This window comes from Polistes fuscatus, unplaced genomic scaffold (genome assembly GCF_010416935.1).
Source record: "Polistes fuscatus isolate 324 unplaced genomic scaffold, CU_Pfus_HIC Scaffold26, whole genome shotgun sequence".
In the NCBI taxonomy this organism is placed as follows: Eukaryota; Metazoa; Arthropoda; class Insecta; order Hymenoptera; family Vespidae; genus Polistes; species Polistes fuscatus.
This window is the reverse complement of record NW_025113103.1, coordinates 490,129-633,470: the sequence shown is the minus strand read 5'-3', so window position 1 is coordinate 633,470 and position 143,342 is coordinate 490,129. Positions and strand designations below refer to the sequence as shown.

Sequence of the window (143,342 nt, the reverse complement as noted above, 5' to 3'; positions counted from 1 at the left end):
ATTCAAAATGGAGAAGAAAAATCGGAACAAAATTTTCTAATATGAAAAGTAATGCTAGTCAAATCATACGGAAAATTCATTTGTAATATTACATTTAATATATATATATATATTACACTTATTACATATTTTTTAATATTTAATAATACATTATATAATAATAATTACATATTTTATTACAATAATATAATACACTTATTACATTTATTTGGAAAATATACTTGAAAATATTTTTCTTAAATACAAAATAATTTATATCAATATTTTAAATAAATGGTCAGTAATTATTAATTGATATTTTATGATAGAGACATTTTATCCAATAAATAACAGATAGTTAATATATAACATTTACTTATATAATATTAAAAAGTAAAAGAAATATATTTTCATGAAAATATTGTTATATCGTAAATTAATATAGTCCGTTATTTACAATGAATATTTTATTACATAAAACTGACAGACGGAAATAGAGTGGCAATTGATTAGATTAAGTAATAAGTGTATAATTAAGTAGTTAATTATGGTATGTCGACGACAGTGTATATACACACATACATGCATATTTAGGAAACTACCAATGCGTCGTCGCGGATGGTACTCTCTCTGTCTCCCCCCCCTCTCTCTCTCTCTCTCTCTCTCTCTCTCTCTCTCTCTGACTCTCAAGAGACACGTATCGAAGCAAGTAGAAGACTATTCCGTGAGTATGCTGGACGTGCTCCGTCCCTTAAACAAACATTCTTTCCACTCTCTTATTTGGTTACATACGAAAGAACGAACGAACGAACGAATGAACGAGAGAAGAGGACTATTTAAGTACCCGCGTTCGAAACCTACCGCATTAAAGGAAGGTACCACGAATTGGGCGACACTTGATCATCGGTGATCCATCATTTTGACTCTGTCCATATTTTCAACTGAAATAATGCAACTGCTAGAGTAGAGACTCGTGTAAAAAAGATTTCAAGAAAAATCCTACCACTGGGTGGGTTCTACTTTTTATTCTTTGTATATTGTTTAGCTGTTATTTAATTATATTATTTTTTTATTAATTTATTCATACATTTATTCTTTGTATATAGTTTAGCTGTTATTTAATTATGTTATTTTTTTATTAATTTATTCATACATTTATTCTTTGTATATAGTTTAGCTATTATTTAATTATGTTATTTTTTTATTAATTTATTCATACATTTATTCTTTGTATATAGTTTAGCTATTATTTAATTATGTTATTTTTTATTAATTCATTCATACATTTATTCTTTGTATATAGTTTAGCTATTATTTAATTATGTTATTTTTTATTAATTTATTCATACATTTATTCTTTGTATATAGTTTAGCTATTATTTAATTATGTTATTTTTTTATTAATTTATTCATACATTTATTCTTTGTATATAGTTTAGCTATTATTTAATTATATTATTTTTTATTAATTCATTCATTTATACATTTATTCTTTGTATATAGTTTAGCTATTATTTAATTATGTTATTTTTTATTAATTCATTCATTCATACATTTATTCTTTGTATATAGTTTAGCTATTATTTAATTATGTTATTTTTATTAATTCATTCATTTATACATTTATTCTTTGTATATAGTTTAGCTATTATTTAATTATGTTATTTTTTATTAATTCATTCATTCATACATTTATTCTTTGTATATAGTTTAGCTGTTATTTAATTATGTTATTTTTTATTAATTCACTCATTTATATATTTATTTTTGTATATAGTTTAGCTATTATTTAATTATGTTATTTTTTATTAATTAATTCATACATACATTTATTCTTTGTATATAGTTTAGCTATATTTAATATATTATTTTTTATTAATTATTCATACATTTATTCTTGTATATAGTTTAGCTTTTATTTAATTATGTTATTTTTTTATTAATTAATTCATTCATACATTATTCTTTGTATATAGTTTAGCTGTTATTTAATTATGTTATTTTTTATTAATTCATTCATTCATACATTTATTCTTTGTATATAGTTTAGCTGTTATTTAATTATGTTATTTTTTATTAATCATTCATTTATACATTTATTCTTTGTATATAGTTAGCTGTTATTTAATTATGTTATTTTTTATTAATTCATTCATACATTTATTCTTTGTATATTGTTTAGCTATTATTTAATTATGTTATTTTTATTAATTCATTCATTCATACATTTATTCTTTGTATATTGTTTAGCTATTATTTAATTATGTTTTTTTTTATTATTTATTCACATTTATTCTTTGTATATAGTTTAGCTGTTATTTAATTATGTTATTTTTATTAATTTATTCATACATTTATTCTTTGTATATAGTTAGCTATTATTTAATTATTTATTTTTTTATTAATTTATTCATACATTTATTCTTGTATATAGTTAGCTGTTATTTAATTATGTTATTTTTTATTAATTATTCATACATTTATCTTTGTATATAGTTTAGCTATTAATAATTATGTATTTTTTATTAATTCATTCATTTATACATTTACTCTTTATAGTTTTAGCTATATTTAATTATATTATTTTTATAATTCATTCATTTATACATTTATTCTTTGTATATAGTTTAGCTATTATTTAATTATGTTATTTTTATTAATTCATTCATTTATACATTTATTCTTTGTATATAGTTTAGTTATTATTTAATTATGTTATTCTTTTATAAATTCATTCATTCATACATTTATTCTTTGTCTATAGTTTAGCTGTTATTTAATTATGTTATTTTTTATTAATTCATTTATTCATACATACAATAATTGTAAAAATGTGGAAAATTATCAACATGTCAATCGTATCAATTAGTATATACAATAATAGCATTCGAATATCGATGAATGTTTATCGAATAAAATGATTGAATAATTTCATGGAAAAACCCTTCTAATATAATGTACTCTCTTAGGGTAAGGGTTATGATAGATCAAACATAGTAATACCTAATCGTTTGAACACGTAACAGTTTGTCTTTCACGATAACCAAATGCATCAGGGTGATAGGAAAAAGTATACAGAAACTGATAAACGTTCCGGATTACAACGAAAGTGAACGTGATAGCTATTACGCAACTATTAGGTTCAATGATAACGCGTGTCTCTGCAATCCTATCTATCTTCATCGTTAAAATGTTATGTCACGTGTGTATATTAGATAAATATTAAACATATTAATTTTTCTGAACTCCTGTCGTGTTGACAAAAATAAATATTAAAAAACAAAATCACTATTATTTCCAACAAAAAATTCCACAAGACAATGTAAGCAAAATACATATATGTGTATATCCGTATACGTATGTGTGCTGCTTTTTCGTAAATATAAGTATACTTTGGCAATAAGCATAATCGTTAAAAATAATAATTGACCAGTAATACGTAGAGATAAAATTTGCCGATACGCGATGGCATTTGCAAATGGGTTCACTGTTATCTAGAAAGATAATAATCTTATCTTGGGATTACTGCAAAATCGTATTATTATTTTCAAAGGCAAATTATTATTATTATTACCACTTTTTTTTTAATTATTCTTATAATTAATTTTTTCTTATTTAAAAAAAAAGGCCAATATAAAAGAAAATTTATAATTAATAAAATAAAACATGATGGTTGATCGTCAAAGAAATTTTTAATGAAAAATATATACTTTTCTATTATTGCTTTTTATGAAGTAATGATTAATAATTGCAATAAAGTAATTTTTTTGATTTGTTTAAAGATATAAATGTTGTTTGTGAATTTTGCCTGAACATAGACGATATTATCCTAATCGTCATAATGTAAAGAATTTTTATAATATATTTTTTCGTATAAAATAAACATTAAAATAGATAAAGATAGACATACACACACACATATATATATACATACACGAGTATATTATCTTAATCGTTATTACTTATATATACATTTCATCTTACGAAAAACATATAATAAAAAAGAAGTAAAAAAAAAAAGAAAAAGAAGAAGAAGAAGAAGAAGAAAAGTTGGCCAATCAAATTTACGAGACACGTAGACGTAATCTCTGAATGGAGATTCTCCCATTTTGCGCTTGAGCTCGAGAAATAGAAATAATCCAATGAATTATACTTACATTGTGCTACGAAAGAAGAAACATATAGATGCTGGAAAGAGAAAGAGAAATAGAAAGAAAGAAAGAAAGAGTCAAAGAGAGGAATGAGAAAAAATATGAAGATTGAAAGAACGAGAGAGATAGAAATAGATAAAAAGAGATAAAGGGAAATAGAAGGAAAGGGGGATGAAAAGTGATATCGGGTAGGTTGTCGACTAGCTATATTAATGTCTAGCTAATGTCGATTATAATCCGAGGGTATCTCGATCGAGAGAGGAGAGAAGTACAAACGAGAAGAAATGAGAAATGAGGAAGAGAGAGAGAGAGAGAGAGAGAGAGAAGTTGGGTTGGTACAGTAGAGAGGAAACAGAGTACTCTCTTGGTGCTCCCACTTGAACAGTAACCACCTACCTCTTCATAGGGTTCAAAATTCACTCGCGTTTTCCGTCTTGTCACGTGGACTCCCGAGGACTCCCCACGTAGGTTATTTCTCGAAGGACGGCGAAACGAGTCGGTGATTGGTCAGAATCCTCTTCTTGTTCGTCGAGAGGGTAGACGCCAAACTCTGGTCTTTCTCTCTCGGTTTGTCTTTACCATAGAGATATCACCCATCTCGCTCATATTCAGCAGGCAACGGAGAGAGAAAGGGAGAGTGGGAGAGAGGGAGAGAGAGAGAGGGAGAGAATAAGCTTCGGTGGAGCCAAAACTTGCGCCGTATCCAGAGTATCAGAGGGGATCCCGTAGGCGTGGCAGGATTACGACGTTCCCAACGAGAGGCGTGGCAGGAGAACGTTACTGAGTGAGGGAAAAAGAGAGAAATAGAGATAGAGATAGACGGATAGATAGGTAGATAGATAGATGGTGGGGCAAAAGTAGGGGAAGGCTTTTTCGGCGGACACGCGGTCAGCCACGATGTCACTTTGCTACGCGACGCCAAGCTAATAGGCTAGGCTACTATACCTTTTCTGTATTTCAACATTTTCGTTTGGAAGTTATTAAGGATTTATCATCATATCGCTGTGTGGTGTTTTAGGTCATGCTATTATCACTCGCGAGATGGAAACATTTCAATAGATCGTATTATCAGTGTTACTTCGACTCGAATAAGATTAATAATCAGTGCAATTAGAGAGGATTTTTCATTTAGATAATGCGTCAAGGTATTGTTTTTTGAGGAGAGGGTTGAAGCATGGCAGCGATGCATTACAACACTCAAGTAGTTTCCGAGGATTTGCATCAAACCCATCAGAGACAGATTTATGGGATACAACAAAGATTACAAGATCCTGGATCGTCATCGCCTAGATCGGAAGAAGCCAGATCGCCTATCGAGCCTAGAGTAAGATCACCCGAAGAGATTCGTTTCGTTGGTACGAGATCACCCGATGATAATTTAGAGGATAGGACGCAAACTGTCAGATACCAAGAGGAACTTTGTCCTAAACGTTACACGAAGGATCATGCCAGTCAGAATTTCTTTCAGGAACAAGATAATAATATCACGTCGAGGAAGTGTTTCCCAGACGAGATGATCAATGTTACTACGGTTAATAATCGTTGTCGTGAATCCGGTACGTCACCCGGTAGAACGTTGTCGCCACAAGGATATACTTTAAACTCGACTAATCAACACAATAATTCGAGTAAAACGTCGTTCTGCATCGATGCGTTACTTGGACGCGCTACCACGGGAAAACACAGCAACGATACCGACGAACAAGATCGACAGAAAATATTTCCTACGAGAAATCACAAAAATGTCGTACAAGAATCAACGTTGAATCTCGCGAACAGTTCGATAGTACAATCTATTCAAGGTAGAGGAGAATCACCACCGTGCTCGATAAGACGTAACGACGATCAAAGAACTGGCATATCCCTCGGTAATCCCTTACATCCGTTCGTACAACAACATCCAAGATCTATTTCACCGACGGGTGTCGAATCCGCCCACGAAAGTCAAACGACTAATCGTGACAATTTTCTTGCCGGTATACACAACAATGACTCGAATATACAAATAGGACGTAACGTTAACACGGTTTATCGCAACGATCGTTTGGAAACCGTCGAAGATGACGGCTCGATCGAGGTTGATCCTAGCAGGACTACGGGTAGCACCAGTCCTGGTAGCAACGCTAGTCGTAGTCCAGCATCGAGCCCACCTATTTCACCTGGTTCCGAGGAAGTTACGAGTAACGGTGTTCTCGGACATCAAAGTCTAGCACCTGGACCATATGCCGTCGGTGCCGGTGGTGTTGTTAGACAGAATCAAGGACTCTTGATACATCCTGGAGGACCTCTCATTCATCCCGGGGGATTGTATTATCATCCCGCAAGTGGTAGCGCATTTCACTCGATACACAAGGAGGGTCATCCTGTGGTGGGTCATCCTCAATCGACCGGTCCTCATCCTCAACATCAGATTCATCAACTTCAACTCGAGTGGTTAGCTAGAACTGGAATGTTGTATCCCAGATTACCCGCTGACTTAGCCGGTAAGTGATTATTCGATACAATTTTCCCCTTCTTCTCTATCCTAACCAAGAGAAAGAGGGGATGATAATTTATATTTTTCATCTCGATAATATCCATCCAATCTACATTGTTTCCTATCCTTTTTTTTTTTTATGATATGCCAACTATTAATCGTTATTATCGTTAGTACTTAATAGATCTGTTCTTTGATCAATGTCAAGAGTTTTATCGTTTTTTCCAACGTTACAAGCATCATTTTGTCATCATCATCATCATCATCATCATCATCATCATCATCATCATTATCATTATCATCATCATCATCGTCATCGGCATCATCATTCTCGTAATTATCGCGATAGGTTTCTTTTTTTTTTACGTATCTTTTTATTTGTATTTTTCGAAACTTATCAGTAATTGTTTTACAAGCCCTTATTATCGTATCATAGATCAAAAAACTTTTTGAAACTATTGAAATGGATCATGAGATTCGATTATGCGATAGGAATATAATATTCCTACGAATCGACGTTAAACACTTTTACTTAGAAAAATGATTTGCAATAATGTATCCTGTAACGCGTTTAGATAAAAAATCAATATGTTTATGATCTTACATATCCCAGTCTCTATTTCGTACGTTTCGGAACTATACACCTGACCAAGAAATAAATAAAATTGAAAGAGAGGGGACCGGTAAAATTTGCATTTCAACCCTCTTGAAGAAAATTCAAGTAAAATAAGTAGAAATAAAATTCAATTCTTATTGTTTTGTTCCATGTTTTTGTTATTGTTATTGTAAAATTAATTTTCTACAAAAAAAGTGGAATCTTTTTCTGAAGTTTTTTTCTTTTTGTCGAAAGATTAGACTATCCCTTCTCCTTCAATACAATCTTCCGATAAATTAATGATTTGATAATAATTTGCGAAGAAATCGAATACACACGATAACGGTCGTTAAAGCCGATAACTATCCTCATAAATCGTGTCTCGCTAAGCTGTCATTGATGCGTTCTCTGCCGATCCCAGAAAAGATATATATATATATATATACACCTACCGATTGTTATCCTATCTGGCGTTAAGATCGACGACAAATATCATCACACATATACATTGATATCAACTAACGTACGTCAAGTATTAATACTTTTCTTCGATACTATTATTAATATAAATTACTTTAATTACTGGTATTTTTTTTTTTCTTATATTTATTTATCGATCAATTTATTTATTATATTTTATCATTTGTTGCATAGAAAAAAAATTAGAAAACATATTTTCGTATCGTGTTTCCTGATAACTAAAGTTGAAATTTTGAACATAAAGTATTTTCAATAACGGTATAATAATCTAATATATTTGATTAAAATATTTTTTTTTTCTTATATTATTTATTGATCAATTTATTTATTATATTTTATCATTTGTTGCATACAAAAAAATTAGAAAAATTGCAGACAAACATATTTTCCTGATAACTAAAGTTGAAATTTTGAACATAAAGTATTTTCAATAACGGTATAATAATCTAATATATATTTGATTAAAATATTATTTTTTTTCTTATATTTATTTATCGATCAATTTATTTATTATATTTTATCATTTGTTGCATACAAAAAAAAATTAGAAAACAAATTTTCGTATCGTGTTTCCTGATAACTAAAGTTGAAATTTTGAACATAAAGTATTTTCAATAACGGTATAATAATCTAATATATTTGATTAAAATATTATTTTTTTTTTCTTATATTTATTTATCGATCAATTTATTTATTATATTTTCATTTGTTGCATAAAAAAAAATTAGAAAATTGCAGACAAACATATTTTCGTATCGTGTTTCCTGATAACTAAAGTTGAATTTTGAACATAAAGAAAGTATTTTCAATAACGGTACAATAATCTAATATATATTTGATTATAATATTATTTTTTTTTCTTATATTTATTTATCGATCAATTTATTTATTATATTTTATCATTTGTTGCATACAAAAAAAATTAGAAAACATATTTTCGTATCGTGTTTCCTGATAACTAAAGTTGAAATTTTGAACATAAAGTGTTTTCAATAACGGTATAATAATCTAATATATATTTGATTAAAATATTATTTTTTTTTTTCTTATATTTATTTATCGATCAATTTATTTATTATATTTTATCATTTGTTGCATACAAAAAAAATTAGAAAACATATTTTCGTATCGTGTTTCCTGATAACTAAAGTTGAAATTTTGAACATAAAGTATTTTCAATAACGGTACAATAATCTAATATATATTTGATTAAAATATTATTTTTTTTTTCTTATATTTATTTATCGATCAATTTATTTATTATATTTTATCATTTGTTGCATAGAAAAAAAATTAGAAAACATATTTTCGTATCGTGTTTCCTGATAACTAAAGTTGAAATTTTGAACATAAAGTATTTTCAATAACGGTACAATAATCTAATATATATTTGATTAAAATATTATTTTTTTTTTCTTATATTTATTTATTATATTTATCATTTGTTGCATACAAAAAAATTAGAAAACATATTTTCGTATTGTGTTTCCTGATAACTAAAGTTGAAATTTTGAACATAAAGTATTTTCAATAACGGTACAATAATCTAATATATATTTGATTAAAATATTATTTTTTTTTCTTATATTTATTTATCGATCAATTTATTTATTATATTTTATCATTTGTTGCATAGAAAAAAAATTAGAAAAAATTCAGACAAACATATTTTCGTATCGTGTTTCCTGATAACTAAAGTTGAAATTTTGAACATAAAGTATTTTCAATAACGGTACAATAATCTAATATATATTGATTATAATATTATTTTTTTTTTCTATATTTATTTATCGATCAATTTATTTATTATATTTTATCATTTATTGCATACAAAAAAATTAGAAAACATATTTTCGTATCGTGTTTCCTGATAACTAAAGTTGAAATTTTGAACATAAAGAAAGTATTTTCAATAATGGTACAATAATCTAATATATATTTGATTAAAATATATTTTTTTTTTCTTATATTTATTTATCGATCAATTCATTTATTATATTTATCATTTGTTGCATACAAAATAATTAGAAAACATATTTTCGTATCGTGTTTCCTGATAACTAAAGTTGAAATTTTGAACATAAAGTATTTTCAATAACGGTATAATAATCTAATATATATTGATTAAAATATTATTTTTTTTTCTTATATTTATTTATTATATTTTATCATTTGTTGCATACAAAAAAAATTAGAAAAATTACAGACAAACATATTTTCGTATCGTGTTTCCTGATAACTAAAGTTGAAATTTTGAACATAAAGTATTTTCAATAACGGTATAATAATCTAATATATTTGATTAAAATATTATTTTTTTTTCTTATATTTATTTATCGATCAATTTATTTATTATATTTTATCATTTGTTGCATAGAAAAAAAAATTAGAAAAATTGCAGACAAGCATATTTTCGTATCGTGTTTCCTGATAACTAAAGTTGAAATTTTGAACATAAAGTATTTTCAACAACGGTATAATAATCTAATATATATTTGATTAAAATATTATTTTTTTTTTCTTATATTTATTTATTATATTTTATCATTGTTGCATAGAAAAAAAAATTAGAAAAGTTGCAGACAAACATATTTTCGTATCGTGTTTCCTGATAACTAAAGTTGAAATTTTGAACATAAAGTATTTTCAATAACGGTATAATAATCTAATATATATTTGATTAAAATATTATTATAAAGTTAATATATTTATTGGCCAATCGAATAATTTCTAACAGCTTATAAAATGGTATCGTTGTCCAACGATGAAACGAGACGAAACGAGACGAGATGAGACGATATATGTATTATATTAGCACTCGAACAGCTATTACCAGCTATTAATTCGAAAGAGTGAGACAACCTCGAAAGACAGATTGCTCATATAGGATATACTATATAGATAGATAATAAGTGTTTACACGTCTAATGCATCGCATCGGTTTTAACCATGTTGCTTGGCTACTCGAATTTATTAGCACGATAAGAATCTTTTTCTCTAATAATTTACAAACTTAATCATATATATATATATATAAAACATAAATCCGTATACGACATATTTCAATATAATTAGTTGTTAGTTGAAAGAAAATTAATGAAACATTTTGGAAAAAAAAAAGGGAAAGAGTGAACACGAAATGATATCGGAATTTGAGACACACACAGGACTTGTTCCACTTTGATATGCCGATAAGAAAGGTTTTTTCGACGAAATTAATGTATCGACAAACAATGAGACAACAGGTCCCTCGATTGTCTTTACTTTTCCTATCTCGAGATCGTACACTTCGTACGATGTTAGATATCCTATCGTGTAAATTATTACGTTGAAAACTATTAGAAAGAAAAAGATACGTGAAAAACAATTAATAGATAAATATGATGCAACTTTGAAAAATTAAAAATAACAATAAAATCAGTAAGGTAAATGATGAATCGAAAGAGAGAGAGAGAGAGAGAGAATAGGGAAGAGAAGCGGTGTGTACGATCGATAGAAATATGATTGAAAAAATTTCAGAAAAAATATATATAATGTATATAAATCAATAAGAAGAGTGACAAATCATAAAGACGAGAAGAGAGAAATACCAGGAATTAGAAAAAAGAAAGAAAGAGAGAGAGAAAGAGAGAGTACTGGTTACCACGGTAAATTTCACGCTCGGAAAAAAGAGCCGTGGCCGCGTTGTCAGGCCAATCAGTCGAGGGCTTTTATCGAACAAATTGGTCAGTGAACGTATAGAGAGTCTCATATATATCTATATATACATATATATACTATATACTATTCCCATATATATATATATGGGAATAGTAGGTAAAGAGAGAGAAGATAGAGGTAGTGGGGGTATTTCCTGTCAGATGATCCTGATTGGTAGTTGCCGAGCAATCCACCGTTCGACAAAAAAAGTCGAAAAAAAAGCGGTGGCGTAAAACGAGCAACGAGCGCAAAAAGCACACTCGTGGAATAAAATAAAAGGTGCGTCGTCGATAAGCCAGGCCCACCGGTGGCGGCAACCACCACCACTACCACCACCATCATCATCATACCACTACCATCGCAATATACCCTACCCCCCTTCTGTATCTCCCCCTCAACCACCCCTTGCAGTATTTTCGTTCCAACGTTGACACGAACGCGACTTGTTAAAAATTGCCGAACACCACTACGAAGCCACCGATCGTATCGACTTTCCTTTTTTTTTCCGTTTCTTTCTTTCTCTTTTTTAAATAAAATCGTTCGAACCGTGGACAGGTGGAATGGGCTGCTGAAGTGGACTGAAATGGAGTGGGTATGGCACCGGGAGGAGGTGGAGGAGAGCTTTTATTGCGGAATATTTGTCGCGCGTTATGCGTTTTGACCAACGATACGAAAACACCATGTTTCATCCACATCCCCGGCCCCCTATCGAAATTTAACTAGCGTTCGTAACGATACACCAGATAGATTCGATAGGATGCAACGACTCCGACCCAAACTCCGAATCATTCATTTTATTTTTTTTATTATTTTATTTTTTTCTCTCTTTTCCCCCTCCACCGTATAAAATGGACGAAAACGAATGTTCTATCATTTTTGTTATTTTTTTTATATTTATTTTTATTATATAGAATTGAAATTTCTATTCCTATCGGAAAAAATTTAAATAATCGTTAGAGATATTCAGAAAAATATAGATAGATAGATAGATAGATAGATATTTGTTTTCGGTCGAAAAAAGATTAAACGATCCTGTCGAAAAATTGATATAAAGTATTCCAGTTCATTAGCGAGAATAGGATTATATAATATATAAGAGAAAAATAATGATTAGGGGATACGAACGAACGAACGAACGAACGAATGAACGAATGAACGAAAATAGGAATCGGTTTTATCTGGGCCTGGAACACGTTAAAATGTGCCTGCGGTGTGAATATATTTTGCAAATGATCTGTTGATCTGTGACTGAGGATTAATAGACGTATAAAATACATTTTGCGCGCAGATGCGCTTTAATTAAGCTTAATATTTCAGTGCTTTTCCATCCTGTAGAAATATTCGCGTGGCACTTGTTTTCTATAAACAATATACGTATTTATGTATTTATATATATATGTGAATATACGAATGTGCAAAAGAGACGACGTGGCATTTATTGCTCGTTAACGTTTCCACATCGTTCTAGTCGAAAAATGAAAATATCTTTTATACAAATTTTCGTAATTATTTGTTCGAAAAGAAAAGGTAAAAAAAAAGTGCACAAGTTTACATGTCAGGTGGTCTTCATCTTTTAAAGTAGTAGTCTGGTAACTTATGCCTATTTTCATGACTTTTTTGGAGGGTGGTTTTTTATAGGAAAATGAAAATGAATTATCTTGAATATTTAGAGTGTTTTTATTTACATATTGAAAATATAAAAAAAAATTTATTTGAAAAAATTTAATAGTTTATAACTATTATTATTGTCACTCGAAGTTGGAACCTCAAAAAAATGCACATGGGTGGCCCGGGTGATTTTGGCTCTTGATGTCATCTGAAATCAAATATTCTTGATTATTCTTAATCTATAGAATATAGAATATACATCTCATTCTGGTCGGATCTACCGAAGTTAAATTTCAAGCGTAAATCACAAAATGGCGGACTTTGAAAAAAAAGTCCTTTTATTTTAGCAAAGAAAGGATGGTAAAATAAAAAGTTAGGGGTGGAAAAAATTCTCTTTAGTACCGACGAGAACTATACGTGTGTAGAACAGCCTGTTAAAATTTGAAAGCAATCGGTTCAGTAGAAAAAAAGTTAGGACCCGGGCCGACCAGAAAAACAATGTTTTGAGAAAAACGCGTTTAAAGTTCAACAACAAATTTTCCTAAGTAAACTTATACTTACGTCAATCGTCGATGCCTGGAGCGTATAATATGCCTTCATCCTCTTCATAGGCATCATTCTCTGCAACTTTGTCCGCTCAAAAAAAGAAAAAAAAAAAAAATAAAAGAAGGGTCCAAGCGGTTGCAGCTGTTGGTCAACTTGAAAGGTTGGACTCCGAGGCGCTCTAGGAAACTCGTTATAACTCCCGAAATATTTCGAATTTCTGTCTGAAATTTTCACAGTATATTCTCAAGACATTGCACTTTCAAATTAAGCAAAAAAAAAATTTTCGATTTTTTGAACTCAAGTTACCAGACTACTACCTTAAGGAGTTATACGCAGTTGCGAGGCTCAAAAAAGACGTCTTTTTACGAATTTTTTCTAGAAAAAGTTTTAATTTGTCAATTATATGTGATGGTAATTCAAATAGAGCCTACTTTTAAGAATACAATAGCGCGTCAATCGTGTCAAAATATTAATGTGCACCGTTCCTGTAGATGATTTCCTGAACGTCCTCTAAAAAAAGGCGCTTGGCGGTGAATCTCCACTTCGGCGGTTTTGATTAACCGAAATAAAAAAAAAATAGTGGATTCTTTTAAAGAATAGATTAATGCAGGTATTAACGGGAGGAATATTAAAAATTTTGATTTTTGACAAAATGGCGTCTATCTGAAAAAAATGTTTCGTTTTTGACTGAAATTTTCGCTCTAAATTGTAAAAAAGAAAAATAGTAATAATTTTTTTAAATCTTATTCCTCCCGTCAATACCTGAGGAATATATCTAAGAATATTGTGTAAAAATATAAGACAAATCGGTTGAGTTATTTCTGAAAAATCGAGATCACCGACTTTGAAAATATCGTTTTGAGAAAAACGCGTTTAAAGTTTCAAAGAGACGTTTACGCATATTTAAAAATTTTGGTTTACAGCTTACATAAAGTGAAGAATATTTGCCGGATCGATTTGAAATTTTCAGAGAATATACTTAAATATATGTACATTCCGAAAATGAAAAAAAAAAAAAATCCATTTTTTGAAAATTCTAACTTCGTATAACCCCTTAAATCAAAATTGCCAGCTCTAAATTTTTTAAACCAATTGCGAACGATTTTACGAGTTAGTCGAAGTCAAGAGTGAAAGAAAGAGAAAGGGAGAGTGAGTGAGCGAATGAGCGAGAGAATGTTAATGTAAATTGAGTTAGGAATTCTTCTTTAATGGGGTGACATTAGAAGAGATATTTTTTCAACGTAATAGCGTAGAGTAGGCCCTTTTAAGAATAAAAAAAACGGTACAAACGAAATTAAGGGAACAAAATTATTTGCTAAAGCCAATGGAAAGGAGACTGGGTAATACCTTTTACCGAAGTGTTCGAGAAAGATATACCAGAGATTAAAAAGAAAAAATAATTACCGACGAGAAGCAAACCGAAAAGGGTACGAACCCCTTCTTTGAATATCTTCTAAGTATAACAGGGAATGTAAAATTGAATACAAAATATTTGATTGACTTATCGACGAGAAATTATAAATTACGATAATAAGTCGACCAATTAAGATAGATTAAAATGAACAAAAATAAATTGACTCGCGTAAAACTTTCTATTAAATTTAATATAAAGATATCGGGGAAAGTAAGTTTTATTTTATCGCGAAAAAATTGACGGATAGGAAATGAGAAAAATATTTGTCGAATTCCAATCCATCTAAGTGAAATAAAAATAAAATCTCGCTTTTGTGCAAACGAGACGAAATAATTTGTGTCTATTTAAATCGTGTAGAAATTAAAAAGAAAAGAAATAAATAAAATAAAATAAAAAAAAAACAGAAGTAGCCGATAAACGAAATCGAAGGATTCAAAGGAACCGCAATTAAGGTGATTTCGTTTTCTTATGGGACATAGCCCATGTTCCTGGTCCCTGTCGAATCGTCGTCAATTTGTTAAATCGACTCGACGAACCGTGAAAAGAAAAAAAAAAGAGAACGACGTTAGATATGCGAGATAGGTGAAGATAGAAAGAGAAGAAAGATGGTTTTGGGCCATCGAAGAATCCCTTTTCTTTATCTTTTTTTTCTTTCTTCTTCTTCTTCTTCTTTTTTGTCTTTTTTGTCGGTTTTATGGAGGCTCGCCCATACGGAACACGGGGAGAAACAATGGCGAAGAGATGGCGGAAGCTCTGCCAACAAAAGGGGATGATACTCGAGAGACAAAGCTCGCGCGAGGGGTTGGTGGATGATTTAATTAGTTAATTGTGCGTCATTCATCCGTCTATTCATCCCCTTTCGGTCCCCCGTCTCTCTTTCTCCTGCTCCTCCTCCTCCTCCTTCTCCTCCTCTTGTGCACCATCGTCACACCACCATTCCCATACTGTTACCATGGTAACTCCGCGTCGACTTATACTCCGTTTAAACGAGCTATTCCTGACAAAGATCCTTTCACGTGTTATCTCTTCCTATCTTTGTATCTTCTAAATGAGTTTATAAAAGTACATTTAACATTTTGACCGAAAGCCTAATATTAGATTAAATTAAAATTGTTAAACAACGTTATATCTAAATTATCTATTTTTCTGTTGCATGCATTTCTTATCAAAATATATATATATTTATTAAATTAAATATATATATATATATTTTGTATTTTATAAATTAAATATATATATTTTGATGAAATTATTATATGATATTTTAAATTAAATATAAATATCTATATATATATATATATTTATTTATTTATTAAATTTTAAATATATATTTTGTGTGTTATAAATTAAATATATATATTTTGATGAAATATCGATAATATTTATAATCAATAATCTCATACTCATTCCTTTTTCTTCCACTTTCTTCGTTAGTACGTATATGTAGGTCTTATATATATATATCTTTGGTGCGACATATGGTGTACCGATTGTGGCGGATTACTCCTATTTGTCTAGGATTTTCGAGTATTCCTATTAATTCAAACGCGGTTTTATAGCAACCATAGTTAATGCGATATGATAGCCAACCACACGTTTTACGATCATTTTGAACCAAAAAATGAATATTACGATCGACGAAACAATATATTTCATTAATTCTAATCTGGATAGTTAAATAATCAAATCATACATGGGGATCTGTGAATCAAAAATAACAATTTTTCGAAACAATACGCAACACCAGTTTCTCGTTCCATCTATAAAAGGGGTAGGAGAGGGATGAAAATCCCCTTTTCGAACGATTGGATCCACAAATTTGGAAGAGGGGCAGGACCAGTTGACAAGAGGAAATCTAGCAAATATAATATTTTATGTTGAACGTATTACATATAACAGCGAGTACAAATACGGAGCAATATCGGATTAAACAAACCGTCGAAAAGTTTTTAACTTGAAATCCATCAGCGAATGTTTTGAATAACTCTTTGAGGCATAGCGGTATTAAAAGTGTCCCCCACCTTTTTGATGCACCGTAATGCATAGTGGGACATTATCCGAGTCCCAGAAAAAAACTTTATTGAATTATTATTTCTTTATGTTTCTATAATATATTGTTCCTTTATTAATAAAAACTATCAATTAATTTTATACAATTTAAATATAAATAAAATGTCTGTGCAACGTGTGGATCTTTTTATTTTATAAAATTCCGTGGCTCAAAGGGTTAAACCAAAGCACAAAATATATTGTTCCTTTATTAACAAAAATTATAAATTAATTTTGTGCAAATTAAATCTGTGCAACGTGTGGATCTTTTTATTTTATAAAATTCCGTGGCTCAAAGGGTTAAACCAAAGCACAAATCAAAGTTTCCTATTATAGTTCGTAGAATAGAATAGAGGAAGAGGAGGAGAAAGGGTTTCGGAATCATTCGAATCGCAAACTTTCAACGCCAGGACCATTCACGAAAAATTATAAATTAATTTTGTGCAAATTAAATCTGTGCAACGTGTGGATCTTTTTATTTGATAAAATTCCGTGGCTCAAAGGGTTAAACCAAAGCACAAAATATATTGTTCCTTTATTAACAAAAAACTATAAATTAATTTCGTGCAAATTAATTCTGTGCAACGTGTGGATCTTTTTATTTTATAAAATTCCGTGGCTCAAAGGGTTAAACCAAAGCACAAATCAAAGTTTCCTATTATAGTTCGTAGAATAGAATAGAGAAAGAGGTGGAGAAAGGGTTTCGAAATCATTCGAATCGCAAACTTTCAACGCCAGGACCATTCACGAAAAATTATAAATTAATTTCGTGCAAATTAATTCTGTGTAACGTGTGGATCTTTTTATTTTATAAAATTCTGTGGCTCAAAGGGTTAAACCAAAGCACAAAATATATTGTTTCTTTATTAACAAAAAATTATAAATTAATTTCGTGCAAATTAAATCTGTGCTACGTGTGGATCTTTTTTTTATAAAATTCCGTGGCTCAAAGGGTTAAACCAAAGCACAAATCAAAGTTTCCTATTATAGTTCGTAGAATAGAATAGAGGAAGAGGAGGAGAAAGGGTTTCGGAATCATTCGAATCGCAAACTTTCAACGCCAGGACCATTCACGAAAAATTATAAATTAATTTTGTGCAAATTAATTCTGTGCAACGTGTGGATCTTTTTATTTTATAAAATTCCGTGGCTCAAAGGGTTAAACCAAAGCACAAAATATTGTTCCTTTATTAACAAAAAACTATAAATTAATTTCGTGCAAATTAATTCTGTGCAACGTGTGGATCTTTTTATTTCATAAAATTCCGTGGCTCAAAGGGTTAAACCAAAGCACAAATCAAAGTTTCCTATTATAGTTCGTAGAATAGAATAGAGAAAGAGGTGGAGAAAGGGTTTCGAAATCATTCGAATCGCAAACTTTCAACGCCAGGACCATTCACGAAAAATTATAAATTAATTTCGTGCAAATTAATTCTGTGCAACGTGTGGATCTTTTTATTTTATAAAATTCCGTGGCTCAAAGGGTTAAACCAAAGCACAAAATATATTGTTTCTTTATTAACAAAAATTATAAATTAATTTCGTGCAAATTAAATCTGTGCAACGTGTGGATCTTTTTATTTTATAAAATTCCGTGGCTCAAAGGGTTAAACCAAAGCACAAATCAAAGTTTCCTATTATAGTTCGTAGAATAGAATAGAGGAAGAGGAGGAGAAGGGTTTCGGAATCATTCGAATCGCAAACTTTCAACGCCAGGACCATTCACGGTCTCAATGTTATCCGGGATCGACCGAAATTAAAGCTTCCATCGATGGGCTAAAAGCGGTGGCTAGCAGCACCAGGTTGGAGGGGGTTGGAACGGTGAACAGGAGGAGGAGGAGGAGGAGGAGGAGGAGGGAGTAAAGGAGGAGAGGAAACGGAGAAGGGAGAATCGGCAAATTCGCTGATCCACGAGTGCACGTACGGAACGTATACCTGCTGACTATACACATATATATACATTATATACATATACATATATATATATCTATATATCTATATATCTATATATATGTAGATGTATATCGGAAGCAGTAGCATCAGTCTACCTGCCTATAGGCGTATAGGTGGTAATGGTGTTTCTGAATTAGCTGGCAGCTAGTTTGGCCGTCCGCAAGCAAACAGATCTTGGTTAGCCGATGTGTAACATCCCGCGTTCGCTCAAACGCGCTATCGTCTATCTATATGCTCTCTCTCTACCCAAAACCATATACCTATCTTTTCTCTATCTCTCTCTCTCTTATTTTTTCAATAAGATTATTCAAAATATTTTCAATATTTACGAAAAAGCAACATTAGGAGACTATTACTTCTTATCGAATTTGGCTAAAAGAAAAAAAAAAAAATAAAAGGGAGAAAGATAGAAAAGGTTTAGACATTTGGTACGGTGGGGGTTGAGGTGGTACACACGGGGCAAGAATAAGAAGTAACATAGCGGATGTTTATGGCGTGATTTGTGGCGGACTTGCGAGCCCCCGGAGTTTCGGGATTAAATTCAGCCATTTCGGGGTAAGGAAAATAGCCTGATAAAAGTTGGCCAACTTTTCTCCCTTCTTTCGTCTATCAGAGAATGGGTAAGAAAGAAAGAAGGAAAGAGGGAAGGAAGATGGGGATGGTTTGGCATCTCTTTGTCGGGATAAGAAAAGAAAAGAAAAGAAGAAGAAGAAGGGAGGAGGGAGGAATAGAATGAGGGTAAGAGTAGGTGGAGATATCGTAGTAGCTAGCAGCAGTGGCGTTTCCTTTCCTCTCCTCGAGTTCGGCTAGATTCGTTTAGTTCGTTTCCGAGGGGCAGATAATTCGGGGGCGGGACATGCTAAGGGGGTTAGGGGAATTGCAGGCGGAGCTTCTGGCACCACAGACGCGCGTTGAAACGTCGCGAAGAGAGAGGGAGGGTATAAGAGAGAGAGAGAGATACCTAAACGTCTCCTAGTTCACAGAACGGGCTGAGAATAGAAGTGAGAGAGAGTAAATGGGAAAGCAGGAGGAAGGGAACGGGGGGCACCAGGTAGAAGGGAGAAGGATGAATGCACACACCGCCACACACAACCAAGTCGTTAGCAGCAACCCCTTCGCTTTTCCTACTGCGGAAGCTGAACTCTCCTCTCTCGTTGCTGCTGCTGCTGCTGCTGCTACTCGGTTAGAGGTATACACGCCGATTTAGGACGGTAATTCCAATTTGCAATTCGCTATTGGGTAATTGCTGTCCATTAGAGGGTGGCCATTTTCGGTTCCGGACCTGGATACCTACCGCTTACGGACTACCACCTGTATATATATGTATTTATCTTTCTCTATCTCTATTTCTCAATCTTTCGAGTTTGCGTTTGAGAGAAAGGGATAGAAAATTTGGAAAAATAGTTTCTAGTAAATCTAAATCTCTAGATTGTATTATTAGAAAGTAATAACCTATCTCTTTGGATTAATGTGATTGATTATATTTTTTGGGCATTTTTGTTCTATATTTCTTTTTTATTCTGATCGAATCGTAGGATAAAAAGAAATAAGGAATAAAAAGGAAAGTGTGGCTCTAGTCGTCGGCAACGGAATCGAGTAATTAGCTTTAATTAAGCGAACCCTTCGGGCAGGAGTTTAACGAGGGCAGTTACTCGTTAGTCCGAGATACCCGGTGCGATTCCTCCTTCCTTTGTAATAAAAAGAGAAAGAGAGAGAGGGAGAGGGAATTTGTCGTTTGCAAAAAAAGCTTTCGCGTCACATCGGAACAATTAACTACTCCTCTCTCTCTCTCTCTCTCTTTCTCTATCATCATTTCTTTTTTATATTATATTCATATCAATCATATACAAATATTAGATTACTATTATTAATCATTTATATTAAAAGTACTTAAGAAAAATCTATTAAAGTAAATACTAACTCAAACAAATATCAGCTTATTATATTCATAGGTTTTTATTTTCTTCTCTATGAAGGGAGGGTGGAGAGGGACACTATAATTTTATCGAAGGGTAGTGTTACTTACGTACCTTTACAGATAGGACATATATATATATATAACAGAAAGAGGGTGGTTTGGTTTAAGTAGAGATAATGGCCAGTGTTTACCGGCGTGATGATCGCGCACGATTTTAGGGGTTGTTCTTTAGCTATGGTGGCATGAAGCGGCTAATGGATGCCCAAATAAATGAAATTATCATGATAAAGGTTGCGTCGAAACGAAAACGTGGTAGTCGTCACCGGTACGTACCGCACACTGCATTTGACGACACTGTACTTCTAATTCACCGATACAAGAGTTTCAATAGTGGTGATTGTCCACTCGATAAAGCCACCCTCCTTGTTTACCAACATCTGTCACGGTTTTGCACCACCATCCCCTTCAATCTTTATTTCTTTTCATAGCTTTCTATTTCTCTTTCTCTCTCTCTCTGTCTCTCTCTTTCTCTCAGATCTTCTCGACTTCAGAAAATATACCTAACACATTTATTCCTACCTATATAAGATCCCAAAAGTGTCTTCCTATTGGTCGTCCTTTCCATTCTATCGGGAATTATACCCCATTTGATAAATTTTCTTTAGTTATCGTTTTACTACTCCGTCCTGCCGACTATTTAGATTGTTTATTTTACCTTCAGGGTTGTTTGTAGTTAGTTAGCGTCATAGTTAACGCTTACCACCCCATGAACGTGACTAGACCTTATGTCACTTGTTCGAGACCCCCCTCCCTACCCCCTCTTTTCAGAACGGGGGATGGATTATCCATTTCTCCTTTTTTCTCTCTCACTTATATTGATTTATACTTATGAATATTATTACGTATGCGTAACGAGGATTCAAAATAATTTTAGGGATTCCACTTGAATTTTTATTATTTTGAAGTTATACTTATTTTGACGCGTTGAGGAAAATGTAATGGGAAGTGATTTTGTTCCGAACGTCTGGAAAAACGACACCATGAAGTTTGTCGGTATTTACGACGCGCGGCAAAGCAATTTCAAATATATGGCATGAAGTTGTCTTCTCTTCTTCTTCCCCTCTTTTTCTCAAGCGGGTCACCCATCCAAATTCTAATCGTACTCAGCGCTGTTTTACTTAAATGATCGAAGCGAGAACTAATGCTGTAACGCGCCATGGCTGTTGACGCGTCAAGTAATTCGATACATCTCTCTTATATTTAGTGTGGACTGATATCTATATTTTGATATTTTCTTTTTCTTTTTTTTATTCTTTTTTATATATATATAATAATAATTATTTGTTTCTTTTAAGTTATTTCTTTTCTTTGAAGTTTTTTTTTGAAGTTATTTTTGAAGTTATTTTTGAGGTTATTGAGGTTATGTTCGTTTTGGTACGGTTCTTACGTGCGTACATAAGTACACACACCAGTTTTTTCGAATAACGATTTTTTCTTAAGAATAATTCTATCATTTGAAACAAAATATCTGTCGAGAGATCTTTTTTTTTAATGGTCAGCTTATTTTTTTGTATACTTCATTATTGTATAATTATATATTGTTTCATTTTTCTCTATATCTCTCTCAATTTTCCGAATATTATATTACATTATATCTATATAAGATATTAAATTAATAATCTTCTGAATAGTTATATAATCGTGAATTCAGTTTTTGCAACTTCACCCTCGTACAATTAAGTTATTTTTTGAAGTTATTTTTGAGGTTATTGAGGTTATGTTCGTTTTGGTACGGCAAAGAAGTATAACTTCTTACGTGCGTACATAAGTACACACACCAGTTTTTTAAAAATTACTATTCTTACTTGCATCTAACTCTTGCAATTCTTCAGTAACTCTATTCTCTTCCATCGATTCATTTCTTTTTTAAGTTTTTTTTTTCTTTGAAGTTTTTTTTTGAAGTTTTTTTTTTGAAGTTATTTTTGAGGTTATTGAGGTTATGTTCGTTTTGGTACGGCAAAGAAGTATAACTTCTTACGTGCGTACATAAGTACACACACCAGTTTTTTAAAATAACTATTCTTACTTGCATCTAACTCTTGCAATTCTTCAGTAACTCTATTCTCTTCCATCGATTCATTTCTTTTTTAAGTTTTTTTTTTCTTTGAAGTTTTTTTTTGAAGTTTTTTTTTGAAGTTATTTTTGAGGTTATTGAGGTTATGTTCGTTTTGGTACGGCAAAGAAGTATAACTTCTTACATGCGTACATAAGTACACACACCAGTTTTTGTTTAAACAATAAATTTTACCGTTCTTTTGTAATAGGTATTTTTCTATCTCGCGTGTGTGTACGTGTTTGTACTCGAATTTGTATTTTTTTCCTTTCATTTTTTTTGTTGGCAATAATTTTTCATCGACTCCAATCGATGTCACAGATCGGTGAATTATCGAGAACGAAATTTGTCGACTAAAGACATAAAAATAAATCATACGACGAGAGAGGAGGGTGGGAGGGAGTAACGGGGCATAGGAAGAAGAAGAGCACTAGGATGCAACAACGCTCGAAATAATAATCGTCCCAAAAGTACGAGGGGGAAAGGGAAATCATCATTGGGTTCGCCATATGTGCACCACGGGGGGTAAACCGCCCCTTTTCACGAGACGATAAATATTCCGCTAAATGCTACATGTTAAATACCAACGAGCATCAAATGTCCTGGCGGGTATGAAAAGAAGAGTCCTTGGTCACGTGTACGCGTACGTGTGTTCGTGAATCCTCTTCGTTATATAACAAATGTTTAATTAAACGTTTGCAAATATTAGAAAATTTTTGTAATACAAATAGGAGAAAAAAAAAAAAAATTCGTTTTCAATTAGTTTTTAACTTAGATGAAAAATGTATAAAAATGTGTAAAATGTTACAACGATAAAAACCTAAAAAAAAAGAATTTTGATTTTAATTAAATACGATTTTATTTATAAGATTTCTGGAAGAAGCGTAATGACCGTACGTACCATTGCTAGATTATTAATACGGTAGATAAAATTTCATTGCATTGGTAATAAAATTATTCGTCGTTCCGAATTTGTCGTTAGAGATCGAAGAGATAGATTTAGAACGATCGTATCACACGGATCAATGTGTTCGCTTATTTTTCTATCGGGCGTAAAATTGGGCAAAGCTCCTCCGTATCGAAACGTCGTCTCCCCTTTTTCCTAACTACATATATATATGTATATACGTATACACAGATATATACATAGGTAAAGGTACCTGCTCGCAATATCTCGACGGTTAAGTGAATCACACGCTAATCCGAATGCGCTCGCCTAAACGATGCCATGTGTACAAACACTGACAGTCGGTGACGCACTTGCCAGTTAAGTTTTCGGGGGTGCTTAAGCCAGTGACGCAAAGTTCCTGACAAATCGTGCGAGATTAAAATGACACGAGAAATCTGCTATATCTCTTTTTGTCTCTCTTACTCTTTCTTTCTTTTTACCTTGTTTCCAAACTCGTTTTATATTCCTTCTTTCGACATTAATTCTCTAATACATTTTTTCTTTACGTATTATTTAATTAATAATCATTTTCTTGTTCCCCCCAATTTATATATCCTTAAAGTTTGTTTAACAATTATTTCTTTATTATTAAAATATATATTTAATATCGCAAGTATTTCTCATTTAGAGTATATAAAAATTATATTAGAAACGTTTGAACATTCCATACCAATTTCAATTAATTTGATATTATTATAATTATTCGGAATAAATAGAAATTTGATTAAAAAAAATATATATACGCCAATGTATTCGTAAATAAGTTTGGGATACGGTTTCCGAGCACCAAGATATTTAATTAATAATAATTTTCTTGTCCCCAATTTATCCTTAAAGTTTGTTTAACAATTACTTCTTTATATTATTAAAATATATATATATTGCAAGTATTTCTTATTTAGAGTATATAAAAATTGTATTAGAAACGTTTGAACATTCCATGCCAATTTCAATTAATTTGATATTATAAAATATAAATACTAATTATTCGGAATAAATAGAAATTTGATTAAAAAAAAAGAATAAAAATATATATACGCCAATGTTTTCGTAAATAAGTTTAGGATACGGTTTCCGAGCACCAAGATATTTAATTAATAATAATTTTCTTGTCCCCAATTTATCCTCTTAAAGTTTGTTTAACAATTATTTCTTTATATTATTAAAATATATATAATATTGCAAGTATTTCTCATTTAGAGTATATAAAAATTGTATTAGAAACGTTTGAACATTCCATGCCAATTTCAATTAATTTGATATTATAAAATATAAATACTAATTATTTGGAATAAATAGAAATTTGATTAAAAAAAAGAATAAAAATATATACGCCAATGTATTCGTAAATAAGTTTGGGATACGATTTCTGAGCACCAAGATATTTAATTATTAATAATTTCTTGTCCCCAGTTTATCCTTAAAGTTTGTTTAACAATTATTTCTTTATTATTATAAAATATATATAATATTGCAAGTATTTCTCATTTAGCGTATATAAAAATTGTATGAGAAACGTTTGAACATTCCATTCTAATTTCAATTAAATTGATATTATAAATATAAATACTAATTCTTCGGAATAAATAGAAATTGATTAAAAATAAGAATAAAAATATATATACGCCAATGTATTCGTAAATAAGTTTGGGATACGGTTTCCGAGCACCAAGATATTTAATTAATAATAATTTTCTTGTCCCTAAAGTTTGTTTAACAATTATTTCTTTATATTATTAAAATATATATTAAATATTGCAAGTATTTTTCATTTAGAGTATATAAAAATTGTATTAGAAACGTTCGAACATTCCATGCCAATTTCAATTAATTTGATATTATTATAATTATTCGGAATAAATAGAAATTTGATTAAAAAAAAAGAATAAAAATATATATACGCCAATGTATTCGTAAATAAGTTTAGGATACGGTTTCCGAGCACCAAGATATTTAATTAATAATAATTTTCTTGTCCCCCCAATTTATCCTTAAAGTTTGTTTAACAATTATTTCTTTATATTATTAAAATATATATATAATATTGGAAGTATTTCTCATTTAGAGTATATAAAAATTGTATTAGAAACGTTTGAACATTCCATGCCAATTTCAATTAATTTGATATTATTATAATTATTCGGAATAAATAGAAATTTGATTAAAAAATAAGAATAAAATATATACGCCAATGTATTCGTAAATAAGTTTGGGATACGTTTCCGAGCACCAAGATATTAATTAATAATAATTTTCTTGTCACCAATTTATCCTCTTAAAGTTTGTTTAACAATTATTTCTTTATATTATTAAAATATATATATAATATTGCAAGTATTTCTCATTTAGAGTATATAAAAATTATATTAGAAACGTTTTGAACAATCTATGCCAATTTCAATTAATTTGATATTATAAATATAAATACTAATTATTTGGAATAAATAGAAATTTGATTAAAAAAAAGAATAAAATATATATACGCCAATGTATTCGTAAATAAGTTTGGGATACGATTTCTGAGCACCAAGATATTTAATTAAATAATTTTCTTGTCCCCAATTTATCCTCTTAAAGTTTGTTTAACAATTATTTCTTTATATTATTAAAATATATAAATATTGCAAGTATTTTTCATTTAGAGTATAAAAATTGTATTAGAAACGTTTGAACATTCCATGCCAATTTCAATTAATTTGATATTATAAATATTTGATAAAAAATAAGAATTTATATATGCCAATGTATTTGTAAATAATTTTGGGATACGATTTCTGAGCACCAAGATATTTATTATTAATATTTTCTTGTCCCCATTTATTCTTAATAATTGTTTAACAATTATTTCTTTATATTATTAAATATATATTTAATATTGCAAGTATATAGAATATTGTATGAGAAACGTTTGAACATTCCATGCCAATTTCAATTAATTTGATATTATAAAATATAAATACTAATTATTCGGAATAAATAGAAATTTGATTAAAAAAAAAGAATAAAAATATATATACGCCAATGTATTCGTAAATAAGTTTGGGATACGGTTTCCGAGCACCAAGATATTTAATTAATAATAATTTTCTTGTCCTCAATTTATCCTCTTAAAGTTTGTTTAACAATTATTCTTTATATTATTAAAATATATATATAATATTGCAAGTATTTCTCATTTAGAGTATATAAAAATGTATTAGATACGTTTGAACATTCCATACCAATTTCAATTAATTTGATATTACTATAATTATCGGAATAAATAGAAATTTGATTAAAAAAAAAGAATAAAATATATATACGCCAATGTATTCGTAAATAAGTTTGGGATACGGTTTCCGAGGACCAAGAGTCGTTGGCAGAGCTAATTGTAGGGGCGGTAGTGGCGTTTCCACCCTAACGTCTAACCCCAAATCATCGCTCCGTAATCCATAGGGATTTACACTCGCGATAATTGCATTAGCATTCGATGATTTCCAATGGATCGTATGGGCTAATGAAATGATTATCGTTGCTATGGTTTAACGATCGATCGAGAATTATCGATCTGTTATCTCGATAGATTACGACTAATTTCGAATATTACGACTCAAATTTATAATTATCATTCATTTAACGATGAACTCATGGAGAGAGAGAGAAAGAGAGTGAGAGAGAGCCTAATCGATCGATCGAGATACGAATTCGTTTCATTCGACGTTTCGAAAATAAAATTTAATATCTACATTTTTTAGTGACTAGAAAAGAAAAAAGTATGAATTAGAATTATCATGGATATAGTTTTAGAATAATTGTATTGGCCGATAAAAAATAATGTAGAAATGTTTTTAATAATTAATATTTAAATTATAACAAAATATTTGATATTTATTATTGATCTTTTTGGATAAGCTGGAAAAATTAACTCGATGGAAATTCAATTCCAATTTTAGAATTATAGAAGGCGTTCAATTTTACTCCTATTGACGTTTCGAAACGATTGCATGTCACGGGGAAAAAAAATTTGGAGACGAATAAAACGACAGGTATTAAATTTACCTTCTAGTATATTAACAATTATCATTATTCATTGGCTAACCCAAATAAATAAATAAGCAAGAACATAACAGCACTATACATAAACTGTTACGTACAAAATTGAATTTATAATATTTTTCTCATCTAATAATAATCCGAATAAAAATTCACAGAATGTATGCTTAATATTCTAATTTGTTGCGAATTGTTTTGGTTTAAAAAGGTTGTGCGGCTCAACACGCGTTACTTGGTAAAACGAGAAGACCTAGGACAGCATTCACCTCGCAACAACTTCTCGAATTGGAAAAACAATTTCGTCAGAACAAGTATTTGAGCAGACCGAAAAGGTTCGAAGTAGCTACTTCGTTGATGCTGACTGAAACACAGGTAAGTTTAAAAAGAAAATGACCGAATGGGGTAGGGGTTGTAAAAAAAGAAAAAAAAAAAATCAAGGAAAACTTAAAAATCATTTCAATATACAGTGGAGGAAAACTAAAAAAAATCACATTATGTAGAAAATACAAATCACTGTACAAATACTTTTGTTTTCCACTGTATTTACTTACATTTCCTTTTCGAATTTGAAGAACGATACAACGTAAGATAATGAATCAGGCGTGGAAATAACGTAGACGTGTCAATATTCGAGGAAAAACAATTAATCTTTTTTTTTTATTTCTTTTTTTTTCGAGGGGAGGTCGGGGAAAAGATATCAGGAGAAGATACGATTCGATTAAATTCTATTTATACTATTTATATCTAATGTACTTACCATTGTTATGTTATCTGTAAATCAATAATAATTGCTGTTAACGGATTCCATTTTGTTCTTTTCTTGATTTCCACAAGAACGGATATTTTTCTTATTTTTAAATATTGAACTTGGAAAGGAGTACTTCTCTTCCAAGATATTGACTAAAAAATGAAGATATAGAATCAATTAAACTTTATTTTTATATATATATATTGATTTAATCGTCATAAAATTATTATTGTCTGTATAATCGATGGTGTTGATGATAGATATTTTTGGGGTTGTTTTTCCTACGATGATAAATCGTTTTTGATTTTTGCATTGAGTAAGAAAAGGTTAGCATACTTCCTTTCTTACGATATTGACCAAAGATGGAAGATTGAGCGACGGTTGAACGTTGCTGTAAATACGGGGGAATATGGAAATTCGTGCGACGTCAATGGCAACGATGAGGAAGGAGGAGAAGGAAGGAGGAGGAAGGAGGAGGAGGAAGGAAAGAGAGGGAAAAAGGACCCTTGAGGGAAATCCCTGGAATAATCCCATCCCGCCATTCGTTCATTCATTCGTAGCCAGGCTCCTACTCTTCTCTGCCTACACACGAATCTCTCGCGTAGTTCAACAACTTAAACATAACTCCGAAGCTTACGAGCTCTGACGGATCGCTCGGCAAACAGACAAGAAAGTCTGAGTTATAGCCAAGGCTCAGTCCCTGATTTGTTTCGATATTTTACCGATTCTCTACACTTTACACTTCTTCCTCTTTCAACCCTCGAACGTCGTCGTCGGCGTCGTCGACGTCGAGAAGATGATGGTTCCCTTTCAACAACCATCCCTAACCTTTACTACTTACTCTTTCTTATCTTTCTCTTTTTATTCTTACGTTATATTCGTTTTAATGAAATTAATATCAATAATTTGCTTTCAGTTTTTTGAAGTTATACTTCTTTCGGCGCGTTGGGGAAAATGTAAAGGGGAGTGATTTTGTTCCGAGCGTCTGGAAAAACGACACCATGAAGTTTGTCGGTATTTACGATGCACGACAAAGCGATTTCAAGTATACGGCATGAAGTTGTCTTCTCTTCTTCTTCCCCTTTTTTTCTCAAGCGGGTCACCCATCCAAGTACTAATCGTACTCAGCGCTGCTTTACTTAAATGATCGAAACGAGAACTAATGCTGTAACCGCGCCATGGCTGTGACGCGTCAAGTAATTCGATATATCTCTCTTATATTTAGCGTGGACTGATATCTATATTTGGATATTTTCTTTTCTTTTTTTTATTCTTTCTTATATATATATAATAATAATTATTTTTCTTTTTTAAGTTATTTTTTTCTTTGAAGTTTTGTTTTGAAGTTATTTTTGAGGTTATTGAGGTTATGTTCGTTTTGGTACGGTTCTTACGTGCGTACATAAGTACACACACCAGTTTTTTAAAAATAACTATTCTTACTTGCATCTAAATCTTGCAATTCTTCAGTAACTCTGTTCTCTTCCATCGATTCATTTTTTTTTAAGTTATTTTTGAGGTTATTGAGGTTATGTTCGTTTTGGTACGGCAAAGAAGTATAACTTCTTACGTGCGTACATAAGTACACACACCTGTTTTTTAAAAATAATTATTCTTACTTGCATCTAACTCTTGCAATTCTTCAGTAACTCTGTTCTCTTCCATCGATTCATTTTTTTTTAAGTTATTTTTCTTCTTTGAAGTTTTTTTTTTAAGTTATTTTTGAGGTTATTAAGGTTATGTTCGTTTTGGTACGACAAAGAAGTATAACTTCTTACGTGCGTACATAAGTACACACACCAGTTTTTATTTTTAAAATATATAAAGATCTTTACGATCACAAGACAAAAAGAAAAAGTGTTTAATAGTATTATTATTAATTTATTGTTTTTTCTTTACAATAACAGAAAGATCGTTATAGAATTACCAGTAATTAACTTATCAATTTCAATAATCAAGATGATCTATTAGTGATTTGAAAAAAGAACCGTTTTCATAATCTATCGAGACCTATATCATCCCAATGATCAATAGAAAATAAATTGATCGTATCAATGAAATATTCATTTGTAATTTGAAAATAAAACATCATATATATACGAATGCGATGTGTTTACATGCATCGAGATCACTCACTCAACAACTTCTCTCTAATAATTGTTCATTTTCACGAAGAAACGTAGGACATACATATACGCGTGCACTTATACTAATACAAAAAGGAAAACAGGAATGTAATTTGTAATAAAATCTTTGAATTGGTGAATTCCAACAGTCGAGAGATTCTACAGGGTTGAATACTCCCATTCGTATTCGTACGAGCACGAAATTCTCGTGAGTTTCTTTTTCCGAGGGGTTGAAAGAAGCTACCGGGAGCATGATATGTTGTCCGTAAGATTTACATCACTTTCTTACGATTTTCGGGAGGGGCTCGGATAAAAAAAAAAAGAAAATCGAACCTACCCTATCCTTACTCTGCTTGATTTACGATCTCTTGTCGTCCAATATCCAATGTCTATATCTATGTACATATAGATACGCATATATGCTTTTATATATTATAATACTTCATCTATATTTCATATTTACATATAGATTCGTTTGATCAGTCTTTATCTTCTGTCAATAATTGTCTAAATTTTCTCTAACGATCTTCATTCTTTTTTTTCTTTTTCTTTTTTTACCTGACATCTTGTAAAATTGTTACGTTATCTATGTATTACACATACGTATAACATTTTTGTATTTTATTTGAAGTAATGGACGAATAAAATTTATAATGATTTTGGAATTTTAGTCCAATTTCGTCATTTCGAGCAAATATGTATCCAAATATTGTCTAAATTTTCTCTAACTATCTTCATTCTTATTTTTCTTTTTCTTTTTTTACCTGACATCTTGTAAAATTGTTGCGTTATCTATGTATTACACATACGTATAACATTTTTGTATTTTATTTGAAGTAATGGACGAATAAAATTTATAATGATTTTGGAATTCTACTTCAATTTCGTCATTTCGAGCAAATATGTATCCAAATATTATCTAAATTTTCTCTATCTTCATTCTTTTTGAAGTTATACTTCTTTTGGCGCGTTGGGGAAAATATAATGGGGAGTGATTTTGTTCCGAGCGTCTTGAAAAACGACACCATGAAGTTTGTCGGTATTTACGACGCGCGACAAAGCGATTTCAAGTATACGGCATGAAGTTGTCTCTTCTCTTCTTCTTCCCCTTTTTTTCTCAAGCGGAACACCCATCCAAATACTAATCGTACTCAGCGCTGTTTTACTTAAATGATCGAAGCGAGAACTAATGCTGTAACCGCGCCATGACTGTTGACGCGTCAAGTAATTCGATATATCTCTCTTATATTTAGCGTGGACTGATATCTATATTTGGATATTTTCTTTTTCTTTTTTTTATTCTTTCTTATATATAAGGTAAAAGCCCCCTCGGTTGGCCAGTTAAGCCGTTTTCTTTTTTAGAAAAATTATATTCATTCAATAAAATAACTTACATCTAAACTAATGGTTTAACCTGTAAGCTTGAGCTTTCAGCTTTGAATAAAAATAAAGAAAAGACAAATTATTCATAAATATTTTAATAATAAATTAAAAAAAACATAGATTTGCAATGTCCCTATTTTTAGCCAACTTTCTCCCTCTTTTGGCCACGCATGTCCCCTCATTTGGCCATGTTTCCTATTTAAAATAAATAATTAATTAATAACTAATTTATTAAATAAATCAAAATTGAATAATTCAAAACTCGTGTACAAAGAAATTAATTACTCATTAGTATTAAAAAAACTAGTTGAATACTTTATGTACAAATATATAACCTCAAAGCGAATAGCCATAAGTTGGCTAATGATAAAAACAGAGGCAATAATACTGTCTCCATGCTTGGCCACCATATTTTTAATGGAGAATAATTAAAAATCACTTAATTTTCAATTTCTATAATAATTTTAAGCTATGTTAATTGCAGAAAAAAAAATATTTTGGTTGCTATTGTCAAAAATGAAATATATAGGTTAATAAAAATCACAGTATCCTTACCTTACTTAACAAGAAACCATCCAAAACAGAAGTCTTGCACAACTTTATTTTTTTCTTTTTTAAATATATTTTTAAAATAATCCGAATTACTTTCAATGATATTTTAAAATTAGAATTTTTCTTTTTAGAAACTGTCACCATGTGCACATCAGCATATAATTTATAATCACTGTTGTGGCATAAAGTGGCCAATAGAGGGGGCCTGGCCAACCGAGGGGGCTTTTACCTTATATAATAATAATTATTTTTCTTTTTTAAGTTATTTTTTTTCTTTGAAGTTTTGTTTTGAAGTTATTTTTGAGGTTATTGAGGTTATGTTCGTTTTGGTACGGCAAAGAAGTATAACTTCTTACGTGCGTTATAAGTACACACACCAGTTTTTTTTCTTTTTCTTTTTCTTTTCTTACCTGACTTCTTGTAAAATTGTTGTGTTATCTATGTATTATACATACGTGTACCATTTTTGTATTTTATTTGAAGTAATGGACGAATAAAATTTATAATGATTTTGGAATTCTTCTTCAATTTCGTCATTTCAAGTAAATATGTATCTTAACGAATTTCCATTGATATGTGTGCGTAAAGCAATAGAATTTTCGTGTGTATTCGAAAATCGATCGATCGGAAATAAGGTATTAAGACTAATTAACGATAATCCAATCCATCCTTCTTCGCCATTGGTCGAAAAATACGTAGCAGAGACACGCGCATACGCGTATACATAGACATACATACACGTGCGCGTGTTGAAGAAATTTATCTCGCCAAATATTTTGAAATGAACTCGAAAAAGTGATAAGAAAGGTGGTATGTGTGTCCTCTTAAAAAAAAAAAAAAAAATAATAAAACATCAACGATTTCGCGTATAACTTTATCTTAACTCGAGTTTTATCTTTTTAATTACTTGGAAATCGATAACGAAGTATTATACTTGAAAGAAAAAAGAATATAAAGTGTTAAAAAAATTTCCAATCATAAAAGAAAAAAAAAAAAAGGTCAAATAAACGAAACGAAAGTTTTTTTTGTGTTTATTATGCATTTCAGGTGAAGATCTGGTTCCAAAATCGACGAATGAAATGGAAAAGAAGTAAGAAAGCACAACAGGAGGCACGTGCAAGTGGAAAACTCGAGGATGCCGGTAATACGAAAAATTCCGAAAGAGATAATACCGGAAGTGACGTATCGGTGACAGCACCGTGCACACCGGAAGAACCTAGAGGAACTTTACAAGAAACTCAGAGAACTACGACGGAACTTCAGGAACCACTTTATCGTCCTTACGTCGTTTAAATTTCCTTCTCGTTTTCCTTTTGAAACAAAAAATAAGATTTTATTTCTTTAATATGCACTTAAGGGATTATACGCAGTTGCGAGGCTCAAAAAAAACGTCTTTTTATGAATTTTTTATAGAAAAAGTTTTAACTTGTCAATTATAATTGATAGTAATTCAAATAGAGCCTACTTTTAAGAATACAATAGCGCGTCGATCATGTCAAAATATTAATGTGCACTACTCCTGTAGATGATTTCCTGAACGTCCCCTAAAAAAAGGCGCTCGGCGGTGATCTCCACTTCGGCGGTTTTGATTAACCGAAATAAACAAAAAAATAGTGGATTCTTTTAAAGAATAGATTAATGCAGGTATTAACGGGAGGAATATTAAAAATTTTGATTTTCGACAAAATGGCGTCTATCTGAACAAAATGTTTCGTTTCTGACTGAAATTTTCGCTCTAAATTGTAAAAAAAAAAAATAGTAATAATTTTTTAAAATCTTATTTCTCCTGTCGATACCCGAGGAATATATCTAAGAATATTGCGTAAAAATATAAAACAAATCGGTTGAGTTATTTCTGAAAAATCGAGATCACCGACTTTGAAAATATCGTTTTGAGAAAAACGCGTTTAAAGTTTCAAAGAGACGTTTACGCATAGTTACAAATTTTTGTTTACAGCTTACATAAAGCGAAGAATATTTGCCGGATCGATTTGAAATTTTCAGAGAATATACTTAAATATATGTACATTCCGAAAATGAAAAAAAAAAAAATCCATTTTTTGAAAATTCTAACTGCGTATAACCCCTTAATATGAGATAAGTAACGTTCACATTTATTTTAGATATTTTATTTCGTGTAAGTATTTGTTTTGTTTTTCTATTTTAACACGCGAATAATAATAATAATTTCATATTTTACCGATACGCGACCTACCGTGAAAATAAAATCCATTATTATTAAGGAAACTGAGGAGAATTTTTTACGATGATGAAAAATATTATGAACGATTATGAAAATGTTGTCTCGTGTAAATAATATTATTCTACGATTTCTATTACCGTCGAAGGAAAGAAAGAGAGAGAGAGAGAGAGTGATCGAGATAAAGATTAAAAGAAAACAGAATTAAAATAAAATAAAATAAAATAAAATAAAATAAAATGTCGATGTAAATATCAAGAAAAAAAAAGGTATGTAAGAACAAATGAAATAAATGATTCGAATGTTTCATTGAGAACTCTCCCGTTAATGGGGGAAATAATAAATGAATAGTTTAAACAATGTAAAACGAATAAAACTCTCAATACTCCAATTAATTTCAGCGATTTTCATTCGCTACGAGCAAAAAAAGAATAATTAAACAAAACATTATTGTATTCGAATGAATATTACACGAATTTGAACAGAAATTGATTTCCGAGATAATAAGATCGTTTTGTGAAAAAAAGAACGAAAAGAACTAATAAACAAGCACCATTCGAGAAATAAGCGTAGATATCGTTCTGTAAATATAAAAAAAAAATGAATTTAAAGGAAACAATATTGTTTTAGAGATTATTTATTATTGTGTGTTCGTTCGGCTTGTAAGATAGACATTATCTACGAAATTGTTAACGGAATGATGATCGTCGATGTCAGATATGTAAAGTAATAAAATGAGAGAGAGAGAGAGAGAGAGAGAGAGTAAGTGAGTAAGTGAGTGACAGAATGAGTGTGTTGAGAGAAAGAGAAAGAGAGAGAGAGAGAGAGAGGTAGATGATATGTATGTAGGGCACATATACGAAGGATTACATTTATCCGAGTATAAACTTTATTTCAATAATATCTCCCTCCCCCCCTTCCCCCTACCCCTCCCCCTGCCCACCCCCCGCCACATATATATATATAAAATGAAATAAACAAAATCCAAAAAAAAAAAAAAACAAATAAAAAGAAAATGGAATAAAAATAAATATAAATAAAAAAAAGTATAAACGAAAGGGTGGTGCGCGCATGTATTTATGATATACGACGTGTGAGTGTAAATATTAATCGTTTATCGTATAAAAAAATAGAAAATGCGAGAAATGCCAGAATATCCGATGTAACATCGCGTGAAGTTCCTAAATAAAATATTATGAAAATTATACGGGATGGAAGTGTCATTAAAAAAAAAAAAAAAGAGAGAGAAGAAAGTATAAGAAAATTAATCCAATTCGAATTAATTAAATATATATATATATGATTTAAATGCATTACCTTAATATATATATATATATATATATATCTTTTTAGTTATCTAATATTTCGTTTGAAAATAGATAACAATTTTTACGTAACAACGGTGCATGCTTACCAGACGTACATAAACCAACATGATTATAGTTTTTTTTAATTGTTTAATTAAATTTCTTATCGAATTGCACAACTTTTTATAGCATCGAATTCGATGTATTATTTTTGAATATTTTTGATTCTACGTCCGAAGATGGGGAATCATGTGTCCTAAACAATATTGCATACCTACAGGCGCACGATGAAATAACACGATTTTCTCATTTTATTTATACTAAACAATATTGCATACCTACAGGCGCACGATGAAATACGATTTTCATTTTATTTTTGAATATTTTTGGTTCTACGTCCGAAGATCGGGAACCATGTGTACTAAACAATATTGCATACTTACAGGCGCACGATGAAATAACACGATTTTCTCATTTTATTTATACTAAACAATATTGCATACCTACAGGCGCACGATAAAATACAATTTTCATTTTATTTTTGAATATTTTTGGTTCTACGTCCGAAGATCGAGAACCATGTGTACTAAACATATTGCATACCTACAGGCGCACGATGAAATAACACGATTTTCTCATTTTATTTATACTAAACAATATTGCATACCTACAGGCGCACGATGAAATAACACAATTTTCTCATTTTATTTATACTAAACAATATTGCATACCTACAGGCGCACGATGAAATACTATTTTCATTTTATTTTTGAATATTTTTGTGTTCTATGTCCGAAGATGGGGAATCATGTGTACTAAACAATATTGCATACCTACAGGCGCACGATGAAATACTATTTTCATTTTATTTTTGAATATTTTTGATTCTACGTCCGAAGATCGGGAACCATGTGTACTAAACAATATTGCATACTTACAGGCGCACGATGAAATAACACGATTTTCTCATTTTATTTATACTAAACAATATTGCATACTTACAGGCGCACGATGAAATAACACGATTTTCTCATTTTATTTAAATTACTTTAGATATCGATTAAATATTATATATCAATTTTATTTCCAGCAAAGAGGAAGATAATCGATAATTGTGGTGTATCGTTTTGTAAATGAAATTAATTGTATTTCTTGTTGAAAAACATAAGCAAACTCTTTCGAGAATGAGCAGTGATTTCGCGAAAAGCCGGTATATGGAATTGCTGAAAAGGTGTATAATGAAAGAAAAAGAAAGAAATAGTGGAAATAGAGAGAGAGAGAGAGAGATGGAGGCGAACATGAGAGTCTCGCGAGACCCGCCCCCTCCATCAGAATTTATGACATGCTAATTCCCAGTTACGAATTCCGCGACATTCCGCGGATGGCTGGATGGATGACGCGTTCACCGAGCGGTAAAACCCACTCATTCGGAAAACGTCAACGAACGAACGAACGAACGAACGAACGAGAACGAAGGAATAGAAGGAAAAGTCATATTTGACGAACGCCTAGCTCGATGTCATAGTCATGCCTCGTGTGTGTGTGTGTTTTATTATTCACCACGATAAAGAGATAAATAGGACGGATAGATATTTATTTGAAATATTTTATGAAATAACATATCTATGAAATATATTATTTGAAATAACATATATTAAATATAAAATAATCTATATAACATGACAATAACATATATAACATGATATTATATGAAATAACATTAATATTGAGCCAATAAATAGGAGAACTTAATATATAAATTGAAAAGATTTTTAAGAGAATTGGGGAACGATTGGGAAATAGTACAAAAGAAGATTGGCCGTTATGTTAATTTAAGAAATCGTTAAAGTACAGGGATAAAACTACGCTGTCGTTCGGCCATTTTCTTTTTCCAGCACGTAAACGTGGATATGGCCGAGTGCCAAGACTCGTTTTAGAAATCGTCCTACCTAAATACTACTGCCAGGCAATCCTGAATTTTTCCTTGCAAATAATCACGCCAAGTAAAACGCTCCAACTGTTCGCCGCACGGATTTCACAATGCTTCGATTCACTACAATTCCCTTTTTTTTTTTTATTCCTTCCTTCCTTTCTTTCTTTCTTTATTTTCTTCCTGATCACTTTTACGACGATTTCGTTATTCGTGATTTGAAAAAATTATCCTTTTTTTTGTTTTTTGGAAACTAAACAATCGGTCTTTATTTTGTCGACGACAAAGATTTGAAATATTTGATCGGCTAATAAATAATATCGTTATTCGTTATACAAGTAAACCTCCTATAACACGATTCGTATATTACCTTAAACTAATGGGTCTCATATAACACGTCGTACACTGTTACAGATTACCTGTATTTTCTATTTAAATAAACAATATTAAATTCCAGTTAAGATTAACTAAAAAGACAAGAATCACAATCGCATCTTTGATACGATTCTTAGAACTTATCTTTCTTAGAAGAAGAAGAAGAAGAAGAAGAAGCGAGAGAAAGGAGGAAGACGGAATAAAATAAAATAAAGAAAGAAAGAATGAAAGAAAGAAAGAAAAAGAGAATGAGAAGCTAAACGTAGAGACGAAGAACCACGGAGGTGGAACACTCATGTTTATATGCATTGTATTGCTAAAACCCTTTTAACCGAATTACATTTAGCGATTCTAGTGCCGCTTCCGTGTCTGCGTTATACCCCTTAGCTCTATCTCTCTTTTTCTCTCCGCCTAACGCGATCGTTTCCCATCCCCCTCCTTCGTCTTGCCCTCATGCTTCCCCTCACCCTTCCTCAGCTTTTCCACTCCTTCTCGCTTACCAGGAAGGCAAGCAAGCAAGCAAGCAAGCAAGCAAGCAGCAGGGCTGTTGGAGATCTCATAATGGTGTTGGTGTTGGTGGTAGTGGTGGTGATGGTGGTGGAAGAAAGATAGGAGAGGTTAGGGGAAGGGAAGGGCTGGGGTAGAAAAGCGATGGGGGTTGGGGTATTCCGAGGACGTGGAACGGCATCTCTGAATTCCTGATTCTCTTGGTAAACAAGTGCTTGGGTGATTCACTGCTTGTTCACTCCTATCGGCCGTCGTTTGTTTCTAGACGCCATTGCGTTCTACGATTCTACCTCGTTTTCCGGTCTAATGGATTTTCGGGTTCTAACGGAGCAGCATCTCTCACGCAAACCTGGGAAGGAACTTTCTTCCTTTTCTCTACTTCTATACGTATAACTGTCTTTCTTATATAAATACAAGGTGGCCCATTATTCCGCAAAATTTCACAGTACAACACCTAGCATTATAACTCTTATGGGATAACTCGTACAAAGTATATTCAAATCCTCTATTATCTTAGATTATTTCTTAAAAATATATTGCAACGCTAATTTTACATAAATAAATATATATAAATATAAATAAATAAAAATAAGGTGGCCCGTTATTCCGCTAAATTTCACAGTACAACACTTAGCATTATAACTCTTATGGAATAACTTGTACAAATCCTCTATTATGTTAGATTATTTCTAAAAAATATATATTTCTACATATAGAATAGGAAGACAACGTAACGCTAATTTTAAATAAATAAATAAATAAATAAAAAAGAAAAGAAGGTACATATTAGAAAAGTGAGCGAAACATTGTACAACGGCGCCCTGGCTTTTGACTCGGGCACATTTCGCGGCAGAGTTCGTCATTAGCGCTAACAAGATTAGCCTGGGGCTGATGGGCTGAGAGGAGGAGGAGGATGATGTTTGGCACCCTCCTCTTCTTATCCACCTAAGTATACGTGCACGTGAATTCTCTCTTTCTCTCTTTCGTATACACATACACACATTCTGTATATAGCAAAGCTAGTATGGCCATAGTCTGGTCCTTCTTAGAACAAGTGGGGATAATAAGATCTACGACAATCAACTTCAACGACGAAGCTAGAGGGACCAAGAATGAGAGAGGGACAGGGGGAGCAACGGGGGAACGGGGGAGAATGGACCAAGGAAATTTTCAACTACCTTCTCGACGAGCTTCTCGACGAGCTTCTCGACGAGCTTCTCGACGAGCTTTCAGGCGACGTTCGTCACGTTACGTCCACCTCTTAGTATCTCCCCCCCCCTACTTCCCCCTTCCTTCGACCATCACACGTTTACCAGTCCTCTAAAAGAGAGAGAGAGAGAGAAAGAACTTGCTTTTCTATACGTTAGAAATTTTGTCTAGCACCTCTTATTCATTTGCTCAATATTTTTCCAACATTTTCTGTTAAATAAATGATTGACTAATTAATATAAATATAATCATTTGTCCAGTATTATGTAATAAGGGTAGTAGTGTTGCATTAATATTTTAATCAAGGGTTACTTATCGATATATTTTTATTTTAACCCTTTGAGGCACGGAATTTATAAAAATAAAAAGACCCATGTTGCACGTAAATTCAATTAAGTTATTTTTTGTTATATAATGGGATCCAATAGCCTGACTCAACAAATAATGAATTAAAAACTCAAAGAATTAAATACTGACGATACAATTTTCGCGATTGAACCGATATGATCGATCACCGTAGGACATCGTTAATAGAAAATTTGAACGGTGCCAATGTTAATACTTCGAATCATGCCAAAAATCAGATTCCCCGTTCACCTTGATACTCCCTTGTAATATATATATGAGAAACGTATAGCAACGATTTTCCCTTGATATCTGAAATCTTAATGGAAGTGATATTTATGGTTTCTCATCGCCTAATGGATAGACATCGTCGATTCGAAAGACAAATCGGAAAAAGTACACTCGAAGTGTAGTAACAAGGGGAGGAACAAAAAAAAGAAAGAATAAAAAGAAGTAGGTTGAACTCGTCGTCGGAGTATCTTCAACTATATCACGTTCCCTTCTTTCGCGTCGTGATACACCGATAAGCACGGTGGTAACTAGCTAAGAGAACGTAAGTGGGTGGGTGGATATATCGTGTTGGTCGAGTTGATTGTGTGTACAAGTGCGAAGAAAGGGAAAAGGAGGAGAAACAGGTGGGGAAGGGCAGAGGAGGGGGCAGAGGGGGAGGGGGAGGAGGAGATGAGGGTCGAAAGAAAGAGGAAGGTGCCGCAGAAGGAGAGGGGGCCGAAGCATTCGTAGACGGGCCAAGAGACGTGAGTGGCTTTGGGGTGGTGTAAAAGGGGGTTGCAGAGAGACTGGAAGGAGCTTAACCGCATCGTAATCAACGTAAAATGGCGTCGAGGAACAGAGAACGGAGAACGGTGGAGCCTCCTGAGGTCGTGCAGCCATTGTTGATCACCCTCACCTCTTACTATAATACGTGCTCCGTGCTCCGTGCTCTGCTGCTGCTGCTGCTGCTGCTGCTGCTCTTTCCTCTCAGGGATGCATCATTCTATTAATGGTTAAAAAGATCTAATTTATCGATCTTAATAGAATATTTTAGAATAATTCGAATTTTGTATTCTTCTGTTAGGGTGATGCAAAAGTTCGTGGGTTTATTGTGTTACTAATTGTGTTATAATACTGCATAATGGATTATTTTTCTTTTTGTGTAAAATTTACTTTGGAAATGTTAATAATAACTATTATACGTATTTATCGCAATCGTTAAAATCCGTTAAAACGGGCGATTAAATTGATAAAAAAAAGATAATACGTAATACGTCCTGGTAAATGCAAGTTCGTAACAAAATTGAATTCAACCCTGTACGTAAAGTACTTACGATACTCTCGAGAAGTCGTAATAAATTACGCACAAGTGGAGCTCAGTGAGGAGATTACTGGCTCGGTTTCTCCCACTAGCATTTGCCATCCCCTATTTCGCCACCAACCACTCCCCTTTTCACCGCCGCTTTTACCAACCACCCCCTTCCCTTTATCCATTTAGACGCCTATGATTGTTACATTTACTTACGTTCTATTCTATTCCCTCTTATTTCATTTTTGTCAAATTCTCAGAGACATGTAATGTCAATTACACGTCGAATATTTCATTTCGTCGAATATTTACAAATTCGGAATTGGCGAAATTTTTCAAAAAAAAAAAAACATATAAGAAAAATAATGATATATAAATGTATTATTCGAGTTATTTTTATCTTTCTTAAGTTCTATTAAAAAAAAAAAAAATAAGTAAGATATATAGCATTCGAACTTGTTCAATTTTTATTACTATTAACGATGCCTTCTTCTTTTATCTCTCTCCTCGTAATTTCAAATCCAATCGTATTAGTCTATCGAACAAAGTTAAGAACAAAGTCAGATTGGCTGAACCCGTAGTTTCAGCTTATAAAAATTCAAGAAAGTACCTTCAGAACGGTTCATTTCACTCGAGCCGATCGTGTTCGACTCAGCCTCGAGGGCAACATACATTATTGTGTGCTGACTGCCTACCTATCTTTTTCGATAATGCAATTTAATCCGATCTATGATATCTACAAGTATACTCTCTTATTTATTTATTTACTTTACTTTGCTGTTTTTTCAATACGAATTTTTTCTTCATTTTTTACTTAATTATTTATTTTCTAATCTTTTCTTCAGATAGTCAAACTTTTATTCATTTAAATGTATTACTGAGATAAATTAATGATTGTAAACAATCAAACATGAATATTTTCGTATAGAATAATTTTATATAAAAGAATTTGTAATAACATTATATTATTGATAGAGAAGTTTTGATAAGATCTCATTTTCCAACAGTCGATAAAACAGTTTTCTTCCACCGGTCGATAAAGTAGATTCAAGAATTCATTTTCTTCCTACACTAGCGCCACCGTTGATTTCTACATTATCGACTAACTGCAAACGTAAATGCCATAATAAAGAAGGTTGATTCTAAGAAACGTCAAAACAAGTAAAACTTTTCCTAGTTCATATTGACAAAGAACGTTCTTGAAGAAAATAGAAATAATTCTGTGTTCACTTTTTTTACGACGTTCTATTATGTGATTTAATATTAAATATGAAAAATATAGAAGGCAAAGTAGTTATCCTGGGTTCGCAAGGTAAGTCGTTTACAATGAAAATATATATAACAAGACGTTATTAATTATAAATCATTTATCATTGTTTTAAAATACGCCATTAAATAATAATTTAATCTTATCAATATGTGCCCGTGCGTATGTGCATGTATGTACGCGTATGTTTTATCTGTACGTATAGTTATTTCATTGTAGTGTACAGGTTAGGAATCAAATGTATAATTTTCAAAAACTTGATTTATTTTTATCAAAAATTTCGTCACGCATCATTTAGATTTTTTTCTTTGATGTTACTTTCGAATCCACGTGTAACAGTGCAATGTATGCTTTGAAATATACGTAATAGTAAATGCTTTTAACATTAAAAGTATAACGCGAAAACTAATATTTATTTTTAGGTGTTGGAAAAACGAGTATAATAGTGAGATATGTGGAGAATGCTATTCATCGTCATGTCAATCCAACAATAGGAGCTTCCTTTTTTACCTGCAGATTAAATGTAGCTGATACTAAAATAAAATTACAGGTAAGATAATTTGCATATGCATATCCTTATTACAAAAATTATCGAGTTAATCAATGGAATTTTTAATGTAATAAATAATAGCGTTATCAATTTTTTGTATACCAATAAACATTCCATCATATATTTCTGGTCAATCCAATATGAAGATTATATAATATCAAAATTTCCCATCATTATCTCTATACATTCGACCTAATAACCTCTTAATCTTTGAATGTTCATTATTTCAAAACAGTAAGAAAATATGATTAAAATTCATTAGAAATAATATCTATCTTATTCGCAACAATTGTTACATAATAATTTTGTGAATGACTTTTCAGGTATGGGATACGGCTGGAGAAGAAAGATTCAGGTCAATGGCACCAATGTATTACCGTAATGCCAATGCTGCTATGTTGGTATTCGATTTGACCCAATACAGCAGTTTCACAGGGATTAAAAGTTGGGTTATGGAATTGAAGAGAAATGTAGAAGAACAAATGATATTAGCAGTGATCGGTAACAAATCAGATCTTTTCAAAGATCGACAAGTTGACGCTGAGGAAGGTAGAACTTATGCGACCAAAATAGGTGCTACTTATCATGAAACATCAGTACTTCATAACGAAGGTATTGAAAATATATTCATGACGATAGCCAATGGACTTGTCAGATTATCTTCTGGTAGTAGTGAAATAGTTACGTCGTTACGGATCATGGATTCTAGTAATTCTGTACTCACCAATTCTGGCATAGTTTTGTCGCCTTCGGAAGAAAGTGCAGAGGATACTAGCATTGCTCTTGGAACATGCGAAAAAAGTCATACTTGTTGTTGATCCAGCATTAATAACAGTACATAAAACAGTAGAATAATACTACGTCTTCAAAATTAAAGAAACACAGTATAAGGAATGTCTTCCATGATATAACAATAACGTAATCTTATTGTTAATTAAATTCATAATTGTTATTTACATATTCGTTAATGACTGTGTAAGAGTTTAGAATACTAACATGGCTCTTGGAATGTATGACAAAATTGATACTTGTTGTTGATCTTTATTAATATTTCTTTCTTTTTTAATTTTTCAAAAAACTGCGAACGCCTAATATTGTGTTTGCTATTTTAATAATATACTATTAATATATTTTTTTGAATATTTTTAGAAACAATTGATTAGATTTGTACAATATTGTACATTAGATGTAGATATTTAATCTTATATTTTCAACGAATAATTACTTTCGATTAACAGATCAACACACTTGTTATTCATATTTCAATACATAGACTAAGAAGAAAATAATATCATTTACAATCGTCAATTATATTATTCGATAACAATAATGTATATAGAACGTAATGCAAATTTAACATGAATAATACCAAAAGTATGAGCCATTGAAATTGTTAGAAATGCATACATTAATGTTCTTAAACTAGAGACTGAATTTTACCAATATTTCTAAACATAACGTATAATATATCATACAAAATCAATGGCTCCCTATCTAGATTTCAATAATAATAAATTATTTATTAGTATATGACACAGTAACAGTATTCAGACAACGATCTAACTTATTTTCTCGATAAAAGACTAATTACATTTAATTTAAAAAGTGTTCTATAAAATTGTTTAGATATATTGTATATATATATATATAAATATGCTTATGATGTACTATATTGTCTACACGCAAGGAAATACTTGGAAACTTTAAAATTTATTTTTATTGTGTTCATTTTTTCTTTTCAGTTTTCTTACATCGGAACTGCTATTTTGTACATTTAATAAGAGAAGAAAATATATACACATATATATATATATATATATTTATTATAAAAATTATATATCTACTATTTTTTTTTACTTGTAACATAATATAAATCTCCCTGTAGTATGTGTAGATGAAATATATTTATTAGTCCAGTCCATGAGAATATTCGTTGTACTTTAAAACATAGCGTATAAATTCAATCGTTTGCGAACTTATAACAATAACGAAAATAAAAAATAAAAAACTTCTCTGTCGAGGAGAATTCACGATCTGGTGACATCAAACGCCCAAAACCGAAATTAGACACCCACCTTTACTGACAAGTATAAAAAAACAATAACGTGAAACAATCCAGTTACTTGTTGCAAAATTTCTATCCCATTTATTTTGTTTCAAAGTTCAAAATGAATAAATACTCTTTTTTTATGGTCTACACAATGAGTAGTACAAGAATTCAATATTAACCCTTTTGCACTCGAAGTTTTTTTTATTCATTCATATTACCAGCAACTCAAAGAAATTTCAATAGAAAAATCATATTCACATATTATTAATAAATGATAATTGTGCATTAATAGAAAAGTCTTTTTACTTGGTAATGTTGTAGACTCGATTGAATTTGCTTCATTTTTTTTTTTCACGTCTACATAGATAGCGGAGTCCTCGGTGCAAAGGTTAAAAAATCATATCATAGATACTTTAAGCAAACCGTAAAAAAATTGTTTGTAGAAACGATTCACCATTAGATTCAGAATATTGTTTACCTGTTTACTGCTGGAAAATTATGATTAAATTATAATTGGGTGAGCTGAAGTCGGAAGTACTGCAAGACCGACACAACTCTCGGCAGATGCGAAGCAAGCTCCACAATTCCGCCAGGTTATAAAAATCTAGCTAATATTCTGGCAGTTCTATGAACTGCGTATCAGATATTAAGCTGATAAGAACAGATACTACACTTTGATCTTAGCTCAATGAGCCGAGAAGCGATGTCGAAATTCATAAAATTCGATTTCATAACCTTTTTCATGTAGGAAAATGATTGGGAGAATGATGCGACACTATGCGACCATTGAAAAAATTACTATGGTTTTCAAATGCAGCGCTACTAACGGCCATACTAAAAACAGAATGCAACAGCTATGTAACAGTCACGAGATAGACAATAATTACAATTTTTATAAATAAAAAGTTAATAAGATAATCAGAAATATTTTCATTTTTCTGATTATCAAAAAATTATATTAATTATATTTGTAATATAATTATTATTATATTAATACATTCAACTGCACTTTCTACCCGTAGTTGCAGCCAGCATAAAAAAAAAAAAATATTTATTTAACAAAATAAATATTATATCTATCATTATTTTAACGTATTCCTTGAATGTATATGTGCACCTGCGTGTTCATACATGCGCATTAGTATTAGAAAGAAAAGGATGATCACACAATGAGTCATTCTCACTTCAAGCCGAGCTTCACAGACCGTAACGTCCCAGCTTTGTCTACATGTAGTAACTCTCATCTCATTTTCATTATGTAAGGTCTTCGTTTACTATGCATCTAGGCCTATTAGGACTTGACTTCTTCGAAAACGAGTTAAATTAGGAAGGAAATCTGTTTAGCATTGTCCTCTCGTATGATTTCTAAGTTCAAGGAATCTTTTTAATCGATTTATCATAAATCAACGATCATTACAATCGGATAATTGAAAATTAGAACAAAAATAATGTCATAAAAATGATAATTATTTGTGAATTCAACAAAAAATTCCAAATAATTATTAGCATATTTAGCAGTAAAGATAAATTATATAGGATTCTGTTATGCTTACGCCAATGCGAATAGCTGTAGCAGTCATTAATATACAAATAGTCAAGATTTGGTATCTTCGTATACGCAGATATATGTTCTCATTTCTCATTATTTTATTTCAGTAGATAAAAGTACCGTTTGATTCGATTTAGTAGAATCGATTTGATTATACTTAGAAAATCTAATTTAAAAAAAATTAATTTATTATATTAATTATTATTAATTTAAAAAAACTTTATTATATACTCTTCTATATACTCTATATTATATAAAACTGTATAATAAAGAAAATAAAGAAAAAAGAAGCATAATCGAAGCAGACAAGAGTCAACATAATTGTTTTTCCGCGAAGGAAAGTGTTTAGATAATTGCACGACAGCAAAAAGCATTTTAGCTGGCGTGTAATAGCCGAGATATCTCATCAATTAACATACCACGTAATTTCCAAACGAGACGACAATGTCTAACGTTTTACGAGTACAATGGACTTTAACATTAGAGAGAGAGAGAGAGAGAGAAAATTTCGAAATGAACTAATCTCAAAAAGCTTTTTTCTTCAAACTATTTTACTGCGCAATCAAAGGAGTCATTTCTGTTTAGTTTCAATTTTCCCTTTTCTTTTTTACACTATTTGCAATGGCATCAAGGTGTAACTCACTTAAAATGCCCTACCTCGACATGCCCAGGACACAAGAAAATTAGCTTTGGCAAGTTCTTGACATATACAAACGTTAAAACAAATAGTAATTAGAAGAAGAATTGTATTGCATTATTTTTTTCTATTAACATATATAATGTGTATATCAAATGTTATACTTTGTTGTTATAGAATATAGATTATTTTCATTTGATTACTATTACTATGATACTATATTATAAAAATGTATGAAATTTTGTGATAATTATTTATTAAACTAAAATAATATGATCAAAATGAAATTGTGCAAGTTCTTGACATATACAAACGTTGAAACATTATATTAGTGTATATCAAATGTTATACTTTGTTGTTATAGAATATAGATTATTTTCATTTGATTACTATTACTATGATACTATATTATAAAAATGTATGAAATTTTGTGATAATTATTTATTAAACTAAAACAATATGATCAAAATAAAATTGTGCAAGTTCTTGACATATACAAACGTTAAAACAAATAGTAATTAGAAGAAGAATTGTGTATTGCATTATTTTTTTCTATTAACATATATAATGTGTATATCAAATGTTATACTTTGTTGTTATAGAATATAGATTATTTTCATTTGATTACTATTACTATGATACTATATTATAAAAATGTATGAAATTTTGTGATAATTATTTATTAAACTAAAATAATATGATCGAAATGAAATTGTGCAAGTTCTTGACATATACAAACGTTAAAACAAATAGTAATTAGAAGAAGAATTGTATTGCATTATTTTTTTCTATTAACATATATAATGTGTATATCAAATGTTATACTTTGTTGTTATAGAATATAGATTATATTTTCATTTGATTACTATTACTATGATACTATATTATAAAAATGTATAAAATTTTGTGATAATTATTTATTAAACTAAAATAATATGTGATCAAAATAAAATTGTGCAAGTTCTTGACATATACAAACGTTGAAACAAATAGTAATTAGAAGAAGAATTGTATTGCATTATTTTTTCTATTAACATATATAATGTGTATATCAAATGTTATACTTTGTTGTTATAGAATATAGATTATTTTCATTTGATTACTATTACTATGATACTATATTATAAAAATGTATGAATTTTGTGATATTATTTATTAAACTAAAATAATATGATCAAGTGAAATTGTGCAAGTTCTTGACATATACAAACGTTGAAACAAATAGTAATTAGAAGAAGAATTGTGTATTGCATTATTTTTTTCTATTAACATATATAATGTGTATATCAAATGTTATACTTTGTTGTTATAGAATATAGATTATATTTTCATTTGATCACTATTACTATGATACTATATTATAAAAATGTATGAAATTATGTGATAATTATTTATTAAACTAAAAATATGATCAAAATAAATAGTGCAAGTTCTTGACATATACAAACGTTAAAACAAATAGTAATTAGAAAAAGAATTGTATTGCATTATTTTTTTCTATTAACATATATAATGTGTATATCAAATGTTATACTTTGTTGTTATAGAATATAGATTATTTTCATTTGTTTACTATTACTATGATACTATATTATAAAAATGTATGAAATTTTGTGATAATTATTTATTAAACTAAAACAATATGATCGAAATGAAATTGTGCAAGTTCTTGACATATACAAACGTTGAAACAAATAGTAATTAGAAAAAGAATTGTATTGCATTATTTTTTTCTATTAACATATATAATGTGTATATCAAATGTTATACTTTGTTGTTATAGAATATAGATTATTTTCATTTGATCACTATTACTATGATACTATATTATAAAATGTATAAAATTTTGTGATAATTATTTATTAAACTAAAATATATGATCAAAATGAAATTGTGCAAGTTCTTGACATATACAAATGTTAAAACAAATAGTAATTAGAAGAAGAATTGTATTGCATTATTTTTTTCTATTAACATATATAATGTGTATATCAAATGTTATACTTTGTTGTTATAGAATATAGATTATATTTTCATTCGATTACTATTACTATGATACTATATTATAAAAATGTATGAAATTTTGTGATAATTATTTATTAAACTAAAACAATATGATCGAAATGAAATTGACATTATTCGAAAAAGCATACAAAATAGATAAATAGGTTTATATAGAAATAGAAAAATAAGAAGAAACTAATGTTCTTGAGTAATAATTCATATACATATACATAGTTTTGTAAAGTTACTACTACAATACTATTACTATATTCTAGATGATCAAACGGATGAACGAATGAACGAACGAGTTAATGAAATTCTGAATTGCAGAATAGGATTGCACTTGCTCGTAGTTAAGTACTCGTGCCTACGTAAGAGAGAAAGAAAGGATTTAAAAGAAGAATAGTATACTTATAATTACAGAACTCTTACACACACAACAAACATATATACAGGATGTTCCAAAAGGTTTGAACCATACTCTAGCAACGTATCAAAAAGGAATCTCGAAAAAATAAATGTTTCATTTTGAATATATATTTATTTACTTATTATTTTCTAACAAAAAATAAATTGTTATATTATGAAATAATATAGTATAAATATATATATATATATATATTTATTTATTATATTATTATATTATATTTATTTATTATATTATATTTATTAATTATTATTATATTATTTATTTATTTATTATATTATTATATTATTATATTTATTATTATATTATATTTACTAATTATTATTATATTATTTATTTATTATAAATATATATATTTATCAAATCCATTTAATACCGTTCTTGAAAAATAAAATCTTTTGAAACACCTGGTATACTTAAGAGTATCTATATACTCGAGTTCCTTTAAGCGTGCAAATGTAAGTAACAGAGAAGAAGAAGAAGAAGAATAATAATACACGGGGGTCTTCTAGTCTTAAGTGTTGTTCCTTCTTCTATAAGACAATGATACAGTTAGGATATGCTCTCAGTAGTGAGTCAATCGTAAAAGGCACGAGTCTTTTGATTTTTTTTTTTTTCTTCTTCTTCATCATCTCTCTCATTCTTCTTGTTTTATTTCCTACGCTAAAGTATAATGAACCGCGTTGAGGCGATGATAATTACAACGGACCCGTTAATTAAGCTACCTCGTCATCCTCGGTGAACGTGTCGTATTGGATAAATAAAAAAAAAAAAAAAAAAAGAGAAAGAAAAAGAGAGAGGTGTTTTGAAGTTAAGGTGACGAATTTTCTTCTTCGAATAGTATCGTCTTATTTAGTTATTTGCTTTCGAAGCTGATCGATCGATCATCGGTTCTACATTCGTAAAGTATCAATTTTTGTTTCAGATCTAAATCAGATTCGTGTATACGCGTGTGGTGTGCGTGATCGAAAATTTATAATTATGTTCGAAAGTTTTTTTCAATAAAATGACGAGAAAGTGATTCGAATATTTATAATTATTTTCGACAGCGGAGAGTTTCTTTTCCCTCTTCGTAAAAACATGTTGAGACGAGGAAGAAACGGGAAACAATATTATCTAGAATTTATTTTAATAATTTTCATATTTTTTGGTCTACTACGAATATCTAAACTTCAGGATCTTAATATCGATAATCAATTGGTAATCGTCGCGAATGGTAAGTGATATCGTATAAAAAAAACTGGTGCGTGTACTTATGTACTCACGTAAGAAGTTATACTTCTTTGCTGTACCAAAACGAATATAACCTCAAAAAACTCAAAAATAACTTCAAAAAAAAAAACTTCAAAGAAAAAAAATAACTTAAAAAAAACTAGTGCGTGTACTTATGTACTCACGTAAGAAGTTATACTTCTTTGGCGTACCAAAACGAATATAACCTCAATAACCTCAAAAAAAACTTCAAAAAAATAACTTCAAACAAAAAAACAGTAACATTCACATTGCACGATACGTTTCCAGTCTTTTATGCCACACGCTCGATATTTTGATAATTAATTACAGATCAACTATCACAATGATTACATATTATTATTATTATTATTATTATTATTCCTTTTATTTTTACATAGAATATAGTTGATAAAGAAACCTGTTTCCCCCTCCCTGCTTGATTATCGATAATATTCGCTAACGTAAGCCGGTTTTTCTTTTATTATTATATTTTTATTCATTTATTTATTTACTTAATTTTATAAATACATATATATATATATATAGCGTGACCAGGTAAAAAGGGGGAAGATTGGAAGTATGAAAAGATAAGCTACTAATTATTATTATTTATTTATTTAACAAAAAAAAGAAAGGAAACATATTTTCAATAGATCGATATATTATATATAAGAAAGTGGTATGCATCAACGGTTATGGCGCGGTGATAGCAGTACTTCCCGCTTCGATCATTGTAAGTCAAGCAGCACTGATTATAATTAGTACTTGGATGGGTGACCGCTTGAGGAAAAAAAAAAAAAGAAGAAGAGAAGATAACTTCATGCCGTATACTTGAAATCGCTTTGCCGCGCGTCGTAAATACCGACAAACTTCATGGTGTCGTTTTTCAGACGCTCGGAACAAAATCACTCCCCATTACATTTTCCCCAACGCGCCCAAAAGAAGTATAACTTCAATAAATAAAAATAAGAATAATTTTAATGCGTACGTGTTCATTTAACTTCAGATTGTTATACCAGAGTATCCATTGGTACAAAATTACCGGATAAAGATGTTTCTTTGATTATCAAAGTGGAAAGTATTTCCGATTGCGAAGATGAATGTTCGAAAAGACGAAACTCTTGTGCTGCCTTTAGCTTTGGGTAAATATTTCATTTTTCACTTTCTCATTAGATATTTATTATATAAATTATATTTTTGTATTCGCAGGATTAGTCAAAAAGGAAACACGAGTTGCGAGTTGAGTTCGAAAATACCAAATCCGAAAGATCTAAAAGCTAATTCTGATTACGATGTTTATTTGCGTACCCAACGTTTACCGAATTGCGAATCTGACCGACTTTATAAGACCGAAAACAATGGAAATGAAAAATTACAAAATGATACGAGAATGAATTCACGATTTGCCGGTGGTCTATTTGGATCGGCATTGTCTAATATTTATCAACCAACCAGGTAAAAATTCTAATTCGAATTTACTAATAACCACCGTTAACGATCTAAAAGTACAGCGTTACACATATGTAACCTAATACATATATATTTATTTATTTAAAGATCTGAAAATAATGAAAATAGACCAAACGTTCAACAATCGTATCCGTCATCATACGACGATGATTTACGTATCATAGATATCGTAAGAAACAAGAATTATGGTACCAGACCGAAAATATCTATTAATAATCAAAACTATCCAACGTTTGTTCTAAACGAAGAACCTAAATTACCGATTGAAAGAAATCCACAAACTGTTAACAACAACTTTGGACAAAAAATATATTTCGACAAAGGAAACGAACACTCGTTTCATATCGAAAATCCAGGGATTACGAAAGATAACGTATATCATCCAGTGCCATTAATTTATCGTCCATTTTATGATAACATTTGGCAAAACAAAAATCTGAACAATTTTCGTACGAAACCTTACGAGATTTCGTCAAGACCCGTAATTAACATTTACGACGAGTGCACGAAAAACGTGGCACATGGATTCAATGATAATTATAAAAAGGATTTTTATAATAATGATAAAGATAATAGTATGATTGTTAAAAATGATCAAAGTGATACGAGCACAATTTCACCTTACTTTAATAAAAATCCTACTCGATGGAAGCCTCTTCAAAGTGGAACGTTTCAACAATTTCGATTTAATCAAACTCGTCCATTTGTTACTAATACAAATGATGATTTTATCATTGGCTCTAATGACTACAAAAAGTTCATTAACGATTATTACAACAAATTGAAAATCCCAGCTAGCGAAGAAATGAAATGTGAGTAATAATAGTAATATTTTTGTAATAATTACACTTTGATATAAGGTAAAAGCCCCCTCGGTTGGCCAGTTAAGCCGTTTTCTTTTTTAGAAAAATTATATTCATTCAATAAAATAACTTACATCTAAATTAATGGTTTAACCTGTAAGCTTGAGATTTCAGCTTTGAATAAAAATAAAGAAAAGACAAATTATTCATAAATATTTTAATAATAAATTAAAAAAAACATAGATTTGCAATGTCCCTATTTTTAGCTAACTTTCTCCCTCTTTTGGCCACGCATGTCCCCTCATTTGGCCATGTTTCCTATTTAAAATAAATAATTAATTAATAACTAATTTATTAAATAAATCAAAATTGAATAATTCAAAACTCGTGTACAAAGAAATTAATTACTCATTAGTATTAAAAAAACTAGTTGAATACTTTATGTACAAATATATATAACCTCAAAGCGAATAGCCATAAGTTGGCTAATGATAAAAACAGAGGCAATAATACTGTCTCCATGCTTTGCATGTTAATTGCAGAAAAAAAAAATATTTTGGTTGCTATTGTCAAAAATGAAATATATAGGTTAATAAAAATCACAGTATCCTTACCTTACTTAACAAGAAACCATCCAAAAACAGAAGTCTTGCACAACTTTATTTTTTTTCGTTTTTAAATATATTTTTAAAATAATCCGAATTACTTTCAATGATATTTTAAAATTAGAATTTTTTTTTTTAAAAACTGTCACCATGTGCACATCAGCATATAATTTATAATCACTGTTGTGGCATAAAGTGGCCAATAGAGGGGGCCTGGCCAACCGAGGGGGCTTTTACCTTACAGGGTGAGACATTTAAATAGGAACAACGAAACAAATCTTCAAACAATTGGAAAGAATAACGTAACTTTGACGTTTTCTCTCTTTGAGATTCGTGAAATCGGGGAATAAATCATTTCACTTTTATCAAAACGCGTTCACGAGAGAATCTTTGATAGAACAGTTGAGTCAACGGCAATGACATAGATTTGAAATGTTAGGTATGTCAATTAAGTCGATGTCCATTCGTTGTTTTCCGGTGCACACCGTGTCGTCTTATCGTAACGACGATTAACTTTTATTACGTCATGAAAAGTTTAAAAACTAATCGCATTTTCGAATCGTCGTTAACGTCATAGAAAAATAAAACGTACGATAAATAGATAGAAATAGATAGAAATAGATAGAAATTCATAATAAAATCGTGTTGAAAGGAAAAAAAGAAAATGAAGTTTCTTCGAAATAATGAATTGGAAGCGCATTGAAGAAATAAGGGACAGTCGAAAGTAAGAGCGTCTGTCTCATGGTGATGGATCACGCTAACCGGAAGTCGAACGTCCTGTAACGTCTCGCCATTTATTTTTCTCCCTTGTGCAACGTGCATTCCTGATTTGCCGTGACACGATTTTACAAGAGAGAAACAGATGCATCGTCGTCTACGAATTCAACGAACGTATTAGTTTCGAATTTGAAGACACAACCAAAATCAAAATGATCGTAACGTTTTCTTCGTTTTTATCTTTCTTCATCTATAAGAGGGGGTAGAATTTGAAACACACCGGAAATAAGATTTTATTAAAATTCATATCGTGCGTTAGATAATAAAAGCCTCTCATCCTGGCTGAAATAATCGTGCTAAATTAGTGACCTTGATAAATCTTCGAGGACAGCCGCGATTCCGTCCCTTCTAAACTGACGTCATTTCTTTTTAGTCAGAAGAACCAAATGAAAAATAATAAAAGTATAAGTAGAGTCATTAATGATCATGTAACACCAAAACCCCTCCCACAACGTGTGCACGGTTCCCTCCCACTATTCTCTCACGGAAACGTTCACTTTTTCTATAAAACGATGCGAGTTCGTAATTTCTCCGTTACTTTATGTTATTACGATTTTCTGTTCGTGTTACTTTATCGTTTTTTCTTTTTTTTTTTCAAACAAAGAAATGAACAAGACGACGATACAAAAGTGTCGATAGTACATACATATATATATATATATATATATATTTGCAAAAGTCAAGTCGAAACGAAAAATTTGCAAAATGTGTAAATGTATATATATATATGTATAAAAAAATGAATTTATGTGACAAAGAGTGGCTTTTCATATTTCCTTTAATTTTACTCGTACGAAATTCCATACAAAGTTCTATAATATTAGTAGAGGATGTCGTTGAAAATTGTTCGCGTAAGCTTTAATTTATTTACTTACTTTTACATATATATATATTTATTATATTTATTTAATTAATTGCTGTAGCGTGTTACCGAAGACTATTAAGCGGCAAGAAAACAATGCAAATTCACGTAAGGAGAGCTGTCGAGTGTCAGAGAGTAGAAGAGTGCCATCGAGCGTGCGATTATGAAAAATATTTCATTTGCGAAGGCTTCAATTACAGGTAATTAAATAATCAAAATAATAAATAAATAAGTCAATGAAATTTCTAATAAATAAAAAGATTGATTTGACTTAACGCTTAATTAAAAAACACGATTATATTCATAGAATTGACATAGTTCGGTGATCTCTCGTGTGTATGTACATATATACGTAAATGTTCGAAATAAATGTAGAAAAAATATATACATATGCATGATACGAAGTGCATGACCTATTTGATTGCATCATGAACAATTTGATCGCATCGCAAGCGCACTGTGACACGCTTCTTGATTCGTAAACAATTGCATACGTAGCTATATGTGATCTTAGAAATAGATATTTTGAAACACCTTTGTTAAATTTTAGATACATAATATATCAGTGTTAATATATACCTATATTATTTATCGTATACATTATATAATATACATATATATTGAAATGAAATTTGTATGTGAATTTGAATAACAGACGAATAGGTCCTGGGTTACGTGGTATGTGCGAGATGACGTCAGTACCTTATTCACGTTTAAACATTAATCGAGATTTCCTATCAGATCCGCAATGCGATTATTATGAAAAAGATTCTAATTGTCGTCGAGATATAGTAGATCAACCATCTTGGCCTGGATCTTATCATTCTGGATCAAGACCAACTTACGTATCCGATCGAAGACCTCCACCACCTCCCAGTGAAATTCCACGGCCTATCTATGATAATTATGATCAAAAAAGACCGATTTACCAAACGATAAATGCTAACAGACCACAGAGCTATGAAGGTTCCTATGAATTATCGAACGTCGATCCATTTTTTCAAAGAACTCATTCTCCTGATGGAAGACCTATCGACAATTTTAGTGGTAATGGATATTCTTATGGGAGACCATTCATTTCTAAACCTATGTATCATGGTCCGATCGATAGACCTTTTATTCCGAAATATCCTGATAGGAGAGTCGACTATGGTCCTTATAACGATATCGGTAAGTATTTTTAACACGTTGCTTAAGGGGTTATACGCAGTTGCGAGGCTCAAAAAAGACGTATTTTCATGAATTTTTTCTAGAAACAGTTTTTATTTCTCAAAAAAAATTGTTGGTAATTCAAATAGAGTGAACTTTTGAGAATACAATAGCGCGTCGATTCTGTAAAAATATTAATCTGCACTGCTCCTGTAGATGATTTCCTGAACGTCCTCTAAAAAAAGACGTTTGGCGGTGATCTCCATTTTGGCGGTTTGGATTATCCAAAATTAAAAAATATGGTGGATTCTTTTAAAGGATAGATTAATGCAGGTATTAACGAGAGGAATAATAAAAATTTTGATTTTTGACAAAATGGCGTCTATTTGAAAAAAAGTGTGTTTTTTGACTAAAATTTTCGTTCTAAATTGTTAAAAAAAATAGTAATAAATTTTTTAAAATTTTTTCCTGAAAGTTAATACCTGAGGAATATATCTAAGAAGATTGTGTAAAAATTTGAAACCGATCGGTTAAGCCGTTTTTGCAAAATCGAGATCACCGACTTTGAAAATACCGTTTTGAGAAAAACGCGTTTAAAGTTTCAAAGAGACGTTTACACATAGTTAAAAATTTTTGTTTGCAGCTTACATAAAGTGAAGAATATTTGTCGGATCGATTTGAAATTTTCAGAGAATATACTTAAATATATGTACATTCCGAAAATGCAAAAAAAAAAATCGATTTTTTGAAAATCCTAACTGCGTATAACCCCGTAAGGGGTTATTTGCGTGGCTCAAAAAAGACGTCTTTTTATGAATTTTTGATAGAAAAAGTTTTAACTTGTCAATAATAAGTGATAGTAATTCAAATAGAGCCTGCAATGCAGGTATTAATGGGAGGAATATTAAAAATTTTGATTTTCGACAAAATGGCGTCTATCTGAAAAAAATGTTTCGTTTATGACTGAAATTTTCGCTCTAAATTGTAAAAAAAAAAATAGTAATAATTTTTTTAAATCTTATTCCTCCCGTCAATACCCGAGGAATATATCTAAGAATATTGTGTAAAAATATAAGACAAATCGGTTGAGTTATTTCTGAGAAATCGAGATCGCCGACTTTGAAAATACCGTTTTGAGAAAAACGCGTTTAAAGTTTCAAAGAGACGTTTACGCATAGTTAAAAATTTTGGTTTGCAGCTTACATGAAGTGAAGAATATTTGCCGGATCAATTTGAAATTTTCAGAGAATATACTTAAATATATGTACATTCCGAAAATGCAAAAAAAAAAAAAATCCATTTTTTGAAAATTCTAACTGCGTATAACCCCTTAACGTCATGCTAACCTTATTAGGGCAATCATTACTAAAGCTTTCATTACAATTTTCTAGGAACTAACGAAATCGGACCATATTCATCGGATCGTCGAAAAGGTCCAGTTTATGGTGGTGTTTATGGTAGTTCCTACGGATACGATACAAATTACGTCGGCCATTTTGATATATCCAAATATTATCCAAAAAATCCATCCCAAGCGAAGAAGCCCGATGGTAGACCTCTAGAAAACGATCATTTCTATGGTGAATTTTATAATTACGGTGGTGCCTTTGGTTACGGTGATAATTATATACCAGCGGACAGAGATCAATTATACGGTGGAACGAACAAGGAACAACGGTGCACAGTTAGAGCTGGTGCTGGTTTTAAACTTATCAGAGGTGTTATTAGAAAGACATATTTAACACCGAGTTTAGAGGAATGCGAGAGTCTCTGTTTGAATGAGAATCAATTTCTTTGCATGACTATGGGCTACAGGTAATCCTGATTTTGTTATTGCAAATTCTGAACAAACAAAAAAACACGCAATTTGAAAAAACTTATTATTATTATTTAGATACAACATCGCGGCTACCGATCCTACGGACAATTGTTTACTCACCGATATCTCTTATAGGGATTTAAATTTTTATACCGACATCGAACCTAATCGCGATTATGATATTTACGCGATAATAGGTAATCCTAGAACTTGCGATATGATGACTCAACGACATAATCATCATCATCATCATCATCATTACCCGCCTGATGGTAAATACAATTTAACGCGATATGATTATTTATATAAATAAATAATATGTAATATTATATATTTATATTATATAATGTATAATAATATTATATATATATATATAATAATAAATAATAATTATATAATTATATAATATATAATCATATATATAATATGATTATATATTTAGCGATATGATTATATATATAACATTTTGTTAGGAAGTGATTATTTATTTTTCAAATGTTCTATTTTGTAGAATGTTTCTGGAGAGTAAGAAGCGGCTTCGGTATGCCAACAGATGTAATTAGGAAATCAACTTCTGTGAATGATCTCGGAGAGTGTCAAGTGGAATGTACGATCTCTCGTGATTTTACATGTCGAAGTTTTGCTTTTAGGTATACCTAATACTTATGTTAGATATTTCATTGATAAATCAATTATTTTTTTGATAAATATATTACATATTTTGAAATCTTCGAAAGATATGGATTAGGTGGACCCCAAGAACGAATTCCTTCTACAAATTGTTATTTAAGCGATTGGCCAACTCGAGAAATCAATCCAACGAACATGCCAGATATGGATGGAGCTGAATTATACGAACGAGGTAGTTTTGGACGAGGTTGCGAGCCTTATCCATTTCCACCATTTCAAATTGGAGGACAGAACAAGTTTCCACGCGGAGAAGATGGTTCGAATCGTACTAATTCCCTTTATTTTATTTTTCAAAAGACACTCAATCAATCGGATAAATTTTGTATTTACAGTATGCTATTCCGGTTACCACAAACCATGTAGACTTACACCATACTCGGTAATGCTAGCGGTAAACGTTGATTCCGAATCTGAATGTCGTGACAAATGTTCCAAAATGAGACAGAAAGATCCTACACCGTGCATGTCCTTTAGTTATAAGTAATTACAAAAATCTTCAAATTATTTCTAACAAATATTATTAGGATATATATATCTTATATTGCAAACTCTAATTTTTAGGATTCGAGCTGACAGAGGTGATCAAAATTGTCTGTTAAGCGACGTATCGATAAGGGATTTAAGACCAGGATTGGATTATGCTTACGACGACAATCACGTTCTTTACGCTTGGAAGGATCTTGAACCCCAATGTATGATCACAGGATATTCCATAGATGATAATCATGTTTTCGGTAGTCCAGGTCTTGGCCATGGAAGACCTCTTCCCCAACCACCGACACCACCACTACAACCAGCTAGACCCGATTTAGGTCCTGGATCTGATCAATCCGATGGGATTTATATTCCTGATCCTAGACCTATTTATGGGCATGAAGTATCTAGGCCTTTTAACAATCATTTTGATCATGGATCAAGACCGTACGATCCTGATAGACCCGATCCTCCTGTTAGACCACCACATGATCGTCCTTATGGTGGTCAGGGCGATTATGGAGATAATCATGGATACATGGATTATAATCATTTTCATGGATCTTATGGACAAGACGATATCATCCCACCATGTAAATATATTTCTATTTATTGTATGTTTCATTTCATTTATTACAGGCTGATTAATTTCAATCTAAATATCACCGTTATTTATGGTATCGCGAAGAAAGTTCTTAGAACAGAGTTAAACTATTTGAAGAGCTGAAATACTTGTCCATTTTTGTTCAGCTCCTGATTTTGCAACCTTCCAACATTACACCGTAAATGGTTACCCATGTAAACAGGGTACCAAATGTGAGAAGAACGATGTAGCTGGTTTTTGGTCATGTGAAACGGAAGGAGGAGAACCTGGTAGTTGGGATTATTGTTGTGAACCTAGCCATCGTTGTGGTTACTCTCAAGGATTTCATTATCCATGGTAATTTGAATAAACTCTATCTTTGTTACGTTTTATTTATTTAAAAAATTCCTAACAATGATTGAATACAACACAGGTGTTACGTGGGTTTGTCCAACGATCAATGGAGACCATGTAGCGAGAAATATTATCCTTATTTACCAAGTTCACGACCGATTCAACACGATATCTATGGTGGTCATCATCATGGTGGTGGTTATCATAATAATGATAACGGTGACCGAAATAATGTAAACTATTATGCTAGACATTGGCCTGTAACTTATCTTCACAGAGAACCACCACCAAATTGTACAGACTCTTTGGCATCCGCAAATGACAACAAAAATCGTTTATTAAACGAATCGTCGATCGTTATATCGCAAAATAATGACCGCACTGCGAGATTTAGAAATCGCGTATTTAGACGACGTCTCGTATCTCGTACCACGAATATTGCAAAGAATCGTTACGATAATGAAAAAGAACATGATGGTCAAATATTCTTCTCAGAAAAACTTGATAAACAAATCAACGAAGATGATTCCAAATTTACGGGAAGCACTGAAACAATTTTAAAACTTAATTCGAATTTCGCGCATTTTAATTCAACGGCGATTGAAGCGCCATTCATTACGAAACAACGTAATCGTAGTCATTCGGAACGGTCGGTAAAGATGATCGCACCTTTGACACCGTTGGTAACAACGAACAGCGATCGATTTAAAAAATTTATTGATACTAAATCGTCGAATAATTTCACTTCAACATTTTCTAAAGATTCTAACGTTTCAGAAACGACTAATGGTTTTGTTATTAAAGTAAACTGAATCTTTTTGTATTTGTATATACATATATAGATATTTTTTTATTTTATTTTTAGTACTTGCTTTAATTCACGCAAAAATTATAACTAAAGCTAAATTTATATGCGTTAAGAATGATTCTCCATGTAATGTTGATTTACTAACAAAAACTATATGAACACTTGTGTAAACGCGCGTTAACTCTACGTAGGATTTAAAAATAAAACAAACGAAAGAAAAAACGTTATATACTTATCTCTCTTGTTTTTAATAATAATAATAATAATAATAATTTCTCACGTACTACAAATCCTGTGTAATTTGTATTTTTAACATTTACATGTAAGTATACATTAATATACATATATATATATACATTTTGCTTGAGATACATAATATATATATAAACTTTCAAACTAAAATATCTTTATTTTAATTTAAATATCAGTTATATAAAAAAGGCGGCACAATCAAATATTTCATATCTTTAATAAAAAATGATTCCTTGTTTTTCTTTTTCTTTTTAAACCTTCGCGCGATCGTAATTAATATTACTCGACAATTTATATAAACGAAATTTATTAAGATCAATAATTTTCTAGGAATAATTAATGCAGAATAATAATTTGTTAAAAAGACAGAAAAAGAAAAACAAAAAGACCAAAATTTTATAGAGATATTTTATTACCCAGTAGTCTGAAATAAAACAATGAATTACCCATGTGCCGCCATCTTAGTCAACAGTAATGAAAAGCTTTAACACTCCAAAAATTGCTGCATTAGTTTATTGCAGTTATCAATGGAATTTACATTAATATAATCTGTAAGAACTATTCAAGTTTAATTCTATTTTTAAAAAAAGAGAGTTAAAATAAATGAGTACAAAAATATATATAAAAATATAAAACGAAACGAAGTGAAAAAACCTAAAAGTGCTATAAGGGACGAGCATATAAACAAGCTCTTTTTTGTTTTTTAATTGCATAATTATGGATCTTTATGGTGTAACAGACGCTAGAAGGGCCGCTTCCTTTTGAGACAGACAATAACATTTTCGTAATATCCGGGAAGAGACTTCGAACCTTAATGGTTTTTCAAACTCCCTGGGATTTATGTTGACGTTTGAGAGAGAGACACAGATTGTAAGTATATTTTATATTTATATAGTGTGCTATGATTTTATTTATTTAGAGAATACGTCATATTTCATTCTTATATACCAATACTGTTGCTATGCATTACATTAAATCTTCTTACCATCAAATATTTTCATGAGATTAAAATTAATCAAGGATAGTATAAGTATTACAAGATGCCAAAGTCACGTACTGTTTCACACTCGGTCACAAGCAATAGACCGCTTCATATGACTTTGAATTTGGAATGCATCGAGGAACCTCTGAGCGAATCACAATTAAAACAAAGAGAAAAGTTACAAGAAGATTGCAGCAAGGTAATCTCTCTTTATGCGTATAACTGGATAGAGATGATTTTCTAAAAATTCATCTAATTAATCTAATAAGTTATATGTTCTAAGGTTGCAACAACTTTGGAGCAATTAGTTTTAGATCAAGGAGGGAAAATAGTATGTCAGTCCGGATCTGTAAATGGGTATCAATATACAATGTAAGTATTCAATATTAATTGTTTATTTTTACATTATCATTTTATTTTCATTCATATATTTCAATTTATTAGTCCCCCTAATACGTCACAACAAATTGTGAAGAATCCGCAGTCATTACTAAATGTGGTAAGTACAATATAATATTAATGTTTAATTAAACATAATCTATGGAGATGTGTATATATATATATATATATTACAGAATCAGAATGCAAGTCAACAAATAAAACTTAATATGGTAAATAATACTAATGGGGCCCAAGGAAATATACAACTTGTTGTTGATCCACGAGTAGGAGTTATTCTTGGACAAGTTAGTCAACAACAAGGTAACATTTGGTTATTGTAAGAAGCATGATTCATTTATAATCAACCTAAAAAGTTTTGTTATAGGCAATACGACGACAACAACAGCTATGCCAACTTCTGTGTCTGCGCAATCTCAAACAGAAAGTGTAAGACAATTTAAATTGCCATTTATATTATAATGCATAAAAACCGAGATTTTTGGGGGAACTAATACTTTTGTATATATAATTTTTATAGTATAAATATACTAGATCCGGACGTCGAACAAAAGTTTTACAAATACAGCCACCACAACTTGATATTATAGAGGAGGTATGTTGTTAAAATATATATTCGTATATATTGATGAAAGATCGAATATTCGGGTTTATTCTTATACATTAATATTTCCAACATACAATTTCGGTCTTTTATGGTAACATATTCATGTGTTACTTTTTCATTAAAGCCTGCTGCAGTTCCTCCCGCAGTCCCTCCTGCAGTTCCTCCCGCAATTCCTCCCGCAGTTCCTCCCGCAGTCCCTCCAGCAGTTCCTCCCACAGTCCCTCATGCAGTTCCTCCCGCAGTCCCTCATGCAATTCCTCCTGCAGTTCCTCCTGCAGTTCCTCCTGCAGTCCCTCCTCCAATTCTTCCTGCAATTCCTCGTGGACGACAAAAAGTTGGCACTACGACTCATGTTGTAACTTCAAGTAAGTAACTTTAAACGAAGAAATATGAGAGAATTTATAAAACAAACTTTCTTCTTCTTAATATATTTCTAAAATCAATATAATTGTCACAGCTACTACTACTGCACAAGGTGTTACAAATCTCAGAATAAAAACTGTTAACAAACCACAAGTAAATCAAACCACATTAAATATCAAACCTACCGAACAGACTAGTATAGGTGGTATATCAGTTGGAATAAAAAATACAGGTACTAATATAAAGATATTGATAATTAATTATACAATAGATTTACCATGAAATATGTTACAGCTTGTGAGCAAATCGATGAAACAAAAAAGAATCTTCCCGATGGTAAAGAATTTACTTTTAATAAAATGACTGGTGGTAGAACTTTTCCTTCATTGGTAGTTGTGGCAAGACCTAATCTTCGCACAAAAGAAATCATACCACAGGTCGCATTAAAGGAGAGATCAGAGCTAGGTATCTATTAAATAAAATGTATATTTCATGCATGAGATTTAATATTGAATGTAAATTTTCACAGATATCAAAGTAAAAAGTGTACTTATGTATTCTGCTACAAAATTCGCCGAGTGGTTAATTCAACAAGGTCTAGTTCGTTCCGAACAATATTGTATATTACATAGTACAAATTATCAAAAAGAAAAACTTAAATTAGGAATGTATAGCGATCAAGGTAGATTCCCATATTCTGGAGGATATGTGTGGATTTCTAATTGTTGTCCGGATCGCTTTGTTTCTATCTTTTCCGGTTCTATTTTCCAAGGAGCACCATACACTCCGACAGTTCTTTTAAAACTTATTTATCATTGGGCGTGTCAAACCAATGTACAAAATGTAGTTTCTTGGGTAAAAGTTTCGAATATATATGTAAAAAATTTTTATACAAATTTACGTAGTGTATGTACAGCTGCAATATGGGATAAAAGTAGAATAATGGGTGGATATAATTGTATGATACAAGTAGGTGTTATCAGTTTGGGTACTACTTCGCAAGATGGAAATTTACGTCAGGTAAAATACATTTGTTTATATATATATATATTTTTTTAAATCAATCAACATATGTTAATCCTTATACTTGCATATGAATATTTTTCTTAGGTGAAAGTTGAAGTTCTTGGTGTTTTGGATATGTCAACGTTAGAATTAAGATTGCGTGCTTGTGATCCGGTACAAGATGGAGAAAGATCATATAAGAGAAGATTTAATAATATTCTTCATCCATTAAAAGACTGGGTACACATAGATTCTAAAATTATGACTGACTTTACGGTTGACAAGAGTACGTTACAAGAACTTGGTTTTGCCAATGTAACGCAATCAGCATTTTCTGATCAAAATCCTAGAAATTTCATGAGCAATTATCACATAATGGAATATTTAAGAAAAATAGTTCCAAGGATGTTTCAAAATACATTGAGTTTACTAAGTAGACAAATGATACAACAATTTTTGGATGAACTTGTTTGGAGAGAACTATACGGTGCTACTGCAGCACGCGCATTTGACAATATTATACTTCATATATCTGACCAAACCAAGATAGACTCTAGTAAATATTACATATTTATTAACCTAAACACGTTATATTAAGATAATACATAATTATATATTTCACATTATTTTTCAGGCGATTGCATGCTAGAACGTCTTGCAAAAATTGCAGCTAATCCATTTCAAGACTGGTCTTACTCAAAAAGGAATAATCCTCCTCCTCTTTCTCCATTAAGTTCACTGGTAATAAGCAAGGACCCACAACCACAACCACAACCACAGATAAATCCTGAAAGAATAGTTCACAATATTAAACAATCAGAATCTACCTTAATAAAGCCTGGTCCAAAAAGAGGAAGGAAAAGAATATTACCTACACCGCCTAGTCCAGATCCTCCAGAAGCAAAGAAAAATACTTCTGATGCGAAAATTATTAAGGAAAAAGATAGAGAAAATAAAACAGAACAAATACAACTTCAAAAATGTTATTATGCTACTATGGAAGGTGATCAAAATGTATTGTTAAAAGAGAATAAGTCTTTGTTATATTTTAAGGTACAATTTATTCATTTATATTAATACATTGACTGTCATGCAAATTTTATATATTTTGCCGTAGAAGCCACGATTCTAAAATAAAATACAGGTAATCCTGCTACAACACGGTGTTTCGCTATAACATGATTTTGTTTAACATATTTAAAAATAATAACGTGAAAGAATAATGAACTCTGGATCTCATATAGCACGGTTTAACTCAACACGGCATTTTCTAGGAATCTATCTACCGTGTTATAGGAGAATTACCTGTATAAAACAATATAGTAATGCAGGTAACGTAATGAAACAGATTGGCGGAACAAACGCCAGCTACTGGTGATCAACGTGACAGTCAATTTATTAACAAGATATATCATAATAAAAGATATTTGATCAATACATTATAGCTACATTGTAATATATCAAATTTAGTGTTTTCTCTGCACTGCTGTAATGCGGTATAACACTGAAATAATGGAGCATATGATCAGTCATGTGCCACCCCAAGTACCGGATCAATTAGAATTTCCTGTATGCCGCTATTGCTGTACAACTTTTTCTTCCAAACATCAGGTAGTCACTCATGTTTCTGAAGCTCATAGTACATTTGGTAAATCTGCTGGCGATATGGTTGTATGTGCTATATGCGAACAAAAATTTGGTGAGTTTATTATATAAAGATATTTAATTTTCACCAATGAGATATACATCAAATTTATACAAAATTATTCCTTTTGTTAACATTTTCAGGGAATAGCAATTTATTGATTAATCATTTATCAATGATGCATTCTCCTTCAGAAATGCCATATCAATGCAATACCTGTGGTTATCGAACATCTAGTCACAAAAATATTATAGATCATTATTATGAAATTCATGAAAAGGGTGATGGTTTGCAATGTCCATTCTGTCTAAAGGTAAATGCAACAAATAAATTTTAATTTGTCCGATACAGATACCTGTAGCAATACAAAATTATCAAGTAAAATCTATTTAATAGGTAATAGAATTTATTGTCGAGGGACAAACAAATGCACCCAGTATACACTCGTTCTTACTTCATATGCAAAGACACATTGTAAGGAGAGAACAAGGACGTGGAAATAAATGTCCAAGATGTTGTTTATGGTTTAATCAGAAAAGTTCATTGAAAATTCATCAGAGAGAATTACACGATTCTGTTATCAATTCAAGTAAATCTATTATATATATATATATTCTTTTTGTTTTTTTTTTCTCGTACGTTAATGTATGTTGATTAATGAAAAACGTTTTGTAGAAGTTGTACCATTTTCAACGACTGAAAATGAAATAGTGTTATTGAAACAACGACCTATCATAAGAAGATTTGACGTAGAAAGTCCAGTTGCTGAATTACCAAGAGACGAATGTGTCAAAAAATGGAGTACAGGACCAATTTCAGTTAATGCTTCTAATTGTCACTTACCGTGTCAAGAATGTGAAGAAGATATCGATGAACAGGATCATTATCCGTAAGAAAACAAGTTCGTCTTAATTATTTCTATGTATGTATTTTAACAAGAATGATTTTGAATTTTTGTAATTAGCGGAGAGCAAAGATGTCAACAATGTCGTTATGTAACATGTTGTTGGCGTGCATTTAAAGAACATTTACAACAAATTCATAATGAAAGACCTATGACTAGTTTAATTGTTCCTTCTCCGCTTATAAATATCCCATTGGAAAAGAAAATGAAGTGTCAATGCGGGTATACAACAAACGATGGGAATCAATTGGGTAAATAAAAAAGATTATTTTATAATGTAAAATTAAGACATATTATTGTATCATAATTTGGTATGATTATTATAGCCATACATTTAATTAAATGTAATGAAATGACGGCTTATCCGATTGAAGAATCAGCACCATCGGGTATGCTCGATAGTCTAGGTCTTGTTCCAAAAAACGTATCCGATTCTTTAAGTATTAAATAAGTTGTAAGTACATAAAGATATCAATCTTTGGACTATAACAATAATATTTGGAATTATATCAACTTTCTACAAAAGTATATATTTCGTTATATTTAATTAAATTAGTTATTTATATTGATACTCTGATTAATTACAGGTAATTAATATTTGAAAAGAAAGGAGAAGTGGGGAGGAGAGGGAGAAATACAAAAAGAAAAATAAGAAAAAAATGAGAGAATGAAAGAATATTATTGTGATTGTATAAAGTACGAAAGAGAGATACAAATTCGTGTTAATCATTCTGATATACATGTTTTAAGAACTATTATGTATAAATGATTATTAATTTTTGTTAAATGAAAGTATATACCAAAATATTCGATTTTCAAATAAAAATAACAACTTTTTCTTAATTATCAATCATACGCAACAATTCCAAAACTTAACAAATATTTGAATCTACCATATTAGAAATAACATTAATGACAGTAGTATATAAACACATTATCGATATGTAGTATGCAGGAAATATAACATTTGAGTGTGTAGAACAATATAGATTACAATACAGTCAAATATATTAATAAGAAAAAGAAAAAACCAATTGAAAATCAGAAATAAGTATTGTTATAAATATTTTGTTCTTTCTTTACGTAAATATTGTTTTTATATATTTCTATAATATAAAAATTAAATATCAATATATGCAACAAAGCAGAATACTGATTTATTTTAATAATCAACATTCATAACTGTATAATTAACATAATTTAACACAATTCTATATTTTTTTGAATCATAAGGTAAAACAAAATCAAAAGTTCCTTCCAACAGTCAATCACACCTATCCCTTTGATTTTTTCTTTTTTTTAAAACTAGATTTATAAGATGTAAGTAAGAATAATATTTTTGTCGATTGAAATAACAACGACATATAATGTGTTTTATTCAATTTTTATTTAGCAATTGTTTTCATGTATGAATAATAAATGTAGCATACATATACTTTTTAGATGGTCAAGTGTGTGTATGAATATATATAATACTAACCGACGGAATAAAACTTATATAGAATTGTTTTTCCAAATTAAAATCGTTATAGGTAGATTCTCTTGATTATTTAAATGAATTGAACACATAATAGTCCGTCATTCGTTACTTACCATTTTTTCTTTTTCTTTTTCTCTCTCTCTTTCTCTCTCTCTCTCTCTCTTTCTCTCTATATATATATAGATAGATATATATATATATAGAGAGAGAGTTATATATATATATATAATATATTTCTACTAAGCTATGAACATTTTTTATGATTTTTTTTAAGTATTTTACATTTTTTTTGTATTTTTTCTCTCATTTTCATCTTTGTCTTATTATCAAGTCAACACTAAAGAACACATTTATTAGCAAGAACTCTCCAAAGTTAATCGATTGGGAATTACCAGAAGATATTTAATATATAATAATATTACTTATATTCTAAGATATGATTAAAAATTAATAAAACTTGAGAAAAAAAAAATATATATATATATATATTATTTAGATATAATAAAATGATTATAAATTATAATAACAACAAAATCGCAGTACCTCTTTCTCTATAATAATTAAAACAATACGTGAATTATCGAATTTTAATGTTAATATCGTTCTATATATATATGCATGTAGAAATCTTGAATTTAATTATAAGTACTGTCATAGAAAGAAAAAAAAATATAAATACTCGCTATAATACTCCAGATATTTCAATGCATGGCAATAACAGTTTATTGCAGTTAAATTGTTATAATTTCTTTTCTTATTCGTCAAAACAATTATTCTCAAAATAATACCAAACAATTTTGATTTCTTTTTCGGAAATTCTTTCAAAAGAAAGTTATAAAGAAATCAAAGTTATGAAATAACTATAGAAAATGTACATATATCAAATTTTATTAGAGCCTGCATTTGAGCATATATTAAATCTATATATATATATATATATATATGTATATATAATAAAGTTATTACTATCGATAAAATACTTAGAAACGATGATGATAATAATAATAATAATAGTAATGATAATGATAATGATAATAATAATAATAATAATAATAATAATAATAATAATAATAATAATAATAATTAGGAGAAAGTTAATATCTTATAAGTAAAAAAATACAGTTAGACCCAATCTGCCACGATTAACATATAGAGATTTATCGATAATAAATTTCTTCTAAAATTTGATGATTTTTGTTACAATTTAATAAATTAATTTGTAACATTCAACCATCAATTTTTTTCAGAATACGTGGGAGAGCTTTGTCAGCAATTTATATGATCTTACGAGAGTTATTAACATTGTGTTCAAGAGAATGAATTGATACATTCATCAAAAGCCTGTTACGTACGTAACTCTACATATACGAGACTATAATTTCTCTCCGTACTCCTATAAGTACCTCTTAAATTTAACGCTAAGGTGATTTCTAATAGATATTATCTTTGTTTTTTTTTTTTTTTAAATCAAATTTCAATATGTCAAATTATTGCTTATCGGTCAATTTTATTATATAATAAAAGAAATGAAAATTAGTACTTAAGAGCATTCACAAGATGTAAAGTGCATCTTGTGGTGCATAAATAAAGAAAACCAAAACTAGTGGAAAAAAAAAAGTCAAATAAAATTCAATTTCTTACTTTTCATTTTGTTGAATTCTATCATAAACTTCGTTATAACAGAGTACCTGTAACGATAAAATAAAAAATAATTAATAAATTATTAAAGAAAGGCAATATTAATTAAAATAATAAACATATGTGTATTGACTAATGAAAATGAAATAGTGGACAAGACATTCTCTATAATATAAATAATTTGTAAAATTAAAGTATATTCTATGCAATATATACCAAGCGTAAAAGTATGAAACCGGAATGTCCAGAGATATATATATATATATTTAAGAAAATAAACTCCAAATAATACCTGCGCGTTAAATTTGAGAGGAGTCTAGCTGCTTGCCGATTACTCGATGGCATAGAGCATGTAGAGATTACCAGGGTCACTGATTTGTGGTACCAAGGCATGATTTGGTGGTAGTACCGTGAAGCCCAAAAACATGAAGGTACGAACCAGCATAGCTAGACCATAACAACAAATAGATTTAGAAGGAAAATTTTTGTCAATGCAGAATGCTTCTACAGTTTCAAAGAAAGGAATTCGACAACTACCTCGATCTGATTTGTCTTTACGGAGACAAACAATGATATTAGTAAAATGTAATGTTTCTTCGGCATATTCCAAAAGGGAAACAAATCCCTCCTTGGAACCCTCTGGTAGAAGGCAGCTTGGTACGCGAATGTAAAGACAGTTGCGCCATACTACAGTTTCCCACTCAACAGAGGTACTCTCTGTTAAGTGCAGCTTAAAGGTCAGGCGTACTGATTCACAATTTTTTACGGCTTTCAACAATTCATCCTCCTAGAAAATATCATGAATATATTATTAACGTAAACTATTGAAAGATATTGAATTACTATTTTCATTTAATAGACATACTTGCACAATGTAGGAGCTCACAGAGAGCTGACTCTGCTTGATCCCCACGCCGCGGCTCTCTGTGTTGACTGTAGATACAGACAATGCGGCATGGGGCACATCAGGACCACCACAGAGGCCCCACACCCAGCGTTATACAGTAATGCTGGAGTGTCCTGGAACCGTCCTCCAGACTATCGTCCATACATTTACTTGACATTTCACTAGAAAAATTAGAAAACATTTTTATATATATATATATGTATATACGTATAAATTTATCCGTAATAGATTATTATGAGCCAAGATCTACTTTTGCGCACAAACTTTATATTCCATAATATACGTGGATATATTATAAAAGAAATGTTTACCATGATTTTGGAACCACTTCCAATGGCTTGGGTACCATTTTGAAAAATATATAAAATCGAATTTACGAAGAAATAATGAAAAATGAAATTTATTAAACGCGATAAACGCGGAGTTTGCTATTCAAATTCTTCAAATAATCCGAGGCGTTAAAAAGTCAGCTGTTTTAAAGATCAGAAAAACCGTGGCAAAATCAAACAGCGATATCGTAAATTGATTTCACCTCTTATAAGAGAACGGACATAAGGATAACTGGTAAATGACAAATAGATCGGTGAACATTCTCCATTTATAAAGATTCCGCGTAAATATACATACATATATACGTGAATAAAAGAACATTGTATGTGTGTGTATCGTGTCGTTGCTTTAAATTCAAACGTCATTAAAAACAGGCATCGAGCCAAACGCATAACCGTGTAAATACCTATACATATCCTATTTATGTGTTGCATGCATGCATGCGTGTATATGTGCCCCGAGTCTAACTAAAGCTAAAGAAAATAAATGTACGAAGATGACGTTTTCTTCTTCTCTATTACGAATTCAGCCAAAATTCTTTTAGCAATCCCCAGACAAAATGCTAAAAACAGTATTCCTAATTGAAACTGCTACGTTGTGAAATTATGCATTTATCTATTATGTTATTTGTCTACATCTATCTCTTTTTATCTATGCCAAACAAAACTAGATACACATACACATAGTTAACTGATTAATTGATAATCAAAAAATACAAATAAGAAAGCAAATATAACAATTATCAATAAAGGATGATAAACGTTATCTGTCACAACGACTTATATATATCAATCAAAAAATATCTGTATGTATAATGCAAACAAAGTGACCATAAATTTAGACTCATACACATATGTATATATAACGTATACAATTGTGATATGTTAAAAAAAGATTAAATAATGATAAAATTGACGAGAGAAAAGTTATCGATAGATAAAGGCCCCTAAAAAAGAAAAGAAAGAAAAAGAAAACAAAAAAAATGAATTTTTATGCAAGATAACGAAACAGGAAATTGATTTTATCGACTGACTGAAGCGCGAACATTTGAAATAAAAATTCAAAGAAAATGAAATGAAAACACAAAATCGTATATTAATAAACGGAAAAGAGGAGAGAACTGTTATTAAATATCCAGGTATAATTTTTGAGTATGAATGGGGTTTATAACGAGCATCTAATTGTCGACTAGGAAACAAGTCATGCGATAATAAAAGTGAATCAGCTTAAATTGCCAACGCGACTGTTGTAATATTCCACGTATCTTTAGTACACACAAGCGTATACGTCGTATCTTCTTTATTGCGATAAGCCATAAGCGATCATTTATCTTGCAATCGAATGATGCAAGATAACGACGCAAGTAGTTGTCCTTTATGTCTTCACGCATACATACGTATGTATTTTATGAATTCATATTTTAAATATGTTCCCCGAACTAAACAACCCTTTAATGTCTTTGATCGAATAAATTCAACTAGCTGAATGAACGAAGACAATAGGGATTATATAAGAACTGTTTATTATGAGAACTAACATCTCCCTTCCTCTCTGTCTTTCTCTTTTTAATCATTGGTAATCGTTATTCTTAGAAAATATTTATTGCATCTTCTCTAATATCGACCGAGTTCCCCGCAAGAATACAAGTTTTACACGATATTCTATCTCATCGACAAATCAATAAATCGATTTTCTCAATATTATATTCTAAATAATCGAAATTGATTTTGTAAGTAGAAAATACTAACCCAACGTCATCTTGCTTTCTTTCTCTTTTTGTCATTAAATCGCTTTTTTCTTTAAATATATATGTATATATATATTTTCTTTAAAAATTTTTATATATATTTATATATTTTTATATTTTTTTATTATATATTTTTATATTTTTTTTATATATATTTTTATATATAATTATAATAATATAATTTTAAAATATAAAATATAATTTATAAAATATAATTTTATATATAATTATAATATAATATAATATATTATATATATATATATATATATATATAATATGCATGTAAAAATGATGATTATAAAAAAGTATAAAGTTATTCTCCATAAATATATGGATCTAATTTATTTTTATAATTGAAAATTTTATATATAACCATTGATCGTATGGCGTTAAAAGTATATTTTAAGTTTATATATAAATTGATATTTTCTTTTTAAATTTAAACATAGTACAGATGACATTAGGGATATTATCTTATACAAAATTTATTTCTAATAATTCTTAATTAAACAGATTCATATCTATGAATATAAAGTGAGTTTAAAAAAGAGATGTATCACATTGTGAAATAGGAAATTTCCAAAGCTTAGAATGATATCTCGAATAATATAAATTTGTCTTCATCAAGTTATATAGAAAAAAAATATGATGTGTACGTGAGCAGAGACACGTATACTCAATGCTGATAGATATTGTGTTAAAAAGAAAAAAACGAAATTGCCGCTGCACCTAACGGAATATTCATACATCATATCCAAAACCGGTTTTACCATCTGCAGGCAAACATTTTTCTTTCAATTGAAACTTTAACAAACTAATATTACTAACATTTTGTTTTCAACAAATTATTTATACAATTAATCGTGTGTGTATAAGTAATCTATGTATATGTATAAAGTCCAAGGTATGGCATGCATAATTTATTATTTCTTTTAATGAGTTTTATATATATGTATAATAAAAATCATATAATTTTAATAAATAATATACATATGCCGATATAATTTTTTTTTAAATATAATATAAAAAAATATATATAACAAATCATATAAAAGAAATCCCTTATTTTACTTCATCATAATTAGGTATAACTCAATTAATTTCTTTGTTTTACAGTGCATACGCATACATACACACACGCGCGCGCGCGCACACACACACACACACAGAGACATTTTTTTATCTTCAATCATTGTATAATTATGTATTCTTTGATAGTATAAGAATATCAAATGATACTAAATCCTGAAGTTCGTCTCAACAATTAACAGATTAACACGTATAACACACGTACACAAAAACACATACATATGTATCATGTATATTGTAATTATTATTATTATTATCGATTTTCATATGGTATAATATTCATAAATAAGATTATATCTCATCGAATTCCCATAAATCGTAGCTTTCTTTGAACTACATTCTCATACGAATGCGCATTACATTATACACAACACATATACACACGCGCGCGTGTGATAATGTTCGATATATTAAACGATCGACATTTATATATAATAGCGCTTAAAATTGTTTTCTTTTTTTTAGACTTTATATCCTTATCGTTCATGGTTTTTAAAATAAGTGTTCTGTGATATCATTAAATTGATAAAATTTATAGGATAATATGGCGTCGAGACAATTTTACAAAGGTTTATTTGTATTAGAAAGTTCCATGCAAATTAAAAACGTGACTACTCTTCTCTCTCTCCCTCTCTCTTTTCCTCTCTATAGTTAAAACAATTTTAGAGGTCGTAACCTATGATAAGAATAATTATCAGCACGTATTCAATAAAATTTAATTAGATACATTGTTGCAATTTATCAGAAATGATTACGTGATTATTTCAGATTTCGTTGATAATTGAAATAACAAAAACAAAAAAAAGAAATCACGCCTTAGGTAATAGAAAATAAATATATATATTTATTTAACGTAATATTATCCTATAAAAATTGTATTTTTTTTTTAATTTTTATTTTTATGGGGTTTTTTCTTTTTTTTTTTTAAAACGTGGGTGCTAATTATATGATCAAGTTCACACTCGATCGTAAGTGCAGTACACAAAAAGAAAAAGTTTTACGATCTTTGTAAAAAAGAAAAAAAGAAAAAATTAAAACGGAGGAACGTGGAACGATGCATAAAAGAAAAAGAAAAAGAAAAGAAAAAAAAATAGAAATCGTGATGTGTAAGATACATAAGATGGCGTCGAACACGAAAGCATAAAAGAAAAATGGCGCAATGGTAACGCGCTGAACTAGGCTTACTTCATCTATCTATGATACTTACCAATTACTTGAAATTAAACTCGGCATTATTACACCTTTTTTACTACTTTTACAATGACTTAATAATAGACTGGAACTAATATTCATACTTCTTTCTTCGTATAATTTTGACGGTTTTTTAATCTACTTCACACGAGGAAATGTCCGCTTATTCAGCGACGCCAAGTAGAATATTCGTATAACTGGCACAAGTTTTTCACTCTCCTCTGACGAGCAGAACATCCGATCGAACGCACGAAACGTTACTAGAACAACTGTCGTTCTCGACGCTGTTCCATATTGTAATGTGCGTCGCGTTCTCGGCCTTGGTTCCATGACGTCACTTATGCCTCAGCAAATGAAAGTTCTAGAAAATATTTCCCCAAAGGCGCTTGCGCCCTCACGTTTTTACTCGAAAGTATATACATATACTCATCAGTATAGTAACTTTTTCAATACATGTATTTTTCCTTATTAGAGTTAAATTTATTATGATTATTAATAGATTCCATTATAATTAATCTATTAATCATTGATATTATTTCAAAACGCACACGCACACACACACAGACACACACATTAAATTAATTTTATAGAGTAAATTTATTTATTTATATATTTTAACGTACAGCGTTCATTTTGTTGTATTGTTTTTTCCCTTTTTCTTTTCTTTTTTATAGCTTTTTAAGAAAATAAAAATTACATTAAAGATATTAATAAATAAATAATACAATGATAATTTTATTTTCTCCCTTCATTTCTTGTTCTAGTGTAACTATATAATGGCGTATTGGATTTTTATAGCAAACTAATAAATGCAAGTTCAAAAATTTTATTCATTTAGTTTGTGTGTCAATCCAGGGCTCAGAGAGTCGAAGGAATTATCATGATAAACTTAATATAACTTACTTTTTTTTTCCTTTTATGAAATTGTGAAGAAAATTTCAAATGCATATAATGCGTTTGTTTACACAATCTACAGTTAGTTCATATTCCTCTCAATACAGATATCACTAAATGCTCGTTAAATTGGAGTGTAGGTCAAGGCACGATGCGCTAGATCTTCATTTATCTCTACCATTTAGTTAACTAATGTTTAATCTTATACAAAATGGTTAGTTCTCTCCCCGTGATATATATAACAAAATAGGTGATACACGTAGCATTGGTTTCTTTTAAAGAGAAATTCTTTTATATGCATAATGCTATGATATGAAGGTTTCCAGAAGTAAAAGTTTAGAGAGTAGACTCAAGAGTAGACTATCAAAAATGAAATGTCAAATAACATCACGTACAAAATTAAATAACTATTTATCCGCACATAACTTGACGGACAAAATCTTCGTAATTAATGTTACCCTGCGAGTCTTCGTGGCCAGCTAGTAACGTTTCGACTTCTTCGTCACTTAGTTTTTCACCTGCAGGGTAAGATGTAGATACCTGTTACATCCGCTTTTTTGTAAAAAGCTGACGATAATTACTATGAATATCAGAATTTATAAGTAATTTTGTTAATTACCCAGCGTTGTTAGAAGATGTCTCAATTCGGCAGACGATATATAACCATTTCCATCTTTATCAAAGTGACGTAGTCCTTCAATAAAATCATCGGCTGTGTCGGATGTACGGGATTTACTGATTGCTTGATAAATTGGTAAGAATACTTCGAAGCTAATTCGTTCATCTGGTTTATGCTGATGAGTAAATTTCTTTACATCCGATTCTGTAGGATTTTGTCCAAGGGCACGTAACGCATCTCCAATTTGAGCTACATGAATTTTTCCATCTCCACGGCTATCGAAGAGCTGAAATGCTTCCTGAAACTCTAAGATAAGTCGATGCACTCTTATTACTTCTGTAAGATTAAAAATACTATTGTGTCCTAATAATATATGAATTTTCTTATAAACAATAGAAAGAAACGTTTAAAGTATATGATACTTTTGAATATTATAAAAAAACAAATTACCCTCCATGGATGACATCATCCTATTAGTCAACTCCTGATAACTGTAGCCATACATCTTGACTATTTTATTAAACTTAACGTATTGTCAAACTCACAATTAGCTAATAGAAGAACAATTAACTAACTTAACACCAGGAATAGAATAGAATACGTTCGAACTTGGTTAAATCCGCGAAGAAAATGAGAAAAGTTAGTAGGAATGATTTAACCAGATTCTGATCTTTAAAAGCAAGTCTTACAGCCTCTCGCTTTCAAAGATAGAACCATAAAAGGTAGTCCTCGATACGAGAGTAGTAACCCGCTGTCTGTGCAAGCGGGGTGTGTCTAAAAAGGCAAGGATACTCTTGACCTGAATTAAAGATCGAGAATAAAAACCGAGTACCCCTCTTTAATCTCTCGACTTATTCGGAATACACCGTTCACTTACCCGCCAGCTGATCCTCCGAGTAAGATGCCTGGGAACACACAAACGACACATTCAAACTTCTTATTTTTCTTCACTCTTTCTTTCATTTATCTAAATTCTAAACTCGCAACAATATTTTACGATATAAAACTTACCATTTTGATTTTTTCGCCTTTCTTTTTTATCTGGATTAACTGTAATCACTCGCGTTTAAATACCTAGGAAGATTACTTGCACACTCAATCTGTCAACAGGCGGTGCCGAACTTTAGTTCTTTTCCATCGTTTCTCTATATGCAGCAGTAGCGTCACGTATGAACGATGACGTAGTCGCTCTTCCCACGAAACGGAAGTGACTCATGGATGCTTTCCATTTTTTTCTAATCTAATTTTTATTCTTTTCCTCTCTTATATTTCTTATCAAAAATAATATTCCTTTATGGCGTGATGAGTTTAAGATCGTTACGGATCGAGCACGATTTTTAAAGAAGTTTTTTTATCCAAATTTTCGTTTCATTTCAATTTTAATTATGGCGATTTATACGTAGAAATCAAGGACAATTGAATATACCGCCATCTGGTGATAACCAATCACATGAGGATTTGTATGACGCTAAGGCGGTTCTTTTAAATATCTTTTTCATTTCTTTTTTTTAACTTTTATTGTAAAATTAGCAATTGAATTTATGCGTTGGTGGAAATGTCGGTATTTATTAGAGTGATAACTGTACAATAAGCACGTCATAGTAATAACATAACATTGTAACATTAACAAACCTAATAATATACTATATATGTATCTTAGGAAAGTTAACGATTTATATTTTATTGCAAACATATTATTTGATGAAATCTTTTGCAAATAACAATTCAATCGAATTAATATATTGTATATCACAGAAATATATATATATATATATGTATTTCAATATCCAAATGTGCCAAATGTGAATAATGTTAAATATGTATTTATGTACAAGATAAATACGTATCTATCATTATTTTTAACATAAAAAAAAGACAAAAATTATTAAGAAATGTATGTAATAATCTATACAACAATGTCAGAATATGCATATCTATTGATCGCATAAATATCAAAAACGTGCTGTTAATTATATACGTTATATAAAAATCGTTTATGTGTGAAGATTTTAGTGAAGTTTCTACCAAAACTTTGTTTTCGATGAAAATCCACTTTAAGAAGTTTAAAATTTGACGTATAATATCATCATCATCATTATCATTAACATCGTTATCATGTAGTTCCTCTCTCTCTCTCTCTCTCTCTCTATCTCTCTCACTAGTGTTTAGAACCGCTACAAAATGATCATCAATTCGATATGTATAATATATACGCGCTTAAAGATAATGCAACATATATGTCCATATAAGTTGGTACAATGTTTTTTTCTCTTATAACCCATGAAGATTGTCGATAATATTAGTTCGAAATTGTACTATTCCTGCACATCAGATCACTATATATACATATATGTATGATGTATATTCATATATATATGCATACTTGTGTATCATAGCTTCGTGTAAAATATACATAACATACTCATATCATAATCAACGATTATAATACGTCCTCATATGTATATCCTACGAGAATATCATTTTATCATATCATTTTATGAATCTTCAATGATGTTTTCGTATATTCAATAAACGAATTCCTAAATCATTTATTCGCATTGTGCTTTTTTTATGATACTATACATAATGAAGTATACTGTGGACCATTTCGCGCTTATTCTTCAATATAATTTCCGTATGTATATTACATATATGTATATATACGATGTAAATGTGATTTTCTATATATCATCTTTTTTTTTTCTTTAATAATATTTCAATAAAATACGTTCAACGTATTTATACAATAACGATATAAAAATACAAATATTTTGAAATAACTAATTATAATAAGTTAACAAGAACGAAAAATTGTTTATCAAGACTTGGCTTGATAAACAATTGTGCGATTTTAAGTAAAAGTGCACGTACAATACGATTGGTCCACTCACAGCATAAATGATGTAAATACATACATTATGTGTATCTTTCCTCTTTATAGATCTCAGTATGTGTAAGTGCTTTATTCAACTATCAATAACAGAACTTTATTTGATCTTTCAATATTCATGACGCCACTGATCAATCTCAAAAATATATTATTCCGATCCGTTTCCATGAAGAAGCGTACATATTGCATTTCTGAGATTAATATTTGGTGTAAAGGTGGTATCATGTAACGGCTCGTTCGTCATCGGACTTGTATATTTTCCGCATAAAAACCATTCGTTTATGGCTGCTCTTTCATATGTAAATCCATCTAAAAACGTAATATATATTCGATGTAATATTAATATTTCATTTTAAATGAATATTTACAAAGATATTTATACCTGAACACTGAACTGGTTCTTTCATAATCTCATGAGTTATAGGACACAAAAATTCATGGGGTATTTCCGTTTCATCTGGTATTTCCACCGCGTTATTGTCTTCTCTTTTTAACCAGTATAACTGTCTTTTGAATATTTCGACCGTCTTTAAAAATCAAATATAATATATATATTTTTCTTTAATTCATAAGCCATACAACGTTGATATTTTTGTAATACATCGAAATAAAAATTTGCATATACCTCCTCGTCATTTTCTAGGTCAAGTTTAATTAATAATTCATTAACTGGAATATTCAGTAATTGTCGTCCCGTTAAAACCGATGTTTGAGCTCTCTTCATTAATTTCAATAATCCTATTTCGTTCAACCACTTCAAAGTATCATCGACTTTCCAATCAGCTAACTAAAATATATTCCTCATATGAAGTTTGTGCAAATTGAGAGTATGTAAATACATCGATCATTTTTTATACCTTTTTTCTATTATGTTTCAAACTATCGATCAATATACTTTGAGAGACCAATTGATGAGGTATCCTCCACACTAAAACAGCTTTGTCTAATGCACCTAAAATAGAATATGATTATGTGTATAAGTGCTAATTTGTCTATAATTACAAACCAGATGTATGATATAAATGACGCTAAAAAAAAGAACATACCTGTAATGAATAAAGATGTATCTTCGGAAAATGCACATGACGTCACCAGACTTTCGTGATCCTCGAGTACATACAAACAAGCTCCGGAAAACTGTGGAATATATTTGCATGTATATTTTTGCTCTTATATTTAATTATATAATTATATGTGGTGTGCCGATATCCCAAATTATGAATACTCAAACTTTGGGTTGGATTGGGATTCCAAAAATTAGTCAAAACAAGTATATTTGGATATCCGCTATTTCGGAACACGATTTTTAATTGAAAACATCATTTTGAGGGGTACATACTGACCCAATAAATAGCAGTCAGCAATAAATATACACACTTACAACGCTCCATATACGTGCAGTCCTATCGGTAGCAACGCTTCCTAAAATTTCTCCATGAATCGGAGAGAATCGTACGTCCATGACGTTACCACCATGCCCAGTCAAAGTTCTTTTTTCTTTGAAACTAATATTAGAGTCACTTGTTCCAATACCATCAGTGGAATCATGTTCCTTGTTGGAAATTATTAATTGCCATAATTTCACAAGAGAATCGTTACCACATGTCGCCAATAGATATGTCTGTTTGATGTTATTCAAATTGGAATCTCCTCCTGTAAAAATTCAAATAGAAATGTCAAATGAAAAGTTACATTGTATCTATTTTATTAACAATCTTTTATTATTAACAGGTAAATACTAGCGCCTGTAGAACCAGTCGGACTAAAATCGCATCCTTGGACCCCTAAGTCGTGTGCTTCGTCACAAACTAGTAAAGCTTGTTCGGATTTTTCATTAAGAATATCGAATAATCTCCATGTACCCTCGTTGCAAGCTGTTACCAAATAACGGGAATCGTGGGTAAACGCTATTGATGTAATAGCATCAGCATGACCTTCGAAAATTCTGCAAGATTGTCTTTAGTTACACGTTAGTATCTTTGTATTAATATTAAATAGATATGCGATACATATCAAGAAATATCCAATTGTTAATCCTTTTTAAATAAACATACTGTAAATGTTGCATACTATCCATATCCCATAACGTAGTTTTTTCATCATCCCCAGCTGTTGCTATCTTGGTACCATCTGGAGACCAACGACAAACGCGAAGACCTGATCCAGAATTAACGAACGATCCTCTTGCATGTCCACCACTCTATGATCGTAATGATCACGTTATTTAATAAAGTGGATATAAATATTAAATGAAATAACAAAATTTGGATTACCTCAGTATTCCAAACTATCGTGGTCCCGTCCAATGAACAGGAAGCAAGCATCGTACCACAAGGACTAAATTCTACATAATTCACGCTGTACTTATGACCGTCCAAAGGACTAAAAGATTTCTCTTGAAATCTCATATCTTCCTCGTCTTCCTCATTTTTTTCAATACTCCATATACGTACTAATTTATCCCTAAATTACCATAAATTTAGATCATACCAAGAAAATATTTGTCATATATTTTTGTATATACGTTAAATATTCATCAACAAACCCTGAACCAGAAGCTATCAAATTATTCCCGTAAAAAGCAACGCCGTTGACCGCTCCACCATGATCATCCATCCTTTGAATTAATTTCACTTCATTTCCGAAGGATTCTGCGTTCTGTACTACATCTTGTTCGTGTACAGCATTCTAATAAATAAAAAAACAAAAGAAATAAAGACCTTATCATTTTTGCGTGACATCACAACCACCGTGGCGCACGTTAAACGACTTTTTATCTACCTTATCACGTTCGCTTAATAATAACTTTGGAGCACCATGTCGTATAAGTTCAGAATCGATAGTTAGGTTTCCTGTTAGGTCCCACACAATAACTGACTTATCGTTAGAACCTAAAGAATGAAACAATTGTATTATGTTTCAGTTTATATTTTATTTGTACGTAAATTAAAAATGAAAAAATTACCAGTTGCTAAAAGATTTCCATCCCTTGAGAATGCGCAACATGCAACGTATCTGTTGTGTCTCGCTAACACGCTACATATTTTTCCTGTGTTCTATAATCATATAAATTTATTAATTCTATAGGTGTGTGTATTTGTGTGGATATTGCATTAGATATTTATTATATATATATATATAAATTTACCGTTTCCCAAATTATTGCTGTTTTATCAAGACCACTACTAGCAATGTATAATCCGTTGGAACTAAATTTTACGCAAGTTAAGGCACTGCTGTGCTTTTCCATTACCCTGTAAAGATTTATAGTGGCAGAATTTGGCTGAACTTCGCATTTATCTTGAATCACAATGACTTCCCATAGTTTCACGTTGTGATCATTGCCACAGGTAACCAATTGATAAACTTTGGTAAATGGTTCGTTACCTGTACATATACACACATATATTTTAGATATAAGAATGAAGATTCTTTTTATTACTGTATGCACATATTATATACAGACCTGTTATTTCTTGTGAAATTGAAAAATCACACGACACTACACCAAGATCGTGAGCATCGTCTACCGAGGCAAACACGGTTACTGATTGACTACTATTGGACACGCTAGAATCGATCATTTCGGCAGTGGAGAATAAATTCATAACGCCAAATGTACATGTTGTTAATAACCAGTTTGAATCTGGTGTAAAACATACTCCTTGCACGGCACTTTCGTGTTTCTGAAATGATCTGAAAAGAACAAATACAATTTTTACAAAGTAATGATTATATGATCATATTATTATTATTATCATTAAGAAAGTCATTTTGTAATTATAAATATATACATAAAACCTTGCCTGATCAAAGTACGATGAATCAAATCCCAAAGACAAATCTGTCCGTTATCACCAGCTGTTACTAGCAACGTTGAATCCTGTGAAAATCTGCTAACTCTTACGGATTCACCACCAACTTGTACCATCGTGTGTATCTTCGTTCCCGTCTTTAAAATATATTACAGATTTATAAACAGTTTGATTTATCGAATGTTTGTATTTACTGTTACACAGTATATAATTATAAAATTAAAATATAAAATTAAAATATAAAATTAAACTATAGGTGTTCCGGCACCCATGAACTTCTTCACAGAGGTGCCATGATATATTACACAATAATTTCATAATTTTCATTCCATTTACGATTTCATATATGATATCTTACCCTTAAATTCCATAACAATGTGGTACCATCTATACTAGAAGAAGCTAGCATAGTTGATTGTGGGCTAACTTTGACCGAAGTCACCCCATATTTGTGACCTAAAAGTGGAGAAAAGAAAGCTTCGACGTAGCCCGTACCTTGCTGCCATTCCCAAACCCTTACACGTTTATCCCTAATAAATGATATATAAATCTCATTATTATTTACGAATATAATTATTATTTTGATATTCGTTGTATTGAAAAACGTATGCTACTATATTTAAGCACAAGTATCGATGAAAAGTTGACTACTATTTACCCCGATCCAGTTACTAGGATACAATCGCCAGCAAAATCAACGCTATTTACGTCGCTTGTATGAATCGTTAGGGTTTGTAGAGCTTGTACGTCCTCGATCATGGCAGTCATTGTTATTTCTTCGAGACGGGATTATTACCTTGAATACAACATTTTCAAAATTATTATTATTATTATACCTATTTCTTATTTTATTTTATTCTAATTTCTTTTTATTTTTCCCTGAAACATTTTGAATTTCATCAAAACTTATGATACCTACGCGTACATAATATTTTTATTCATTATTATTAATATTATTATTATTATTGTTAATTATTAATTAATATATTTTATTTATCTATTTAGAAAATTTATTCTCTTAGAGCGTTTCCACAAAATGTTGACGGTACTGATCCACACGCGTTGAACGATGCGTTACGATAATATCAAATAATTTTCTGACATCTATTCATTCCGAGTAAATGTGTGTAAATGTGTATATATACTACACATACATATTTCGTGAATTATTAAAAGAAGGAAAAATCAATTTTGTTCGAGAAGTATACGCGAAATAGTACAGCTATGAAAGATACTTAAATTGTGTCGTACGAAAATCTTTCGGTAAAATTATACAAAATTTCATTGAAATTTTATTTATTTTTTTTTTCTTTCTACACTAATACTTTCTATACCAACGAAATCATTATTGGAAATATAATACACGTAATGAAATATGCACGTTTATTATTAAAAAAACAAACAAAAATAAAAGACTTAAATTAAAATTTATTAATTTCTCATACATTAATTTATACATTAATAAAAGAGATAATTAAATGAAAAATCATAATTTTGAATTATTGAAAGCTAACATTCACTAATCTTGTAATATTATTAAGATTTTTTTAAATTTTTATTAACAATTAATAAAAGACTATCGATAATATTATTTTGATATACATATTAATGAAATAATTAAAATTACAAAAAAAAATAATTCTAATAAAAAGATCATAATGTTTCAATGACCTTTAACCTTAACACTTGGAAAGATTCACGAGCATATACTTACTCGTATGTTTCAATAATGAATGAGAATGTATTCGACTATCAGTTCTACAGGTGGGAGGCATAATAAAGTATTTCAGCTAAAGACTTTCAAAGTTTCGATCCTTGTCATTTTTTTATCATTATTAAAAACAAGAAAAATATAATAAAATAAAATAAAATAAAGGATATTACAGATATTTAAAAAAAGTTACGGTTAATATATATGAATTTATATAAAATTGAATTATTATTAATTTTTGTTTTTTCTTTTTGCTGGTTCTATTTAAATGAATTGTACATAGCAACTTAAATAACACACTACGCATACATTTACTATGTCAATAATATACCGCTGACGTGTAACACATGTAATATATCGATCGATAATTATACACATTAACTTTCTTCGGCAAATTATTTAGCTTTATGAAATAATAAATTGAATTATTGTCGGAAAATGAACCGTTAGATAGTGCTTGTTATTTCAACATCTAAACAAACGTTGATTTTATATTAACGATCAAATTTTTAATAATAATAAAACAAAATTACAATAATACTAATATTAATAATATTAGGGTGAACCAAAGCAAAACTTTTGTTCGTGCATTTAATAGAAATTTGTAGAGAAACTTAACTTTGAAATTGCATAATGGGATTGTTGTTTTTGTAAAATTTACTTTGCAAAATATTAATTAAAAATAACGCACGAACTTTTGGTTCACCTTAATAATAATACATAAGAATAACAAGAGAAAGAGATTTATTTCATTAAAATGTTATTAATAATAAATAATAATACTAATAATAATAAATAATAATAAATAATACTCACAAATAGAAAAGGCACATGTTGCAGACACTAGAGAGAAAAAGTGAAATATTTCGTTGCTCGTTATTAATGAACTTTAATAACGTTCATTGTCACAAACAAATAATCATCTTACATCGTGTTCTAGACGAGATGATAGAATTCTGTTATTTATTGCAACCAATCAAAAAAGTTAGGCCCGTAATGAACACTGGAAAAAGAACAAGACACCCCGAAGAGGGCACCTGTCACAATGAAGTTTTAACGTTAAACGCATGTCCACGTCGAGTCCAAACCTAATCGATAATACAGAGGAGGAAATAGTAACAAAGAATATAGGAGTAACAAGATCTAAGTACCGTTCTGCTCGAAATTCACCTTCAGACTGGCCCGTTATCCTCTGTGAAAGTTCTTTTATTCAATGTTGTTTATATGACTTTCCAAAAAAGGAAATCCTATTTATTACGAAGATTTTATTTTACACACTCTTTATACACATGCGTAACGTTTGGGAGGTCATATAAACAATATTTAATAAAAGAAATTTAATAGAGGACATCGACCCAGTTCAACGGTTGATTTCGAATATGTTCGGTGCTTCGAACATATACTCAGTGTTTCTAAATTGCAATACACATTTTTTTCGATTAATTAACAATTATTTGAATACTCTAATGCACTCTTCTTCTATTACAGGAATATTTTACCCTCGAAGTCACATTGCTGCGTAGGAGCGTTAAAATAATTACATGAAAATAAAGATATTCGTCGTATTTCGATATCCTACGAAACATGCATTTTTTTTTTATAAACTGCATTTTATTTTATTTTATTTTATATGCAGGCCTCTCACACGTACACGGGTATTGCAAATCGTTAGATTTAACTACAAACCTTTTAAATTTTCTTATATTTGAACGCCTTAAATGACTACTTTTTAAAATATATGTATAAATGCATTTCTGTATTCTTTGATAGTATTGTATCGTCATAACTGCATTCTTTGATAGTATTGTACTGTCATAACTGCATTCTTTAATTGTATTGTACCGTCATAATTGCATTCTGCAATCTATCATCGTATTAAGTACCTACTATCGCCCACTGGTGGTCACGGTAATAACTAAAATGTAACTGGGTAGATAAAAAAGGAAACTTGTGAACTTTTATGTACTTTTTCTATTCCTTGCTTCAGGTGTTGCATTGTTGTTTTATAGAAATTTTTCAAGGATTTGAAAATTTATTTTACATATATATGCGTATGCACACGATTGCAATATTTTGTAATATTGATACTTTATAATTTGTATGTAGCGCCGTAATAGTAATTTCTCGAATGTTCTTATCCATTCTTCTGCACTCTTATACTTTATTACACTGCATTTATTGCATTTGTTTTGTTTTATTTTGTATATTTCCATGGTGCGCACGTGCGTACGTGACTGCGAATGTTTTACTTGTGTAAGTTTATAACTACATATCATTCGAAATGACAGCTGAGGAACATCATCATCAACAACAAAGCTATTGGACGAAAACTTTGGAGTGCAGGTGGAAAAAGTTTTTTTCTCAGCTAACTTTTAATTGATAAGAATTGAAAATAGGAATCTAATGCCTTTCGGTAGTAAACCTGAGTGTGTTAGTTGTGGGACTCGGGAAACACCACTTTGGCATTCAACCGAATCCGGTAATCTATGCAATGAGTGTCTTGAGAAAAAAAGATCTGCCCAGGCTAATGGTGAAACGAAAAATGAGGAAGACGACAAAAGTGGAATCTTAAAACCAATTAGACGAAGTACGAGGATCACGAGGTATTGTAACTCAAAACCGAGTGCTCCACATAAGATTGTACCAAAGGGTAAAGGCAGGAGAAACCTGTTTAAAAAAACGGTATAATTTCATCCGTTCTCATACTCTATTCATTTAATTAATTGTCATATATTTTTCTTCTTTTTTCTTGATAAGCAAGCTTTGTAAGTATATCTTTTTTCGTTGTATTTAGCCAGTGAAAGCTCCAACCGCCACTGCAACTCCTGTTACAAGCAATTTTGTATTCTATAAAGGTACTTATTTTCAAGTTGGAGATATAGTTTCGATGCAAGATATAGACGGTGGCATTTATTATGCTCAAATACGTGGATTACTTACCGATCAGTATTGCGAGAAGAGTGCTGCTGTGACTTGGTTATTGCCAACTACTGCAAGGTATGAAGATTTTTTATCATCGTGTATTGGTTTTCCATATCGAAAGAGAAATTACTATCAATTGTAGTCCACCTCCGGAAGAAGGATTTTCTCCAGAAACTTATATCGTTGGACCCGAAGAAGATTTACCAAGAAAATTGGAATGTATGGAATTTGTTATGCATGCTCCATCCGATTACTACAAACTTAAAAATACTCCCTATCCTCCACCATTATTGGAGAAAGGGGTTGGATATGTTTGGACAACTTTGAGGAATGAGATTAATATGTTTAAAAAATGATGACATTATTAGATCTTATATATTAGATAGATCTTATTTATTCTATTATTAAGAAGAAATAATTACCTTTTGGTTTTCCTCTTAATTTTATTTCGTTAAACAAAGTTATTTATGTATTTAAGATAAAAATTTAAGATATGTCAGAGAAATGTTTATTAAATATATTTTTATTACATTATAACATAAATGTTTAATGTTTTTAATAATATTATAAAGGGTTGTGTGTTTTTAATAAACAAAATATAAGTATATATTACTATGAATATGGGAGAAATGCAATAGTTGGTATGTAATAACATAGAATTAGTGTACCTTCAGAACTATAGAGAAACAGTATTGAACAGTTTGTATTTCCCAAAAATATAGGGATTAACTGCTTGTGTTCTCTTTTTATATTGTATAATACAAAATTTGAATATACTTTTCGAATCTCTTAACATTTATGAGACAATTTCATTTCAGTCTTCGATAGAAATTTGTCTGGAAATTCGATCAATTCATATTATCCTTCTTTGTCAAAAGTATTGTTCGCAGTGCAAAGAAGATAATTATTTAAATAGTTCTTATACACTTTTTAACTCTGATATCGTTGAGACGAAGTGCACGAGGTGTTGGGCAATATTGGTGCATTTTCATTCACTCGAAGGGAAGGAAAGATAATCCTTGAAGTGGTATCGCTTGTACTTGGGATGGCAGAAGAAAGCAGTCAGCTGGGAGCCAACGACGTAATGGATGGTCAGAATTTGAGATCTTTTATTGCTTGCGGTAAGTCAGGTAGCTTCATATCCTTTATTTGTTGAGGAATATTCATATTCTTCACCGCTGATACGGCACGCGCTGGCGCAGCTGTGATTCCCGCCTGCACACATTATATGGATGGAGAAAATGGAATATGGGCAAATGCTTGGGATTAATAGATACCAATTCATTTCTAGGAATGAAGACAAGTAATAATAAATAGCTACACAATACATAGTTTATTTATGGATTATTGCGACGTATACAATTGCAATAAGGCACTGTCATGGAGCAGACATATATAAACAATAGTATTATCATGCGTGTTATGAACGGCGTTTGTATGAAGCTATGAAAAAGACGACTTATGTTTGAAATTCTTAGTAACGAAGAAAAAGAATAAAGTTAAAAAAAAAATGATAAAAAAGATAGAAGAAATCACAGACAATTATACATAGGACTGAATTTATTTAAAGTGGCCAGATTGTCTACTGCTGATTTACTTAAGGAGGGGGCCCCAGAAGGACAAACGGACGAGGTGAGCAAGATCGTCCTGATCTGTAAGTCCCCTAAAATTGATGTTAGGTTGATCAGTCCTACCACCACATGAAACTGCTTTACAGAGCATACCAAACATGCATAGCTAGCAATCGACAAATTGCTACAAATAATTAACTATTTGAAGCTTGGTTAATATGTGCCATTTATCTTGTTATTCCGCAATTATATTCATTGACTTATTAACAAAATAAAGGACAATTATGAATATTAAATCATTAAATACAATAATACACAAAGTTCAAAGTGAACTGAATAAATTAATCTATAAGTCTGTAACAAATTAAACTTTTTTTAATTAAAAATATCATTAATCGATTACTAATAGAATATATGTTCTAATACTTTATTAAATTCAAAACACAAATATGGAATATTCATAAGAAATGATATAAAAATGATATATATATTATTTCCTATCTTTAAATTCTTCTATTAAATTAGAAAGCATTATGCAGTAACACTATGTTATCGTATTATTTGCAATAAGCAATTGTTTAATAATTTAAGCGAAAAACTATAAAAATTAAATATAATAGATATTATAATAGTAGGACTTACCTCTTGTTTTTCCAATTTGTTTTGATCCTCTATTCTAGTGAGTATTTCAGTCATATTAGTTTCTAATACCATACCACCCATCACTAATTCATTAAGAATGTAATGAACTTTGTCGACATGAAATATAAGATCTAGTTCGCACACATTTTCAAAACATTTGTCCAGTGTTTCCACAAAAACTTGTATCAAATCTAGAATACCAAGTTCTGATTCAGAACTGTCAACGCAAAATACAAAATAAAGGGTGGCATAATGACGATAAATCAGTTTATAGTCGGATCCTCCTATTAGGCTACCACCTTCCAAAAAGTTGCAAACATTATCGTCTCTTTTCGACACAAGTTGAAATGTTTCTTTAATGATCTGTTGTTGCATATCTTCATTCTAAAAAGTTCAATCAATAATAATGTGAATATAATCTATGAATAATAAGTGATAAATTAATCTTTAATCTAGACAATTACTATATACTTACGAAGTATTGATAAAACTTCGAAAGACGTGGCTTTCCATGGTTATTAAAAACCAAAATAGCCTTAATCATGATGACAAAGTTGACAAATTATTTTTTTTTTAATTACATATATATTATTACAGACAATAGATTTTATATATAAGAATGTACAATCGTTGTGTATACGTGGAAAAGATTATAATCGGTGATTATTAGACAATAGGAACATTATTCATCCACATTTATTATAATTCAATTTCAATTGGAATATTTATTATACTATAGTATTTTTAAACTTGAACTTTTCACAAAACTATAATTTTTTCATAGCGTTAATTAATCCTGATTATAACCTGTACCAATTGGAAATATTTTAACCATAAATATACATATACGTATATTATTATTATTTAATGATTTAATGATTTATCACTGAACTTTAAACCGTGTAGAATACGACAGATAAAATATAAAATTCACAACTATAATAGAGAAAAATACTATTAAATTACACATATAATAAAAAATGTTGTAAGAGAAACATATGCACTACGAGGTCTACAGAACAACTGCACTTTTAATTAGGGATAAAGTCCCTTTAAACACATTTGTAGGACAAGATTCCAGTAGATGGCGTTTAACTGCATTTAAATCTTTTGTATTAGTTTGCATAGAACTGCACGCAACAGTTTTTAAATTATCAATGTTAACAATGTTTTAAAATTATTAGCCGTATATAAAAAAAGTTCGTATGTTTTACGTAAAGATTCCTTAATGATTAAAATATAATTTTTCTTAAAAATATATTGTACATATATATATATATATATACTTAAACTTTAACATTTCACTTAAATATGAATAACTATAAAGACGATTATTTAATTCAAACAGTGAATAAGTAAGCTACTCGAGTGAGCCACTATAGTGGCGCATGGACCTGGAAAAAATAATCGCTAAAGCCACTTTAGTGGCAAGCCGGCTAAGGACCATATCGGTAATAGTAGTGCCCTACCTTTATCTTATCGACCGTCGGTAAGATAAAGGTAGGGCACTACTATTACCGATATCGCCTTAGCAATGTTACTAGAATTTCAATAAATTTTAAACTTGCTTATTCTAGTAACTTCTTATATTTAGTTATTAGTTATTAATATATATTTAGTTTATTAGTTATTATTATTAATAACTAATTAAATAATTAATTAATAATGTGAACAATTAGGAGCACTTATTCATTTTTTTTCTGCTGTGTCGGTTCTATGCCAATTTTTTTGGGCTAGTTTGCATACGTTCTTATACGCATACTTTACCACGTGCGATGCAACAAGCTGGATAACGCAAGTGGCATTCCTGCAGTTGCATATAATAATCTCAAAAATATTTAGTTTTCTGTTTTGTTAAGAGACAGAATTAAAGATCTTTTGTATTATTTAATTAGTGCATATTTACAAACTATATGTTGTTGTATTTTTCAAATAGATTATATTAGAAAAATAAAATGACAAATATCGCACCACCAAAGGTAAAAATCTAACCTAGAAATATTTTGTAAGAATCTAATTTTCTTTCATAATTATTTTGTTAATAATGTGTTATTTTATTGTAGCCTCCCGGGGTACCATCTGTACAAGAATTTAGTATAAGAGTACCCAAGTAAGTAATTTTTCATTTATTTATCATTAAATTCATATATATATATATATATATATAATTGTATAAAACACAACTCTTATTATTTGTTAGAAACAATAAGAAGAAACATAATGTGATGCGTTTCAATGCAACACTAAATGTTGATTTTTCTAAATGGAAACAAGTCAAAATGGAACGTGAAAATAATATGAAAGAATATAAAGGGGTAGAAGAAGATATGCCAAAGTATGGAGCTGGATCAGAATTTGGACGAGATGCAAGAGAAGAGGCTAGAAGAAAAAAATTTGGTATTACGAGTAGGAAATATAAGCCAGAGGATCAGCCATGGATTTTAAAGTCGGGCGGAAAGACAGGAAAAAAATTCAAAGGTATACGAGAAGGTGGTATCAGCGAAAATGCTGCGTACTATGTATTTACACATGCCTCTGATGGTGCCATCGAAGCTTTTCCATTACACGAGTGGTACAATTTTCAACCTATCCAAAGATACAAGGCACTTAGTGCAGAAGAAGCGGAACAGGAATTCAGTCGTAGAAACAAAGTAATGAATTATTTTTCATTAATGTTACGTAAAAGAATGAGAAATGATGAAGAAGGTGGAGACGAAGAAGAATTAATAGATGGTGGTAAAGGTAAGAAATCTGGTAAGAAAGATAAGGACTTGAAGATATCAGAAATGGATGAGTGGATAGATTCCGATGAGGATGATTCATCCAGCGATGAACAAAGTAAGAAAGGTTCCGATGAAGAAGATAATAACAAGAAGAAGAAAAAAGGAAAATGTAAGCAATTTTAACACATCAAACGAAAATTAGAAAGTATCTATGTCTTAACTCGAAACTATGTATATATTAATATTGTTTTATTTTCAGTGCAAATACAAAAGAAGAAGAAGAAAAAAAATGCATCAGACGATGAAGCATTTGAAGAAAGCGATGACGGTGACGAAGAAGGAAGAGAATGCGACTATATTTCAGATTCGTCTGATTCTGAATCCGAATTGGAACAACAGAAGGAGATCAAATCTGTAGCAGAAGAAGATGCTTTAAGAAAATTGCTTGCGTCCGATGACGATGAGGAAGATGAAGAACAGGCAGATAAAAAAGAAGGAGATGAAGATAAAGATGAAAATGAAGAAAATAAGGAAAAGGACGAAAAGGTATTATATATATAAATACTTTATTATTTTTATTATTTGCACACACTTTATATAATTATTCTATTCTATGAAATGTTTATTCGTTTGTTTATTTAGGATAAGGAAAAAGATCCTATTGGTAAAAAGGATAAGAAGAAAAAGAAGAAACAGAACAAAAAGAAGGATACCAAAAAGTCTGCACCTGGCAAATCTTCCTCTAGCGATTTGTCAAGCGATTCTGGATCGGAATCCGATACTTTAAAAGAGAAGGATATCAAAAAATCAAATAGTGCACACAGTTCAAGATCCGCGACTCCAACATCCGCATTAACCAACACAGTTGATTCATTTAAGAGAAAACAATCTGGTTCCCCTGATTTATCACAAGCTAAAAAATTAAAATTAGATAACTTTAACCTAGCACAAGTGACTTCTTATATACCTGGCGCCAGGTAAAATCTTTCATCTCCATAATGAATTTACATTCTATATAAATCGAATTTAAAACTGAGACAATAAACTATTATTTGTTATTTTGTTATTTTGTTACAGTGAATCTGGTATTACCGAAGATGCAGTTAGAAGATATCTTATGCGTAAGCCAATGACTACAACAGAGCTTTTGCAAAAATTCAAATCTAAAAAGACTGGCCTCACATCTGAACAACTTGTTAATATTATGACTCAAATATTGAAGAAGATCAATCCTACTAAACAAACTATTAAGAATAAGATGTATTTATCGATTAAATCGCAATCGAATTAATGACTTAAATGAATTATTGTATTAAATTATATTTCTAAATATATATCGATTGATATTTTTAGCGAATAATGGTACTAGTTTTATATTAGATAAATATATGTTATAATAATAAGAAAATTGTTATATTAACAAATGCATATATTTATTTGTTACTTTGATGAATACTATTATTTAAAAATAATGATAATAAAAGAAAACAATTTGATTATTAATTTTTGTAAAAATCATTTTTAAGGCAAATAGATAATCAAGATACAACAGCGATTGAAGAACAACGCTATTACGTATTTTAATTTTATTATTATAAATTATATTTTATTTATCTGTACATAAGTACACACACCCGTGTTTTTTTTAAAATGACTCTTGACCATGAAAATCAATGGAAAATTTGTAAGAACTTTGGGTTGCGTTAAAATAAAATAAACTATTGCGTGTTTGGAGAATTTGATCGTAACGTAACGTTTCTTTAGTTGTACGCGCAACTAGAGACTCAAATTTATACGGAAAAGAATTTTCTTTTTAAAGATATTACAAACAAACAACGAAATTAACACCGAATGAAAACAGAAATATGTAGCTGCATTATTCCAAAATAGAAGGAATTTTGTTGATATTATTATTGATTTGCATATCAATGATTTGTAATACTTAACTTATCAGAATTTAGTTGCTTACTGTAATGAACTCGATGACCTGTAGTGTATCAAAACATTGATATGATTCATGAAAAGCGAGCTAACGTCCTGTTAACTAAAAAATACAATTTTATTCAACGAAAACATTTCTCTTTAGTTAAATCAATCGTTGCTAATGCATGTCTTCAGTAGTGGTGAATGAATATAGAACGTTTCATTATTTTTACGGGATATTTTGTTAATTATAACAAATATATATATTATGTGGATGTTAGGACTTTTGAAATTAGACCAGAAGTATTTCCTTTCGTCGAAATTAATAGGTTTCTTAAAGCACAATATTATCCGTGATACCAGTGTAAGAGATTTTGATTAATTTCTAGACAATTGTTTATTACATGCTGGTATAAATTTAAGTATAAATTTATAAAAGAAATCATTTATAATTGTAGACTCTAAAAGGAAGAGTTATAGCAATAAGACGAGAAGATCAATCAGTATGGGAAAGACGAGCACCATTGGCACCATCGAACGTACGGCGATTAGTCCGAGCAGGTGTAAAAGTGATAGTCCAACCTAGCAATAGAAGAGCATATCCAGTGCAAAGTTATCAGGCAGCAGGTGCCTTAGTACAAGAAGATATCAGTTCCGCATCCGTCATATTTGGCGTCAAACAAGTACCGGTTGATCATTTGATACCTAATAAAACGTATTGTTTCTTTTCGCATACAATAAAAGCGCAAGAAAACAATATGCCGTTGTTGGATGCAATTTTGGAAAAGAATATACGCTTATTGGATTACGAAAAATTAACTGATCACAACGGACAAAGGGTGGTAGCATTTGGTAAATACGCTGGGGTTGCTGGTATGGTCAACATATTGCATGGATTAGGACTTAGGCTACTTGCGTTAGGTCACCATACGCCATTTATGGTACTATTATTAAAAATTATTATCATATTTGTGTCATTTATTCTTTAAATCGCACTGTTAATATTCTCCGAACTCAGCATATTGGACCAGCACACAACTACAGAGATTCGGCAATGGCAAGACAATCTATAAGAGATGCCGGATATGAAATTGCATTGGGTGCAATGCCAAAATCAATCGGACCCTTTGACTTTTGTTTTTACTGGTAGCGGTAATGTCAGTCAAGGTGGCCAAGAAGTATTTCAAGAACTTCCTCATGAATTCGTACCACCGGAAATGCTTAGAAAAGTGGCAGAACATGGAGGTAATTATTAACGGATACTATGTAACAATTCTAATTAGTTTAGATAGACGATATGTACACTTATACCTATATTTATTCAGATACCACGAAAATATATGCCTGTGAAGTGAGACGAAGGCATCATTTGGAAAGAAAAGAAGGCGGTGGTTTCGATCCGGATGAATATGTAAAACATCCCGAAAGATATATATCTACATTTAGTAAAAAGATAGCACCTTATACTTCGGTTATAATAAATGGTATTTATTGGGCAGTTGATTCGCCAAAATTATTGACTATACCGGATGCTAAGTATTTGTTAAGACCTGCTAATACACCTTGGCTACCGATCAGTGTTGGTGCACCAGCTTTGCCTCATCGAATGTTAGCGATTTGTGACATATCGGCTGATCCCGGCGGCAGTATAGAGTAAGCAAATAATAATTATCAGTGTATTATGTAAAAAAAAAAAAAAAAAAAAACAAAGAAATATATAGAAAAATAATGACATATGACATATTTTTTACTTCGTTATCAATGTTTACAGATTCATGAACGAGTGTACAACGATAGATACACCGTTTTGTCTTTACGATGCTGATCGTAACAAAGATACGAAGTCGTTCAAAGGTCCAGGAGTTTTAGTATGTTCGATCGACAATATGCCAACGCAACTTCCCAAAGAATCAACGGACTTTTTCGGTAATCTTTTATATCCATATGCATTAGAAGTCATCATGTCGGACGCTAAGAAACCATTAGAGGAACATAATTTCAGTCCAGTCGTCAATGACGCTATTATCGCTTCGAATGGAAAATTAACACCGAATTTTGAGTATATTCAAGAACTCCGACTATTGAATAATCGAAGTAAACATAAAGCCGATAACGGAGATAAACAGAATAAAACGGTACTTTTTGTTTCCTTTACATTTTACAAAATAATTTGATTTTTATGAAAATAATTTAGCGAAATAGATTGAATTTATTTTCTTTTAGGTTGTCATATTAGGTGCTGGACATGTTTCAGCACCAGTCGTTGAATATCTCCACAGGGATAGCAGTATTAAATTGGTGGTAGTATCCCAATTGAAAGATGAAGTTGATGTACTGGCTAATCGATTTCCTGGCGTTGAACCCATATTTTTAAACGTGCTTGAAAGACCAGACACTTTGGAAGATGTTATTGGATCGGCAGACGTTGTTGTATCATTATTACCCTATTCGTTGCATCACGTTATTGCTAAGGCTTGCATCGAGACTAGAACGCACTTGGTCACGGCTAGTTATTTGAATGACAATGTTAAATGTCTTCACGACGAGTACATTTTGTTTTTTCTTTATATTGACACATTCGTACAAATTTTCTTCTTTTTAAATAAGAAATGAATAAATTTGAAATAATTGTTTGTTTAGGGCCGTTGCAGCAGGAGTTACTATTTTAAACGAAATAGGTCTAGATCCTGGTATAGATCATTTGTTAGCGTTGGAATGTTTCGATGATGTACGACAAGCTGGTGGAAAGATAGAATCATTTGTTTCATGGTGCGGAGGTTTACCTGCACCTGAATGCTCTTGTAACCCTCTACGATACAAGTTTAGTTGGTCACCAAAAGGTGCTTTGTTAAATACTTTGGCACCAGCCAAGTATCATCGAGATGGTCAGGTATCGAATGAGTAACTTGTAGTAGACAATTATCAATGACAACGATCTTAAAGTAACCGTGATAATAATATTCATTTGCAGGAAGTAGAAATATCAGGTGGTGGTGATCTAATGTCTGCTGTACAACCTCTAGACTTTCTTCCTGGATTTGCATTAGAAGGATTCCCTAATCGAGACAGTACTATATATCGAGAATTATATGGAATTCAGAATGCTAGCACCGTATTACGTGGAACCCTAAGATTCAAGGGATTTTCTGATACCATACAGGGATTGCAATATCTTGGACTTATCGATCCGAATCCTCATCCAATTCTTCATCCAAATGGGCCAGATATTACATGGGTAATATTACATGATCTACGCAAAATACATTTTTCCAAAAAGAAACAAAAGTATATTTCATTGCGATACACATCTATCAAATTAATTTCAGAGAGTATTGATATGTAATTTACTTGGGCTGGCAAACGACAAGATATTTTTCGAGAATCTCAAACGAAAAATAGCCGAACGAGTCAATTCGGAGGAACGCGTACAAGCTATCGAAGATTTAGGATTGTTAGAAGAAAATTTAGTTTTCAAATTGAATACACCATTGGATACATTAACTCATTATCTTTCGAAGAAACTCTTTTACGAGAAGAACGAACGTGATCTCGTTATACTCAGACACGATATTGGTATATTGTGGCCTGACAATAGAAGAGAAGCTAAAGGAATTAATTTGGTATTGTATGGGGATGCAACAACAGGACATTCTGCTATGGCTCGTACGGTTGGATATCCTGCTGCCATTGCCGTTAAAATGATTCTAGATGGTACGCGATTAATATCTCTCCATTTATTTATTATCTTTATATGGAATTATATGATTTTTTCAGGTGAGATTCAACAAAGAGGTATGGTATTACCATTCACGCCGGATATTTATCGACCCATACTTCAGCGTCTTAGAGCAGAAGGTGTCGAGTCTTTTGAAACTTCAAAATGGTGGTAAAATACTATTTTGCAAATCATTTCAATCAAATATTAAAGCAAAATTTATTTCTAATTTGAAAAGGTAAAAAAGAAATATTTGTTGTTTTGTGTGATATGACAAATATGAAATATTCATTTTATATAACGCCAAAGTACCTTTGATTTATTCACTCGGAGCATTGTTAATCATTGACAAAAAGTGCAATTATTCCTGTTTTGTTTACAAACGAATTGCTCTTTATCTCTCTGGCAGCTAAAAATCTTACAATTAATGACTTAGCAATTCTTCTTTCTCTTACAACATTACATATATCTCATATCGGAGATTACGGATTATAAATACATTTAATTCGACAGTGTTAATATGTGTGTGTGTGTGTGTGTTTGTGTATGTGTGTTTGTGCTTTTATCTATCTAACCAACGAACATTTCTATTGAACCCTATAGTCAAACTTTGTACGCGTAACGACAATGATTTATAAGACAATGATATTTTTCTAATGTAATACAATGTTATTTTATGCATTTCATTATTCGATAATTTATCGTTAGATACTATAACAAACGCGGATGATGAAATATCGGACAAAGTAGAACATCGAAACAGTAAAAAAGAAAAGAACAATTTCTTTCCAACAAATGCAACGCAACATTGTTTTTTTTTTCTTATCTACAAAGTATTTTTTTCACAATTCTCTTTCTCCCTCTATTCATTATAATCTTTTAACACATTCTCGTTTAATTATTTTAAACATTTTACATAAAATTGGCAGTATGAGACGATGAATATGCATTTTAGAGATACGGTCTGCATAAACAATTATTAAAAATGAGATTACAGTATCTCATCAGTGATAATAAATCATACGTATGATTTAACTATTTTTATTAATTATATTTTTTTTCTTTTTCCTTTTGTTTTATTTTTTTTTTTACCATAAAAACGTATCCCACACTTATCTCTTTCCTTCTCTCTCTCTCTCTCTCTCTCCTTCTTTTTCAACAATTATTGATATCGTTATGAATATATTAACGCATTATGTAACAATCAACTATCGCGAATGGCAAATAGCAAATGTCTTTCTAAGATTGTTACTACCAGTATTAAAATTGAACTAACATTATTTTATACTTATATTTATTGAATTAATTATTCATTAATTTATCCCTACGAGAGCCCTAAAACAATCGTTACGTACAACCCAACGATATTAAAAGCATTTTTTATAAACTATTACATAACTATTAAAAACTTTCTTCCTAGAAGAAAGATTAAATAGGATTGACTTATGTATAGTTAGAAAAAGCTTTTCCTATTAACGATTGTATTTCATGAGCTTGCTTTTCTTTTTTCTTTTTTATTATTCTCGTCACGCATATGTTGTTTTATATTTTCTTCCCTTATGGGAAAAGAGATTATCACTTTTATTTATTTGTATCAGTATTTTAAAATATTTTCAAGAGATACTTTTGTTAAATAAATAATTAATACAGATAATAATATTTAAATAGATGATCGGTATATTTATCTGTCAAGATCACGTATTGATATTTTATAAATATTAACTAACCAGTAAAATAACTAACAATTTTTATATTATTATATTAATTAATTTAATTTTTAATTATATTTTATATTTTAATTTATATTTTTAATAATTTTTAATTTTAATAATTATATTTAACCTATTGATATTTTATTATAAACAATAATAATTATTTATTGAAAATACTTTATGAAAAATGTTTAAAATACTGACCCAATAAATAGCAGCTTACATGATCTCGCACGATCATGAGCGAGGTACACTAAAGTATTATTATTATTAAGTTTTTTTAATATAATTACTAATATATAATCCATAATTGTAACGCGGCTAATTAATTATATATATATAAGTACAGAGTTATTATAATAAATATTTTTTAAAGCCTCGATTAATTTTTTAATTAACGGACAAACGTTTAATCTAAATTTCATCCTAAGTATAGAGATTAGAATGCGAATCGAATAAGTTTCCTTTTTGTCGATTGTTATTGATCGTTATTATATAAACTACAACATATCTTCATTTTTTTTTTTACTTGTACTAATTAATTTATAATTTTTTTTTTCCTTTTTTTATTTTTCATTACTCATGCTAAAAACATGGCTAAACGTATACTAACTTTTTTTTCTAATCATTTTTAGATACACAGATATCTATCGTTCACAGTTGTTACACGAATAACACGTATGAAAATGGAACGTTTAAATAAATAATTATTTGATCAAGCTATGTATTTCAATTAAGGAACGTGATAGACTCCTTACAACGATAGTGACATGGGTATATGAATATGTGTGTTATTTTAGATCATTTCGATACGACTGTGTATGTATGTGTGCGTGTGCGTATATTAATTAATTATATATTTGCATAACTTCTTGACGCGTATGCGTTTTTATTTATTTCATTATTTATTTATCCTCGATATTTGGGGTTCCTCGCTTGTGCTTTTTTTCTTTTCTTTTATTTGTTTATTGAATTTTTTTTCTCTTTTTTTTTCGTTTAACCATAAAAGAACACAGTCGATGGAACTTTCGTATGATTTTATTTTAGAACTTTAATTTGTTCTTTTTACTTAAGTGTTTTTCCAAGAGAATATGTGAGATTTGCAAATAATAAGGGAAACATTATAAAAAATATATCTGCAGTGACCGTAGAAGGCACCGCATCAACAACAAGAATCATATTTCTTTAGCCGTAGATCATTCGCATACATGCCGTACTTTTATATTCATTAATATTATTTATTAATATTATTATTTGTGTGTTAGAGTTTCTTTTTTTCTTAACTTCCAATATTATAAGTAAAATTCGACAATTAATATTTGGGAATAATAATGAGAGAGTTTTATCACATTTAATAATTGAATTCTTGTCTTATTTTCTTTTCTCATCCTTAGTCCATTGACTTATTATAATGCGGTCTTTTTTTTTTTTTTTAATTCATTATTCGTTCTTATGGTTAGTAATCGTAAGAAGCATGTCGATCATTATTTTTTCTTCTTTTCTTATCTATACCGAAACAAAATTATTGCATTTTTCAATCAGTTCCTTCAAAATGACACAACAATATTATAAACGTATAATAACAATAATTAACATTTTTATTTTATAACATTTTGTAGTTTAATTCATTTAGATTTGTATTTTACGCGTTATATTATTTTTTTTTCTTTTTTTTTTTTTATATATATCCCTGATTAGTATGTATCAGAAGCATATATACTATATATATATATAAGTCGGTAATTATTTAAGTGCGTTTGAAATTATGCATTTTTTTTTTCTTTTTGTTTAAATACATATTTATAATAAACTTAAAAACGATGTCGCGCGCGCGCGGATCGGCTTTCAAAAGTATAATAAAACTACGGACCGGAATTATTTTCAATTATTTTGATTTCAGAATTATTTCGAGTCTTTGTTTTTTTTTCTCTTTGCATATTGTTAATATTTGTACTTTTGGAAGAGTACATATTTCGTTATTAATTTCTTTTTTTGGTATTTCAGCATCCGTATTAATATTTTATGTAATTTTTCTTCTTTTTTTATCTTTTTTATGTAATTATTGTTTCTTTTTTTTTTAGTAGAGATGGAATTATTAAAGTTTTTTTCTTTTGAAATACTTGTGATCGAGAGACACGAATAGGTGGTGTATTGACGAGATTAATAGTGTAATGTTATTTTTCAAATAAATACATAAATACATATATTTATTTATATATATGTATCCCCCATTATGAATGTAAGCTCGATACGCTGGCATAAATGTGCTACTTTCGATGCTGTCATGTTTTATTTTTCTCGTTGTCATAGTAATGCACGTTAGTATATAGTTTAGCATCGCACGTTTTATCTTGATCCCCGTTAAGACACTACGGCAAAAAACGCTTAGAGATCGATCGGAGTTTAAATAAAAAGTTACGCCATTGATTTTAGTAACATCAATTATTTCTTCCTTTCTTTCTTTCCGTTGCAATTCTTTTTTTTTCTTCTTTCAAATAGGTGCTCATTTTGCCAATAAATTATAAATATATAAACTATGTACGGATTTGAATTGTAAACGATGATGGTGGTGATGAGAAAAAGGCATCGTTGTGATGACAACTGTCTTGTGTACGTATAAATACGACATATGTTTTATCATTTTTCAATGAATCATGCGCACACATATACAAACAAATTAAAGTTCTGAGGAAAAATTCTAAGTAAATCATATTTCTCTCCACAAATAATTCTATTTTACAATTTATGGAATTTATATGTGATTCGGCTTATTCTTGCGTAAACACATTTCCTTTATATACACAATTTTTTAATAATTCTCATCTTTATAAATTGCAATATTGTATTATTGGACAGTCTTAGCGAATGAATGATTTTTAAATAGACACGCGAGAATTAAATACATTTGTGAAATAACTAGATCACATTTTCTTTTTCTTTCAAACTGATTCTTTTCAGTTGAAAGTAAATTCATTTTGATAAATCTAATCAAAACATTATTTCACAAATGTATATTATAAAAGTATGATCAGTGGCAGTACTAGCGATACAAAATTTCGATCAGAATCCGTAGTATGTGTATGTATATGCGTCCGTGTGTTTTGTTACGTTGAAAATAATGCAATTAATTATTAATTATTATTAATTATTAATTAATAATTATTTTAGTGTATTAATTAAAATTAATTCACAAATTAATTCAAAATAAAACATTAATTTTAATTAATACACTAAAATTATTAATATATAAATTATTAATAAATTAATAATAATTAAAAAATAAATAATTAAAAAATTAATTCACAAATTAATTCAAAATAATACTATTAATTTTAATTAATTAAAATTGATTAGTTAATTAATTAAAATTAATACACTGATTGAAATCGTAGTGTACGTGTTTTATGAAAAATTGCAGACAAAATTTGAGTATATCCTATGACTCGATGACGCGATTACTAATTTAATTCTACGATAAACTTTAACGCGTTATTGTTGCTTTCTATTTTTTATGCATTACATCCTAATTTACAATAACTTGGTGTTTAGTCGGCATCGATATTTTTTTTGATAATCGATGCTCTTCCTTTAATCAATTTGACAATTTTTATTTATTTATAATTTTTCTAGCCGTCTCACTCTGTGCGATTTTATTTTATTTTATTTACTTTTTTTTTCTTTTCATTTATTCTTTTATATTATCATTATAATTATTATATAATTATTATTAGCACAAGCTTGAAAATATTCATTTTGGACTTTACTAAATAGGTACATTTATTTTTATTTATTTAGTTTTCTTTGTTCAATCTGTTCCGAAGAAAAATGAACACGCTCCATATCTTTCTTTCTTTCTCTTATCTCCTTCTTCCTTTTTTCTCTCTTTTAACTTTTTATTTTAGTTCAGATAAGGATATGTGCAGTCGTAATATAATCACATAGATATCTAATCCGATAAATTGAATAATCTTAAAATCGAATTTTATCTACGATCACATTTATAGAAAAAACAAAAAAAAAAAACAAAAAAAGAAAAACAAAAATATCTAAACTAACAGTTTTACTTTGATATTACAATGTGTACGTTTAACGAATTAATTTATATATCTATTTATTTATATTTTCACGAAAAATTCAAATACAAACAGCCGGGCGGTTATTAAAAATGAAACGTATTTCAAAAAAATAAGAATAAAAATAAAAGAAACGTCTCTATTGCTATATTATATATGCTTATCGAAAAGCATTCGTAAATATTTTTTACGAGTTTTATGATTTTTATTAATTTATGGATTTTAAAAAGTAAATACCATGATTTCTACTGAAATGTTATTTTTTTTTTTAATATTATTACTATTATTATATTTTATATATTTACTTCTTTTTTCTAAGATCGATATTTGGAAGATTTTTGATATAATTCTAATAATCTAATTCTCATTAGTGTAGCGTACCACATACATCGATACTGTCTCAAGATTGTTTCATTTCAATTGTTACGTTTCTAAAGGAATATTTATAATAATATTTCTTTATTTTTCAGATTTAAAAGTGCATTGTGAGTTTTTAGTTTGTCTCCTTATCCTTTTTTCTTTCTATCCTTTTCTCTTGTTTATTTATTTATAATATAATACTTAAGAGAGATTCTTACATATGAGATTCTCATGAGATTGGAACATGCATGAATTGCTTTGATGGCGATTTGGCACCTTTTTTCTTTCATTAAATTTGTATTTTTATTATTATTAATATTATTATTATTATTATTATTATTATTATTATTATTATTATTATTATTATTATTATTATTACGGTTCTTTTCATAGGAATATTTTTAATAAATTATTCAACAATGTTTGTTTCTTTCTCTCACTCATCTGTTTTCCCTTCAGTTTTTTTCTGCGTTACGTTGACAATATCATCGATCACTTTTTCCGAATGAAACGCTTGTTAATAAATAAGTAACAGAAAGGTTATTCCTTACGAATCTATTTATCTATTTTTCAAAGTTTCTTTTTTTTTCTATTTAATATATCCTAGTAGTTTCTTCTAGAAGAGCGAGATGAATTTAAATTCGATTTAATTGAAATCGAATATTTCCACCTTCGTGCGATTTTACTTGCTTACTTCGTTCGAGCTACTTCTAATTTTTGAAAGTTTAGTCTCTTACTCCCTTTTCTATTTTGTTGTCGTTCTTCTTTTAATAAATGACGCTTCGTCAAACGTGTATTTTATTATATTTCATTGCACTGGAGGCAGTTGCAGTTTTTGTTAAGTCGTCTGAAAAAGAAAGATTTTAGAAGCGATGATTAATCGATGAAAATGCAAGCAAATATTCAGGATAACTACTTGAAATGAAATACAGATCGTTAAGAGGTTATACGCAGTTGCGTGGCTCAAAAAAGACGTCTTTTTATGAATTTTTTATAGAAAAAGTTTTAACTTGTCAATAATAAGTGATAATAATTCAAAGAGCCTGCACGCAGGTATTATGGGAGGAATATTAAAAATTTTGATTTTTGACAAAAGGCGTCTATCTAAAAAATGGTTTCGTTTCTGACTGAAATTTTCGCTCTAAATATAAAAAGAAAATAGTAATAATTTTTGTAAATCTTATTCCTCTTGTCAATACCCGATGAATATACTAAGAATATTGTGTAAAAATGACAAATCGGTTGAGTTATTTCTGAGAAATCGAGATCACCGACTTTGAAAATACCGTTTTGAGAAAAACGCGTTTAAAGTTTCAAAGAGACGTTTAGGCAGAGTTACAATTTTTGTTTGGCTTACACGAAGTGAAGAATATTTGCCGGATCGATTTGAAATTTTCAGAGAATACTTAAATATATGTACATTCCGAAAATGCAAAAAAAAGAAAAATCGATTTTTTGAAAATTCAAACTGCGTATAACCCCGTTAATATTCAATGAAAAGTTTTGGAATTATTCTTGGATTTCGTACCTTTAACAAAAAAGAGGAGCTTCAGGTTGATTCCACCAATGGCTGCCAAAAGTAAATAAAGTTCTTGATCCGTACAGTATATCCTGGCGGTGGTTGCGAGGGTAAAGGCGGAGGTATCGGTGGTAACAAGGATAGGAAGGCGGTGGTGGCGACGGCGACAAAGATTGTGAAAATGTTGTTGAAAGCGGTGTAGGCGGTGTAGGCGGTGTAGGCGGGGTACGCGGGGTTGTCGTGTCGTTTGTGCCGTTTGTGCCAGACATTGTGCTATTGCATTTCTTCCAGAGACATCGTCCTCCGACTTTTCCTCTTCTGCCGGAGATCAAAGCGCACTGTCGAGATTGGCTAATGATTTTGTGATCACGTCATCCTATAAACGTAACGAACCAAAATAGTTTTCCAAGTTAATTGAACAAAGGTCGTAATCTTCCAGATTTGTTTTGTCATACCTTAAGACAACTCTCGATGAATTCCTCGATAGTGATAACACCATCTTGATTAAGATCTAATTTCTTAAAGACCCTATCCAGTTGTTCCCTAGCTTTTCTGTCCTCTTCCGCATGATGTCTTCTACCCATGAGTTCGTGCACGGCCGTAACCATTTCCCCTAATTGCTCTCGTGATGCAACCATCCCCATTTATGTCGTACAATTTGAAGGTCCATCTTAATTTTTCATAAATGCTACCACGCAAAAGGGTCGATAGGGTTACCAAAAGATCCTACAAAATATTATTGACACTTATTCATTAGATATACGTGAATATTAAAGCGAAGGACCCTTGTCAATCTGTTTGAATTACCCTGAAGCTGATGGCTCCGTTACAGTTAACGTCGAAAGCCTTGAATACGTAGTGAGCGTAGAGACTGGAGTCTGCAATTCGCATGAGGGGTCGCCATTAACTAATTAACGCAAAAATCGTATCTCATATATAATTGGAACTCACTGCCATGTGGGAAGAATTTTGCGTATATATCCTTGAAGGAGTCCTCGTGAACCAAGCCTTCCGGGCATTCCTGAAAATAAACGAAAAAATAAACGACGTTAAAAAAAAACCTTTTGCTTGCGCGTGTGCGTGTGCGCGTTTGTTTGTGGGTCTACTTAATTAATTCGTCTCTAGGCCTCTTCTAACACCCCTATTATCAGTATTTACGTTCGTTTTCTCAGTCTTCAAAAATATCGCTCAAGAATTAAGCGACCCGTGCACCTTTCTCGTTAGGCTAATTGGCGACGAAGGCTCTCACTTAAACGAGTTTTCCTCCTTCCTCATTACGATTGGCACTGCTACGAATATACGTATATAGTAAGTACATATAATGTAAGTACTCCTGAAGTTTTGCTACTTCATTTTTTTTCATATTTTGTATTTTTTGCCTCGCCGAGATTTTCTTTAAATATTACAACAAAACACGCGCACACACCCCAAATTTTGGATTAACTACAACGAAATCAATTATTTTGTCTAGGTGAGAAGCATATTTGAAGAACACTCGAAGAATGAGAATTCCGCATACTATTAGTGAGAATATTTTCAAAGCCTACAAGTAATTAATCTAATTTGAAATGTAATTTTTCATAAATTTGTGTAAACTTATAGATAATTGTTATCTCATTTCATGCAGATGTTCGATGGAAAGCACTTTATTGCCATACGAACAAAGAAGAAATATTTGTTCGGAAGATTTCAAATGGGACGAAGGCATTGTACCAGAATTAAAGATACTTGCTCTTAATGTTATCGTATCTACATGGAAAAGTAGACCTATACTCGAAGAATTACCGAGTTGTATGGATCAAATTCTTCTCATAGAAACCTTGCCTACTGATCTTCCTTCGAATTAACTATTACAAAATTCCGACGAATATTATTGGGAACGTGCTGCTAAAGACAGGTTATCAGTTTTTGAAGTTATACTTCTTTTGGTGCGTTGGGGAAATTTAATGGGGAGTGATTTTGTTCCGAGCGTCTGAAAAACGACACCATGAAGTTTGTCGGTATTTACGACGCGCGAAAAGCAATTTCAAGTATACGGCATGAAGTTGTCTCTCTCTTCTAACCCCTTTTTTCTCAAGCGGGTCATCCATCCAAAACTAATCGTAAGCAGCGCGGCTTTACTTAAGGGGTTATACGCAGTGCGAGGCTCGAAAAAGACGTATTTTCATGAATTTTGTCTAGAAACAGTTCTTATTTCTCAAAAAAAATTGTTGGTAATTCAAATAGAGTGAACTTTTGAGAATACAATAGCGCGTCGATTCTGTAAAAATATTAATCTGCACCGCTCCTGTAGATGATTTCCTGAACGTCCTCTAAAAAAAGACGTTTGGCGGTGATCTTCATTTTGGCGGTTTGGATTATCCGAAATTAAAAAAATAGTGGATTCTTTTAAAGATAGATTAATGCAGGTATTAAAACCAAGGAATATATAAATTTTGATTTTGACAAAATGGCGTCTATCGAAAAAAATGTTTCGTTTTCTGACTGAAATTTTCGCTCTAAATTATAAAAAAGAAATAGTAATAATTTTTTTAAATCTTATTCCTCCCGTCAATACCTGAGGAATATATCTGAGAATATTGTATAAAAATATAAGACAAATCGGTTAAGCCATTTCTGAAAATCGAGATCACCGACTTTGAAAATACCGTTTTGAGAAAAACGCGTTTAAGTTTCAAGAGACGTTTACACATAGTTAAAAATTTTTGTTTGCAGCTTACATGAAGTGAAGAATATTTGTCGGATCGATTTGAAATTTTCAGAGAATATACTTAAATATATGTACATTCCGAAAATGCAAAAAAAAAAAAAATCGATTTTTGAAAATCCTAACTGCGTATAAACCCCTTAATGATCGAGCGTGAACTAATACTATACTGATATCTATATTATATATTTATTATTCTTTCTATATTATAATATATCGATCGATTGAAATATGTTTCTTCCTTTCTTTTTTTAAATACTAATAATAATAATATAATAAATAGTAATAATAATAATAATAATAGTAATAATAATAATAATAATAATAAGAATAATAATAATAATAATAATAATAATAATAAGAAATAATAAGATATAAATGTTTTTTGTTTGTTAAGTTATTTTTTGAAGATTATTGTTGAGGTTATTGAGGTTATGTTTCGTTTTTTATACGGCAAAAGAGTATAACTTCTTTACGTGCGTGAACATAAGTACACACACCATTTTTTTTCTTTTTCTTTCTGTTTCTCTGTTTTTTAAGTTGTTTTTTACTTTGAGGTTTTTTTTTGAAGTTATTTGAGTTGATTAAGGTTATGTTTCGTTTTTGATACGGCAAAAGACGATAAAACGTCGACGTGCGTACAATAAGTAACACACCAGTGTTTTTGTTTTATTTTAAATTTGAAAACTATCAGACCAGCTTGCTGTGCCCTTTGTTAAATTTCAAGAAGTTCAAACTTATAAAATGAATAAAATAGTCTAGATTCGATTAGATGGTCATAATAGTCCAGAAGACACGGTAATTCAGGATAAGATTATACTGCGAACGTCAATTGGCCGAGTATCTGGAAAATTTCGAAGCAAGTTACTTCGAATCGCAAAAAGAATGATTGTATAAAACTCGTTAAACTTGTGAGGGAGCACGTGCGTATCTTGAAATTGCGTGCTCAAAACCTGACCAAGTAAGTGCAACGAAGGGTGCCAACGAATAATAGATATCTTTTTGACTAAACGCGTCTTATACTGCGAACGTCACTTGGCCGAGTATCTGGAAAATTTCGAAGCAAGTTACTTCGAATCGCCAAAAGATGATTGTATAAAACTCGTTAACTTGTGAGCGAGCACGTGCGTATCTTGAAAGCGTGCTCTAAACCTACCAAGTAAGTGCAACGAAGGGTGCCAACGAATATATATATCTTTTGACTAAACGCGTCTTCTATATATGAGCCGTTTATTTTGAAAGTGGCCTAACTCCATGTAACCTTAAATGGAGATATTTAAAGGTTTGCGTTTCAATGCAATTAAACATATACGTAAAGAATAACAATGAATATTAAATTAATTGCAATAATTATTATTATAATTATTAATTATATTATATAATATTATAATAATGGCAATTATTAAGTGAATAATATGTTTTCTTACCAAGAATGGAGTTAGGCCACTTTCAAAATTAACAACCAGATTCGTTATAAAATTTAAGGAACCGAAGTCCATTCAACATAATTTAAGATGCTTCAAATTGCGAAAAAACATACTTTTTTATTTTACATATCTTTATAACTCTTAAAATTAAATTATGCGATTCAAAACATTTTTTTACAAACATTAATTACAAAACAATTTTTTTTTTTTTCATTTTGTTTATGTGAAAGGGATTTAAAGGAATCATGTGTTCCCGTGGTATATATCGATAATAGTCAATTATGTCCTTGAATTTTGCGGTTGTAATTTGTCTTATATTTTTATACAGTGGTGTCAATACAATATTTTCGAACTTTCTTGTCTATCCCGACGTGGTATTAAATTCAGGACTTTCAAATTTTCGTTCTCATTCATTGATGTCTTATAGAAAATCTTATTCATTTTTGACAAAACGCATCCAACATATTTTTAACCAGTTTATTAGTTCTCCGTTAGAATTCTTGACCCTTTTAAAAATTGCGTCTTCTAATAATTTGGTTGATACAAAATCTTCTTGTCTCATTTCATGTACAATAAAGTAATTACCTTTCCGACACTTTTTGATAATTTTGTAATAATCTCGGGTGACAAACGGTAAATTATTTTTTTTTAATGCCACTTCTACCACACCAAAATCTCTACTCCTAATGGAGTTAGGCCACTTTCAAAATAAACGGTTCAGTAATTCAACTAACTCTGAAAACTTATGTGTCCAGAATTACCGTATTTACTCGGAATATAAGAAATCTTAAATGCTTTATTGATAGATAATTTGAAGCTGTACACGTTACCGTGGGTAACTGGAAATAATTGACAAATGGAGTTAGGCCACTTTCAAAATAAACGGCTCATATATACACACACAATATTACTAAAGATTATTAATAGATACTCGTTTTCGGCCTCTTGGCTAAAATCGTCTCTACGTTTGCACTTGAAGCTAAGTCGAACTTACGTATGCGAAGTATTTCAAATCATTCCTCTCTACGCGGTGTTTAGAAAAGAACAAAATTCAAATTTATCGATATCGAACCAAAGTAGGGAAATTGTTATAATTGAATGAATAAATGAAATAGTAATTTTTAGAAAAGCATCGACAACATCATCGATCGGTGGTCCAGATTCGAACGACGACGATAATGCAGTTGAACATATTCCCATGTCGATAATCTTACCACAATTACCGTACCTAACTGAAATGTCCTTGAACATAGGTATGATCTATATGAACGACGGTTTCGAATGGAGAGATTTTCAGTAAGTATTATAATAAGATTCGCTAAGATAACATTTAATATTGCAATTATTAATGCAATTAATGCAATTAATGCAATTATGAATGTATTAATAATACAATTTTTGTTTCTTCTTCTACTCCTTTTTGAAAAATCACTAATTTGTGTCTCGACAAATTTTCATCGAAATATATTTTCATTTATAAGGTTTTCGGTACAAGATTGTTCGAATCTTGGCGAAGGATTGAAAACTTGCCGTGATCTGCGAAAATTCAGTTTGACGAGAAGTAATTTGGATCGTGTCAGAGTTGCTGCTCTTCTTCAGAAACTTATTGGAAATAAAAATGTTAATGTCAAACGATTATACAATTAAAAAAGGATCGCGATCGAATAAAATTCTGTAGGTGCATCCGAGAACTTGACATTTCACATAAAAATATTTTCAAAAATAATAATCAGTATTTATACAGTAATTACAGTATTCAACATCTATTTGAAATCTTTCACGCGTATCTTTTCGCGTAGATTTTAAGTTTATACAATTTCATTTGCAGAAAATAAGAAAAATGTGATTTGATTCCGTATCAAGTTCTTCCATGTACTTACAGAATCGAAAGGCACGATTTGTTTGAAAATAATGTTCGTTTGTTTTTAAAATAGTTGAAAGAATTGGATTTCTCTCATTGCAAGTTATCCGACTCGGGTGCACAAGCGGTAGCTGAATTTTTATCATTACACGGACAACTGCAAGTTCTTCATTTGGCTAATAACAATATCGGAGCGGAAGGTGTATCGGGTATAGTTTACGCGTTGTTAAGAAAAAACTGGGACGAATTCTTTGAGGCATCTTGATTTAAGATTGAATCCTTTGGGCGATGCCGGGGGTTCTCACATTTGTTCACGTAAGTAAATAATAAATATAAGTGAAGACAATTGATCTCTCGAGGAACACAAACGATTCGAGAGAACCACTGATCCTTCTTAAGGGGTTATACGCAGTTGCGTGGCTCAAAAAAGACGTCTTTTTATGAATTTTTTATAGAAAAAGTTTTAACTTGTCAATTATAATTGATAGTAATTCAAATAGAGCCTACTTTTAAGAATACAATAGCGCGTTGATCATGTAAAAATATTAATGTGCACTATTCCTGTAGATGATTTCCTGAACGTCCCCTAAAAAAAGGCGCTTGGCGGTGATCTCCACTTCGGAAGTGGTTTTGATTAACCGAAATAAACAAAAATAGTGGATTCTTTTAAAGGATAGATTAATGCAGGTATTAACGGAAATTTTGATTTTCGACAAAATGGCGTCTATCTGAAAAAAATGTTTCGTTTATGACTGAAATTTCGCTCTAAATTGTAAAAAAAAAAATAGTAATAATTTTTTTAAATCTTATACCTCCCGTCAATACCTGAGGAATATATCTAAGAATATTGTGTAAAAATATAAGACAAATCGATTGAGTTATTTCTGAGAAATCGAGATCACCGACTTTGAAAATACCGTTTTGAGAAAAACGCGTTTAAAGTTTCAAAGAGACGTTTACGCATAGTTAAAAATTTTTGTTTGCAGCTTACACGAAGTGAAGAATATTTGCCGGATCGATTCGAAATTTTCAGAGAATATACTTAAATATATGTGCATTCCGAAAATGCAAAAAAAAAAAATCGATTTTTTGAAAATTCTAACTGCGTATAACCCCATTAAAAAGAGCACAGTGACATTTGTGTATGTTAACGGACAAATTCCCAAGAGTCTTTATTTAAAAGTCTGACACTTGCAAAATATTATAGACATCGCACAAGCGTATATGACATAATAAAAACGATGTTTATTCGTTTGAAGTGCTGTTGAGAAACAACCACGTAGAGATTCTAAATGTCAGCAGTTGCGAATTGAGCTCAGAGATCGGAGAAGCAATAGCCGAGATACTCGAATCTACGGATATAAATGTCACTTCGTTGGAGATTGATCTGTCAAACAACAATTTTGGTCCAATAGGTGAATCTGAGATTTTCTATTAGAACGTCAAACTTGACGTTTTTATGCATACAGTTTAGATACATATTAATTGTGTCATCTAAATTTATATATATATATAAAAAAATAATGTTATCGTTGCGTCACGATTACGTATTGATATTTAACATAAATTATATTTCTTTGATTTCATTTCATTTCTATTATTTATTTGTTGTTTTGAATAATCACTTAATCGATACATTTCTTTACAGTTGGCAAAACGTTTGAAAAAGTTATTCAAACTAATAAGAAAATTTTGAAATTCGATGCACGAATGTGCAATTTTACGAAGGAATCCGAATACTCGATATGGCAAAGTATACTTAGGTGAGCCATTATCCGTATATATCCAGATCATTTTCAATTCATTTGAATTTTCAAGTACTCTCGCGATTCGATCGACATCAAATCACTCGCTTAAGGGGTCATACGCAGTTGCGTGGCTCAAAAAAGACGTCTTTTTATGAATTTTTTATAGAAAAAGCTTTAACTTGTCAATAATAAGTGATAGTAATTCAAATAGAACCTACTTTTAAGAATACAATAATGCGTCGATCATGTCAAAATATTAATGTGCACCGCTCCTGTAGATGATTTCCTGAACGTCCTCTAAAAAAAGGCGCTTGGCGGTGATCTCCACTTCGGAAGTGGTTTTGATTAACCGAAATAAAGAAAAATAGTGGATTCTTTTAAAGAATAGATTAATGCAGGTATTAACGGGAGGAATTTTAAAAATTTTGATTTTCGACAAAATGGCATCTATCTGAAAAAAATGTTTCGTTTATGACTGAAATTTTCGCTCTAAATTGTAAAAAAAAAAATAGTAATAATTTTTTTAAATCTTATTCCTCCCGTCGATACCCGAGGAATATATCTAAGAATATTGTGTAAAAATATAAGACAAATCGGTTGAGTTATTTCTGAGAAATCGAGATCGCCGACTTTGAAAATACCGTTTTGAGAAAAACGCGTTTAATGTTTCAAAGAGACGTTTACGCATAGTTACAAATTTTTGTTAGCAGCTTACGTGAAGCGAAGAATATTTGCCGGATCGATTTGAAATTTTCAGAGAATATACTTAAATATGTACATTCGGAAAATGCAAAAAAAGAAAAATCGATTTTTTGAAAATTCTAACTGCGTATAACCCCTTAACTTACATAAGCGAGATAATGCATTCTTCAAAGTGCATTTCGCTAAGATTATGTTATTATAATATAATGACGCGATTTGATTTGAATGAAAATCGAAAAGAAAAGAGAGGTACTGCAAATGTTGCTAAAAGTGTAATAACACGTTAGTTAGTCGCGACACAAGGAAATGGAAGTTGAACTTTTGTCGTTGTTGCGCTCAACGTCGTTCTTCTTGCAATATTCATGAATATCGATCCTCTCTTTCTATCTCCGTTGAATTCGTTGGCATCGGAACGCGTGGATCTAATCGAGCACGAGCTACGGAATCAACCAAACGAAAATAGAACTAAATTTACGCGAACAATTTATTTTCCCGTTAAAACAAAAAAAGAACAAACAAAAAGAAATAAGATTGATCGATCGTATGTAAATAATAATAATAATAAATTAATCCAATGCCCCCCCCCACTCCTCGGCAATTCTACAACTCAATAATTCTGTGTTGTTTTCTTCAAAAACTTCATACCTCGCGATATATTTTTGGCTAAAAGCCAAACTTTAAGACGATCGTGGAGGAAAAGAAGAAGAAGAAGAAGAATTTATTATCTTTGGAATTTTGTTCCTCGAGCTCGGCAAAAGAAAGTCAAAGACCTATTTTTTGTTCTTTTTACACAATCGACGAGCAAAACAAGCCCAAAAGGTTTACAAAATGTATATAAGTCATTTTTAGATAGATATAAATATAACGCGAGTTGGTAGAAAAGTAGAAAGAAAAATTCGAAGGGAAAAGAGATGCGAAAGGTTTTAACCTAAATATGTTGTTTTCTCAGAAACAAGAGAGGAAGAGGTAGAAGAGCATCGTCGTGCATTTCACGAAGAAGTACCCTACGCTCGTTATCACCTTCCAAGTACTCGAAAGAAGAGAAAGGAAAAGAAAAAGGCATCGTTTTAGCCGAAGGTAACGATCGATCAGATTTTAACTTAATTTTTTACTCATAAATTATATTCTATATGATTCTAGATGAGACTGCAATCCCATAAAGAAGATACTCGATTCTCGAATCTACGGTGAACGTTTTTCTTCGAATGAAATCTAATCAAATGGATGACTTAATGTAAAACTTAATAATATGCTAACAAATGTTCACACAAATGTTAATATACATTTGAAAGTTCTTCGCCAAATGTGTGTAAATACAAAATTGGAGGACGAGTTTGCGTATGCGTACAAAGATAATCATTCGAAAAGCCAGCAAAAACGGGGAGCATCGCAGGAAAGTCGATGGAAATTAGAGCATTCGAGCGTGTATGGAGTTCAAGGGGATGATACCGACTACTTGCTATTATAAATACGACTAATACATATGCATTTACATACATATATATATATAAATGTTACGAACTTGCACGCGATCGCGTCAAATTAGATTCCACTATCGAAGAATACCAAATTACGCGATAGGATAAATCCGTAAAGTTTGTCGATCAAGATGACCTTTTCTTCCTGATTTCGATCGACATTGGACAATTAACGACAATGATTTAACGATAAACTGCAAACACTTCAATATATAACTTGAACAAACACATTTTTGTTTTTTAAGGAGTTATACGCAGTTAATATTTTCAAAAAATCGATTTTTTTTTTTTTGCATTTTCGGAATGCACATATATTTAAGTATATTCTCTAAAAATTTCAAATTGATCCGGCAAATATTCTTCACTTCGTGTAAGCTGCAAACCAAAATTTTTAACTATGCCCAAACGTCTCTTTGAAACTTTAAACGCGTTTTTCTCAAAACGGTATTTTCAAAGTCGGCGATCTCGATTTCTCAGAAATAACTCAACCGATTTGTCTTATATTTTTACACAATATTCTTAGATATATTCCTCAGGTATTGACGGGAGGAATAAGATTTAAAAAAATGATTGCAATTTTTTTTTTTTACAATTTAGAGCGAAAATTTCAGTCAAAAACGAAACATTTTGTTCAGATAGACGCCATTTTGTCGAAAATCAAAATTTTTAATATTCCTCCCGTTAATACCTGCATTAATTTATCCTTTAAAAGAATCCACTATTTTTCTTTATTTCGGTTAATCAAAACCGCCGAAGTGGAGATCGCCAAGCGCCTTTTTTTAGAGGACGTTCAGAAAATCATCTAAAAACCCTAAAAGTAGGCTCTATTTGAATTACTCTATCACTTATATTATTGACAAGTTAATACTTTTTCTATAAAAAAATTCATAAAAAGACGTCTTTTTTGAGCCACGCAACTGCGTATAATCCCTTAAACATTCGATATAATACGTAGACATTTGACCTGAAAAAATTCATTCATGAAAAAATCAGTTAGTGATTCTGAATAATATATATCGATATTTATGAATGATCGACTCGTTGACCTAGTCCTTCGTGAAAAAGATACCCGTAACTAACTTTTTTTTTTTTACAAATTCATCTAGCTTTACATCAATTTAAATCTGTATTCAAGTATGTATATAAGGTAAAAGGAAAGGTATATGAGAAGTATATGCCTTAATCGATAACTCTACGAATTTCCATGTATCGACCACCACCACCACCACCACCAACATAACCTGCAAATATAAATTCGTAGTACAACGTGCCCTTATTTCTTGTGCCCATTCTTAAGATATTCTCAAAAGCGTGCACGTAATAGCGGCACGTAATAGCACGTACCTTCGTTCTTCGATGCGTGACACATAAATGTTAAGATTGGTGTAAAAATAATGACAATTTTCAAGTTCCTAATTTCATCAATTTGGACTAATTATTAATTAATCTTCAAACTTGGAAACTTTCAACCCACTCTGTACGTATACTTGATATTTATTACAACGATGAATAAAAATAACCATGTAATGGAGGTATAATTAAAACAACACGGAAACAGAAAGAGAGAGAGAGAGAGAGAAAATAAGAGTGCAATTTCGTTTCGCGAAACGATTTGCAATATTCCATTGCAAATGGTCGGAATATAAATACGAGGTGGTGGTCACGTGAACGAGTAAAAATCTCGTAACGACGTTGGAGTATTACAGAAAATGACTACATTCGACAAAAAATACTATTTCTTCTTGAGCAAGTACAACATATAAGAGGCAGAAAATTCCTTGGACGATTTGTAAAACGAAATTGGAACGTAGCCACGTATGCATGTTATTTGAATTCTTCGTCTTAAAAAGAATAGAAAAAGAGCAAAACAAAATGAAAGAGAAAGAGAGAGAGAGAGAGAGAGAGAAGAAATAATAGGAGAAAAAAAAGTCGATATCTTTGAAAAGTAGAAGATTTAAATGCATCTTTTTTGAAAAGTAATTGTAATACTTACTGTTCAAACGTTCGCAGATTTTCTATTATAAAGAAAGTAAGTATTATATGTGTAAGTACTTGTATTACTTGCACACACACACACGCGCACACGCTATATATACATATATATAGACATAGATAGATGTTATCGTCGGGTTAACGAACGTTCGATCGATGTGTGTATACGTGCAAGGCCGGAAGAAAAAGAGGGTGGTAGTGAAAAGATAGGTGAAAGAGAGAAGGATAAGAAGGCGGGCTTGAGGGGGGAGGTGGGTGAAGTGGGGGATGCAATCAGGTGAGGGTGAGGGTTTGAGGTGGGGGCTGGGGGCTGTTGGTATGAGTAGATGATAAGAGGGAGATCAAAAGAAGCAATCGTTGCCGGAGTTGAAAGACGCGCTTTGACTTTTTACGTGAAAAACCTACAGCTGCCTTGCCTTTCTTCTTCTATCCGTCCTCCTTTCTTTCTTTCTTCTCCCTTTTTTATTTACAACACCACCACCACCACCTCCAACCCTTATTTTCTCTTTTATATGGTATTCATATTTTCTTACTTTTATTTTATCTATTTTTCATTGTTTTCTTCTGTACTATTAGAAACAACTGTGTTTTGTCTCGTAACCTCAGAGTTTACGAACTAATAAACGAACAAACAAATTCAATTGTTTATTAATAATATATTTATATAATACTGATGCAATGATGAGATTGTATTATAATAACCCTTATTTTCTCTTTTATATGGTATTTATATTTTCTTACTTTTATTTTCTCTATTTTTCATTGTTTTCTACTGTACTATTAGAAACAACTGTGTTTTGTCTCGTAACCTCAAAATTTACGAACTAATAAACGAACAAACAAATTCAATTGTTTATTAATAATATATCTTATATAATACTGATGCAATGATAAGATTGTATTATAATAACCCTTATTTTCTCTTTTATATGGTATTTATATTTTCTTACTTTTATTTTCTCTATTTTTCATTGTTTTCTACTGTACTATTAGAAACAACTGTGTTTTGTCTCGTAACCTCAGAGTTTACGAACTAATAAACGAACAAACAAATTCAATTGTTTATTAATAATATATCTTATATAATACTGATGCAATGATAAGATTGTATTATAATAACCCTTATTTTCTCTTTTATATGGTATTCATATTTCTTACTTTTATTTTCTCTATTTTTTATTGTTTTCTACTGTACTATTAGAAACAACTATGTTTTGTCTCATAACCTCAAAATTTGCGAACTAATAAACGAACAAACAAATTCAATTGTTTATTAATAATATATCTTATATAATACTGATGCAATGATAAGATTGTATTATAATAACCCTTATTTTCTCTTTTATATGGTATTCATATTTTCTTCCTTTTATTTTCTCTATTTTTCATTGTTTTCTACTGTACTATTAGAAACAACTGTGTTTTGTCTCGTAACCTCAGAGTTTACGAACTAATAAACGAACAAACAAATTCAATTTTTTATTAATAATATATCTTATATAATACTGATGCAATGATAAGATTGTATTATAATAACCCTTATTTTCTCTTTTATATGGTATTCATATTTTCTTCCTTTTATTTTCTCTATTTTCATTGTTTTCTACTGTACTATTAGAAACAACTGTGTTTTGTCTCGTAACCTCAAAATTTACGAACTAATAAACGAACAAACAAATTCAATTGTTTATTAATAATATATCTTATATAATACTGATGCAATGATAAGATTGTATTATAATAACCCTTATTTTCTCTTTATATGGTATTCATATTTTCTTACTTTTATTTTCTCTATTTTTTATTGTTTTCTACTGTACTATTAGAAACAACTGTGTTTTGTCTCGTAACCTCAGAGTTTACGAACTAATAAACTAACAAACAAATTCAATTGTTTATTAATAATATATCTTATATAATACTGATGCAATGATAAGATTGTATTATAATAACCCTTATTTTCTCTTTTATATGGTATTTATATTTTCTTACTTTTATTTTCTCTATTTTTATTGTTTTCTACTGTACTATTAGAAACAACTGTGTTTTGTCTCGTAACCTCAAAATTTACGAACTAATAAACGAACAAACAAATACAATTGTTTATTAATAATATATCTTATATAATACTGATGCAATGATAAGATTGTATTATAATAACCCTTATTTTCTCTTTTATATGGTATTTATATTTTCTTACTTTTATTTTCTCTATTTTTCATTGTTTTCTACTGTACTATTAGAAACAACTGTGTTTTGTCTCGTAACCTCAAAATTTACGAACTAATAAACAAACAAACAAATTCAATTGTTTATTAATAATATATCTTATATAATACTGATGCAATGATAAGATTGTATTATAATAACCCTTATTTTCTCTTTTATATGGTATTTATATTTTCTTACTTTTATTTTCTCTATTTTTCATTGTTTTCTACTGTACTATTAGAAACAACTGTGTTTTGTCTCGTAACCTTAGAGTTTACGAACTAATAAACGAACAAACAAATTCCATTGTTTATTAATAATATATCTTATGTAATACTGATGCAATGATAAGATTGTATTATAATAACCCTTATTTTCTCTTTTATATGGTATTCATATTTTCTTACTTTTATTTTCTCTATTTTTTATTGTTTTCTACTGTACTATTAGAAACAACTGTGTTTTGTCTCGTAACCTTAGAGTTTACGAACTAATAAACGAACAAACAAATTCCATTGTTTATTAATAATATATCTTATGTAATACTGATGCAATGATAAGATTGTATTATAATAACCCTTATTTTCTCTTTTATATGGTATTCATATTTTCTTACTTTTATTTTCTCTATTTTTTATTGTTTTCTACTGTACTATTAGAAACAACTGTGTTTTGTCTCGTAACCTCAAAATTTACGAACTAATAAACGATTCAATTGTTTATTAATAATATATCTTATATAATACTGATGCAATGATAAGATTGTATTATAATAACCCTTATTTTCTCTTTTATATGGTATTTATATTTTCTTACTTTTATTTTCTCTATTTTTCATTGTTTTCTACTGTACTATTAGAAACAACTGTGTTTTGTCTCGTAACCTCAAAATTTACGAACTAATAAACGAACAAACAAATTCAATTGTTTATTAATAATATATCTTATATAATACTGATGCAATGATAAGATTGTATTATAATAACCCTTATTTTCTCTTTTATATGGTATTCATATTTTCTTACTTTTATTTTCTCTATTTTTCATTGTTTTCTACTGTACTATTAGAAACAACTGTGTTTTGTCTCGTAACCTCAAAATTTACGAACTAATAAACGAACAAACAAATTCAATTGTTTATTAATAATATATCTTATATAATACTGATGCAATAATGAGATTGTATTATAATAATTATAAAAGAAGTACTAGAGAAAAAAGAAATAGTCAAAAGGGAGTGTGACAAAGGGTGTGAAAAAGGGTGTGACGGATGTAAGAGAATCAGAAGAAGTGAGAAACTTATGTACCTGCTTGAAGCCTCGATACATAACACGAATCTCTTGCCTCGAGAACTTGGTCTGTCTGAGTAGTTCCTCGAGGGCTACTGGTCTGGTGGTTTGTTGTCTCGCCCTCGTACTCTCGAACTCGAAAAGAGCCTCTTCCGGTCCCGGCGAGTCCGGTGGTGTCGCCATGACCTTCGCTTTCCTCTTCTTATTATTACTCCTCTTTTATTTTATTTCTATTTTATATCTCGGTCCTTTTTTTCTTTTTTTTTTTTTCCCCTATAGGTTAGTTATTATAAATAGATTTGTGTTTTTGGTCGCCATTAAAGACAAAAATCTCGGCTACTTCTGTGTCTTTTCTCACAGGTGTATTACTTCGAAAAAAGTGTTTCTTTATATCTTACGAGATATCGTTCGAGCGTGGGAGCTTTATTTTTTGTTAAATTAGTAATTTTAGCGTTTTATAGTATTTCCTCCTCTCTGTGGCATCTTTAATTATTCGCCCGTATCGATCTCTTCATTGCGGTTGACCTCCGTGATGACCTCTGAAAGATTGATTCTCATCGATGCTCGTAATATGGCGTTAATATCTTTTGGAAAAAAAAAACAAAAGTTAATAAAAAGAAAAAAAAAAATTAAAAATCTATAATGCATATAGAACTTATGATCGATCGTATAAAAGCAAGCGTGTGCGAATGTTCCTTAAAGTATACATACACGCATATACACATAGTTATCTATTTCTCTCTATATGGCATGACCCTAATATCTGTGTATACACACGAGGATGAAGAAAGCACGGGAAAAAGAGAGAGAGAGAGAGAGATGAAAGAAAACATGGTCGAGCCTTAATCCTGACCGCGGACAAATAAAAATGCGAAGGGAGAAATAGTTGGTGAACCGTAAATAACACGGGTGCCAATAAATTCTAATCGTTTGCTTCGCCACTTCTCTCTTTTTTTCTCTTATATATTTTTATTTTATTCTTTCCAATGTTGTTTTACATTTTTCCTTTTCTCTCTCTCTCTTTCTCACTCTCTATGTGTATTATTTTAAAGTTCTTTCAACCAGCATACTACGTAAGTCTAAATAAAATGTATACAGGATGGAGCATTTAAAATCGGTATACCTATTAATCGATTTATTACAAACTGGAATCGACTAACGTAATCAAAAACGTGCGATTCTATTTTTAAAATATAACGATTACAACGAAATCATTTGTAAAAATATAAACTTGAAAATAAAATATCATTGGTTACGTGTGCCTCGTTCTAAAACATTAACTTGGTTCTGAAAATATTTTCCATAAAACCGTAAATAACAGGCATATTTAAATGTTTTTAATTCGTACATATAATTATTTACTCTGATTTTCAAACAAAATTATGAAAATGATTGAAATTTATTTTATTGACTTTGTTTTCTTTGGTCGTTTACCTTTCCGTTTTATTCATAAATGTATTTAAGTAAGATAAATGAATATTTTGAATTTTGTAATTTGATTTTTCGTGATCGAATAATAAAATATATAAAAAATGAATTGTGAACACAGGAAATAGAGAGAACGCAAGATTACACGTGCGTTATGCGTTCATTGAGCGATCATCGGAGTTCATGGCCGAAACATTTATGACCGTAAGAGACGCCTCGAGTCACGCTGCATTTACATGTATGCGTATATGAATGTATATATGTGTATATATCATATATTATTTATAAATATATACAAAAAAGCAAAACACATTTTGAAAGATGGTGGGGGGTGTCGATTATTGGCAATAAAATATTTAACGTCAAACAAGAATAATTATAAACGAACAAAAATAATCAAAATACAAATTAGATAATTTCGAAAATGGTCAAATTAAAAAATGACAAAATTCAAATGATTCACATTATTATTATTATCATATATCGAATAAAATATATATATATATAAAAGGAGGAATATAATGATGAAATAACAAAATGTAGAATTATTTGAAGTAATTGAATGCCATGAGAGTAACAGAACGGAACGTAACGAAACATGTACCTGCGCAAAGATAGATGAAATTTCTCTCTTGGCTCCTCTTCTCTCTTGTAATATATATTACACTTCTTTCACGATAAAGACTACTATATTCTAAAATATTAATTGCAGAAGAATAATCGATCTCCCCATCCCTTCGACATTGTTACCTTCCTCTTATCTTCTATCACTGTAATTCTCAATTTGATAACAATTCGCAAATCACTTTTCTCTCTCTCTCTCTCTCTCTTTCTCTATTTCACTTTATCACTCTATGCTAAAAGAGAGCTATGAAAGATCAAGTTTTTCGAACGTACAAATTTATTTAGGTTCATTTAATAATAATAGTTAATAGTGAATAAACGAAGGATCAAATTCTTCTTCTTCTTCTTCTTCGTCTTCTTTTTCTTCTTTACTCTTAATCGATTCGTCACACACGATTGAGAATGTATATCATGTAGGTTGAATGAAAAAAATTTCCATAAATTTTCGCGAGCCTTTTTCAATTGGATTCTATCGAATAATTGAAGATAGAGAAAAAGAAGAGATTAAACGACGTCGAGATATCGAAAGGAAAAAAAATCTCCTTCGAATTGAAAAGGAGAAGGTAATGAAAAATACACAAGAACCGATCGACTACGCGGCCGGCGGTACACTGACTGCCCGGGTAGAGCGCGCCGTAGGACGCTTGCTCTTCTCGCCACGCGGTGCGCTCTCGTCGTTGCGTCGACCAATCAACGTTGCCGCTTCGCTTAGCCGTTTACTTCACACTCAAATCGAACCTTAACTCGATAACCAATCGGTATTCGTTCTCGTTTTAACATTTTATTCTTTATCGTAGATTACATCGAAGCCTGAATGATGTAAATAAGTGAAAATTGTTTAGTTCATTTAATTAATCGAAATCAAAGTATATTCGATTACTTTAATCTAATTTCATATGGAACGTCTTTTCACGAATTTTAATATAATATTTCATATATATAATAAATTAATTGATATAATATATGTATAAATGTATATTACATTTCTATGATATACGATAGAGTACAATAAAAGTGACTTGTATAATGGATATAGAGAGAAGAGATGAACGTATAAACTAATTATAAATAATTATTTATATATTATGTTACTAAGAAGAGCTACACATTTTCATGTTACATTCAGTACCCATGATTGAATTTATTCGTTTCTATTCGTAGAGCGTAACGCGATAGAAGACATTCATTTATTCCTATCTAACACAAAAATGGATTTGCAGTTGTTAAAAAGTAAATTTCGTGGATCGATGTTAGGTGTTTTGATGGGTGATTGCCTTGGCGCTCCTTATGAAAATGATGAACTTTTATCGAGAGGCTCAAAGCTCGTTTTACAAAAATCTTTTAACAAGTTAGAAAGTCCGGTAACATTTAAAGGTTAGAAAATTCATTCAATTCCAATAATAAGTTTCATATTGTTTCTTATTTATTTATTCTTATTGTTTGTTTTTTGTTTCTATTCTATTTAGCACCTGTCATGCAGTTTACAGATGACTCGGCTATGACACGATGTGTAGCTGAATCGTTAATCGAAAAAGAAGACTTGGATTTGATTGATTTAGCGAAAAGATTTGTGAAAAGCTATTATCAAGAACCTTTTCGTGGTTACGGACCAGGTGTTGTAACCGTTAGTATTAAACACACTTATTGTTAGCAAATATTGGCTTATTAAAATAATTAGTATATATATAATTATTAGTATTAGTATATATACTAATTATAGTATATAGTATATATATATATATATATATATATATATACTGTAATTAGTGTATATATATATACTAATTATTAGTATATAGTATATATATATATATATATACTGTAATTAGTGTATATATATATCATAATATAGTAACAATAAAAGTAATCTCTTCGTCTAGGTGTTTCAAAAATTACGTGGTAATAAATTTAAAGACGTTTTACTTCCTGCAAGGGAACAATTTAATGGGCAAGGTTCTTGGGGTAACGGAGGTGCAATGCGCGTAGCACCTATTGCATTATTTTCTTATCAAAATTATGAAAAACTTATAGATAGAACTAGGAGAGCAACGGAAATTACACATACTCATAAAACTGGCATAGACGGTGCTATTTTACAGGTATTTGAAAATCGAAAAATAAATGCACTTTTGGCTGCAAGAATCTTACGAATTTTTATCTTTTAGGCAATAGCTATTCAGCAGTGTCTCGGGTTGAATCCAAAAGACAAATTAAATGTTACTAATTTTATTAAAGAACTTATTGAAAAAATGGATAAAATAGAGGAAGACGATGAAGGGTAAGTTGTTATATAAATTGAATTATTATTCGCGACATTCTCATAGTTTAGCGACTTCTTATAGTTTGGACTTAGTTGAACCGCAACCTTACAAGTTGAAATTAGAAATGTTACAAGAGTTAATTACCAAAGATGAAGACGTTTTGAATAGTGAAGAAGTAATTCGACTACTTGGTAATAGTATTGCTGCTCTTCATTCTGTACCTACAGCAATATTTTGTTTCTTAAGAGCACAAGAGTCCATTAAAGACATAGAAACTGAAAATCCACTTAGAAGGGCTATACAATATGCCGTAAGTTAATTATTCTATAATTATAATATAATACTACATATAATTAATTTGAATTATATACATGGGTGAGATACATTTTTCAGATTACTTTAGGCGGAGATACAGACACTATTGGTAGCATGACAGGTGCTTTGGCAGGTGCTTTTTACGGTGAAGATAACTTTAATTCTAATCTCATGGAACATTGTGAAGCATCAAAGGAATTTGCACACCTTGGTGAAAAACTACTTGATGCAGCATTAAAGCAATAAATCAAATATATGTCTGCGTAGGTAATGAGTTGCTTCATTTCTTATTTGTAATATTCAATGTATATAAGATTACCTTGAATAAATGTTGTCAATACGGAAATTATATATATATATGTTTATATATATAATTTCAGTAAAATATTTCAGAGAAAATGATATATAAATTATGAACGGAGTGTGAGAATTAATTCATTTTCGAAGCGTTTAGTTCGGCTCTTTGTCGTATGGGCGCGTTACTTTCGATCCATCGAAAGATATTACGAAAGTATAAGACGTTTCATTGTTTTCACAGCTTAAACTCAAAGATACAAAATTATTTTTCTTATTACGCGTAAATGCATGTTACGGTTTAAAAGAAATTTGTAAAAAAAAAGTTTAAATAAAAATAATATTTCGTCCAAGAAACTTACATTTGTTCAATGACTCCACGTGAGAATTGTATAAGTTTGTTATACCAAATTTATGCATACTATGTTTAAAAGTAAATATTATCTATCCTATTTGCTTTAATTATTAAATCATTTTTCTATTCCTCAAATCTCCATGGACTTGGGAACTCGTCAAAAAAATTCAGAGAAAAGGTAATTCGTAAGGTATTATTGAATGTTAAACGATTCATACGACATAACCTTAAAAAAGTATTCATATTAATTTTGTTTCTTATTATATGATCTACATGTAATATTAATTTAACTTATATTTCTCAACATGCAGTTTTGATACGGACGATGATTCTGAGTATGCTATGATACAACGTATCAAGATGGAACCCGAAGCTATATTATCCCAAGATGACGATTTAATGGCACAGTTTCAACAAGATAATTCTGATTTGGAAGTTGAACCAAGTTTTTCTTTAGAAGGTAGTATCAATAGCGATGATTATGATGGTATTTTGATGCAACACATGGATATTAGAGAACCTTTATCCAAGTTAAGAAATCTTTTGGAACAAAGATTAGGAGGCGATCTTACAGATTATTCCTTTTGGTTGCAAGATGCACAAATGGTAAATTAATAAAAGAACATATTATGTGTCTTACTTAATTTTGTCTATTTGTGATTTATAAACAAAATAAGAAAAACTTTTCTAATTTTTTTTACAGCTAGAATGTCATAAAAATTTGGTCGATCAGTGTGTACAGGGGGAAGGTCTCGTTCAAGTAAATGTTCAAATAAAAACTGTACAAAAGCGTATTAATATTGTAGATGTTTTAAAACCCGCAGAAGATTACATCGAACTTGCCGAGAATAATAGTAAGTAAATGTTAACTTTTATCGTTTTTTTTTCTTTTTTTTTTTTCCAGAAATTATTAGAATATTTGTATTGCAGCAGTGACATCATATAACGAAGATAACAAACAAAATGTTATGAAATGGATGATAGATCCACAATATAAGAAAGAACAGGTATAAATTGCATTGAACTATTGCAATAGAAAAATGATATTCTATAATTAATGAATACTATGTTGTTGTAATTTTACATGCATAATTTATGATCACAGGAACGACTGAAGATACCAACTGATCCTACAGATTGGTCGCAAACACACGTTAAGCATTGGCTTCAATGGGCTGTCAGACAATTCAATTTAGTTTCCTTGCGTTTAGCCGATTGGAATATAACTGGTGAACAATTGTGCAATCTCACCCTTCAAGATTTTCAGAGTAAAGTACCACTTGATCCTGGTGATGTATTTTGGACACACTTGGAATTACTAAGAAAATGTAAATTTGTTGGTAAGTTGATAGGAAAATATATTTTTAGTTTTAATATTTTCTTTGAACAAACATATATCAATATATCCTTTTCTTTTTTTCATAGCTGTTATACAAAAAGATGTTGCACCATCGGTAAATGAAAATAACACTAACAAAACAATGAAAGTACGTAGTCAAAAGAGTCCTAAAGCACGGCCAGTTATTAATCAACAAACACGAATAGTCCACGTACCATTGGAAAATCTTGATACAACACCAATTACAATAGCAACATCAAGTCGTTCTGTTAATAGCGGACAAATACAATTATGGCAATTATTATTGGAATTATTGACTGATCGTGAACACAGAAGTTCTATACAATGGGTTGGAACGGAAGGAGAATTTAAATTAACCCAACCGGAAACTGTTGCACACTTATGGGGTGCACGTAAAAATAAACCATCTATGAATTATGAAAAATTAAGTCGAGCCTTACGTTATTATTATGATGGTGATATGATATCCAAAGTTCATGGAAAAAGATTCGTTTATAAGTTCGTTTGCGATTTGAAACAATTATTAGGTTATTCTGCTGCTGAATTAAGTAAATTAGTCGAAGAAGGTAAACGTTACTATGATTAGATTTTTATAATATTCTAATTATTATGAGAGTTTTTTCTTTCATTACGGACAGAGCATGAAGGTATATTCAATAAAATTACATTTCATATATTTTTTTAAAAGAGATCTTCATCTTTTATCTTACAAAGTAACGACACATTAAAAATTCAATTTAACTTTGAGGAAAATATATATAATAATAATAATAATTTGTCTCTACTTAGGTATATATTCAATAATATATATTTATGTCTCTAGGAATAATCGCATACATAGAAAAGATAACTTCCCTCTTTTTTATTCTTTATAATCATATTTTTAAGAATTTATAAAATGTAATATAATGTAAAATGTATCTCCAAGAAAATATACACAACGAAAGAGTTTTAATAATGTAAATGATAATATACAGTAATATGAGAATATTAAAATATGGCGTGGTATGCCTAATATATATTATTATTATTATTATAATGTAATGTGTTATGTAAAAAATTATTATTAATAATATGTATACATGATGATATATATACATATGAATACACAAATGTAATGTATTTTGATAATCTACAAAATATAAAGATTCATTGTTAAGAAATAAAGTAATTGCTATATTTTCTTGTTTAAATAAATCTACTCGCTTTTTGTATTTAATTATTTTTGTTTCTAAATGTATCTAAATGTATGGAATGGCATTTTCAATTTTGCAATTTTTAATTTCACGATGTATAATAAAATGTCACATAACGTATTAACATGATGTTTCTCCGTGTGCATTGATACCACATGTACACCCATAGTTACTGCATTAATTTAATACGTAATTATGTATCCATATAGAAAGCTTTTTTACTAACATGAAACATCGAACAGGTTACAATCACATAATAGAAAATTAAAAAATATATTTTCAATAAAATTTCAGTTGATCAAACTGACAATAAGTGAATTCTAAGAGAGCTTTAAGATGGCGACGCGTATAATAGGAAGAATATTGCAAGAAAGTCGCAAAACTAAATGTTTTAAATATTGAAAACAACTTATTATTTGATATTTACATTTAAGAGAATTTTTCTAATGAAATTTATTTCATTTACGAATGATTTCGTATAAATATGATATATTATTATAAGAGTTCGCAGAGTCCGTATAAACACGATGTATGTGTATGTGTGCATGTCTAAGATTTGCGTGCTAATCGATGGCCAGACCATTTTATTTCATTTTCTTTCTTTTTCTTTATCTGTCGTTAAAACTGACTTTTGATTGACAAAAGGCAGCACTCATCGCCAATACCAGAGAATCTAGCCTGTGAGATATCGGACGCGACGTCACAAGTTAGGGTCTCAGGGAACCGGCGACGCGGCAGGCTTTACTATCAGCCCGCCCGCCATTGCCCTTTTTCTTACTTCGTTAGATATATATATATATATATATGTGCAACAATATATATATATATATTTATTCATCCATTATTCTTTTGTGATATCGTGTAATTTTTTTAGAGCTTAGAAAAATTATAACAAATTATTAAATGCAATTATTATTCATATTATGTGTCTATTAAATACATAAAAGTTATTTACGGTAGTATACATTGTCTATGTTCAATCAAACATCTCTAATTAACATTTTATATTAATCCGAATTATTGATCGACAAATAAATTTTGAATGGGAAAAAGTATGTTTCTTTTTGTCAATGCTTTTACACATACTACTATTAATGACTTTTATGAAATTTGGAAGCAATACAAGCTATATAAGTCATTTTTGGTTGAACGTAAACGATATATAATACTACGTTTAGATATATTAATATATTCATTGAGAAATGTAAAGTTAAACTACTGTAATCGTATTCTCTTATTTTCCAGAACGATTTAACAAGTAGTACATCGCTTACATAGGCATTATCCAGTAATTCACTCGGTCATGTTAAAATTGCTCGTCGAAGTAATCGACGAACGGACGTCGCATTTGAATCCGGACGATTACCATTGACTAACGAGCTTTTATGTATGTATACATATATATATATATATATAAGTATATATACACACTTTGACGTGCTTTAAAAAAATTACTTTATGTATTATTACTATCTTGCCCCCTCTCTCTTTCTTTCTCTTTCTTTTCCGATAATTACGTCCAATTTATTATTTATTCTACTGCAACAACATCATTCTCTTTTTCTGTCTCTATTTAAGAATGAACGACGACGATAAAGAAAGAAGGCGAACGATGTAATTGTATATAAATAGCTTTATGTATAAATATAAGTATTGGTATTAGTAGTAGTAGTCTCTCGTCCTTATAATTTATCTGTTGTGTGTGATTCCTCTTCGTCGAGACGCCGACGACCGGGAAAGTTAGCAAGTTGTACAGTGGACTTCGTATATCGCGAATTTCCATTCCCTACTATACAACCTACTACCTCACCCAGGCGCCGCCGCTGGAACAAATAATATTATATACATAGAGAACCCACACTTTTTTCGTCTTTCACTCTCTTCCTCACCCTTCTCTTCACTGTCGAAATTCTTCTACGTAAGTATAATAAATGCGTATATTACTTAAAATTAGGAAAACGCATTGCGAAATCATATTCCTTTTTATTTCTCGCAGTAGACACGATATTTTATAAAAAACGATTATATGGAAAAAGCACTGCTGGCTCACGTATTATTGCAATTTTTTTTTCTTTCATTTACGAACAACATAAAAATATTTAAAAAAATCCATATTGCATTTGGTATTCGATACGTAAGAATAATTATGGCGTTTTGGAAAAATAAAAGGAAGATGTGGTAATATAAATAGTCGTCAAATTTTCGGCGTTGAGACACGCATTTCATTTTCATTTGATACGCTTCTCTTAAACTTTACCTTTCCCCGAGGTTGCGTATATAAGTGTGCGTATGCGTACGTGCGTGTGCGTGCATATTCAATGTATCCGGTATTATGCACTAACAAAAACAACAACAACAACAAAAAAAGGAGAAAAATAGGAGTAGTACGATCCGCTTTTCATTTGCCCCATTTTCTTTTCTTTCTTCCCCGTTCTCTCATTTTCTTTCTCTCCCTCCCACCCTCTCTTTATTCGTCTTTCCATTTCTGTGTGTTTTTTTTTATTTTATTTTCGCTTTCCACAGGAAATGACTTTTGCAAGAAAACTTGGGAGCCTCTCGATAACCGGAAGTGCAGTAAGCCCATCATTTCGAGGGGTGGGGCTGGTGCAAAGAGAGAGGTTTTTGGGAGGAGGAAGAAGAGGGTCCACCAATCCGAGAGCTTTTTTAACGCCGGCCTGACTACATGTACCGGTAGATAGGAGCTTGCGGTATGCATATAAAAAAGCCCACAAGTTCGGATCTACGGGTTAGTGTCATCAAGTATAGCTGATAACCTTTATTTTCCATAAACGATGAATGCTCTCGTTGGAAGGATGTTTCTGTCTCTCTGTGTTTCATTCTTTCTTTCTCTCTTTCCTTCTTTTTCTTACTCATCTCTATTTAAATCTATATCTACATTTTGATCTTTCTTCATCTTTCTTTCCTATCATCTTTCCTTCTATTCCTTTCTTCTGCCGCGCGAATCCGATTATTCCAAATGATATCATTTCCTCCTCTCAGAATCCCTTATTTCCTTCCTTCCTTCCCTCCCTCCCTCCTTCCTTCCTTCCTTCTTTCCTTGTTTCTTTCTTTCTTTCTTTCTTTCATGGTACACCTGCAAAATACAAACAAATTCAATTGATTATTTTTCTTTATGGATCAATCTTATCAATAAATTATTATTTACTATGTAGTCATTATTTATAGGCTTTTTAATATTTAAATTTGATTGTTGGTACCTGAAAGAAGGAACAATTAAATCATTATGAAATAATTATAATTGTATATATAACGGGTTATCAAAATGAATGTTTGTTTTATGTATTCTTTACCGTTACGGTTTAAAATTGAAATATATGTAAAAGTAGGCTCGATGAAGAAAGGGTTACGTAGATTTGAAAATATTTCTGACTTGGTATCATCTCGTCAACGCAACCACTTGTTGAAATGGCTTTTCGGATAAATTAAGGAACGTCAAATGCAAATAGGAATATATTAACTACGAGAGTCATGTAATGATTAAGCGTATAGGTATGCATTTGATAATGATCTTTAAAACGTAATAAACAACAACGAGGTTAAATTAACTCCAATCTCTATTTGAGAATGAAAGAAGAGATTATTATTACTGATGAATACGCGAATAAAAGTAATACTCAGCTATCTCGCTACACACACACACACACGTACACACATATATCCATATATACAAATATACACATTTAAGAAAAATATAATTAATTAGAGAAAAAGAAGAAAATATATAAAACATATCTAAGAATAGAAAAGAAAAAGACACGAGTTAACAATAGTTTCAAAAGAAATATCTAAACACGTTTTAAGTATAAATTCTCGCGGAAGAGGTCGTTCGTTCTCATTTTCAGGGCCGCATAAGAAAGTTAAACTAGCGAGTGCATAATTTTTCATGACGGCAATGATGGTGGTTGCAGTAGCAGCAGCAGCAGCAGCAGCAGCATCAGTGTGCTCGTGTAGTAGTAGTTGTTGTAGTAGTAGTAGTAGTAGTAGTAGTGTTGTAAAGAAGGTTAGGGCAGAGTGCACGAGAGATTCTCCTCCCTACAGAAAGCGTCTGGGATTTCGTTGCGTCGCGAATCGACGACGACGACGACGAAACGAAATCGCAGGGGCGTTTAATTTGGGTGCATTCGTTTAGAAAAAAAAAACCAAGAAGGGGATAGAAGAGACGAGAAGTAATAGTATTTAGTAGTAGTAGTAGTAGTAGTAGTATAGTAATAACGATGAACAGTAATAGAGTAGTAGTGTAGCGATGAGAGATAAGTCGAGGAAAAAGAAAAAAACAAGTCGACGAAGACTTAGGGGGGGGGACTTTGTGGGAAAGGGAGCAGAGGAATTGTTTGGTGGGGGCTGAGTTAAGGGTTTTGGGGATAGACGACGGATGGGTCAGAAGATCTTGGACTCCACCACCGCCATATTATATTTAGCGAGATACGACGACGACTACAAGCTCGTGTGAATGAACTATACGTTCCAGGGACGAACCTTCCCATCCTATTTCCCCTCCCATCGGTGCATCCAACTCCCTCCCTTTCTTTCCTACTGCTTGCTCGTAGCTCGATGCAATTCGTCGTCGGCCTCCTTCTTCTCTTCCGTGCAGCACAGTTCGTCGAGCCAACGGGGATCATCATCGCATCATCCTCGACGCAACTAACTTTTCTTCGCCTCTCTTTTCATTTACTTAATCCTTTTTAGGTTATTTCAGATTATCAATGATAGAACATATATATTATCGTTATAATTATTGATTTTATATCAATGTTTTTTTGTATTAATCTTAAAGTAATCATTTCTAAAGAAAATAAATTTAACAAAATATATCCAATTATCAATGAACTAAAATATAATCAAATTATAGAACTTCTTATTAAATTATAATGATAGAATATATATATTATTGTTATAATTATTGATTTTATTTTCGTACCTTACACTAATTTAACCCGTATATTAAAGCCCACGAAAAATATTTGTTGTATTATTCAAACAATACCTTCCATTTCCCCCCTAACCCCCAAGTTAACAATTTGTTTGTCAGAAATGTGATCTATGAGATTGGATAGGAAAGATCGTTGTGTTGGGATGGTTGGTATAAATCTCCAGGGGGGACGGGGGAGGGGGTCTTAACATTAACAGGTTAGATCCTAGGTTAGATCCTAGGTTAACCCCTAGGTGATAGTCGAGTACACGCTTGTACACGCTTGTACACGCGGCCGCACGCGCGCGTTACAGAAGCAAGAGCCTTGCGCCAGACGGTCCGCTGCACAACTTAGGTATTGATCTTAGCCGGAACTAGTTTCTGCTTCCGTGTTTCCATTCTTCCACATCGTACACACGACCGCACCTCCTTTTCCAACTTTTTCCCTAAACCTGTCTCCTTATTTTTCTAATATTCAAAAGTCAAAACTAACCGTAACCGAAACCAATCAAAGGTATGTTAGAAAACTGTATATCATCACTTTTTACGAATAACCTCAATCAAAACTTTCGATAGGGCGTGATTAGAATTAGAAATTTCGTGACGTTCGTTAATGAAATATTTAAGCTTTGCGATATTCGACGACGAGTTGAATATTTCGGCTTTATTCCATTTGACAAAAATCACCGTGGATGATAATGCTTAGAAGAAGAGTAAACATCCGATCTCTCTTTTCCTTAATTAAAAAGAAGTCACATTTTAAATCGAAAGGATTCATAAAAAAAAAAAAAGGAAACAGGATTGTTTGAAAAACAAATTGAAAGAGATATCATACTGCGAGAAAAGTAAGTGGGTAGAAGGAACGATTCCTTAATTAAAAGAAGTCATTTTAAATCGAAAGGATTCATAAAAAAAAAAAAAAAGGAAACAGGATTGTTTGAAAAACAAATTTGAAAAAAATATCATACTGCGAGAGAAGAAAGTGGGTAGAAGGAACGATTCAAAAAAAATTAGAACAGATATAATATATACATATATATGTTGTTTTGGTATATTAAAAAAAATGCATCGCATCATATATTTTCCACTTCCCTATTTATCTGTTGCGATTGGTTCGTTCGTCTCTCGATCCTCGATCTTCCTTCCGCGACAATTGTCCGCGATAATCGGGAGACAGTGCAGTGTTCTCGCGTCAACCGTGCATTGCACTCTCTGCAAAAAAATAGTGCGCTCGCGCGTTCCTACCACACACAGAGAGAAAGAAAGAGAGAGAGAGAGAGAGAGAAAGAGAGGGAGGTTCGGTCGAGGAAAGAGGAGGAGGAGGAGGAGGAGGTGGGTCTTCGTGCATCTCCGGCCCCGCTCGGGGTTTATATTGATCACGAGAGAGTGCACGATATTCGAGAATACATAATACGAAGCGGACTCTAGCCCAACCGGACCGTCGTCTCTCTATACTAAAACGGACTATAGTTGTCGACAAAGAGCGTATACAGATAGACAGAGAGAGAGAGAGAGGGAGAGAGAAAGAGAGTGTGTGTGTGAGCGAGTGCAATGGGCCGCTCTCTATCTATCTATCTATCTATTTCTCTCTCTCATATATATATATATATATATATATATATATATATATATATATATATATATATGTGTATATATATATATGTGTGTATATATAGCGATGCGCGCGCTCTTGCATCCCTCTTCCCACCCCACGCGGCTCCCAACTCCTCCCCAACTCCCCCCCAACTCCCCTCCAACTCTCTGTTCGTTCGTCGATGCACAGCCTCACCTGCGTTCGCTGCGTTCGCTGCGTTCCTCCTCATCTTCTCATCCCCACCCCATCGCTTCGACTAACACACAAGCTTCCTCCGCCCCCACCCACTGACAACGAACTACCGTTCCTTAGCCTCTCTCTCTCTCTCTTTCTCTCTAAACTGCATCCACTACTATCCACCCTTACGTTCCCCCCCTCCCCGTGTTCCTCTTTTCTTCGTTGGTTCGTTCGTCGAGTCTTCTTCTCTCTCTTTCTCTCTCTCTCTTCGCGTTTTTTCTCCGAACTTTTCTACGCACGCACGCACATCTTCTCCTGGCCGCCGTTGCCGCGACTTTCTCACTCGAGAAATCGTTTCTTTGGGTGTATGCGTGCACGCGTGTGTAGTAGTTAGACACGAGTTTTTTCTATCTAATATCATAAACAGCAACGATACGAATACATGTATATATATTTATGTTTTTATATGATGTACTTTCCCGTTGATCGATTTTAGAAAATCCAGACTACTTCCGTTTCAAATAAATAATAATAATAATAATAATAATAATTGCAATTTCTCGTAGTAAGATTGAATTTATATATTTTGTTTTTTTCTATATACACGTAATATACTAAAACTAGAGATGTCGCGTTGCGTTCCTTGTTCTTGTTCGATACGAAGAAGTAATAATCGAGAGAAGGTTCTCGAGTAACATCCCTCGAGAGTTTTCCCCGGTGTTTCAGCGACGCTAGCTAGTGTGCCGCCGAGGAGACGCGCAGAAGGGGCAAAAGAGAGAGAAGTAGCAGCTTTGCTGTTGGAGGGGGCAATCGCCGGCTGGCAAAGAGAGAAGGAGAACACAGCAAGTATGCACGTTAGGGGCAAGAGAGGACCTTGGCCTTTTCGCGGGGCAAAAATAAAACCTGTTGACATCGAAGACCCGCGGCCAGAAGGGAGCCCCTCTCTCTCTCTCTCTTTTTCTCTCTTTTTTTCTCTCTTTTTTTCTCTTTCGCCTGTACGCGTTTACCCACGCGTGAGTACATCCATGCAATCTCTTCTTTCTCTCTCCCCAACCCTTCCTTTTCCTCCATTTCCCACCCCCTCTCTCCCTACACGTGTATACATTTTGATTCTTCTCTTTTATCGTTCCATCAATTTTTGTCAGATTTATTATAAAACAAACCCAATGTTCTTTAATATAATATGCAATACGATCGAGTCAACGACTTTTAAACTTGACCATGAAAATCATGCGAGATGGTATTTCAAATTCAATATATATTTTCAACTTGACACGCATAGGACACGCGTACCTACTTTTTTCATTTTGTTCAAAGCATTAAACGTGGATTATATTATCCCATAATACTCATAATAATATAATACTTTCTTAAGAACAAGAATAAAATATTTCTTTCTTTTTCTTGGCCTAACCCTTCAGCCTCTTTCCAACTAGTACTCTCTCAGGGAGAAAAAAAAAACATGTGCGGCAACGTGTATGCAAGTACTCGCGTATGTGTGTGTCGTGTGTGTGTAATACACCTCTGCAACGACGACTAGACTGGGCAGAGACGACGAGAAACGGCCTCCAGCAACCTCGCTTATCTGCTTACCAATACACAAGCACCCTTTCATACACGTTAGCCGTCTCTCCGTTTTCGACCGAGCTAAAATGTGTGTGCGAGAGAGGGGAAAGAGAAGAACATCAGGCTCCTGTGTATAAATCTTTCTTTCTCTTTTGCTCCACGCGATCGAGAACGGGTATGCACCCTCTGCCCGATGCTCTGCCCGATGCTCTGTCCGATGCTCTGCCCGATGCTCTGCCCCCCGATGCTCTGCCCCCCGATGCTCTCTGCCCGAGAATCGCAAGGATCATCCCAACTATCCTCAATTTTCCTTGTCTTCTCTTCCCTTCTCTTATGTTATTCCCGAAATTTCAACTTAACAGAACTCGTTCCAATTTCGGTGATATATCTTTCTTTTATTTCATACGAAGCATTTTTCTAGGTTAGGTATATATATATAAGCGAGCAAATACTATCCTTAGTTTTTGTCAAATTTCATCTTTCCTTTATTTTATTCTCTTCCCTGATTGTCACTTGATTTTCACAATTTAAACTCAACAGAAATTTGTAGAATAAAGAAATATTTATTTCATATACAAATAATATCAATTATTGTGATATTTAATTTATGTAATTTATATATAATCATTTCTCTATATGCATTTAAAACAAAAATAATAAGAATATTGATGAATTATTCGAAGAAGAATAAAAGACAAATTTTCTACAAACATTGATTATTATATCGATCTATTCGAGTACTTTACTAAGCAAATATACAAATATAAATTAGTAGAAAAACAAAAGGAAGAAACTTTGTCCGGTTGAAATGTTATTCATTATGCCGATGTCATTCGATGTCATTCGATGTCATTCGATTGGACGAATTTCTTTTCCCGTTTTGAACCGGGGGTGCGGCCAAAGAGGAAAAGCTTTGTCGTAAGAGGTTATGGTGGGGCCGATCGGAAAGATTCAAAATGGCGGAAAGATCCTCTCGGCACAGCGCAACCGAGAAACCAATTCTAAAGAGACAGACGGACGGACGGACGGACGGACGGACAGACGGGGGGCTGGCTATTACGAATTATACGAGACGATTAGCAAAACGATTAAGTCAATTCTAATAATAATAATAATAAGAAGAAGAATGCCACGTATGAGCTGACCAATTACAAACTTTCTAATTATTATCATTTTATATCAAATGTAACCATAAGTAAATACATTTTTATTTTCCTGAAAATTAGGATCAGAACAATCAAATACCGACACAATCCTGAGATGGAATCCTATTATAATATATTATTTATCATCTAGTATTATAATGTTACAATTTTTAAAATAACAACAGATTAGAGTTTTTTATTCAGATATGAAATATATACATATATCCATGCGTCGTGATTATATTTAAATATATCATTTTATTTATATAAATGATTTTTCACATCAAGATTTTAATATTGATTTTATTAAATTGTTAAGAAACGGTATAGAGTGGAAGAAATGGTACTTTGGTATACTTTGCATACCAAAATATTATATTTATTCCGAATAAAAAGATGAAAAAAGAAAGATTGGATGAAAAGAAGAAGGTTGCAGATGGTTTGTTAAAATTGCAGTTACTCGTGAAAACGAAAAAGTATTGGGCGGGGGGGGGTAGGGGTAGGGGCACGGCCATTCACGTAGGAAAGACCCTAATACGAATCGGACTGGGCCGGGCTACGTGCCACTAAGAAAATTCTCTTTTCGATGCAGCCTAGACGAGGCTCCGCCCCGTGCATCCGTACAAGGAAAAACCTTCAAAGGGAAGGAGGAGGCAGTACTGCTATACAGTAAAGCATACTGTTTGTCGGTTTTCGAGGGTGCGATGCAAAAGGGTGGGTCAGAACGACCACGTGTGTTTCTATCATTTTTAAATAGCTATATAAACACATTTTCTTTTTATATTTTTTTCTTTTCATTTTCTTCGATAAGAGAATTAATTGGACAAATGTTTTCTACAAATTTCTACATTTCATATATCTTTTTTTTTTTATATATATAAAAAACGATATATCCACGAATTTAGGGAAACAATTATTTTCCCATATTTCCAAATATGCAAATCCAAATTGATTTCAAACGAATTTCGAGATCCTAATGTTTAAGTATAGAATAGAAAAGTAGAATAATTTGTTATTTCCTGTATTAACAACCGATAATAATGCATACGAAATAATAGCACTGACCTTACGTGCATTACGCGATATGCCTAGAAAACATTCTAGCTTACATTAGCCTCACCTAGGTCGATTTACTCTAGCGTAACCGGGGTCACTACTCCTTCGTGTTTCTTTGACCTCGCACGAACGAACACGTCAATTATTATACCTATAGTTACCTATTATTTAACCTATCTTTTATACAACTTTACCTTTTTTTTTACTTTCAATATTTATTTTTGCTCCTTCCAAAATTTAGTTAAATGTACAAATTGAAAAATTCTTCCACATCGATGAAAACTTTCTCCTCTTAGAAACAAAATCTTGGAAAGATGAAAAATAGTAATTCACTAATAAAATAGTAAATCACTAATTCTTAACACGTCCATACACACATATATGTAGGATTCAATACAAAGATGAATAGAATGTTTCCATGTAAATGCAATAATAGCTGTTTGCTGCTTAAAGGCTATACGATGACTAACTTACATAGCAACGTACTCACTCATACTATCTCATTTCCCTCACACCATCACAATAAAGGGCGATATTTCTTATGTCTTTTCACTTATCCGAATATTTAGTAACGATCGTTCTCGAACATTCATACTGAACAACAACTTTTTTCTTACTCTAAAGGCGTATATATTTAGCAACGATCGTTCCCCAATATTCCTATCTTAACGTTTCTTCTTAAATTTGTTCTATCCCTTCCTAACTGACAAACAACTTTGTTTTTCCTTGAAATACGGATATGTTTAGCAATGATCGTTCTCGAATATTCATATCTTAATTCATAGCCCCTTTTTTGTCTAATTTCCCTTCCCACATATATATTAGCATAAATGTTATTTTTCCAAAATTTCTATCTAAAAATTCGAAAAAAGTTAGTCAGCATCAGAAGAACGACGCAACTCGACGACGCAAACGTTGTGTTCCGTTTCGAATTGTTTCCTTGCTTACTTTTCGCACGAAAATGAGATAACAGAGAGGACATGCATAATTCGCGTACTTAACTATTATCGCGTGAATTTCAAACTTATAAGTGTATACTATTATAACCGTGTCTAGTAGGAATATTTATATTTGCAGTTAACTACATTTCCCAGTTAATTGTAACCCGTCAGACATCTTCGAATGCAATTTTTCGCATTTATAACCTCGGATTCTCCTTACGTATGAATAAATAAATCAAAATATAAACACAGAGAGTATAGGTTCTGCTGTCTTCTGCCATTTTTATTATTTTTCTTCCTTATCACATTTTCTTTCGATTATAAATTTTCCTTTATGTGATTTAACACATACAGTCAAGTATACATGTGTGTATGTGTGTGCAAGAAAAAGAGAGAGAGAGAGAGAGAGAAAGAAGGAGAAAGGTATGGAAAGAAAATTATTAAAAAAAAAAAAAGAAAAAAAACAAATCAGAGAAGCAAAAGACGTTTGATTAAGTTTAGTTCCGAGTTGAACGTATCCAGCCATGACATCCTGACCGTCAGAAGATAGCGTTATTTCACGATAACGTGTCACTAAATTTACCACATACTTCAATTCTTTTTGCCCTTCGTATATTACTCGATGATATAAAACACAAGCAAATTTTAATAACGAACAAAAGTATATAGTATACTTATTGAAATTGAATACGACATTTGACACCTTGACTGGTGCGAAAAAATGAAGTAAAAAATAGAAGAAGAAAAAAAAAACCCAAAAACTATAGCAGAGATGAAGGAAAGAACAAAAATCGACACTTTTGTGCAAATAAGTGTTACACACACACACATATATATGTATATGTATATATAAAAATATAGGATATGGCGACAGTGCTTTTATGAAGAATCTCATTGGTGTATGTTTGTGTGTATCTGTGTGTGGAGGAGAGCACGAAGTTATTCACCGTTGGAAATGAACTTTATTCTCTGTCTCTCTCTCTCTCTTTCTCTCTCTCTTTT

The 143,342-nt window shown here is 30.7% G+C and overlaps 14 protein-coding genes, 1 long non-coding RNA gene and 1 other non-coding gene across 29 annotated transcripts; 9 read left to right on the top strand and 7 right to left on the bottom strand.

Annotated features, from left to right (window-relative positions):
• The first annotated feature begins 5,067 nt into the window (after positions 1-5,067).
• LOC122518714 lies at positions 5,068-34,116 on the top strand. Its single transcript, XM_043637771.1, has 3 exons — positions 5,068-6,613; positions 28,171-28,334; positions 33,819-34,116. Exons 1-3 carry the CDS (start codon positions 5,305-5,307, stop codon positions 34,062-34,064), a joined length of 1,719 nt encoding a protein of 572 aa, XP_043493706.1. The 5' UTR covers positions 5,068-5,304; the 3' UTR covers positions 34,065-34,116.
• An 8,941-nt stretch (positions 34,117-43,057) lies between these two features.
• LOC122518734 (ras-related protein RABF2b) lies at positions 43,058-45,470 on the top strand. 3 transcript variants are annotated; one of them, XM_043637793.1, is made up of 3 exons: positions 43,058-43,256; positions 43,634-43,761; positions 44,085-45,470. In XM_043637793.1, the coding sequence occupies exons 1-3, from the start codon at positions 43,214-43,216 to the stop codon at positions 44,577-44,579; spliced, it is 666 nt and encodes a 221-aa protein (XP_043493728.1). In that variant the 5' UTR covers positions 43,058-43,213; the 3' UTR covers positions 44,580-45,470. The 3 variants fall into 3 exon arrangements, with proteins under 3 accessions (XP_043493728.1, XP_043493730.1, XP_043493729.1); XM_043637795.1 differs by lacking the exon at positions 43,058-43,256 and adding an exon at positions 43,319-43,406; XM_043637794.1 differs by lacking the exon at positions 43,058-43,256 and adding an exon at positions 43,431-43,556.
• Positions 45,471-46,323: 853 nt separating this feature from the next.
• LOC122518842 lies at positions 46,324-46,516 on the bottom strand. Its single transcript, XR_006304166.1, has one exon. It is a non-coding gene; the product is annotated as a U2 spliceosomal RNA (small nuclear RNA).
• A 4,992-nt stretch (positions 46,517-51,508) lies between these two features.
• Positions 51,509-62,282, top strand: LOC122518720. Its single transcript, XM_043637778.1, has 14 exons — positions 51,509-51,644; positions 52,668-52,803; positions 52,871-53,116; positions 53,219-53,943; positions 56,240-56,378; positions 56,834-57,348; positions 58,719-59,142; positions 59,222-59,418; positions 59,658-59,796; positions 59,884-60,092; positions 60,169-60,316; positions 60,398-60,903; positions 61,061-61,250; positions 61,327-62,282. Exons 1-14 carry the CDS (start codon positions 51,509-51,511, stop codon positions 62,057-62,059), a joined length of 4,443 nt encoding a protein of 1,480 aa, XP_043493713.1. The 3' UTR covers positions 62,060-62,282.
• Positions 62,283-62,733: 451 nt separating this feature from the next.
• Positions 62,734-68,817, top strand: LOC122518719. Of its 2 annotated transcripts, XM_043637776.1 has the most exons (19): positions 62,734-63,177; positions 63,333-63,488; positions 63,573-63,661; positions 63,734-63,788; positions 63,865-63,991; positions 64,056-64,117; positions 64,209-64,283; positions 64,420-64,660; positions 64,753-64,890; positions 64,953-65,123; positions 65,188-65,678; positions 65,769-66,219; positions 66,298-66,716; positions 67,134-67,362; positions 67,452-67,621; positions 67,705-67,897; positions 67,984-68,197; positions 68,273-68,463; positions 68,539-68,817. In XM_043637776.1, exons 1-19 carry the CDS (start codon positions 63,148-63,150, stop codon positions 68,661-68,663), a joined length of 3,627 nt encoding a protein of 1,208 aa, XP_043493711.1. In that variant the 5' UTR covers positions 62,734-63,147; the 3' UTR covers positions 68,664-68,817. The 2 variants fall into 2 exon arrangements, with proteins under 2 accessions (XP_043493711.1, XP_043493712.1); XM_043637777.1 differs by lacking the exons at positions 62,734-63,177; positions 63,333-63,488; positions 63,573-63,661; positions 63,734-63,788 and having other exon boundaries at positions 63,903-63,991; positions 64,045-64,117.
• A 2,522-nt stretch (positions 68,818-71,339) lies between these two features.
• LOC122518678 (ornithine decarboxylase antizyme 1) lies at positions 71,340-72,394 on the bottom strand. The gene is made up of 5 exons (XM_043637709.1): positions 72,388-72,394; positions 72,196-72,329; positions 71,868-72,117; positions 71,623-71,777; positions 71,340-71,380 (listed from the first exon to the last, which is right to left on the bottom strand). Exons 1-4 carry the CDS (start codon positions 72,392-72,394, stop codon positions 71,662-71,664), a joined length of 507 nt encoding a protein of 168 aa, XP_043493644.1. The 3' UTR covers positions 71,340-71,380; positions 71,623-71,661.
• A 5,010-nt stretch (positions 72,395-77,404) lies between these two features.
• LOC122518695 (myosin-2 essential light chain) lies at positions 77,405-79,511 on the bottom strand. 3 transcript variants are annotated; one of them, XM_043637732.1, is made up of 4 exons: positions 79,119-79,511; positions 78,985-79,012; positions 78,108-78,413; positions 77,405-78,006 (listed from the first exon to the last, which is right to left on the bottom strand). In XM_043637732.1, the coding sequence occupies exons 1-4, from the start codon at positions 79,119-79,121 to the stop codon at positions 77,900-77,902; spliced, it is 444 nt and encodes a 147-aa protein (XP_043493667.1). In that variant the 5' UTR covers positions 79,122-79,511; the 3' UTR covers positions 77,405-77,899. The 3 variants fall into 3 exon arrangements, with proteins under 3 accessions (XP_043493667.1, XP_043493666.1, XP_043493668.1); XM_043637731.1 differs by lacking the exons at positions 78,985-79,012; positions 79,119-79,511 and adding an exon at positions 78,558-78,976; XM_043637733.1 differs by lacking the exons at positions 78,985-79,012; positions 79,119-79,511 and adding an exon at positions 78,558-78,978 and having other exon boundaries at positions 77,881-78,028.
• A 142-nt stretch (positions 79,512-79,653) lies between these two features.
• On the bottom strand, positions 79,654-87,691 carry LOC122518693 (WD repeat, SAM and U-box domain-containing protein 1-like). 3 transcript variants are annotated; one of them, XM_043637726.1, is made up of 19 exons: positions 87,452-87,690; positions 87,340-87,366; positions 85,471-85,608; positions 85,171-85,342; positions 84,804-84,949; positions 84,464-84,693; positions 84,146-84,384; positions 83,963-84,053; positions 83,779-83,888; positions 83,543-83,685; positions 83,271-83,460; positions 83,052-83,197; positions 82,737-82,954; positions 82,379-82,650; positions 82,044-82,134; positions 81,855-81,949; positions 81,623-81,784; positions 81,380-81,524; positions 79,654-81,306 (listed from the first exon to the last, which is right to left on the bottom strand). In XM_043637726.1, the coding sequence occupies exons 3-19, from the start codon at positions 85,578-85,580 to the stop codon at positions 81,146-81,148; spliced, it is 2,721 nt and encodes a 906-aa protein (XP_043493661.1). In that variant the 5' UTR covers positions 85,581-85,608; positions 87,340-87,366; positions 87,452-87,690; the 3' UTR covers positions 79,654-81,145. The 3 variants fall into 3 exon arrangements, with proteins under 3 accessions (XP_043493661.1, XP_043493662.1, XP_043493664.1); XM_043637727.1 differs by having other exon boundaries at positions 82,737-82,942; positions 87,340-87,689; XM_043637729.1 differs by lacking the exons at positions 79,654-81,306; positions 81,380-81,524 and having other exon boundaries at positions 81,633-81,786; positions 81,856-81,949; positions 87,340-87,691.
• A 769-nt stretch (positions 87,692-88,460) lies between these two features.
• LOC122518694 (GATA zinc finger domain-containing protein 1) lies at positions 88,461-89,875 on the top strand. The gene is made up of 4 exons (XM_043637730.1): positions 88,461-88,866; positions 88,941-89,205; positions 89,318-89,520; positions 89,588-89,875. The coding sequence occupies exons 1-4, from the start codon at positions 88,805-88,807 to the stop codon at positions 89,799-89,801; spliced, it is 744 nt and encodes a 247-aa protein (XP_043493665.1). The 5' UTR covers positions 88,461-88,804; the 3' UTR covers positions 89,802-89,875.
• Positions 89,876-90,112: 237 nt separating this feature from the next.
• On the bottom strand, positions 90,113-92,690 carry LOC122518692 (AP-3 complex subunit sigma-2). Of its 2 annotated transcripts, none has more exons than XM_043637724.1 (3): positions 92,134-92,684; positions 91,659-92,042; positions 90,113-90,660 (listed from the first exon to the last, which is right to left on the bottom strand). In XM_043637724.1, the coding sequence occupies exons 1-3, from the start codon at positions 92,200-92,202 to the stop codon at positions 90,538-90,540; spliced, it is 576 nt and encodes a 191-aa protein (XP_043493659.1). In that variant the 5' UTR covers positions 92,203-92,684; the 3' UTR covers positions 90,113-90,537. The 2 variants fall into 2 exon arrangements, with proteins under 2 accessions (XP_043493659.1, XP_043493660.1); XM_043637725.1 differs by lacking the exon at positions 90,113-90,660 and adding an exon at positions 90,760-91,108 and having other exon boundaries at positions 92,134-92,690.
• A 646-nt stretch (positions 92,691-93,336) lies between these two features.
• On the top strand, positions 93,337-95,681 carry LOC122518838 (general transcription factor IIF subunit 1). The gene is made up of 6 exons (XM_043637964.1): positions 93,337-93,637; positions 93,722-93,768; positions 93,859-94,550; positions 94,641-94,927; positions 95,024-95,358; positions 95,459-95,681. The coding sequence occupies exons 1-6, from the start codon at positions 93,614-93,616 to the stop codon at positions 95,670-95,672; spliced, it is 1,599 nt and encodes a 532-aa protein (XP_043493899.1). The 5' UTR covers positions 93,337-93,613; the 3' UTR covers positions 95,673-95,681.
• Positions 95,682-95,873: 192 nt separating this feature from the next.
• On the top strand, positions 95,874-101,054 carry LOC122518837 (alpha-aminoadipic semialdehyde synthase, mitochondrial). Its single transcript, XM_043637963.1, is given in 11 exon segments — positions 95,874-96,668; positions 96,763-97,245; positions 97,323-97,427; positions 97,429-97,549; positions 97,630-97,957; positions 98,076-98,439; positions 98,528-98,850; positions 98,945-99,194; positions 99,276-99,539; positions 99,631-100,015; positions 100,079-101,054. Coding segments are annotated over 11 exon segments (2,835 nt in total). The 5' UTR covers positions 95,874-96,572; the 3' UTR covers positions 100,195-101,054.
• A 5,711-nt stretch (positions 101,055-106,765) lies between these two features.
• LOC122518835 (Kv channel-interacting protein 1-like) lies at positions 106,766-125,758 on the bottom strand. Its single transcript, XM_043637962.1, is given in 8 exon segments — positions 106,766-107,011; positions 107,693-108,059; positions 108,139-108,304; positions 108,306-108,409; positions 108,491-108,561; positions 108,635-108,704; positions 123,117-123,682; positions 125,131-125,758. Coding segments are annotated over 6 exon segments (624 nt in total). The 5' UTR covers positions 123,282-123,682; positions 125,131-125,758; the 3' UTR covers positions 106,766-107,011; positions 107,693-108,011.
• On the bottom strand, positions 122,408-123,102 carry LOC122518836. Its single transcript, XR_006304162.1, has 2 exons — positions 122,903-123,102; positions 122,408-122,493 (listed from the first exon to the last, which is right to left on the bottom strand). It is a non-coding gene; the product is annotated as an uncharacterized LOC122518836 (long non-coding RNA).
• A 148-nt stretch (positions 125,759-125,906) lies between the features above and the next one.
• LOC122518834 (ADP-ribose glycohydrolase ARH3-like) lies at positions 125,907-128,472 on the top strand. 5 transcript variants are annotated; one of them, XM_043637959.1, is made up of 8 exons: positions 126,031-126,201; positions 126,312-126,524; positions 126,617-126,774; positions 127,031-127,249; positions 127,316-127,428; positions 127,475-127,721; positions 127,805-127,989; positions 128,107-128,472. In XM_043637959.1, exons 1-7 carry the CDS (start codon positions 126,177-126,179, stop codon positions 127,970-127,972), a joined length of 1,143 nt encoding a protein of 380 aa, XP_043493894.1. In that variant the 5' UTR covers positions 126,031-126,176; the 3' UTR covers positions 127,973-127,989; positions 128,107-128,472. The 5 variants fall into 5 exon arrangements, with proteins under 5 accessions (XP_043493896.1, XP_043493894.1, XP_043493893.1 ...); XM_043637958.1 differs by having other exon boundaries at positions 127,805-127,993; XM_043637961.1 differs by lacking the exons at positions 126,031-126,201; positions 128,107-128,472 and adding an exon at positions 125,907-125,969 and having other exon boundaries at positions 127,805-128,072.
• LOC122518833 (DNA-binding protein Ets97D) lies at positions 128,462-130,465 on the top strand. 2 transcript variants are annotated; one of them, XM_043637954.1, is made up of 6 exons: positions 128,462-128,553; positions 128,687-128,981; positions 129,079-129,229; positions 129,306-129,382; positions 129,481-129,715; positions 129,801-130,465. In XM_043637954.1, the coding sequence occupies exons 1-6, from the start codon at positions 128,516-128,518 to the stop codon at positions 130,319-130,321; spliced, it is 1,317 nt and encodes a 438-aa protein (XP_043493889.1). In that variant the 5' UTR covers positions 128,462-128,515; the 3' UTR covers positions 130,322-130,465. The 2 variants fall into 2 exon arrangements, with proteins under 2 accessions (XP_043493889.1, XP_043493890.1); XM_043637955.1 differs by having other exon boundaries at positions 128,476-128,565.
• Positions 130,466-143,342: the final 12,877 nt, after the last annotated feature.

Bases quoted from the DNA above. Each gene is read 5' to 3' on its own strand.
- LOC122518693 (XM_043637726.1), bottom strand. From the start codon at position 85,580: ATGACTGCCATGATCGAGGACGTACAAGCTCTACAAACCCTAACGATT. The intron at 83,461-83,542 runs GTTTGTTGATGA...ATGGTAATTTAG, and splicing joins TTGATAGCTTCTGGTTCAGG to GGATAAATTAGTACGTATAT. The intron at 82,955-83,051 runs GTATGTTTATTT...GTGTAACTAAAG, and splicing joins GATAGTATGCAACATTTACA to ACAATCTTGCAGAATTTTCG.
- LOC122518720 (XM_043637778.1), top strand. From the start codon at position 51,509: ATGTTGAGACGAGGAAGAAACGGGAAACAATATTATCTAGAATTTATT. The intron at 52,804-52,870 runs GTAAATATTTCA...TTGTATTCGCAG, and splicing joins TGTGCTGCCTTTAGCTTTGG to GATTAGTCAAAAAGGAAACA. The intron at 57,349-58,718 runs GTAAGTATTTTT...ACAATTTTCTAG, and splicing joins TGGTCCTTATAACGATATCG to GAACTAACGAAATCGGACCA.
- LOC122518834 (XM_043637959.1), top strand. From the start codon at position 126,177: ATGGATATAGAGAGAAGAGATGAAC. The intron at 126,202-126,311 runs GTATAAACTAAT...TTCTATTCGTAG, and splicing joins TATAGAGAGAAGAGATGAAC to AGCGTAACGCGATAGAAGAC. The intron at 126,525-126,616 runs GTTAGAAAATTC...TATTCTATTTAG, and splicing joins AAGTCCGGTAACATTTAAAG to CACCTGTCATGCAGTTTACA.
- LOC122518678 (XM_043637709.1), bottom strand. The intron at 72,118-72,195 runs GTATGTCTATTA...GATATTTTCTAG, and splicing joins TGAGCTCCTACATTGTGCAA to GAGGATGAATTGTTGAAAGC. The intron at 71,778-71,867 runs GTAGTTGTCGAA...GTTATGGTCTAG, and splicing joins TAAAGACAAATCAGATCGAG to CTATGCTGGTTCGTACCTTC.
- LOC122518734 (XM_043637793.1), top strand. From the start codon at position 43,214: ATGAAAAATATAGAAGGCAAAGTAGTTATCCTGGGTTCGCAAG. The intron at 43,257-43,633 runs GTAAGTCGTTTA...ATTTATTTTTAG, and splicing joins AGTTATCCTGGGTTCGCAAG to GTGTTGGAAAAACGAGTATA. The intron at 43,762-44,084 runs GTAAGATAATTT...ATGACTTTTCAG, and splicing joins ATACTAAAATAAAATTACAG to GTATGGGATACGGCTGGAGA.
- LOC122518833 (XM_043637954.1), top strand. From the start codon at position 128,516: ATGGACTTGGGAACTCGTCAAAAAAATTCAGAGAAAAG. The intron at 128,982-129,078 runs GTAAATTAATAA...TTTTTTTTACAG, and splicing joins GGTTGCAAGATGCACAAATG to CTAGAATGTCATAAAAATTT. The intron at 129,716-129,800 runs GTAAGTTGATAG...TTTTTTTCATAG, and splicing joins AAGAAAATGTAAATTTGTTG to CTGTTATACAAAAAGATGTT.
- LOC122518719 (XM_043637776.1), top strand. From the start codon at position 63,148: ATGTTGACGTTTGAGAGAGAGACACAGATT. The intron at 63,178-63,332 runs GTAAGTATATTT...AATCAAGGATAG, and splicing joins TTGAGAGAGAGACACAGATT to TATAAGTATTACAAGATGCC. The intron at 68,198-68,272 runs GTAAGAAAACAA...TTTTGTAATTAG, and splicing joins GATGAACAGGATCATTATCC to CGGAGAGCAAAGATGTCAAC.
- LOC122518694 (XM_043637730.1), top strand. From the start codon at position 88,805: ATGACAGCTGAGGAACATCATCATCAACAACAAAGCTATTGGACGAAA. The intron at 88,867-88,940 runs GTGGAAAAAGTT...GCCTTTCGGTAG, and splicing joins ACGAAAACTTTGGAGTGCAG to TAAACCTGAGTGTGTTAGTT. The intron at 89,521-89,587 runs GTATGAAGATTT...TATCAATTGTAG, and splicing joins TTATTGCCAACTACTGCAAG to TCCACCTCCGGAAGAAGGAT.
- LOC122518692 (XM_043637724.1), bottom strand. From the start codon at position 92,202: ATGATTAAGGCTATTTTGGTTTTTAATAACCATGGAAAGCCACGTCTT. The intron at 92,043-92,133 runs GTAAGTATATAG...TGAACTTTTTAG, and splicing joins CGAAGTTTTATCAATACTTC to AATGAAGATATGCAACAACA. The intron at 90,661-91,658 runs GTAAGTCCTACT...TAATGTGTGCAG, and splicing joins ACAAATTGGAAAAACAAGAG to GCGGGAATCACAGCTGCGCC.
- LOC122518714 (XM_043637771.1), top strand. From the start codon at position 5,305: ATGGCAGCGATGCATTACAACACTCAAGTAGTTTCCGAGGATTTGCAT. The intron at 6,614-28,170 runs GTAAGTGATTAT...TGGTTTAAAAAG, and splicing joins ATTACCCGCTGACTTAGCCG to GTTGTGCGGCTCAACACGCG. The intron at 28,335-33,818 runs GTAAGTTTAAAA...TATGCATTTCAG, and splicing joins TGATGCTGACTGAAACACAG to GTGAAGATCTGGTTCCAAAA.
- LOC122518838 (XM_043637964.1), top strand. From the start codon at position 93,614: ATGACAAATATCGCACCACCAAAG. The intron at 93,769-93,858 runs GTAAGTAATTTT...ATTATTTGTTAG, and splicing joins TTTAGTATAAGAGTACCCAA to AAACAATAAGAAGAAACATA. The intron at 94,551-94,640 runs GTAAGCAATTTT...TTTTATTTTCAG, and splicing joins GAAGAAGAAAAAAGGAAAAT to TGCAAATACAAAAGAAGAAG.
- LOC122518695 (XM_043637731.1), bottom strand. From the start codon at position 78,612: ATGTATGGCTACAGTTATCAGGAGTTGACTAATAGGATGATGTCATCC. The intron at 78,414-78,557 runs GTAATTTGTTTT...GACTTATCTTAG, and splicing joins GATGATGTCATCCATGGAGG to AGTTTCAGGAAGCATTTCAG. The intron at 78,007-78,107 runs GTAATTAACAAA...CTTACCCTGCAG, and splicing joins ACATCTTCTAACAACGCTGG to GTGAAAAACTAAGTGACGAA.